General features: G+C 40.7%; 1 protein-coding gene across 3 annotated transcripts; it reads right to left on the reverse strand.

The window, feature by feature from the left end:
• Positions 1–1377: 1377 nt before the first annotated feature.
• nkain2 (sodium/potassium transporting ATPase interacting 2) lies at positions 1378–107367 on the reverse strand. 3 transcript variants are annotated; one of them, XM_030722399.1, is made up of 8 exons: positions 106722–107367; positions 106486–106573; positions 55662–55799; positions 53652–53732; positions 34557–34757; positions 17964–18024; positions 8538–8619; positions 1378–5235 (listed from the first exon to the last, which is right to left on the reverse strand). In XM_030722399.1, exons 2-8 carry the CDS (start codon positions 106504–106506, stop codon positions 5226–5228), a joined length of 594 nt encoding a protein of 197 aa, XP_030578259.1. In that variant the 5' UTR covers positions 106507–106573; positions 106722–107367; the 3' UTR covers positions 1378–5225. The 3 variants fall into 3 exon arrangements, with proteins under 3 accessions (XP_030578259.1, XP_030578258.1, XP_030578257.1); XM_030722398.1 differs by having other exon boundaries at positions 106486–107367; XM_030722397.1 differs by having other exon boundaries at positions 105941–107367.
• Positions 107368–123513: the final 16146 nt, after the last annotated feature.

The raw sequence follows: 123513 nt of genomic DNA on the forward strand, positions 1-123513 counted from the left end.
GGGGGCTGGCTTCTTGTTGCCTCAGATTCTCTGGTGTCCTTGCTCCTTGACTGCGGGGACTCCGTCTGAGACCTCCCTCCCCCGTCTGCTGGGAGGGGTGTACGGTTGTCTTTAGAATGAGTGGCCACGGGTCTTCGTAGGTCTTGATGGGCTGCTGGTGGCCTGGGCTACCTGGGGTTCTCTTTGCCTGCCTCTAGCTTCTGATGGGCGGGTCTGCGGCTTTCTGCCTTCATTGGTAAGCACATTTCATGACACAAACACATAAACCCACATAATAACACAAATGGTTGGTTTGTGTAACTATGCTTCTTCTTTTATTTTGTTTTCCCCACACAATCTTTAATTTTGCAAATATTGTCAATATCTTATGTTTAACAAGTGACGAACTATTTGGTTTACCTACTTGCACTCTTTCCTGTTTCTTTTCTCTATTTTTCTCTCCTTTTTTTTCTCTTCTTCCCCTTTCCCTTTCTCTTAAGCCTGTCATTTCTGGCACAATTTGTTAAATAGCATGTTAAAAATAATTCAAATAAAATAAAGGGTCACACAGTAACAAGAGGAGCCTATAGAGAACCTATAGAGCTCATCTTGAAATAGCAAATATGTTTGGCACAACAATGCATTCAGATCACAGTTCTGTTTGCAAGATCTGCCAGACATGACAGACTTAAAAAAAAGAAAAGAAAAACACTGCCTGGTCAGATGAGTCTTGATTTCTGCTGCAACATTCAGATGGTAAAATCCACCCTGCCTTGTATCAACAGTTCAGGCTGATGGTGTTATGGTGTGGGGAATATTTTGGTACCAGCCGAGCATCATTTAAACACCACAGCCTACTTGAGCACTGCTGCTGACCATGTCCATCCCTTTATGACCACAGTGTACCCATCTTCTGATGGCTGCTTCCAGCAGGATAATGCACCATGTCACAAGGTTCAGATAATCTCAAACTGGTTTCTTGAACATGACAGTGAACTCACTGTGCTTAAATGGTCTCCACAGTCACCAGATCTCAATCCAACAGAGCACCTTTGGGATGTGGTTGAACAGGAGATTCACATCATGGATGTGCAGCCAACAAATGTTCAGCAAAGGTGTGATGCTGTCATGTCAATTTGAACCAAAATCTCTGAGGGATGTTTCCAGCACCTTGTTCTATGCCACAAAGAATTAAGGCAGTTCTGAAGGCAAAAGGGGGTCCAAACCAATACTACCAAATGTGAGCGTATACTTACTCTCTACAGTAAGAACCCACACTGCAAATTCTCTGACATTTAGATGCATAATATAGCAGGGGTGAATAATTTGAGCTCCTACTTATGTCTAAAAGTTCTAAAAGAACAGAGGACACAGTACAGACATTCCTTCTCCGCAGTCTACTTTAATCCCAGCTGTCTAGTTTATGTACAGTCAGTCACTTGTGGGAAAGTCATCATCTAAGGAGAAGGAGCTAACATACATACATGGTACATTCTAGTCAGTGGTGAACTTCAACAAATCAACCCAGAGCCACAGAAAACGACTAGACACCTCTGCTCCCACTTTCAGTTACTCACACATTTATGTAAAGATGTACTGTGTGAATAGTTGCTAAATATATGATGATCATGTCTTATTGCGTTCTCTAAATGCTCGTCTAACAAAAGATTATCTGTTCCAACAACCCAATTTACCCCCCAAATTTATGCTGTATTAAATGAAAGCACAGATTTCTAACTAAATCAACTGTCTAAGAGAACTCTGCTATCTGGTATCTCATACCACACAGACTATCTTGTAGCTTTTTATTGCAGTGTCAAGAGTTTTACACCGGCTTGATTGAATGCTTATTTACACTGATCAACACAATAATGGCTTGGCTCAGTCTTCTTCTGCAAAACCTCTATTGACTGTTCCAAAGTCTAAATGGGCTCAAACAGCTCTGAAGATAAATAAACAGTGTAGCTGCTGTCTTCCTTATTACTTTAAAATGTATTATTACTGTTGTTATTGCTGTTCTTTCACCTTTAATGAGTTCTTCCTTCAGCTTAAATTGGTGCTGAGCATCAGAGCAGAGTGTGTGTGTTTTATTTTTTTTAGGTTCTGGGTTCAGGTCTGCATAGTTCACCATGACACAGAAAACAATGCACTGTAGTAATAAGTCCCACGTGTGGACACGCACACACACACACACACACACACACACACACACTTGGGTCACATTGTATTTCTGAAGTCCTTTCTTATTTGTTAACTGTGCCAAATTAAGACTTTCTAGTTTACTGATTACACAGTGTCATCAAAGACAAATTTATTAACAAAGAAAATCCACTTTCAGTTCAAATAAAGTCGTTTCGTGATGCTCTAACTGACCAACTCTTTCTATCACAATAATTAAACATTTTCACAGTTTCCTGATTTGAACGTTGCAACACAAACCAATAATCTGCAGTCATTTTATCAGTCAGAAAGCCACATGTGCACGTGTTGGTTGACAGTTCAAATATAAATGAATATTTACTAATAGCAATTTAATTATGCATTGAAGTGAAAGTGAATTTTGAGCCCTAACAGACCAGTTAATTAAACAATTACAGGCTATAGTGCAACTAATTCTCTCTCCCCGCGTTGTCCTCTGAATCATTTCAAATACACTGTACAGTTAGAAGAAATAAAACATAGTAGTCCCACTTATACACAACATCATACAGTATTAGTCAACTAGAAAAAACAGTAAACACAGCCACATGTGAATAAAAAAACGTCTAGAAGGTCAAAGTTACATTTCATAGTTTTACATTGTGGTATCTATTTTTCTCCTTTACTCAGCAGACATTTCAGACTGTGTTATTTATAGAAAAAAAACACAAAGTTCACATTTAGGACTCTTTGAAGAGAGTTTGAGGAGCATTCGACAGACCAAACAGTTCCCATTTTAAGTAGCTAGTTAGTCACACGCAGCATGAGATTAAATATGCAACAGTTTGGAAACACCTCATGCAAACACACAAAATGTTGTTTCTGTCCTCCGGAGTGACGGTCGGCGGAGCCCCACAGGGCAGCGACTCTGAACCCCTGGAGTTTTGTTACAAAACAGATAAACTGCTGAAGATAACTGGCAGAGGGGGATGTGGAAGGTCGACTTTGAGATGAATTTGTTGAGGGAAAACAGTCTGTCCTTGTCCATCCTAATGTCAAGAGAAGCCAGTGTTTTCTCATCAACCCCAACCCCCCCCTCCAAAAAAACAAAACAAAACAACAAAAATGTTCCTTAGTAAAAGAAGAAGGCCTCAAACTTTTGGTCCAGTGATTACAATACAAATGCAACGTCAGTCACATTTCCAAAAGGAATCGGTTGAAAACAAAAACTTGCTGGCTATCTGGAATGCCAATATGATTTTTTGATCTTTTATCAGTTTTCGTTCATAGAAACCCTGCAAAGTAAACTTGAGACCTATCATTTTTGGTCCCAGTCTGTGGCTCTCCGAAACCTACAGAGGTCCATGCGATGGTACAGTTGGCACTTTCAACATTACAAGTGGAGTAGCGCGGTGAAAGAGGGGAGCTGCTAAGTGTCTTTCTCTGGTATAATTTATTTTTCCTCATTAGGCTGCTGGTGAGGATAAATCCTCAAATACGGCTAATGTTGCTCTTCTCACTTGTTCCTTTCAATCTTTTATCATTCACCAGTAAAGCAAAACAATAAATAACGCGTCAAAGAATACAGTTTAAAGGCTTCTCTGTTCTCCTGTGATGGTGACCACCATTTTTGGGGAAGGATTCCTTTTTCTAACATCCAGCTTCCTGAACTGACAGAAAAATGCCAATTACACGCCAGGACTCAGGCCGCTCTGACTGTGATTGTCATTTCTATAAAGTGTTGCCTGTAGAAGAACTATTATTAAACAGAGCTGGACACTGCAAACAAAAAGGCTGACTGGCCATCTTGTCTGACTTCCAGCATTTACAAAAAAAGTCTAATTAAGAAAAAGGGAATCGCTCGCTCACTGACAGATACGGCTGAGTCTACATGAGGACTGAGACGGCTGGGAACCTGTCGCTCTCCTATTTCTGTCTTAATTACCCTCTATGTATGTGTCTTGGGTGGAAGACAAAATATTCATACAGCAAGAGACACAGCTGTTTTTTTTATATGGCTGAAAACACCCTGTGACCTTTGGGATGCTGCAGCTAAGAAGCGTGGGTCATCTCTACCTGCTGCGTCAGTCAGTAAAGTGTTCAGTCTTTCTATTGTAAACATTAAGATTCACATTAGCAGTAAAAAAGTTAAGTGGTCAGATCAGTTATAATAAGTGAGTGTGTGTGTGTTTGTGTGCATGCATGTATTCACGTGTACATCACTCAACGCCAGTCTATGAATGCGTGTGCTTCCTGTACGCATGCACATATTAGATGACGGCGTTTAAATCGACGGTGTTAGTTAACATTCAACATTTTTGCCGGAGTAAAACGTGTACTCGCGCCATCTTTGCTGTTGTTACCTTTTGCAAACAACATCCCGAAATGCACCAAGAAAAGCAACTTCAGAAAAAAAAAAAAAGATGTTTTAACATTCCTTAATCGGTAGTCATGTTAGGAGGTTCTTCGCTGGACTTTCCAAGTGTTGATCTGTCAGGCACAAAGAGCAAAAAGTTCCAGAGAAGGTTAAACAGGCTCTGCTGTGTACACGGGGATGGTTTTTGAACTCTTTGGTCAGGCATAAGAGCTGTTAGATACCACACACTTAACCAGCGCTCCTGAAGCTTTGACCGTTTTCCGCTGTAGCTCAAAGGAACATTTTTTTCTTGACAGCGGAAATCAGTGAGTTCTCATTGGAAGCCCGAGGGAACACGTGACCAATGAGTCGCGGCCTCTTTGCATCCCTTTTGTTTCCCTCATAATGCAGATACCCAGCAGCACAAGAGAGAAGCAAGTCACGGGCTACCGATTGGGTCTGAGGAAGGAAACTAAAATGTCCTGCAGTTACCATGCTGAGCCACATGAGGCCAATGTTTCATCAGGAACTCCACTAAAACCAGCAGACAGACAGACAGACAGACAGACGGGTGGGAAGCCATCTGACCAAGTGTTTGGGGGATTTGTGAGTTGAATCGCAGAAAGTCATCTGTTCCCTGTCTACTTGTCTGTGTCTCTGTTGTTTATTAAAAGACAGTTGGGAGTAATAAAAAACAGGATTTTAAGCAGGAATCGTTGGTAAGGCAGCACTCTTGGAGTAGCTTCTGGGTTTACTTTGACCTGTGGAAAAAGAGAAGAGGATGAAAATCCAGAACAGTGACTCAAACCCCTTAAACCGATGTTAATTTTATTTCTATTCTAACAAGTGAGTTTTTATTGTTAAAGGCATTATAAGCAGTGGCATGGTCATGTACTACTGGAAATTTTCTGTAAAAATGAGAGCATTGAAGGTTAAGAGGTTTATGCTGAAATGCTAAGCGGTACATTTTGTTCAGTGCGGCCCCTGACATAGTCATTTACTCATAATGTTACTGGATGAGCACATCAGAAGCACTTGTCCCATGTGTTTTGTGAAAGATAACACTCAAGAGAAAGCCTGACACTCTCAAGGGTACACTGGCTCAGTGATACTTTCCCCAAAAAATATTAAACAGGGGAAAGAAAGGGAAGGGAAAGGAAACAAGTGGAAAAAGGAAGAAAAGAAAAAAATGCTTCTCATGATTTTGCTGCCAAAACAATAATCATCTTACTTTACTGCAATCACATTACATTGTCTATAACACAGTAATGCTGAAGTCTAAGCCCTAATCTTAGTTGTGTTACCTACAGTACTGTGCAAAAGTTTTGAGCCACCCCTCCTTTCTTTATATTTTGCGTCCAAAGAGACAGACTTTTTTTTGGTAATTTTTAAAGTGCTCTTGAGCAACAGTTCTCCAGGCTTTCTGAAGCTCTTTCAAAGATTTTCTATGGACCTTGGCTTCCTTTCACTCATTTTCTGTTCAGTCCTTCAGTACCTGACCATTTTCAGAGGAATGTTTTTTTCTGTTAAGCTACTTAACACTGACCTATGAATCATTCAAGCATAAAAAAGGCACCTAACTCAAGGGATTAACCAGTGTCTACACATAACATACAACTTAGCTAAGAACCAATTTGACATTATATCCTGAGGTACTTTGTTACTAGCAGCGTACCAAAAACCGCATATTTGTTTCCATTTCTTTAGTCAGATCTTTTTCTTTCGGCTGCTTCGTTTAGGGGGACCTAGGACCTTCTAGCTGTGAGGAGGCAGTGCACCACTAACACCATGGTGAACCACCGCCTTCAAGAAGCCTGGAGAACTATTCCTTGAGGAATAGTTAAAGAAATTAAAAGAAAGCTTGCCTAAAAGAGTTCAGGCTGTGTTAAAAAATAAAGGTCGTCACACCAAATACAGAGTTTCAAGTTTGTTGGAATTGTATAAACCATGCACATTTGCACATGCTTTAATAAATCACTGCACCTTTTCCCCATTTTCCTAGCAAAGCATAAAGAAATGAGGGGTGGCTCAAGACTTTTGCAGAGCACTGTAAATTCTCAGCCCACTCTCATTCCCAGGATATCAAATACTCCTGGTTTGTGAAAGCTGCTGCCCTCTCACAGGTACACCTGTTTTAGGAATCAAGAGGCAGTTCTCAAACCCTGCACATCACAAATTCACTACATTCACCACATTTAAGCAGCAGGGTTTAATGTAGTGAAGCATCAAATTTTAACCTAAACTATAATCCTTTCCTAAACCTAGCCAAGTAGTTTTGGTGCCTAAAGCTAACCAGCGTAACAGAAAAATGTTGCCTGCTTCCACAGCAGAAATGCTTTCAACACTAATTTTTCTCTTTGGGTGGTTTTCACTAACTTTGTAGTCAGCTTTGTGGTAAGATTTATATAGGATAGGATAATTATGGGGATTCATGCTTGCAGTTATAAGTAAGGTTTAGTCTAATACTTTACCTGGGCACCTTAGAGACTAATGCAGACTAATGCAAACTAATGGTTTAATAAGTTACTTTCTATGGCTAGTTTATAGTAATGACCGCAGTATGTTGTGAACTAAACTGAACCAACTTTTGTAACAATTTAATCGAGGTCATTAGAAACAAAAAGTTGAAAAATCAAAAAAAGTATAATAAATTTACTCCAAGAGTTTCAGCTCTGTATATTCTCTATAATAAAACAATGAAGTAGTCAGTTTTTTCTTGTCTTTGCAAAGAAGGATACATTTCTACAGAAGACTGGAGGGGGTGACTGTTATTATTTGTGTGTGTGTGTGTGTGTGTGGTTGTGTGTGTATGGGAGACAGAGTTTCTCCTCTGGGATGGTACAGCTGATGCTATTTTATTGGTCCCTCCGGCCAGAGCCAATAAACACCAAACTGAAGGGACAACAGCTGGAGAACAACGATAGCATATTGATGATGTTTGTGTCAGTATGTGTGCATACACTGTATAGTACATTTGTGTGTCTATATGTGTACTCACACTCCAGCTCTTGAGTGTGTGTGTTTGTTTATGTGTGTTTGTGTTTGCAGCAATTATCTTGGGGAGGGGGGATAGATGATTTATGACCTGTGTTATGGCTTCCACAGGGGAGATATAAAACTACAGAATAGTCCTTTATTGCCTTTCTTCTTTGTTTAGTCCTGTGTTTCATCCATCACTCTGTGTTTCTCTGTTTAGCCGGTCCTCTCTCTTTTTCCTTCTCTTTATCGGCTAGTCTCTCACCCACCTTGATCCCACTGTCTCTCTCTCGCTGCCCGTCTGTATCTCTCTCTAATTTGCTCTGGCTCTTTTCTAATAAAAACTGTTATTGATAACCTGTCCGCTGCACATCAGTGGAATCACCATTACTTTTCTTTGCTGTTTGTTACACTAGTGGAGCTTTTTTCCTGCGTTGCTCAGTGCCTTCCTCACAACAAACCGAGACGGCGAGATTGATGCACGGTTGTCTAAGCCTGGACTCGTCTTGTGATCTCCTATTGGCACCGCCGCCTGAGAACAGCCGAGGATTTTGATGAAACTGGAATCCACGGTTTGAGTCTTGGGAAATTACCATATAAACTAGAATCTAGCCAGCAAATACGCGAAAGCAAAGCTTGCACAACAACAAAAGCCATTTCATAAGACAACAATAATACTCCGAGAGGCGCTCGTTCCAGTCAGAGTGGAAAAAGCAGTTAAGAGCTAATTGTGAAAAACAGCTTCCGCAAAAATAATCAAGGGCGTAGGGGTTTTCATTACACGGCTCACCTTTATTTGTGAGGGGAGTGATAAAAGCACCAGAACAGTGATAACTGATGAGACCTTGGGCTGGTAAATGATAAGCCCTTATGCTGATAGAGCGAGAATGTGCTTATATCCCCCTCTGCAGAGCTCATGAGATCAAACCCAGATGAAAATGAGTCCCTAAACATACCACTGGGGTTGAAAAAAAGTGTGGAATGATCAGGCCACTGATGTTGTGGTTACAACATATCCTCAAAGCATTTTAGCCAGGCATCTGCAGAAAGATACACAGACAAAATAGAGAGTGACCCCTATACTTACATGTACATGGGTTGTAGTTGAAGGTGGGAGGTCTTCTGAGGTCCCTGGTAACCATACGAGTCGAACCCTCCTATAAAATCAACTGCACAAAAAAAACCAGCAGTAATTAGAGAAAGTGTGGTTATCAAGTGGGAATCTCCCACATCAGATGATTCATGCCTTTAAACCTCCTCCACCTACAGAGGTCTCAGCAGTACATTTTGAACCAGAACCACCATCTCTGTTGCTGCTCTTCCTGCTGATCAGGATAGTAGGGATGAAACTGCTTCAAGTGAAAATTCTGCGATGCAAATTTTCAATCTATTTTTAGGAGCAAGACTAAGACTTATGAAGCGATATATATTTATGCCTTGAGAATACACTTAACTCCTAAATTATCTAGGATAGCTCCACAGATTCCTGAGCTGAGGAGCTGCCAGCAGGTGGTTGCTTTCCTCACACTGAGGCAGAAAGCCTGGACTTTTGAAGAGAGGCAGCCATGATATTTCTTTTACTTTGATGTTGCAGAGCTCATAAAAGGATACTTCCCTGCCTTGATCAGCAGCATACTTGCCGATTTATTCAGTGAGATTTCACAACTTCAAGTACAATGTGGAGTTTTCGCTGTCACTGCATAGAGCAAACGTAGCTATAAATTTACCTTAAACCTGCAGAAAACAAGTCTAAATAACACTTTACAGCAAGCACCATGTATAGTCAGGCACTTTTTATTCCCAAAACAAGCCCTGATTATGGCAGTCACTTTATGTATGCCTATTACTAAGATAATAAAATACATACATTAAAATCTTCTAGTCATACATTAGATGAGAAGACTGATATCACTCTCTGCGTGATAAATATGCCTTGTTTACTTAATCCATATAAAAAACAAAACGTAAAACAGGAAGATAGTTTTAAGCGACTTAGATTCTTTAACTATTTCCTGATCACAGGCCAAACTTTAACCACTAAAAATAATCTTTTCAAACAAAAATGGGATAATGTACTGCTAAAATGTAAAGCAGTAAACAGTAGCTATATTTGAGAGAGTCCTCATGTTTTTTTGCTAAGCTAAGCTAACTTAGCAGCTAGTTTCAGCTTCAACAGATACTCACTTATTTAGTGTTGATGTAACCACCCTTTTTCCATATCAAGCTCTGCTGTATTGTGTGGAAACGTGTTTCCACTACTGAATTTCTTTTAGATAATAACTCGCAATTTTGACTTTTTTTGTGCGTGTGTTTGGTGGAAAATTACAGCAGTGCTGTATGTGGTAAATTATGTTTAATTCATTTTAAATCAGTTCTATTTTTATGGCGCTAATTCACCACAGCGGTCACTTCAAGGCACTTAATATTGCAGTGGTTCTTGAACTTTTTCCGTCATGCCCCACTTTGCTGGATGAAAACTTTTCACGCCCCACTCTTGACTCGAAGTGAGGTTGCACACAGCAAATGGTGATGGTGGAGAGTTTCAGTAGTTGCTGTGCTAACACACCTGCTAATGTTTCCTTGTTCCACTGTGACAATTAATCTGCTGCTCAACATTTGTTCGACATGACTTTTCTCATAGGTCATTCGTGCCCCACCTCTCATGACCCTGCGCCCGAGAGTTGGAGAAACACTCTTATAGACCCCATAATATTAGAAAGAAATCCCAACAATCACACAACCACCTATGAGCAAGCACTTGGTGACAGTGGAAAGGAAAAACTCCCTTTTAACAGGAAGAAATCTCCAGCGGAACCATGCTCAGGGAGGGGCAGCCATCTGCCCTGACTAGCTGGGGGTGAGAGGAGGGAGCCAGGACAAAAGGTACACAACGTTTAGATGTTAACTAGCTAGCTAACCTGGTGTTAATTTCCTGGCTCCGGGTAACCACGTAAATCCTGTCCTCCATACCTTTATTCTAACACCTGGGAGAAAAGCCGCACTGATCATTATTCCTACACTGTCACAATCATGGTGACAGCGTAGTGAATAAAGTTTCAGCCACACAGGCCTAGAGACTGGTCTGGGACCATCTGACAACCACCTGCCGCTAGGGAAAAACATGTATTCCCCAACTGGTTGTGAGTGGTTACTGGAGGTTGATGACAGTTGTTGGAAAAATGGTTGCTAAATCCCCAGTCACATAGATCTACAGACTCCCTGGCAACCACCTGCCGCTAGGGAAAAACATGTATTCCCCAACTGGTTGGCAAAAACCTCCTTGTGATTGCTTTGGTTGCTAGCCTACTGCCTTGGTCTAGGTTTGAAAGGAAGTGACGGACTTGTCTACAAACACTGTCCAGCTACTCTCTGGGCTGTAGAGAAACTCTGAAAAGTGCAACGCAAACTGGAAATGGGGAATGTTCGAATTCAAAAATAAAAGTTGCACCTTTTGAAACACGCTTACAGCACTGAGGGACAACTTCTCCAAAGCTTCTCCAAGTCCAGTTTGCATTGCACATTTTCAAGTTTATCTACTGCTAGGCCAGTAATTAGTGAGTATTTGCAGACAAACATGAAAAACTACAAGCAACTATGGCAACATGCTGGCAACCAAAGCAATCACTAGGAGCACCTTCTTTGCAGCTGATTTCACTGCGTGAGAGTTGTTGTGTTTAGTTTAATTTTAACTGCTCTAACAAAGGAATTTCTCAACTTTGGGAGAAAAAAATGTATATCTTACTTTATCAGTATACAATGTGAAAATCTAACACTGTGATTATTATTAAGAACTATTTAGTATCTTGGGAATTTGGCCTCATGTACTTTTCTTGTTTGTTAATTTCTCTTAAAGTCTCGTAAAATTTGTTTTAAGACATGTTACCCTTTATTTTTTCCCCATTACATGCCTGTGAAATTTGAATTTCAGACTACCACACAGCAGAAAAGCAGATGGATCTTTTTCTATTAGGCTTCTTCAGTGGTCATTGAGCTGACTGTGACTGTTCAGAAAGACAATGCAGAGCCTCTGTTGGTGCGTGAAGCCTTCTTTCTTTGTGTGGATCCTTTTGTGGAGGAATGGCCTGGTGTAAACGGTAAGGGTTTCCTGCTGATTCATACTGCAGTCAAATAGTCTCAGCAGAGTTTCTGCCATGCTTGACCCTTTGAACACAGGAGAAAATGGAGCCTCTAAGCTTGTCAGCGTGCTGCCTGTCAAGCTTGTAGCTTCCCAATTTAAAAATTCAGATATGGTATTCATAAGACCCGGGACTGTCCAGTGAGTGTGTAAGCACACCAGCAACTCTCTCAAGAATTGTAAAAAAAAAGTGCAAAACACCAGCAAAGATTTACTTCAAATTTCTTTACACTTACTACTGGCTAACCACTCCCACGATGACCTGCCATATAAATGTTGCTGCTGCTCTGTTAGTGTTCATTCATATCTGTGTGTTGTTTGTGTGTATGAATATGTTTGATTAAAAATCTGTCTGACACATTTGAGTAGCTCTGAGACATATAACACTTACTATGATGATTAATCCACACACGCACGTACACGCACACACCTACGCTCACACACATATGCTCAGACATGCACAGAATAATTATCAGGGTAATGAGCTTTCTCAGCAACTCAAAATCTTTAGTGGTCCTTAGTGAGTATTTGCTGCTTCACCCAAGGCGCATTTCCCCACAAAGCTCCCTGACTGTTTATTCTCCCAGAATGGTAAATGGGCTGGATCTTACATAGTGCTTTTCTACCCTACTTTGAGCACTCAAAGCACTTTATACAACATGCCTATGCATCATCACGTACCACTTTCCACAGCCAAAATTCAGGACTCACTGCTTAGCATAATTATGATTACACTGGATCCCAAAACTTTCCTGGTTAAACTTATCTTTCTGACATACTAAATTGATGGATGTGTCCAAACTTATTAAAACTTAATTGTAACCAAATAAAACAAACAAACAAAAAAAAGGACGCAATTTGAAAATGGATAGCTCATGTTCCTGGAGCTACCCCTACCTGCAGTAACCCCACCACCACACAAACACACACACACACACACACACACACACACACACACACACACACACACACACACACACACACACACACACACACACACACATACACACACACACACACACACACACACACACACAAGTGTGTTTTGCTATCTTTGTGGGGAATTTCCATTGACTTCCATTCATTTCTACAGCCTAAACCTTACCTTTACCCTTTTCCTAACCCTAACCATCACATACCTAACCCTAACCCTAACCTAAACTCAATTCATACCTTAGCCCTAACTCTGACCCCTGACCCAAAAACAGGGTTTCCCCTTGTGGGGACAAGGTTCCAGTCTCCACAAGGAGCAATTGGTCCCCACAACGTAGTATATGTCAGGAAAATTGTCCCCACAAGGTATTATAAACATACGCACACACACACACACACACACACAAACACACAATTGATTATTGTTTCACCACAATGTACACCCAAGGACTTGTGATTGGCTAACAACAACAACAAAACAACAAAACAGAACCAAAAAAAAGAAAGACACAAAAAGACAGTTTGAATAAGCTGAAAGGTTATTATGGTTTTCAAAACATGCTGCCTATCTTTGCTTTAACAGAGGCCTGACACTTCTGACAGCATTTTTCCCCTTGAGAAGAAGTATTAAAATCTCCCATGCAGCTTATTATCTCTCATCTGTTCGTCCCCCAACCCTCCCAAGTCAGGTCCCTCTCTCTCTCTCTCACTCGCAGTTTGAAGGTTTTCCTCATGTATGCAAGAATTTCCTCTGTGTCCTTGCTTCCTCTCACAGCCCAAAGACATGCAATTTTGATGGACTGAAAGCTCTAAGTTGCCCATTGGTGTGAATGTGTTTGTCAACATGCATTAACAATGTGATAGACTAGCAACCGGGCCAGTCTATCCTGTTCCGCCTGCCCAGTACTCTATAACAAGCTTCAGCTCCCATCACCTTTAATATCATAATTGATTTAGAAAATGGACGAATATGTGGGTCAGCTGTTAATGTATGGAGGTGAAATTTGCCCAGATTTGTTAAAGCACCTCACAACATAGTTTCAAATTATTGTTTTTCTCTCTACTATGAAATGTTCATGAATAAATAATGAAATGAGGCCTCACGACACTCATCATGTGTTGATTGATGATGTTTTTTTCATTACGTTGTTAATGTCAACACAGCCATTATAAGGAAGAAATATGGCACTCAATGAATCCTGTCTAGAAATATATAGGACAGTTCTATTATGCCAAAGATATCTTGTCTGGAAAATATAAAAATTCAATAGTGCTATTACCCTGGCATGCAGTTTAGATTAATTTATGATAATTCATGACAGTTTCAGCAGCTTGGTGGCAGACATTATTCCTTATTAAAGATAAAGACACAGGTTTTTCTTAGGTTACTGTAACATTAATTAGCATGGCCTTGTTTTAAGAGCACTGGTGGGGTGAGATAGAGAGATAGAGAGACAGAGAGAGAGAGCGAGAGACTCTAGCCTGAGCTGTAAACGAAACTGAAACTTTGTATAGTACATGTATAATCTATAGGAGGAAAGAAGCTCAGAAAATTTTATTTTAGGGCAAAGACACGAAACTTTTAACGAGTTTTTGTCTCTTGATTCTACACATGCAGGTTTTATATTCCAGTGAAAATTGAAATTAAAGTTATGATTTTCTCTACATTCATTTATGTAGGGGCTTTGTCTTGTTAGCCTGAAATAATTACCCCAAACCATTGTCAAGATTGCTACCAAGTTACAAGATTTTCTTCTAGAAGGATTGTGGTTAAACTCTGATACCAAAGGCTTTCTAGATGTAAGTCTTGGTAACGCCTTTAGGCAGTTATTCTGAACATCCTATTTAGATAAATGGGGAGTGATCATGTGTGACAACTGGCGTTCTGCCAGGGCAAGCAAGGCAAGGGCTGTGCTTTCCCTGTGAAATCTAACAAGAGCACCGCTGAGCAGGTGCCAAAGCTCAGCTGTTTTGGAGTTGTAAGGGTGGGGCAGGGGTCAAAGTGCTGTTATAGTAAAATCAGTGAACAAGTGTGTGATGTTTGATGGGTCTGGCTTGAACAGTATGCATCTATGGTGTAAATTTGAACATTCATTTGTGGAATAGACGCCACTGATGACGCTAATAACAGCCGAGATAAAAACATTACTTAGAGTGAAAGTGATCTCTTTCCTTGAATCTCAAGCAGTGTTTTGTCATAAAGCTTCTTGCCTGTTTACACCATCCTTTAAATTACTGGCATCTTGTAGACACAGTAGGCTATTGTCTCTGGAAGCAGGCTTCACTCTGATTGGCTCTGATCTGGCTCATCGAACTATTAGCTAATGGCTAATGCCATGTAGATAGAGTAGATAAGGATGCCAAACCATTACTGTGAAAATTCAGAACAACACAACTGGCTCTTAGGTTTCCTGGTTTGGATGTTGCTTTTTTGAGGCCAGGGGGGGGACCACCATCTTTGCCATTACAGAATTTTCTCAGATTTCTATTCATGAGTCTCTGAGTGCCACATCTCACTCTTCTAAGGTCTCCATTAGTGTATGAAAATACTGTACACCTTGACCCCAGCCAACTTCAAACCAATGAAGAAGCAAGAACAAGCTCTGAAATGTGAGTACACTTTGGCAGAAATGTGCTCACATAGGACCACAATACTCAAGGATGCATAAATGCTATTTAAACTTCTTCCAGGGACTTCACTTGTTAACTTGAAAATACGAATGCATGTTTTTGGCTACATTTCGCACAGTGAGTGCAACATATTCCTCTCATCAAAGTCTACTGCTTAGTTCTGTCAAACCCTCTCTTGAGGTGCAGCATGAGCAGGATTGTGTAGCATTGAGAACCAACAGCCAAAATACAACAGTTAACGAAAGGCCAAATAATAAATGTTGCACATAAATTATTTAGACATGGAGGTAAAGGCAAAGTGGCATTTTAAGTTTACTGTCATTACCGAGCTTGTTAAAATGCAGTGTTAAAAAAAACCCTCCTCACAAAAACAACCCCTGAAACTCAAACATATTCCATTTAAGTGCCATAAATGCAGTGTTACATTACTCTCAGCTGTTCTTTAACTTTTACAGTGTGATTGTTTAGTTTTCACGGTGACCTCAATGAACATAGAGGTCATACTGTCCCATGAAGAGCCTCTCAGCCTCTCTGACTCACACTTTTATAACATTCGGGGTTAATTTGCCCCCCGTCCGTCTCATCCCCCAAACTGCACAGGGCAGGAAGGAAAGGAGAAAAACGTGTCTACTCTCGGGGCTTCAAAATATTTCCACTGATCTAGTCTGCATTTATTGCCTATCAATATTTATGCGTTAACAAACAGCTTCCATGGTCCACTGTTGAATAAGACATGCCAGGGTATTGATCTTTGGAAAAAACGTCTGCGTCTACTTTAACGGAATAACTTAACTGATGGCCTCAGGTAAATGGGCTCATTCGAGTTAATGCACCGGGATGCACACTGCATTTAAAATACAACAAAAACAGAATTAACATGTTGATGTGCCTCATTTTCATCTTCTGTACCACACACAAAGACAAATCATTTAGACTGAGATCTACACAAAATGCTTACTAAATAGTAGTCACGTCGCTTTTGTAAAAGCTGCATACTTCCCAATCAGCAACCATATATATATATATATATATATATATATATATATATATATATATATATATATATATATATATATATATATATATATATATATATATATATATAAAACATCTTCTAGCTCTCTACACCATTCTTTTTTCTCCATGACTGTTGCTTGGTGATGGTGGTTAAAAGTGGGAAGATCAGGGAGAGACCTGCAGTATGAATGAAAAGAAACTTTGATCCAGCAGAAATCTGCTCAGCTATCTTCATCCCCCACATGCTCGCTCTTGTCTCTTTCTCTGCACGCTGCTGTAAATGAATGAGCCCGGCTGTTAAATCTGTGGGCTACAAGATTCACTCAGAATTTGTGTTTGTAATGTGTCAGTAAAGACCCTCACCAAGACAATGGCTTCATTCAAACCTGCTGCTCTTTTATTAAGAAAATAAACAAGATGGACAGGAGGAGTGCAGTGAAAGGGTGACAGATTGGATTTACTTCACAAGCCTGACCCCTTTACCCAGTATGCTACAAATCAACTATTCACTGAACCTTGCCAAACAGTGTTTAGTCAGGGCTTAGCAACCAAGCATAGCAGGTCTGTCAACCTTTAGATTTCTACACATGTTAAAGTGGTCACAGAAACAGCTAACATCTTCAGTTTGAATGGCTGCATTGTTTTACCACAAACCACAAACAAAAAAGTCTAAGATAAAACAGTGTTTTTCTGTTCTTATACAGGTTGTCCTTGCACTTTAGCTTACTCCTTTTAACAGTGCAAAAGAACAAATAGTAACTACAATATTTGGGGTTACAAGTTATGTTAAATAAATGTTCATAACTAGCATGTCACATTTCCCAAATGGCTACTAAAGGTTACTAAAATAATAACCAGTTCTTGTTGGATTCACTCCAGAAACCCAGCCATCATCACATAACGGCAACTTTGATGTTTGACTGCTTGTTAACGCAAATATCTATTCAGCCAATCACATGGCAGCAACTCAACATGTGGGGGATGTCTTCTTGGCACACTTTGGGCCTCTAGGTACCAACCAAGCATCATTCAAACAGTCACAGCCACATAAACGGTTTGCTTTTTGAACGCTGCCTTTGCCTCCTGCATTTGGGTCCTCACTTCACACACATCACGTGACACATGATAGTAATAATAACAAGGTTGCAGTCAGCACTTTGTAATAGTAACATATTTTTGACATTACAAAATATTACAAAAATATGTTTGACTTTAGTGAACAGATTAGACTTTTACAAACAGCTAAATAAAAATATCTCAGCAGCTGTGATGGCGTTCAGCACTCAACCTCAGGATGGTTGCTTTGTAACAAATGGTACAACTGCTGCTTATAAACACTGCGAGACAGTTCGCCTATCTGAAGCAGATGGTTAAATGTGATGTTAGAATCTCACTAATCCTGTCTCCAGGTTGGAGATAATTAATAGTTTTAAATATTTAGTAAAGTTACAGCTGCTCTGCAACTTGTATAAATGTTTGCAACTCCCTCTCTCTGTATGAATCCTGTTGACGTATGATACTGCAGGTGTTCAATACATTTGATAAGATCGACATTTTACAAGTCAAATATTTTCATTTCAGCTTGTTTTGTTTTATGTGGCTCAATTATAACTTTTGTTTGTGGATTTCGTATCTGTCCATATGTAATGACTTATTTCTCACACACGGGTCTCTCTTGAAAAAAGAGATGAAAGCATCCATTTAAATAGAGGATTAAGTAAGTTAAAAAAAAACATAATTTTGCTTTCAAGGCAGGTGTAAGCCTGTGTGACTGCAGGTGTGTGACTGTGTACTTACAGCTATCCTCTTCTTCAGAAATAAGCTTGACCACGTAACAGGCGTAGATAAACCCCACCAACTAGAGACAAAGACAAAGGAAAAAAAACAGAGGAACAGAGGAACATTACTCTTTTGTGCAACACAGAGAGAAAGTGGGAAACATGTGAGCTGATAGACACTGAACAAATAGTTGGAACAGATAGAGAAAACAGGTGTTGCTGGAAGTGGAGCGGAACAGCGCTGTGGTATTTTGCTCCAAACTAGAGCACTTGAATCACACACACACACACACACGCGCGCGCACACACACACAGTGAACGCCTGGTATCTTCAATGACAACCACAAGGTTACTCCCAATTTTCATGATTTTGGAGCTCTACTAACACTGTTTTAATGCACATCTTTCAATACTATAATAAAACTATACAAAAAAACAGTGATGTGTCACAGCAGTTGCTCTATAATGGCATGCTGTGGGTAAACATAAGTTGCCTATTGCTTTGGTCAAAAGCAATGACTTTGCTTTACCAAGTCAAGGCAGACAGCTTTATGTTTGTGGTTATCATCAAAATGAAAAACCTTACACCACCACTGTGGGGTCGGGCTTTGTAGCATCTAGCTCGCAACCAAGAGGTGAACCCCACAGTCTTCCACCTCATCATCTCACGTCCGTTTGAAGCCATTCACATACCTGGAAATAATGAGGGCTAAACAATCAAAAAGGATGCTGCAGCTCTGTGCTGTTGTGTGCTGCGATTGTTACCAGAAAAAGCTTGCATTAAACATGTGTTTTGTGTGTGTTATGTGGTACAGCAGTCCACACCAGCAAAACACCTTTGCTATCTGATCTGCTCTCTCATTGGCAGTCTGTTTCCTAGGAGACCAATGGGAGGCGGCTGATTGGAGCAAAGATGCAGGAAGGTGCAGTCGATGTAAGGTCGGGATTTTAGTGACCTTGTTACCCCGCGATGACAGAAGAGGAGAAAAGGATAGAGGGGGAAATAAAATGTGGGATGAGAGGAAAAATATGGCGGCGGAGGTATACATGTGAGTTTGTATGAGGCACTAATTTAACCTATTACCCTGAATAAAGAGGCCTTATTGCTGAAATATGGCTTTAAGTGTTGGGGAAAATGACATTGACCTGGTTGGTATTCTATTGACTACATGGACGCATGCCAGCACACACACACACACACACACACACACACAAGCACATAAACACACAGCTAGCTGCAAATGTGAGGAGCTACATTTGAGATTCAGTGTATATCTCAAGGTCCTGACCTCATTTACTCTAAATAATGTTCAGCTCCCAAAGCTCCTCTCTCTTCCCTCCGCTTCTCACACTCTATTCTATTCCTTCCAACTTCTCTTCCTTTTTCCTCTTGCCATTATACATCCCATTTCCTTCCACCTTCTACTCGCTCTCTCCTCTGCCTCAGACAAGCAAACGAGTCAGGAATACAGTGTTTTGCTGTGTGGGGGGTGAATTTAGTTAACGCTAAGCCGCATGCAGGAGGAGGAAACTGCTGCCAGTATCAGCGCAGGGATCAAAACTGATGAGAAAACAAATGTGCTTTGTACAGCAGATACGCCATGAAAAATATCCTCCGGTCAAAGATGCTGAGAACTTTACGTGCAACAACATCTCAGCTGTCAGTACTACTGACAGCATAATTTAAAAGATTAAGATGACCTCGACCTCTGGCTGCCTCTCCTGTCCGCTGCCAATCCAGCTGCAATTATTTTATATTAGTATTCACTTGAAGCAGACTTTTTACATTACAAAGTCAAAATGTTGTTTAAAAGACTTTGCAGAGTTTGAAGAGTTTCCTGCCACTGATCAGGAGCCCGTTCGGTCTTCTTCTGCAGGCTCATTGCCTCTGAAAATGACTTTTGGGTGCAGTTTTGTTAGCGCGACTGATCAGGGAGCAGAGAGCCGTGCCCGCCCTGCGATAGGGAACATTTGATCAGCTGTGACAGAGTACGTTTCTCTGCACATCAATATCCTGTTAATATTCGTGAAACTCAAGTATTCCGTTGTGGTGTTGCTGCATATAAACATAATATCCTGTTTACAAGGAGCCTGATTATATCTCGTCCTGAAGTCAAGAAATCCAAATAAGATAGCTGGGGTTCACCAATATTAGCTATGGGGCTCTAAGTGTGTGTGTGTGTGTGTGTGTGATTGTGTGTGTGTGTACCTTATCTTGTTCATTTCTGCAGTTCTGGGTGTGAGTATGTTTGATGCCTGCAGTTGTAATTGGACTATCCTGCTCATGAACCCTGCAAAATTGTGTATTTAATATTTTAGGTTTTGCGGGGCCAAACACTTCCAAAACACATTTTTAGTTTTGACTAAGATTTTGATTAAAATACATCAACAACCATCCAGATCTCTTTGCCCAGAAGGATGAATTCAGATGACACTGCCATTCTCCTCGAAGGCAATTTTATCTTTTTTTCTTTTCTAGCTGGTAGTATCGCACCCCCACTGGCTCACACATGCTGAAGGTTGCAGCATTCGTATTATTGCTACCAATGAAAAACAAGTTTTCCGAGCGCATTCAAAATTTATGCTTGGGAAGGTTAATTAATGAATTACAATTACAATATTAATTCTACAGGCAGATATTGGATTCAATTGCTTTCACCACTGGGTTTTGAACTGAGTTATCTTCTTTCAGTGATTACACTCCAGTGGACACATCTAGCCATATTTTTGAAAGACACTCTAATGATTTCAGTTCCTCTCCTTCAGCAGATTAGTCAGCACCTTCTGTCACTTTAAGTTCAGTTTTGGTTGTGAGCAGTGAATAATTTGCTTTCAGCACTTTTATTTTAAGGGGGATTATTTCACCAAATGAAGATTTTCTTTCAGTAGTTCAACTTTTTCCCCATGTTTAAAATGCAAAAAAATCTTTTTTTTTTTTTTTAAGATTCAACTATTTTTCAGAAGCTTAAAATGTACCATTTTAAGAAATAAAGTCATTTTGAATTTGATGGCAGCAACACACCTCAAAAAAGCTGGGACAGGACCACGTTTACCACTGTGTCGCATCCATTTGTTGTTTAACAACAGTCTGTAAAATGTCCCATTTCAGCTCAAGCATATCCAAGCATGCATTTACCTCCATGAACAAATCCCTCCCTGTCGTAGTCCCTTTCACTGAGCACATTGCTAACAGCTCCTCTGTAATCTCAAACTCTTTTGTTATCCTGTGTACAAAGATGAGTGACTGAGCTGTGTCACCGATATCATGGCTCTGGTCAAGAGCCAAGGAGAAAAAGTCAAAATTGTCCGCTTTGCTTTTCAACTGAAGCTCCAGATTTACCCTATGGCTGGGGGGGGGGGCTGACTGGCCTGCTGACTGGCCTGCTCCATCCCTGAATGTGTAATGTTTGGTAAAAAGTCTTTGGCAGCTGTTCCCATCGGCACCGATGCACCCCCGTACCATCAGAGATGCAGGCTTTTGAACTGTGCGCCGATAACAAGCTGGATGTTCCCTCTCCTCTTTAGTCTGAAACATGTTTTCTAAAAATAATTTCAAATTTGGAAACATCTGACCACAGAAAAGTTTCCCACTTTGCCTGAGCAAAAGCTTTGTGGATGGCACGGCGAACTGTGTTCACAGACAGTGATTTCTGGAAGCGTTCCTGAGCCCATGCAGTGATTTCCAAGACAGAATCATGCGTGTTGTTAATGCGGTGCTGATCACAGGCATCCAATACTGATTTTCAGCCTTGTCCCACGCGCCCCGAGATTTCTCCAGATTGTCTGAATCTTTTGATGATATTAAGTTCTGTAGATGAGGAGCTATTTAAAGTCTTTGCAATTTTACATTGAGGAACATCCTGATTCTTTAGCTGTTTCACAGTTTATAGACACAGTTTTTTACAGATTGCTGAACCTCTGCCCATTTTTACTTCTGAGACGCTATTTTTATACCCAATCATGTTACTGACCTGTTGCCAATTAACCTAAACAATTAACCATCAAATTCAAAATAGGCTAATATTTTTCATGAAATAGTTTGCACATTTGGTGTTTTCTGTGAAAATCAGTTTATGATTTGCAAATCACTGCATTCTGTTTTTATTTACATTTAACACAGCATGCTGTAAAATCAACTTTTCTGGATTTGGGGTTGTAAAAGTAAAGAAATATAACATTTTAGCTTCTCCATTTTCCATCCTTTCTGCTTTTTAGTGAGCTATACCCCCAGGTTTCTCAAACACACACTGGCTCCTTTTTTCATTTTGTCTGTGGATTTAGGTTTCCTAGTTACTGAACGATGTTCAGTGTGACGAGTGGAAATGGAAAAAGCACCACTTCAGCATCGAGTCAGACAGGATCCCTGCCCCTGATCAGCCTGACAAGCAATAACTTGTACAACTTCACCATTTCACCTCACAGCACCGTGTAGCTCACTCAGAGTAGAAACCCTTTTTTTCTTATTTGGTTTTATGAGCACAACGGCACACACAATCCCAGAAGGCAGGAGTTTTTCCCATTTCTTAAACATACTGTATAACGGATGCCTGTTGCCATGGTAAACACTGCAAATGTAGTTAGTTATGCAACAGGAAGTCAGTAAAGCCTAGTGGCATTATCCTAAGGTATGGTATGGGTGATAAATTGCCAGATATACGTGTTCTTCCCTCTCCGCTGTATTTGACTGCAACATTTTTCCCCTTCACAGCTTGAACAGAATGTTCTGAACAAATGTTTGCAATGATAACGATGGCAAAGTGGCCTTCCCGTACTGCAGTTACACCTCCTAGTTTCACAATATCTGTTAACGTCTGATACACAGCCATGTCTGTGTTTTCAATCTCAATTCTTCTTGGTAAATTTGTTTTATGGCTCCCATTTGGCTTTAATAACAGATTAGTCTGCATTCACAATGATTATATTAATTTATTAAATGAAGTGAAAATGAAATGGGGCGTTGCAGTGGTTAATGCCTTTATCTAGCAACAGGACTTATATCTGTCACACTGCTAGGACCTCCAACAGTATGTAGTAAAGAAAGAGAAGGAAAGAATAGGACGTAACACTGACATTATGGGCCAGATTTACTAATGGTATTTAATAAAGAGGTACAGTGAATTGCACATGTATTTGCAGTTTCCTTCACAAAATTTCCTCTTTTATGGGAAGGAGGGTAGTTAAAAGAGTCATACAACATGAGCTCCCAAGGTTTGGGGTTGGCAATTTACAGCTAATTGCACCATTATTTGACACTGAAAAAAAAAATCATGTATTATCTCATTTGTGCTTGACATCAACTGTAGCAGCTGGCAGCTCATCCGAAATGTTAGTCAGGGCTGCATATTTCTGCTCCTTTTAAATGACTGAATTGTTTGCAATAAAGCAGCCTTTCTATGAATGAATCATAAGCTCCATCTAAGCTCCATCTGATGTCAGGATTCATTCAGAGAAGGATTCAAAGACCCCTGATGAAAGATTTCAACCTTGCATCAGATCATATAGAGTCCCCTTCTATACCATTTATCCTTAAGAAAAATACATGTAAAACCTAAGCAAATACTTGGCTATGTTTGTCAGATTACTAGTAACAAGCACCACATGGACGTATATGTACAGGTCAGTCTCAAAGTGACGCAGTTTTTTCATCACCAGAAACGAAGAGTTTACATTTTCAATGATGTGCAATGTGATTAACTCAGTGCTTTTTCTGTAGATCATAAAACAACTGAGCAGACGTGCGGGTTAATACATGACCAGCACCAACAATTACACCGCCCATTCCCTGTTGCTTTAGTCTCGTAACATCCACGGTGTTTATACTGAATCTTAAGTGTAGAGCTGTTGTCTGTTTGTCTGCTAATCTCGCCTTGTGTTGTGGATGTATTGCTCTTTGATGAGAAATGGATTCATCTCCAATGAGCGAATCCATTACAGCTGTCTGCAGCATTGTGCTGAAGATAAATTGCGTTGTGATGAAGATGTCACATCCGTTGGATTAAATCTGTTTATGTGCTCATGATGCCCTCTAAAGCTTAAACAAATAATGGGGGGGTTAGGGGTGGGGTGTGTTATATTTCGTCACCCAGAGTGGGACTGACAATTCACTGTTTTAATCAATAATTTCAATACTGTCATCTAAATTTGTTTGAACTAATTGATGAATTTCAGTCTTACTGACCTTGATACAATAAATAAAATAAGCCCCCTAAATGATAGATCTTACTTATTCAGCAAATATGGGATTAGTGCTGCAGAGCGCAGTGGTTTCCATGGTTGACTGATGTTCAGTTCTCATGCATTGTACTTCGTCTTTCCTTTCTCTTTTCTGATCTTTAAATAACAGCAGCAATGAAGTCTAATCCGGAGCTTATACTGCAAAGCATTAGTTAAAGGAGTTAAAGGTTACTTCAGGTTAATGTAAGGCTTAAGCTTTGGTTTTTATTGTCACAAAGGTGGTTCACCTTTCACTGCAACCCGGTATCACGTCAAAGCGTGTAACAGATACGCTGGTCCACTCTGTGGATGTCAAGCTTTGGCTGTCCTGGGCGTGAAATGGACATGCATGCTTAAGTTTCATGTTTATGTTGCAGTGCCTGCAGGGGGTGATAATTTATTTAAAGCCAACAAGCTAGATGGCTAATATGTATTTACATTTGGCCTCCCTACACATATTGTCTGATCTTCTCATTTTTGAAGTGATCTTATAGTGTAGTATCATGGAAATTGCTGCTAATCAAGACAAAGGTGGTAGAAACTTGTTGGCTTTAAATAAATTATTACCCCCTGCTGGTACTGCAACTTAAGCATGCATGCCCACTTCGTGCCTAGGACAGGCAAAGTGTGACATCCACATGGTGAACCAGCAGGTCTCACTGCCAACTTAACTGCAAACATAAGCTGCTCCTAAATGGGTCATGTTTGAAGTTATAGATCAGTGCCTAAAAATGCCCCACCTACTGGTCAAACTGGCCATTCCTATTGAAGTTTTGCAAACACGACCACTAATCACCTGATGTTAACTTGTCTGTCTTTTTAAACATGTGACAATCATGGTGACAATGTAGGATCAAGTGAATATGGCCCCAAGCACACAGGGCTAGAGGCTGGTCTGCAATCATCTGGCAAACACCGGTGGTGAGGGGGAAAAATTAGTATGTCAAGAATGGTTGCTGGAGGCTGATGGCAGCCGCTGGGAAAATTATTGCTAAAGTCCCAGTCATGCAGGCCTACAGAAACCTCCTTGTGATTAGTTTGGACCCCAGATATATTGCTGCAGTTGTAGTTTGAATGGAAATGATGGACTTGTCTACAAACACTGTCCACCTACTTTCCAAGATGTAGTGAAACAGCTAAAAGTGTGAAGCAAACTGGAAACAGAGAAGATTCACATTTAAAGTAAAAGTAGCAACCAAAGCAATCTAGGAGGTTTTTGGTGCAGCACCTTCTTTGTAACCAAATTCACCCAGCAACCTCCTGGAACCACTGCCACAGCCAACTGGGGAATACACATTTTCACCTAGCAACTAGTGGTTGTATCACACCCAGTATGGTGGACAACTCTTGAGAAATGTGCACATGACGTCACATGAGAAACCGCAATAAAATCTCATGGACAACCGAGGTGCATAGATAGTGAGAAGGTCTCTTAGGAAGTTTTTTAGAGACCATTTAATTTTCACAGTCATTTTTTTTTGCCAGATTTCCTGCTTGGATTTGACTTTAATAACTGTTGCTATTTCTGTATTATGTTTTCACATATGTTTTTTAGGATTATAGTTTGTTGTTCTTGTGAGAAACATGGGGCTCGACCTGCGAACACAATTTGACCCAAGCATGTCATCGTGTTTGCAGTCAATGGCAATTATGTCACATTAAATTTGGCCTTAAAAATAACCTCTAAGTGAAAGGATTACTTTCACAAGATGCAGGCTGAGAGAAACTCCACGACTGAGAGCTCATTCTGAAACTGCTAATTATAGTCCATTTACACAGAATTATCAGCATTTTGGATACCATAACAGGAACCTGTGAAGAGCAGCACTCTGGAACAAACGGGAGCACAAAATATTTACTTCTGAGTGTTGATTTTACACAGTTTTAAGTTTAAAGTCTGATCTTTGGTAGATCTAGTGATCCGACAGCAGTAAACACTCTAAATAGTCTCTTACCTTGATTAAAAATGAAACAAACAAGGTGAATAACTTGTTTATCTTGGTCTCCATGTCATTTATTATTTTACTTATTTGTTACATTTTGTTACATTGTAGGGTCTTTACCTTACAATATAAAGCGCCTTGAGGCGACTGTTTGTTGTGATTTGGCGCTATATAAATAAAATTGAATTGAATTTTGGACAAAGTTAGTAAAGCAGTGTTTAAGCCCAGCCTGATGTTGCCCTAAACATGAATGCATGATACCCGGTCTCTTCCTCAGAGTGAGAAACAGAGATTAAATCTAATCCTTGGTTTAAGTGCTTCTAATTTGAGCATTTATTATCTGTGCAAAGTTATTCAGAATTAAGGTGTAACATGCTAACAAGCTGACATAGCTAATGGTAATTTTCATCACACGAACCCATTATGTCTCATAGACAGGGTTACTCAGCTGTGTATTGCAGACCGAGCTGAATGCAGGCATTCTTCCCAACCAGAAAAAAACAGTAGGTGATTTCACTGATTAGTATCTCCACTTTAGATGAAGTTATGCTAATCACTGAAATTACTTGCAGGCATGCACTTTAGACCACGGAGCCAGCAGACAGCCTGTTAGATAATGTTGTTTAATATAATTATCACTTTGTTTGTTCTATTAGGATGTACAATAGTGTTGGAGGAAAAAAAAAACTGTAATTAAAGATGTAATGCTCATGCATTTCCCCATTGTGCTGTCGTCTGGGAGTGAAGGCCTACATTTCACTGAGCACGCTCCAGTTCTCCCAGGAGAAGTTGTGCGCTCTGTGTCAGTACAGCTGATATTCATTCTGTGGAACAAACCTTAAAGAAATTGAAAGTTAAGGAAACTAATTAGTTCACTCTTCAAAATTAACACAGCAATTCACTGTAAAAGTCAAACCAATTAACAATTTATCATATACACTTTATGAAACAAATGAACCATGGGACAAAGCCCAAAGAGACTGACTGTGGAACAAGTTGTTTTCTTATGAGACAAATATTCTCATCTGTTGTAGAGAAAAAGAAGACCTAAAATAGATTTGCGGTCACAACTGTTACATCACATGAGCTCAGTAAGCTGGAGACAAATTCCAACAGCAGTGAGCCAGTTAGAAAAACAAACTAGACCATCACATACCCAACTGACCACCCAGACAAAACAAAAACATGCAGTGCTGAAGAACTTGACAGCTGCAATGCCTCAGTGGCTATTTGTCTTCCACTCACTGTCCAGACATGTCCACATTCAAGATTTCCTTTTTCTCTATCGAACCACGAGAGCCTTCATTTCTGGAAAACTAAAGCCTTACCCCCATCCCCTTTTTGTCAGGTTGTCTGATATAGTGTTGATCCAGCACCATTAATGTTGCTCCAGGACCCAATCACCTGTACTGTGTAAGTTCAGACTTGACAAGAGCAAATAATGAGATGAACTACTGTAGTTCATGTTCATGGTTTACATTTTTTAATGAGCTCCTCTGAGCTCTTTTTCAGTAGAACCTCATTTAACCATCTATGCAAACCTCAATCATTATTACTTTTCAAATTTGCTTTACTGCTTAAACTATGTGTCGTAAAGTGGGAGAATTCAAAACAGATCAGTTTACGAATGTAGTTCAGCTCTTTGTGAACTTTTGGCTCATGGGCTTACCTTTCATTAATAACTCTTAATCACTGATCACTCCCAAGAATAGTCAGATGCTTTAAGCCACTGTGGCATTTCAAATGTGTTGCCAATCTGACACCCTGACAGTCTTTTGCTTTTTTCAAACCAGATGGTTTCAATTTGGATTAAACTTCAGATTTTGTCTCTTAGAATCAATATCAATTTGCTCATAAAGCTCCTTCAAATGTAAATACGGGCCGGCCTGAGCAGTACTGCTGGTAGCTGCATTGTCTGAACTGCTGCTATCAGCAGCCAGGCTGACAATCTGTACTGCTGCTTAAAGACAATGCATGCACTTCACTTACCCATTCTCACCACACACACACACACACACACACACACACACACACACAGGGGTGCAGCTATATACTCTCTGAGGTGTATGCGGACACATTTTTAGCCCCCCCCCCCCCCCCCCCCCCCCCCCCCAAAAAAAAAAAAAACAGGGGCGGGGGTGGTAATGCTAATTAGCAAGCTAATACTAACCGCTAAAAGCTGCTCCCGCTTGTTAATTGAGTGAAGGGGCCTACACATGTAACCAGAAAGCACATCTAAAGCATAATCACAGTCTTTGTGAACCTGTAGTTACATGTCTCGAGGTGCATGTCATTTTTCTTGAAGGCCTTTCACAGCTCCACTGGTGCTGAAAACTAATGTTTGACTATGGCTTTCTGAATACAGCTATCGATTATTTTCAGAATCGAGTATTGTATCGATTATTCCATCAATTAATCAAGTAATCGGATGAGAAATAATTTTTCGTACTAACAATTCATCTGCCCATTTTAACTTCCGCACTGCAGTTTTTCTCTATGTCACGTGTCAGACTCAAGGTCTGCGGGCCACTTCCGGTCCACGATCTAATTTTATAGGCCAGCAAGATGATTTCATATAGCTATTATTAATCGACTGTGGGTAAATGTGCTCCTACCACTTATACTACAAATTCCACGCACTGCAGCAGCTGCCGGCAGGCCAAGAACTGTGCGCTAACCTGTTTTCCCAATTGCCGATTGATCAGTGATCAGCGGAGAAAACATCGGTCAGCACTTTTTACAGTGACATTTAAGCTGCCTGACTCCCCAAAAATGACCAAACGAAAAGTGGAAAACAGGGATTTTCCAAACAGGTGGGAGGCAAAAGACCTGAACGCTGACATCGGAGGTAAACCATCTGTCTCTTTTCCTCACTTGCACTGCGGGGGAAAGAGCGGATTGGTGGGACAGATACGGAAAAGATGAAGAGGGAGACCTGCACAGGTGAGCTGACAGTGCATCACTGGGTCACACAGCAGGAAACGGTGCGCAGCAAAGTCCTGAAGACAGAACGCGTCATAAACACCGAAACACAGACAGGGAACTTTGTAAGAGGCAGTTTCAGTCTTTCTGGAGTAAATAGCTTCTGAATTTGGTGACGCGCCTTATTACACAGGTGCGTTGAGCTGCCTGAGGAAATCTGTCAGTTCATAGAAAGTGAAGGAAAAGCCTCAGCAGGGCTCCGGGATGAAAGGTGGCTGTGAGAGTCGACTTTTCTCATGAAGCATCATAATGCGTCCCTGCAGCTTTGGGGACTGGACCGCGTGATAACTTGTCTCCACCGCTGTGTTTGCAGCTGCGCTATTTGCTGATAAACTGACACACTGCGCAGTTTATGCAGCGTTTTTCCGACTATGAAGCGCAGAAATTCACATTACAGTTTTTACCTGAAAAATTTGAAACTTTTCATCAGTTTGAAATATATTCATGTGATTTTTGAAGAATAATATAATTTTATATTTTATTTAATGTGTTGAGGAAAAAAGCTGCTGTATTCTGGCCATTCAAATTTATTTTACTAATTTAAATAATTATTTTTAATCCTGTTCCGCCCGTGACTCAGAATGTGTCTTCAATTTTGGCCCGTCCTGTGATTGACAGCCCTGCTCTGTGTGAAACAAACAGCGGTTTATGGAGCAGCTACAAAGTTCTCTGTTCTTCATGTTGCTGATCAGGTGGTTGAAGAAGGACCTCCAGCTGTTTCCCAATAAAAGTTTTAAGGTGGTTACAGGAGTAAGTGCTGCTGCTTTGGTCTGAGCGCACTGTCTCAGTAACGGCTCATAACTTACGACTGTCTTTAAATTGGACAGGAGGAGGGGAGGTGAAGGAGCGCAGGGGCGCCTAATCAGCGCTGCGCCTCTGTTATTGATCATGTCATATGCACAGCTGTTAAATACAGAAAATGCAACTAGAGAAATATTTTCCCACATCGTTTTGGCGCCCCCCTCTTGTGCGGCGCTCCTATGCATTGCATATAGTGCATACCCCCTTTTTGCGCCACTGCACACACACACCATATTTATTGGTTGAAAACTCTATTTGTACAGTTTACTGCTCACTGACAACCACGAGCATCTCCATACACAACAGTATGAATCACATTCTTGTGATGCCATAGATATAAGGAAAAAACTCAAGAACTCTTTGTCCATTAGCATTAAAGAGGTAGTACAAAACCCACTCTGAATGGAGGATGTGGTTAAAAGCCAGGAGACTGGGGTTTGTTTCCTATATAAAACGAGAACTCTTTTGAGTTATTTCTAGAATTAGTTGACTTATTATTTTCATATTTATCTTAAATACACCACATGAAGAAAATTCAGTCTGCCTTTACAAACATTTGTGAACAGAGTGTCAGTCTAAAAAGCTTAATTACCAGTTAATTACCATTGCAAGTCAGTTTATGAAATTTGTCTCCGCCTACATATTCCACAATCAACTGTAAGTGGTATTATTGCAAAATGGAAGCATTTAGGAACCACAGCCAAAAAGTGGCAGACCATGTAAAGTTCCAGAGGCACAAACCTTCAACCCTGCTCTGGCATTAACATCAGCACAAAAACTGTGCACCAGGAGCTTCATGCCATGGGCTTCCATGGTGTAGCAGCTCCACTAGGTGTAATATGCAAGTGGTCCAATCCATATAGTTTATTCTCATTTTGGTTTTGGTTAGGTTTAATTACAAAATCTACTCGGTTAGGGAAAATAATACGGTTTGATTAAAAGACACCTTTTCACAATGTTAATCATAAATTAGAAAATTTTTCAGACAGAAAGGGAAGTAACATGAATTATCAAGCTTTAAGCAATGCTGGATCACGTGCCAAGCATCAGTTAATCAGACAATCAACCTGATAACGACCAGTTATTTAGTTTAGGGTGTAACAAGCAAACTCTAACCCACACTTAGTCAATTACAGTAAACAAGTCAGGCGGTCGGCTGGTGAACCTGTCAGACTGTTGAGTTTGTGCTCATGGAGCATGACAGTGTTTCAACACACCAATTACAGTGAGACAGTGGTACAGCTGTGCGGTGGCTTGGCACTCAGCCACACTATAAGCACCACTATCGATTGTCAGAGAGAGACAGAGTAGGCATGAGAAGAGGGGACGGCCATGTAAGACAGCGAGATGCAGAGTGAAACCAAAAAGACACAGATTCACTCTCTTCTCAACTCTTTCTCTGTTTTTGTCAGTGTAATGATGCACGGCCGTCACATTAAAGCTCCGGCTTGTTTACTGCGTGCATTTCCGTATTTGAATGTATGCGTACAAACAGAGCTACAGTACAGAGGAAACTGAGATGAAAAGTGGCAGGCCTCCCTCATTCTCGCTTTTTATTTCTCGCTGTATGTTCTCTCTTCTGATCCTCCTAATTATCACAGTTTGACAGTGCAGGGAGAGGAAGAAATACTGAGGGCAGAGGGGGGAAAAAAAAAATCACTTTTGCAAAAATGAAATAAAACAGAGAGACACAAGTAGAAAACAGAGATAGAGGAAGGGTTTCTAAAGCAGCTTATCCAGCCCATTCTATGTTAATAAGCATATGAGTTATTAACTTAATGGAGACTACATACTTCATTTTAGTCTAAAGCAGATACTACAAAGGTCCACAATTTCCTAACCCATTGCAGCAGACAAAGAAGCTGTCATGGCTGTAATGCACTTTATAATACATTCAACTTAAAGTAGAATATCATTTGAATAATAGCATTTTTAAAAGCACATTATATATCCAGACGCAGAAAAAGTACAAAGCATAGGATGTAATTACTGCATATATTAATACGTCCACAGATAAATGAATGCAGAGAAAGACACAGATAAATAGTTAGGATTTTCTTTTTCTTTTTAATAAAATATGAGTACAATATAATTATCTAATGACAAAAGAGATTTAAGGGCTGCACAAGTACGGCCAAAACAATAATCACGATTACCTTATTCAGTATTAAGATCATGATTATTCATTGATTTTTGTGATGTTTTTATTGCACTGTCATGTAAACTGAACACTGCTTTCAAATTTTCATTATCTGTACAGATCTTTGCCTCAAAATAAACTCTGTCCTCCTTACTCATCTTAATTCAGTGTGTCACTTAGAAGAAAAATAAATAAATAAATATATATTTATTATATATATTAATTATATATATTAATTTTTGCGGACAAATAATATAAAGTCTTTCAAGATAAAGCACCTTGAGGAGACTGTTGGGATTTGGTGCAATATAAATGAGATTGAACTGAACTCCATTCATTGTACCTTCATGACGGATGTGACAAGAACTCAGCAGCTGTGAGATCTCGCTCTCTCTCCATGCCACGGTTTAAGTAGAGCCGGATGGATACGCAGATGTTGGACGTTGGCAACGGCTGCATTGTTTTTCTTGACTTTCATGCATTAATTATACTGCAGGTTATGGTGTATTTTTAGGTGTTTGCAGTGCAGACACAACTCTTCTATCACTTGCAGTAAATCTGAAGTATTTCCAAACAATGATGATCTGCTTTGAGAGACAAGCTCTTCCAACTTCTGTTGTGCCAGACATTTGATTTTTGTTGCATATCTTTTAACATAGTGATTCTTGTCCAGACTAGTCTAGAAAACTTTGCTGCATGCTGCAGGGAACAGCTGTGATTGGCATGTGCAGGCACATGGTCAGGTTTTAGGGAACGCTTGATTTGCTTTGCGTTTGATCGCTCGATCATCTTCATTTAATTGTGGGAAGCCAAAATCGTGATTGAGGTAAAAATTCAAATAATTATGCAGCCCTTCTTTATACTTTATACACATCATAAGGCAATATTATGTAGAGTCCGACTGATAAAAAAATTTTAAGATAGATATCAATATCGATATTTGTTCATTTAAAAATCTTGTTTTTTTCCTTTCAGACACACAAAACGTAAACAGACTTCACTAATGCGTTATATATAGTTATTTATCAGTCTTTTCAGTCTGGAATGCAATTTCATTGCATGTCTTGACGTATAATGACAATAAATTCTTCTTGACTCTTTTCTCAGAAAATATGATAATGCAGTGAAAAAAATCATCTTTTTTTATTGTCACAAGAAGTTGCACATCTATAGTCACTTATTTATGCTCTGCCTGACATCAGCTGGTTGTTGTCTTTGTGATGTTCCAATCATGTGTTTAAAACAGGGAAGTGTTGCTCTCTGATGGACAAACTATGCAACATCAACAATCATAACACAGCGGAATAGTGTATCAATTTTCAATTATTGGCTGTTATGGAGGAGGTGGCTGGGGAGAGGGAAGCCTGGGCTTCTCTGCTTAGGCTTCTGCCCCCGCGACCCGGCCCCGGATAAGCGGAAGAAAATGGATGGATGGATGGATGGATGGATGGCTGTTATACATGCTGATACAGATATATCTGCAAATAGCAAATATTGACTGATATATCAGTCAGGCTCTAATACTGTGTCAAAATGGATTGTGCAGTACTTAACACTGCTGCCTCACAGAAAAAAAGATTTTGGTTTTTGAACCTGTAAGCCAGCTGCGGCTTTTCTGTGGAGTTAGATGCATATTAGATTAACTGGTGATTCTAAACGAGTCATATGTGAGGCTGTCTGTATCTCTGTGTTCGCAATGCAATAAACTGCTGATCTGTCAAGGATATTCAGTACCTTCCCTGCAATTACACAGCCAAAAAAAGTGGCATCCCTGCACTTTTGGCTGTTATTAGCATAAAAATTGGTGAGGACAGTTAGTCTTTCTGTGTCCAAAATTACGCCTAACAGCATCTTTAAATATGACGGTTTAGCTAATTTTATTTAGTTACTTAGAAAAAGTGAAAAAAAGAACTACAAGGAGCTACAGCATTGTATTTTTTGGTCACTAGCAAAAAAAAAAAAAAAAATCCATAAACTCTTTTCTTTTGCCTTTTGGGTTTGAAAAGGTGATAAAAACCTATGAAAAATATCACATTTACTAGAACGCCATCGAAAAAGTTTTAGCATGGAAAGAAATGAGACATAAAATCTGCTAGGTATGACCCGAATAACACTCTTTTGCAGAATTAATAATCGACAGTCATCCAGTAGGCTACATAATGCTCAGTGTGGACCCTTACTTTCAATCCATTTTCTTTCATTATATTGCACTCTTCACCAGAACTGACCAACTATCACTGGATTGAGCCTTGCTATTTCCTTGGTGCTAAGTTAAAGGCTGAACATTTCTAAAAGTAGCTACCTGTACACAGGCTCACTCAGTGCACAGGGATTAGGTTTTTGCTGTAGACGCTGCCTGATATTCCTCTCATAATTATGGCAAATTTAGTCTGCACTAAACTACATTTTGTATCTACAGTAGCAGCAGGTCATGACTGCCTTTTAAAGCAATAAACCCAGAGTATGTCTACTACATGCAGGCACTTGAGTTTGAAATTACAGTGCATTGTACTTATTCATCTCAAGTACTTACAGCCAGGAGTATTTGCAGCGAGGAATGAGCCACCTCTATGAAGTGAAAATCCATCAGACAGCCAGATATAGATATATATCGGTGGTCCTCAGGTGCCCAAGAGGGAGGAGGGGTGATGGGCGTCACCCTGCACCCTGGGCCATTCTCCATCCACCAGGAGCGATGCATGGACAGGTTGAATGTCAGGACAAGGTCAGAGTCCTGGCAAACAGAGAGAGAGACAGATAGAAAGAGTCTGATTACATCCTCAGACAGAAGACAAACCAGGAGCAAAGCAAAGGCAGCCTGAATGTGTCACACTCAGGTCTGAGACCTAAACAGAGAGGAGAATCACATGGCAGCAACTCAGCTCAGGCATGCAGACACGGTTAAGACAACCTGCTGAAACTAAAACTGAGCATCAGAACGGGGAAGAAAAGTGATTTATATGTGAATCTGGCATGGTTGTAAATACCAGTCAGGCTGGCCTGAGTATTTCAGAAGATGCTGATCTGCTACACAACCATCTCTAAGCCAGATGAGAAAGAGCAAATTTGGCATGAGCAACATGAAAGCCTGGATGTAACCTGCGTTGTAGCAGGTATAATGACTTGGAAACATTTTCGTGGACGTGGACACAAAAGTGTGATGCTATCATGTCAACATGGACCAAAATTTCTGAGCAATCTATGCTATGAAAAATTAAGGCAGTTCTGAAAAAAAAAGGGGGTCAAACCAGGTACTGACATGTGTACATAATAAAGTAACTAATGAAACCCTTGAGCGTGTAATTCTGGTGATCTTGGTTCTCACAGATTCTCACAGAATGATGAGCCTGAAACTCAACATCAGAATCTGTGATTTTTTTTTTCCTTGGTAATCAGAGGACAATTCTCACTAAAATAAATATTCTAACTGACACACATTAAAAAGTATTTAATTTTTTCCCCCCAAAGTAATTTTTTTATCATCTTAATCTTAAGGTTAGGTTTATGGTAGGGTTGCTATGGTACTTAGACCAGAGAGCATTTTATTGTGAAATTGTCAACTTTACTGGGGGGGTTTATAGCTGCACTGGCAACGTGGCTCCATAAATGTCAGGAATGCCATTCACTACACCACTTTGACACAGATTTAATTATGTCTTCAGATACTGCCACGTATTTCCATAAAGCAGCAGAAACCCATTTGAGTGGAATCCTAATGACTGGAGATTCCTTGATTTTTCTTCTAGCATCACCAGCAGGTTTCAACACCTCCAGATGACATTCCTTCACAAACCTTTCCTGCGATGCTGATTCTGACCGTCCACTGTTCAGCTGTACTTTGAGTTTAGAGTTAAGCAGCAACTTATTGTCACACTAACTTGCAAGATGGGAGCATGGTAAGCATGCTACATGTCCAACCAAGCACAAATAGTCTCCTCACTGGTGGAGATAACTTCAGTTTTTTTTTTACATTTTCGGTCCCATGTCATTTCAGTTCAGCAACACTGGCAACGGCCCCAGCGTAGAGCGTCTGCTGAGGCTCCTCGTCATTACATTTAATTCTAAAAGCATCAAAGATGCACAATGAATCAGCCATGATTGTCGTCTCGGTTTAAACAATGCACATATTAACGACTCCATTTAGCAAGAAGAGGGATAGATCATTAAACAGACAACCATGCGAACCACACGCGCGCCTGTTCATGTGCTACATTGCCATTAGTCGAATGAAAGGCCTTAATGCTCTTTAAAAGCACCATAAATCTTTTTACTAAGACAAAGAAAAATTATAAAACACATTTCCTTGTGTGTGCCAATCAAATTTTTGAAAAAAAAAAAAATCAATGACTTTTTGTTGCAAGAAAGCATGCCTACTGTGGTTTGATGTTACTCAAGAAGAAGATGAAGCAAAGTCTACATAGTGTCCTAACAACAGTCCCATAAGTACACTGTCTGCATTTAAAGTCTATTCTGTTGAAGCACCTAAATCCTTAAAGAGTGCTTTAAATAGAAACCCTGTTCCTACGCTGACATCAACACCTTAGTGAATATTACCTGTTTCTACTCCACATATCCCACCTGATCTTATCCTTGCCTGTCCCTCTTAACCTCCCACCACATCCACACTTGGCTCTGTTACCTCTCTCTGTACCGTTACTTAATTTTTTCCCGCTCTCTCGCTCACTCATTCTCTCTCCATTCATTTATATTGTGATCTCACTTCTCTCTCTCCCCCTCCCTCCCCCTGTTTCTCCCCTCTTCTTCTTCCGTGGCCTCTCTCTATTTCAGCGTAATGAGTAAATGCCTCATTAGCGCAGAGCTCTGATTAATGCCATCTCCCCTTGTTGTGCTCCTCTTTTTAATGAGTAAAATCTCTCTAATTTTCTCTCTTGCTCCCTCTCTGCCATCACTCTCTCTGTGTCTGTCACTGCCGTGCCACAGTTTTCTCTCAGTCTCCCTCTTTTATTATATTCCTTCACTCCTCGCACCTCTCTTTCTTTTATTTCTGTTTCCGTCGTTCACTGCTCTCACTCTGTATCCCTGCTGAGAGGCTGGGAAAACAGGTAATAATTATATCAGTACTGTATCATCCATCAGTACTTTTATAACGGGCCTCTTCAAAAACGCCACTCACAAAAGTAATTCTCATGAAGACCTGATAGGATGCAACGCAGGCTTGGCTTCTCGCTCTGTGAAACAAACATTTATGAACAAGAACAAAGGGTTAAGATGTTTGGCTGAACTAGTTTGGCTACACTGCTAGCCATGTAGGGAATAAGCCAACAAAGAAGCTGGGACTTCATTCAGTTTAGGAAAAGAGAAATATTATTTTTTAAAACTCTGCTTTTTATTTAGTTTGAATTATAAAATATATGAAATATCCCCTTTAGAACACTGGTGTTGAGAAAGAAAATGAGACATATCCAAGTCTAAATGTCATTCTCTGTCTGAAATCTACTTTGGCTTTTCCTCTTGTTAGTTATATTCTACATTTTGAGATTTTGATGAAAAGATCAACACCATTCCCATATCTATATGCTAAATATGGGCCTGCAGCCAGGGTGAGGTAAGGGAGGGCCAGGGGCCTGGGGTGATTTTTTCCCCCCACCCATCAAAATTTGATTGGCCCCCCTGCTGCCTCCCCATAATAGAGCACAGAGGTTGTGGAAGTAAAAATCCCGTTGATATTCTCTAAAAGGATTTTAATTATGAGCCATAATAATATAACCATCCATAGCAGACTTCTTACGAGCTATGACATGATGGTATGTGCTTTAGAAACTGCAAGTCTGGCATTTTATTCACAATATTGCAGAAACAAACTACTCTACCCACAATCCTAAATTAAAACAGCAGCCTCTCTGTTACCATGGAAATGTGTAAACCCGCGAACGGCAGGTCACTTAGTGAGTGCAAAACTTCAGAAACCGCCCGAGAGGCGACTGCAGTCAAGATCGAAGCACAGTACCATGTCTGTAACTAAGCTATATCTGTACACATACATGAGGCACGGTTTACTGTACACACACAAAATATATTAAAGAATGTTATTATGCAGTATTATTATTAACCATAAAAACACTACAATGATGAACAGGATTCAATCCAAGAAGGTTAGAAGTCATTGGTTGTGCAATGTGGGATTTGCAATGCATTATATGATGAATACTTCCTTCACCAGTAAAAGTAATTATGTATGCTGTCTTGTATCTTGTACCTTTGCTCTTTTTTTTTTTTGCATTTTCCTCTATTAATTAATTTTGTATCCAATTCAGATCTTTTTATAATCATGCTTCACCCCGCAGCTGGTTGGCTCAGTTCAAGGCTTAAAACTCTTTAAGGATTTTCTGAAATGTCAGTGGAGAAAATGAATGGAAAGCTCTCCTTGTACCTCACAATGGTCCACTGCATACCATTCTCTAACTCCATTACTTCTTCTTAACATCTTCTTTTTGCAAACTGTAGACAAAGGAGGTGCTTATTTGTGATTTGGGCTCACTAAAATCGTTATAAAAGATAAGTCACTGGATTTTCTAACAGTTTTCAAGTGCTTTTGTTTGGTTTTTATTTTTGATCGTTTTCTAATTTCCCTTGAGGCCCCCCAGACTGGTTCTCGTACCCCTCTCTATCACCCGATTTAAAAAATCCTGGAAACGCCCCTGTCCTGCAGCCAGGAGAAGTTTAACCAGCTTAGCATATCCTTAGCTTAGCCTGGCTAATCTAACGCTAAGAAAACCATCCATCCATCCATCCATGCATGCTCTTCTGCTTATCCTTTTCAGGGTCATGGGGTGGCTGGAGCCTATCCCCGCTGCCATTTTAAGAAGAAGAAGAAAGAGCTTTATTTGTCACATACATATACATGCAGTGAAATTCATTCTCTGCATTTAACCCATCACACACATGGAGTATGTAGTACACACAGCACAGCATGGAGCAGGGGGCAGCCAAAGGGCGCCCGGGGAGCAACCTGGGGGGGTGGGCTTGCTCAGGGACCCACAGTGATGCCAGCCCGAGGATTTGAACCAGGGTCGTCTCAGTGATGAACCCTCTTCTTCTCCCCTAGGCCACCACTCCAGGTTTTTGTTTCCAATGTGGTGATACGACACCAAAAGCAAACAGATTTTAAAAAAAGAGACCTAGAAAAACAAGGAACACTTTTCATTTTTCTCCACTGAGCCCTGTTTCAGGATTTTGTACCTGTGCATCACAAAGGTTTCAGCATTTCTAATATAGCCTGGCCCCAGACTGGGACTAATAATAAAAAACCTATTACCCCCTTTGTATTCATCCAGCTGCAGTGAGCTCTCTCAACAAGGCTCCACCACCACAGGTGGAGAAAATGTGACACATTAGGAATCAAGCTCATTTTTCCAAACCCATAAATAATGCAGATGCTAAGAGTTGTACAGGTCACAACTTGTTCAACATACTGGGAGTAAAAAAAACCAAACTCCATGTTTGCATGTACCAGTCGAACACAAAACAATTAAATTGTACTGGCATTGATGTATTAAAATAATATGGAGGAATTTATTTATCAGGGCAGTATTTAACCTACTAAGAAGATGAAACCACAGCTCCAAAATAATCTTGAGATCTGTCTGGTGATGAATGAGCTGTTTGGCTTGCAAGCCTAAACAAAAACGCTGGCTGCAGCTGTATTAATATTTCCAACTCCGCGTGTGTGTCTGTGTACATGTACAAAGCACCGTTCTGACTGCACATAGTCTCTCTGCATCTTTCCTCCCCTCTTCCTGTCTTTCATCTCTCTTTCTCTCTCTCTCACACGCACACACACACAAGCAATAACACATACAGTCTATAATTTCCAGTGTGCTAGTTGAGGATCATGCACTCGTGCTCTCAGGTCTTTGTCTCTGACTGTGGGCTAGTGCCGCTTCAGTGAACCAAATCTGTTTTTCCTCTACCTTCCTCTCCACCTCTGCTTCTCTCCTTCTGCCTCCGCTCTTCTCTCCAACCCCCTCCCATATCTTCGGTCTTTCTCAATTTCCCCTCAATTTCCCACCTTCATATTTTCCTTTTGTCTTCATCTCCCAAGAGATAAAAGAGTGGAGGGTGGGGAAAAAAAGACCATTCAGAGTGGTCGTTCCTCTGATGGCCTGACAGTTAACAGGGGAAGTGTGCTGCCGTTTTAATGTGAGCTGGAACTACAGAGACTATTTCAACGACTTGAATAACAATACATGCCATCAGGCAACGGACGGATGGATGCAGGTGAAAGCAGATTTTCCCCAAACAAAAGTAGATTGATTCTAATAACATACACTCACCAGTCACTAATGCAAATAACTAATCACCCAGTCATATGGCAGCAACTCAGTGCATTTAAGCATGTAGACATGGTCAAGATGACCAGCTGAAGTTCAAACAGAGCATCAAAATGGAGAAGAAAGGTGAGTGGTTGGAGGTACCAGAAGGCACTTCCTGCACAACCATCTCTAGGGTTTACAGAGAATGGCCCAAAAAAGAGGAAATATCCAGGGAGCAGCAGTTCTCTGGGTGAAAATACCTTGTTGATGCCAGAGATCAGAGGAGAATGGTCAGACTGGCTCACCAAAACTGGACAATAGAGAGTCTGAAAAATGTTGCCAGGTCTGAGTCCATCCTTTTATGATGAGAATTTGCCCTCATTTTGGTTGCAGAGTCCAGCCAGGATAACACACTATGTCACAAAGCACAAATGATCTGAAACTGGTTCTTGAACTGTACTCAAATGGCCTCCACAGTCACCACATCTCAATCTAATAGAGCACCTTTGGAATGTGGTGGAACCGGAGATTCATATCACGGATGTGCAGCCCATAAATCTGCAGCAACTGTGCAATGCTATCATGTGCAATATGGACCAAAATCTCTGAGAAATGTTTCCGGCATCTCGTTGAATCTATGACTCAAGGAATTAGGGTAGTTAAGAAGGCAAAGGGGCTCAAACCAGGTATTAGCAAGGTGTGGGTAATGTGTCTGGTGAGCGAATATTAGTTCACACTTAATCTTATAACTTTCTAGACACTCCAAACATACAATACAAACACCAGCAGTCATGTACTAAATAAAAAGAAAGTTTGACAGTTTAACAGGTACACCAGTCACCCAGACATTCAGTCTTCTCAGCAATCCGTCACAAAGATCAGCAGATCATCACACTAAAGGGCAGAAAATCAGTGATGGGACAATATTAGCTTTATTCTGTCTAAAGTCAATTTTTCACTCTATTTAACTGAACCTCTCTCTGTGGCTATATCCACTTTTCTGCCATTTTCTCTCACTGTGTCTCTCTCTATTATTTCACACCAACGTAATCAGTCACTGTGCATCTCCCTGCCTTGTTTTGCCATAATTTCCCACGGGTGTTAGATGAGGCCTTAACCCATAATGCTCGAAGCACTTCTCTCCTATCAGATTGGATGGGGTTTTTGGGGAATTGTTTGTGTGTGTGAGTGTGCTGGGGGGTAGATAGTGATGAGGTCTGTTCCAGATCATAACCCTGACCTTAACCATACCAAACCCATTACCATTTCTAATCAAATGCCTCAACAAAGTCACTCTAACCTCTTCAATCTCTCAGATCGGTGGGCCAATTATAGTGCTTCTACCCCAGGTGGAATCCATAATTTCATGAAAGGGAAAGGCTGCTAAAAGAAGCCTGCGGTTAACTATTTCATCCAGCCACACCTTAAGAAATAAATCAGAATCCTATCAGAGCCTTCTGTGAACTAAAAAAAAAAAAACACATAACTAAAGAATATTTCCACACACAAATAGAATAGCTGCATGTTAAGGCTGCTCTAATTATTATTTGTATATTCAAAAAATGATCAAATTATTGTGTGGGAAGTGAAAAGGTGTTGTACGGAGGAAAACCAAAAAAAAAAATAATTACAAGCAAAATCTGCATATCTCAGCGGCTCTAAGGGGCTCGTTTTAGCTCACAACACCCTCATTTTCTCACCCAGCATCAAACAGCAGACGCAGTTAGCATCTCGCTGGAAAGCAGAGAAAAGAATTCAGCAGCTAAAGTCACAGACAGTCAACACAGTTAGGCCCCGTTTACACGACACCGTTTCAAAATGAAAACGGTGTCATTTTGATGCGTTTCGCCCTTCCATTTACACGACAATGGAGTGAAAACGATGTGTTTCGGAAACAGGGTCCAGAGTGGAGCATTTCAGAAACGCACCGGCTTGCCACACACCAAGACTTCTCAAACATTTTTAGGAAACTAAGTGCCTTCTGAAACTAAGACTTAGCATGTCTGTATAGGTTCTCAGTCAACCATGTCATGGTAGTATCTGGAGCTTGGAAAAAGGTGTCTGGACTTATTTAAGTTTTTTAAGATGTTTCAGCTTCAGAACTGAAGGAGCCTCTTGGATAAGAAGTGAAATATCTTCAAAAACTTAAAGAAGTCCAATCGCCTTTTTCAAGCTCCAGAGACTAAGGCTACATTCACACTGCAGCCTGAAGTGACCCAATTCTGTTTTTTTGTGAAATCCGATTTTTTTTTTTTGCGTGGTCGTTCAAATTTCCAAATATATGCAAATTGTATGTGATCTGTGTGTGAACTGCAAACCAACCTAAAAGTGTCTCACATGTGCAGTAGAGGACGCAATAACGTCACACGTAGCGAGCATGCTCAGTGTTTGCAGAAGTAAGTTTGTTTTTCTTTCCGCTTCCGTAGCAGGACGCAGAATAGTGATGTTTGATGAGTATCAGTAACGTGCAGGTCGGATGAATGCGACTTGGCCGTCGCATTTAGGACCACATATCCAAGTGGCCTGGGTCACATTTGTAAAAATCGGATCTGTGTTGTTCAGACTGTCATGAAAAGATCAGATACAGGTCGCATAAAGGCAAAAAAATCTGATTTGGATCACTTCAGGTTGCAGTGTGAACATAGCCAAAGACTAAGCATCTACTGATCTCAGCTATTTTTGAGACTAATGGTATTATATTTTTTAATGATTCCCAATAAAATACATTAGTTTGAAAATGTGGTACTTTGGCTCTGATGCAGCCCCCTCACTTTGTCTGAAGTCACCATTGGGTGCTCTCAAGCAACATCCCACCCACACAACTTGGTCACATGTTACAAATAATAGCCTACCAACACTGAAGGCTGCTGTGCCACAGCCGGGCACAGAGGGGCTCATTTGCAGACTAAAGCATCTCTGGTTTGCAAGTGGAGGCATGGTTTGAAGGTTAAAAATGCAGATATCGGAGAAGTTGCAAAAAAAAAAACAAAACAAACAAAAACAAAAACAAAAAAAACACTGCAATCCTTTAAGCTGAACTTGCCATTAACAGCACAATCTTATGAGCTACACTTATAAAGCCTCTCAGTAGAAGTGAAAATGCACAAATAGTGCACTTTATGCACTTGTTGTCTATGAAAGATTAATGGTATATTTACATAGAAATATGGGTAAATAAAGTGAATTTCAATGAGAGTGTTTGTTGGAACTTGTGCTATTCTATTTTCAAGATTTTTACAAGTGATCCAAAAATGGCTTTGCGCTTCAGTACATTCCTAATCCAAACCAAAAGGAGTCAGCTGAGGTGGTCCAGCATCTGACCAGGATGTCTCTTGGGTGCCTAGGGGACCCAGATCCAGATAAACTGCAGAAACTGATGGTTGGAGAGATGGACCAAAAATCAACAAAACTAAGTAAGAAAAACTTTCTTTCCTAATTATGAGCATGTTAGGATCAGATTGCCAGAAGTACCCCTGTAATTTGGAAGTTCAAGCCTGGGCAAATTAGCAGTTAAACATGTACAATGAAAGCAAGCTTTATCGCTAACACAGTTAGGCTAAATCCATTACAATCAAGGCTCGAAATAACACAAGCCACCATCCGAGCCCTGGGACAAGTCTGACTGCAGCAAGCAAGTCAATCCAATCCATTATCTACTGTGGCATAAAGCCAATCTGTGTTCAAGTTAAAAACTAACTCTTGTCGTTGCACACACAAACTGTACAGTAACAACGAATAATCAAATGGAATCACCAGTAATAATAGCTCAGGGCTCAAGTGATAGAATTGTTGGGGTAGAAATGTCTCACTAGAGACGTGTTGAAAAAAAAAAAACGCAATTTCATGCCACAATTTCAACAAATGCATCCATTGATCAAGCACAGACGGGGCTGATGGATTAACTCAGTGATTCAGGGTGGATGTTTTAACTAGTACGCCTATGATTAAATGTGTGGGGATCCCCTCATTCATCGTCTCACTCGGTGGAGCTGAAAGAATACTGGGGTGGGGGTGGTGGTGGTGGGGGGGTGAGTAAAACTAAGCGACTGTTAGCACTGAAGCTGGAAATCTGTTTTCAACTTTCTTCGGGGGATGTGTAGGGCTGCTTGGAGTTTTATTTACTGTCATATTTCTTCTACAATTTATCCTGCAGTAAAAAGCCCGCCCTGCGCTGACGAGCAGCTGCTACTGATGTTGATATGAAATTGATATGAAAGTCACATTTGATTTTTTTTTCCTGCTCTCTGTTAGATAAGTGATCCTATCTTCTTAAGAGGTTTTTGTTGAACCAACTTTCTCTGTGTTTCTACTTCTTTTCCCTTTGTCCCCACTCACTTCCCCTCATTTCTCCGTTCAAAGATGCACTGATTCGCTTGTGGCTTCATCTCACAACACATCATCTTCTATAGCTCTTATCATACCTACTCCTGTCTCAACCTCTCAGTCTCTCTCTTCGCCCCTGATGCCTTGCTTTTCTTCACCGAAACGTTCGGTCTTCTTATTTTCTCCCCATCTCTCTGTGTGTGTGTGTGTGTGTGTGTGTGTGTGTGTGTGTGTGTGTGTGTGTGTGTGTGTGTGGACTGAAATTAGTCACATTTATGGAAATCAAAATATTTTAAGACAGTCTGGATTTAGTGTGTGCACATAAACAAATATGCATCCCTCATGACACACACTTTCAAACATGTGCAAAGTATGTGGGATAACCCTCCCACACAGCCCCCCCACCCCCACCCCCTAACCAAATGACTGACAGTTGGTGCGTGTGCGGATCTGTGCGTGTTGCCCAGAGGGTGGCTGCATCTTTTATACGACACAGTGGACTTTTTTTTGACAGTTAGCTGTCTGAGAGTGTGCATGCATATGTGTGAGAGCGTGAATATGCGAGTGTGAGTATACGCGTCTGCAACATGGTGACAGTTCTCTCTCCACAGGCTCCTCTCCAAATCTGTCAGGGATGCCACATCAGAAATCTTTTAAAGATTAATTTTATGGCATTGGTGCTACATTAGATAGTGCAGTAGCAAGTGACAGGAAGGATGGGACTGTGACAGACTGATGTATGGTATGAATCTCAGGCTTAAACTCAAATTACTGTCAAGGCAGGATGTACACCTTATCTTGCCTCTGGGGCTCCACAGGGGCCTCATGGAAAGCAAAGATACACATTAGATAGAAAGTTTTATCAAACACAAATGTTAGAAAAGCAAAAAAAAAGTCTTCACAGGGAGGCAGACAAAACAGTTATTTAGCAGAAACGTAAGCCTAAACAAATATAAACCATTTGCTTACAATGTGCAGTTCAAAGACGTGTCAAGATCAGCGTGTATATAACTGACTGAAACATACACCATTGTGTTGTACTTGGATTTGTTGGATTTGCACACAAAAAGCTCCCTTTTGCCAGCATGTGTTAGCAGACATGCATCTGTCTAAAATTAACTTTTTGACTCAGCAGCCAATAGGACTTGTTAAAAAAAAAAAAAAAAAAAAAAAGCATCTGCCGTGTCTTTTTTAGCCGAGCAAAGTAATTGTTTTGCCTTTTTGTGTCACAGCTATATTTGTTTCAGTACACTGCATTAAGATAATCATGTATCCGGTTTAATACAAACATGAAAAAGATGCCAGAGCAAAATTTAAAGCTAAATTATTTAAACATAAAATAATAATAAACCAAAGAAGTCTGAAACTCAGAATTCTACTTAACTTACCTGTTTTTTATTCTATGTGCCATGTAGAGCATCTTTACAGTAATCCTAAAGTACTGACTTTCTTCTGGGGTATCTGGGGAAGTAATTAAGTCAATAAAGACTAAAGTGGCAGGCTGTTCAGGTATCTGTGTGTCTACTTTCTCATGTGATGTCATGTGCACATTGCTCAAGAGCTGTCTGCCATACTGGACATGATACAACCATCAGTTGCTAGGGAAAATGTGTTCCCTGACTGGCTGGCAGTGGTCCTTGGAGGTTTCTGGCTGTTCCTGGGTGAAATCAGTTGCAAAGAAGGTGCTGTACCAAAAACCTTCTACTGATTGCTAGCAGATTGCCACAGTTGCCTAAAGTTTTTCATGTTTGCCTCCAAAGACTCGCTAACTAGTAAAACTTGAAAAAGGGTGACACAATCTAGAAATGGAGAAGGTTTGCCTTTAAAATTAAAGTTGTACCTCTTTTGTTTTCAAGACAAATGGTCTCCATTTCCAGTTTGTGTTGCACTTCACTATAGCTCAGCACGCAGCATTTGTGGACAAGTCAGTCACTTCCACTCAAACCACAACTGCAGCAGTATGCTAGTGACCAAAGCAATTTGGTCATTAATAATACAAAGCATTCACAAGGTTTTTGCCACCCAGTTGGGGAATACACATTTTCCCTAGCAACAAGTGGTTACCAAATTGTCATCGACCAGTCTGTAGGCTCGTGTGACTCGGACTTTGGCAATCATTTTCCCTGCAACTGCCATCCACCAGCAAACAGTCACAAACTGTCAGGAAATACTCATTTTTTTCCCTCACAACTTGTGGTTGCCAGATGGTTGCTGACCAGTCTCTAGGTCTGCGTGACTGGGGCCTTATTTGATTGATCCTACATTGTCACCATGATTGTCACACGTCTAAAATGGCAGACAAGGTATGTCATGTGGTTAGTGACGATGTGTTTGCAAAATCTCAACACATTTGTCCCAGGAAGCATCAGTTTTGATGCAGGCAAACAATCAGCCACCATATTTCTCAACACGTAACGACAGCGCGTGCAGCCAGCTTCCTTCTATGGCCGGTGTGGTAATGCTAGCAGTGCTGTTGGCTCATAGCTGCTATCCTTCAAACTCAGGATTGTAGTATTAGCATCCGCACTGGCACAGCTGCAGACAGTTTACAGAACGTGGCTTTCTCCCACAGTCTATGCTCTCTCCACTGACAGCTGACATTTGACCTAAATCCTATGTCCAATTTACAAATCATTCATTCTACATTTACAGAATCACCTCACGCCACTATTTTAAAAACAATAATACTGTTTTAAAAAAAATCTTAAGGCCACCATTGGCTCCAGAGCATGTGGCCGCTTTGCCCACATAAATCTATGGCTACAGGATAACCTGTACCATGTAACAACTGGCTCCTACCATGCCTTATGGTTCAATGGCTACAGCTGGGGAAAAAGTCAAACTCTATCACAGACAGCAGATGACAGAAGCACAACCCCTGTTAATGATGTTATCCTCAGCGTAGCTCTTTGTTACACGACAATTTCAATGACAAACATTTAGAAGACAGCCTTCTGAGATTTACTCCAAAAATCTGAAAATCTGCCCCATTTGGTGCTTGGTAGATGTTAATTTTAGACCCTGTCCGGAGGATTAAAAGGCATACCCACCAGGGGCAGATCAGCGCCTACTCATCCCACACTGCAGTGTGTATGCTGGTAGGAATAACAGCAGCCGAATCATCGCACATTGGCTTTTCTTCACAATGCTCTCCCATTGTTGTGTTGTACTTGATTTATGCTGCTGTTTTTACTGCACTTCACATCTTAATATGGAGGTCAGAATGGTCAGAATGGCCAAAGGCCATCATTTACTTGATTGCTCATAAAAAAAAACAAACAAATATTTGTAATGTCACTTAATTTGTAAATTTTGGGGGGCATTTTATAGACAAAATAATGTAACCGTTGCTGTTTCCAAAGCCAAGAATGATCGATGAAGGCCAACTCTGGTCAAATAAGAAGACTTAGTAGATGTTCATACTTTAGTTAAATGCAAAGGAGAATATTACTGTTGTATCAGTGCTTCCCAAAGGGCTGAAAAATTAAGCCAATAAAGTGGCAAAAGCTGCAGTTCCTATAAGTGCCACTTGAGGTTGGTTCCAAAAGGAAGTCAATCCCCACAGACTCCCATGTTAAAATTCCCAATTTTACAGCACAAAAAACATATTTACAGCCTGGTACAAAATATAGTTTCTCCCCTCATAATAACTCAGAGCAGGGTCATCCACCTGGATAATTGAGTTGGGAAGCCGATCTGCATCTGCTAGGCCTCACCCGCTCTTCACTGTGTGTGTGTGTGTGCTGTTAGAACGTTTTGGAGCATTTTTAATGGGTTGCCTGGCTAATATTATGGCTTGCTGTGCAGTGCAGAGCATCCTAAAAAAATATGTACTTCAGTTTTGCTGAGTGAAATACTAGTATTTTATAAATCCATTAGTTTGTGCTAATTAGCCAGTATATGTGTCTATATATGGCACCCATAAAGTTTATGGGTGCAGACTGCTAACCAAGCTAAGGAGTGATAACTTAGCACGCCACCCTTCCTCCTTATAAGGTAAGATCTGGCTTCAAAAAGCTATCATGGCAGCAGTGTCTCAGTGGTTCCTAACATTATGAAACAAACACACTGCACTTCCTGCGTTAAATATGGGTAAACTTACAGTAATCTGGTGATGAAATCTGTGTGATACTGTTGAAATCTCCAGCTGTCAACTGCTGTTCCTGCCATTAATAACAAACTGTCAAGCTCAAAATAATTCCGGAATAAAAAGTGAGGTCTCTCTAACTTTGATTTACAGGCTTGGTGTGTGTGTGTGTGTGTGTGTGTGTGTGTGTGTGTGTGTGTGTGTGTGTGTGTGTGTGTGTGTGTGTGTGTGTGCGTGTGTGTGTGTGTGGGACCATGTCAGTGAGTCATCACTGACGTGCACCATGCTCCCACAATGTCCTGTTAGCTCTCAGTGTCGTGATGTCTCATCAAACCCACTTTGCCGTAATCTCAGTCACGATAATCATCTGCCTGTTCTTTCACCGTCCGTCCATCTGGTTGCCCGATTTCAGGACGTCAAACTGAGCTGACAAACACTGACGCAACCCCCTCCCACTGTCTCTCCCACTTTTCCACTCACTCTCGCGGGTTTGCTTTCCTTATCAAGAAGAAATGTCATGGGCGTTTGGCAAATGTCATACCTTTACAGGCCTAATATTTCTGACTTTTCTGCTGTTATACTACAAAACACCAAGAACATTTGCAGTTAGCTGAACATCAAACAGCCCGTGTGCCGTGTGCTGCATGGTTAAACTGAAATCTGTCGTCATGGAAGGAACGGAGAAGATTTGATGCCTTGCATTTCCACTAGGTTAAAACATATAATTTAAAAAATATATATATATATTCAGAAAATGAAAGCAGAGCCCTAAGCGCTCACTTATTTCCCTGACAGGCTGATAAACGTACAATCTGGATATCAAGTCTATTAATGGATAAAACTGAGTGCTGGGCTGAAAAAATTACATCAAAGCTACATTACAAATCCAAGTGTCAGTGATAACATGGCATAAATCAAAGGACTGTCACCCGCTTTCATATACAGGCATCAGAGCTCTTTTATGAAGAAAAATGCAGATTGTCACAATCAGTTTTGTCCTGTGACCCCACAGGAATGGTGTGAGTATATAAAATAATGTACATAAAGCCCTGCCCTGTGTTGTCCACTAATACCAGTACCTTCTCAATGGGGCAACGCTTCCCCAAAGTCTTGACACAAGAAATTTGGAGGAAGAGAGGGAATGAAGAAAGAGGCGAGAGATGAAGATGTGCGAGACAGAAGAGGTGCATGGGACTTTAGAAAGCAACTTGAAAAAGACTTGATTATAGGGTGAGCAGAGGGGGAGGAGGGATGACTTACATGGAGATAAAGAGAGCGAGGCACAGGGGGTGGGAGAGAGAGGGAGGCGGCATTAAGACACAAATGAGAGAGAGAGCGACTCAGAGAAACTTCATTTATATCATGGCATTGTTGAAGCGCAAGATACATAGAGGCAGCAGGAAAAGAACATGTCACAATGTTATCATTGCACTCTTTGATAAATATACTGTATAAAACATCTATTATTGATCCACTCTTATCCACATCCAAACCTGTAGTCTGTTGTTGTTGGGCCGTCATATTATATCAACTTTTAGCAGCTGCTGGGTGGCTTGCCATTAGATTTGCTGCTGGCATTTTAGTTTCCCTCAGGATGATTAAAACGGAGCATGTTAGAACAGGCAGCCTACAGACTCTAGCTCAGCCACAATCCCAGCAGATCCGCTGAGGGGTCAGCTGGTACTCCTCTACATATCCGATTGGATATTCCACAATTGGCATGCTGTTTAAGCTGCTTTAAACTAGGCAGTTACGTTGCATCTGCAAGCCAGTTTGCAACCCATCTTCATCCTCGTCTTCTTTTGCCCTTCCATTCGCACATGTGTATAAGGGTAGGGAGGTGTGTACTCCCTGATTTATGCTTCATATGCACGCAGAAGGGTGTAGAGGGTCTAGAACACAGCCATGCCAATATAGATTAGCACAGACGGAAGCATCAATTATCTTTTCACTGCAGTGGTCTGATTTAAATAGCTTTGGGGATTCTGTGGTTTCTCCATACAGCATCCGAATGTTAACTTTTCATGTATATTGGTTTACGACGCAACGCTTTCAAGCTGACGCCTGGTGCACTGCAGACATTCCAAGCTTCAGTTGCCTCAGTAAACCTCTAATGCATTTGCGACCAATTTTTGGTAGTGATTGGTAGTCGCTTCAATCGCTCACCTGGAAGTTGAGAAAAGTTTATCTTGGGATCCACCCATTTTGAGTTGTCAGCAGTTATTTCGCCCATAGTTGCTTGAAGACAGTGAATGTCATTAAATTTCTATGGTCTCTGGTGACCACATCACTGCAAATTGCTTCCAGTGCCTTTCTAAGTTTGTTGTGCATATTTTTCTGACAATGCTGGGTACAAAAATCAGGTTTTCCTATGTTTTAAATTGGAAGTATACAACTGTGGAAACAATCACAAAGATACTTGTTTTACATCTGGACCAGTGTAATAATAGCCCTCAGGTCAGAAAACAAGCCTCACAACGGTTGGTGATGGATTCATATCTCATACCACACAACAGCTGGTGGAGCCGATCGGAGGCGAAATGGGACTTGTGGTTTTCTCTCTCTCTCAGTAACTGGGTCAAGGAGGATGTGCCCTTGAGCGAGGCACGCGCAAACTGTTCTGGTCATAAAAACAAAACCGTTTAGCATCTGGTTTGTGTGTGTTTCTATACGATTGATCGATGGAAGGTAATGAAGGTAATGAAGGTAATGCTAATTAACTGGCTGCTTTGCCCTCATTAGAAACCAGATGTGTTGATTTTGGTCAGGAGATCTGAAGCCTTTTAAATTACTTTATCTTACAGAACAAGGAGAAACATTTGACTCATATTTTTATAAAAAAAAAAAAAAAAGTAATCCACACTGTGATCCTATTTATTTTATTATGCCCATTATAATGTTGCTTTTCCACATTTCTGCCTTCCCTTCTGTCCTTCTGAAATGACAGACATGCTTGTTTTTCCGTGTGATAAAAACAAAACCCAAACAGCAGTCCCCTGTCCTCCCAGCTGTAGTGGTTTCTGTTAAAACTAGGCCATGGGGACAGTGAGAGGTGTATACCAATCAGCCACTGACTCACTGTCGGATGAAGTGAATAAAATTTATCATCGTCCTATAATGCAATGTTCTGCTGGGAAATGTTGGGCCCTGGTATTTGGATTTCTAGACAGAAGGCGGAGGATTTTAGGCAACTGTCGACTCAAAATTAAAATGTGTGTTTATAGTTTGAATGGCAACAAAAATCAAGGCCGACAGTGTACACTGTGTGTCTGTGTGTGTACAGCAGAGATGGTATGAGTATATACGACAAGTACCACAGAGAACAGAAACTGTAGTCCCAAATGCCATTAATTATGATTGATGGCAAAACCAATAAGATGCAGATTAAGACAGATGATATGAGGTGGCTGTAGCCGCAATCTTGTGTCAGATATTAAACTGATACAAACATGTTGTGAAACTGTCCAATAAAACAAGTAAATTACAGAAAAGTGTGGCAATATTTTTTTTCAACAGCCACACACCCGAGTGTAATCAGCAATAATCAGCACTCACATCAACTGATTTCTTCTGTTTATAGAGGCACTGATTAGCCTTAATAAATTATCCAAGCTGATAATCTGTATTTAAAATCAACAAATTTGGAGTTTAGAAAAGGCTAAACTTTTGAAAAATGCACCAGAAATGACTTGAACAAGCTCCAGTCATCTCTAATATTTATTAGTACGTAGTAGCAACACAGTGATTTTAAAATAAAACCACTGACAGTTGATGGAAATCATTTCACTACAATGCAGTGTCCCACTGGGAAACTTTTGGTCCTGGCATTCATGCGGATGTTGCTTTGGCACATACCACCTACCTAATCACTACTGCACACAAAGCACACCCCGATAATAGCAACACTCCCTAATGGCAGTGGCCTTCCCCCAGCAGGACGATGCATCCTGGCACACCCCCAAAAAACCCCTCAGGGACTCAAGGAAAAGGCAAACTATCCAGCCTCGCCAGACCCCAATCAATCAATCAATCAATCAATCAATCAATCAATCAATCAATCAATCAATCAATCAATCAATCAATCAAATCAAATCAAAATGCACCACAACAAGCCTTATCCACAGAGGCCCGATCCCCCCGAAAATCCACATTCACTCCCAGAAAAATTACAGTTGGCTTGATGGCACAAGGGGAACCTAACAATGTATGGCAGTTTGTTTTAATGGCAAGCTGTTTTAATGTTGATTAAACCCTCACAAATCATCTGGTGAGAATTACACCATATTTATAGTAACCTAATTCTTTTGTGAATCTTTGTGTGAATCATATGGCATGCTGAGAGTAAACAAAGCCAAATCTAAGTGCAAACAAAGAAGTCAGTTACCCACACCACTGTGGTATGTGTTATCAGATTTAAATCCAGATTTTGCAAATATGCTCCCTCCCCTCCATATGATGGTAGCCAGGTGTCATCCACTGGACAGGTGCTTCTGGAGAAGGTTCTGCAGGGCAAGCTTGGCGTGTCAGTTAGACCATGGTCCTGATGGTGATCGTCACTGCTGAGACCTGAGACGGTAGTGCATTAGAACTTTAACCTAACTGATCCTTTCAGCCCAAGGTCATCCCTTCCTCACTCAGGTCAAGGGATTTTGTCTGAAGGCATTTTCAGGGGATTTCCTTCAGACTTTGTGCCCCATGCAGTTGCTGCAACTACACTGCAATTAGGGAACAAGTTACCCAATTGAACAGTGTGGCTCAAGTTAGTGTGTTTAATTGGCTCTGGCCAGCAACCTGGGTGTTTAACACAGAGGAGCAATACATATTGCACTTGTAGACAACTTGAACTTGTTGGTAGAATCAGTAAGTTGCTAGTTTGGGAGGAGTTTGTGTCAATGCTGGTGCTAGGTGGTTACCATAAAGACTTGACAAGGAAAAGTTTTCTTACTCTGGACAGGTCTCCAACCTCCAGGTAAAAACAGATGATGAAAACATTCCAGGTCATCCACACTACGAGCCAGGCTGCATACTGCAGAGAAACAGAGAGGCACAAAGAGAGGAAAGTGAGATTCAGATCAGATTTGACAAGCCTTTGTTAGAGAATTTAAAAAGCATCTCCATGTCTTGCATTGAGACTGGGTGAGACGAAGAGAAACGACAGAGGGAGGCTTCACTTTTGATGTTGTTAAGATGCAAAGAAACAGAAACAACTGCGAATAGTGCAACTGATCACCTGAATCAAACCTGACAAGAAGAGAAAATGGATCGCGGCATCGTGTGTGTGTGTTTGTGCAAGTTATAAGAAAGGAAGAATGAATTTACAAGCTTAGATACAACTTTCATTCTCTTTCATTATCTAAATCTTACTAAATCTTGTGTGTCCACTTGAAGGTCTTCTGAGGGGGGGCAGTTGGATTTATACAATGTGAGGGGGAGCTTTGTACTAATCTACTAATTTTTCTTGGCAAGTTCTTCCTACTCCCACTCTATTCACACCCATTTTTTTTAATATATATTTATAATACATGGTCAAATATACACACTGATCAGCCACCAGGCAGATATTCTGTAGTTCCTCCCAAAACAGCTCTAACCCATCAGAGCGTAAACACTGCACCTCTGGAGGTCTGATGGCACCACGATGATGGTATAGAGGTGTGGCGCTGCACCAGGCTTGTTTCTGCACATCCCATGGAAACTTGATTGGACTGGGATCTTGGGAGTGAGCAGGTCATGCTAATGCCTCAGGTTCTTGGTTTCTTTGTTTTTTAACAAAAAGGTTTTGCTAGGAATGTTCCAGGCAACTGATTTACTAGTCAGTTAGATACAAGGAAACTCAAGCGTACTGTCAAAGTCGGAAAAATGTGCACAATCTAACTGACAAGGTTAAATTTTGTCCATACAAATATTTTATGAATTTAACAGCCATTTGAAACCATTATTCAAACTCTTTAATAATCAGATTGTGTTCTAAATGCCCAGAAAACATGTTTGCAACACAGTGGTACAGTCATGTGAAGAAAAAAAAATACACCCCATAATTCATAATTCAATTTTGGACCACTCTTCTTTAAAACATCGCTTCAGTTCATTGAGGTTTGTGGGCATTCCGTCATGCACAGCTCTCTTAAGGTCCCACCACAGCATTTCAATCAGGTTGACTTTGATTGGGCCATTTCTACACCTTGATTCTTTTCTTTTTCAGCCATTCTGTTGTAGAATTGCTGCTATGTTTAGGATCATTGTCCTATCTCAGGACACCATTTGGCCAAGTTTATTCAGATGCAACTTTGCAAACCTAAGCCATGCTGCCGTGTTCTGTTTTATAGAAAAGAGACTTTTCTTCAGGAAACCCTTCCTAACAAGCCCTACTTGTTTGGTCTTTTTCTAATAGTACTGTCATAAACTTTAACATTTCACATGCTGACTGCGGCCTGTAGAGTCTGAGTCTCTTGGGGGGTTTTTGCAGTTACTGTGGGCTTTGCACGATCTGACCTTGGAGTGAACTTTCTTTTTCATGTGACTGTATGTGTCAAAATAACACCAACATGAATGCCTACAAACAGATTTACATTATGATGAGATGATCACTGTTATTCACATGACGTGTTGGTTTTAATGTAGTGGCTCATTAGTATATAATAAATGAAGTATATGGTCTTCCATCAAGCTCACATTTACCAGTAGATATATTTAGTAATTCTTCATATAGACTGGCTCATATTCATTCAGTTATGTGTTCAAGTGGATTTTATGGTGCATTCTCCAGGTATGAATGAACTAGGCTGTTCACACTGTCCAGTTAAAGATATAATGATGATACTTTTTCATGGAAGGCTGTAAAAATTACTAACATACTGAAAATGTCTATTCTCTAATTTATAAAGCATAAAAAAGAGAGCTGAGTATAAGTAAAATGCGTGTTTTGAGTCAGTGCCCGCATGTGTGTAAAACTCACCCCAGTGACGTATCTCGGCCTGAACTGAATGGTGCCAAAAAGGCCCAGGATGACAACAATGATGTGTAGGAAGTTTGTCAGGATGGGAGCCCACTGGTAGCCCAGGAAATCTATCACCTGACGCTCCAGGACACTGACCTGATGAGAGAACGAAGGGAAGGAATGAGATTCAAGGCAATTCAATTCAATTTTATTTTTATAGCACCAAATCACAACAACCAGATGCCTTAAGGCAAGAGAACAAAGGCACAGCTTCTGTAAAATATTTGATTGTTGGGGGTAATCTCAGCCAGAAAACCAACACTGACAAAAATTAGGTAAACCGTTATTTACTGCTTTGTAATTGGATGCCTCCACCAACATCTATGGCGGTCCAGACTCATAAACACAATATGTAACAAAAAATTAAATAAAAGGGATTGAATGCATTTATGTTTAGTCAATAATACACAAAGTTGTAGCCATAAGATTAGTGATCCTTCAACCACAGAAAACTACAAATAAAATATAGATGCGTAACACACATCTTGAACCACAGAAGAACCTCTTAATCACCACAGTTTGTTAGATTAGTGTCACCAATTCGCCATCTGACCAAATGGTCACGACCTTTGTTCCTGAGTAATGGCGTTGGAGAACAAAAGAAAAAAACACTTTTGTTCTCCGACGCATTAGTCAGGAACAAAGGTTGTGTAAGCACTGTGCAAAAGCACACAATGTTATGGTGTCACAGTGAAGGGGATGAGTGGAGATCATTTCCTTTTTGCTCTAAATTATGTGATTTAGTCATTTTATGCTATTGGACATTTGTGAGAAAACTTTATCATGAATCCTTAAAAAATGTGTTCGAAAAACATGTTTTGTAAGGTCACACTGAGCTTGACCTTTGAGCACCACCTTCAGATCAGTTCGTCCTTGAGTCCAAGTCAACATTTGTGCCACATGTAATTAAATTCCTTACAGCTGTTCCCGAAATATCGCTTTCACCAGACTGCAATGAATGGGAGATTACTGGGACCTTGGTCTTTGACCTTTGACCACCAAAATCTAATCAGTTCACCTTTGAGTCCAAGTTATGTCTGTGCCAAACTGGAAGAAACCTCTTTAAAGCCTTCAAAAGGACAGCTTGAAAGCAGAAGGCCTTTGGCCACAGCTGCCAGTGGCACCAATGCATAAAGATCAGCAATATTTTTCCTAATTATTGCAGACATGCTGTAAAACCTCAAACAACTGGTCAACCAACAGAAATTTAATCATTAGTCATTAATCATGGCTAAACTCCTGAAATGAAAGAATTTACTGTGGTTCTTTGTTAAATATAAACTTGGTACAAAAAGTAAGGAAATGTGTGTTTGGTTGATTATTTCTTTGTTAGGGTTGGCAAAAAAATCTTATACAATTGGAAAGTCTGTTTATTGCCCTGTAGATGGTGCCACATTTGTAAAAAAGAAAAAAAATGCATTTGTGGGTTGAGCAGCACATGCACAAGTGCACTAGGGATGTTCCTGGTGACTAATTTCTTAGTCGACTAAACAAGGGAAAAAAATTGGGCTAATGGACTAGTCTAAAACTAAGAAACACTTTTAGGAATGTTTAAGGAAGAATGTCAAAAACTGTCTAAACAAAGGCATTTGAAACCATTAATTGCATTCTTCTATAATGAATCACACTTTGAATGCTGCTTAACTGTGTGGCAATGCGCATTGTGCATTATGAACATTGCACATTATACTGCAAACAGACAATGGAGAAAAAAACTTTAAATAAATTCATGTTAAATATGACATGAAAACGCGTTACGGCAAACGATGTTTATGCATTGTTAAAATATGAGAAATTAACAATCGAAAAACAAATAAATTGCGACTGAAAAGCGTGGCCCATTGTGCCATACATTATGAACTATGCATGTTGTTCTACAATTCATGACACGCATGTCAATAAGAGTTAAAATCTAAAATGACAGTAAAACAATACAATGCAAACATCCATCCATCAATTTTCTTCTGATTATCTGGGGCTGCAGCCTGAGCAGTGAAGCCCAGACCTCCCTCTTCCCCAGCTTCCTCCTCCAGCTTAGGCCAGATTCAGGCTTCAGCGTTGGGTCTTTGTAGAGCTGCGACATAACCTACGTAAGCAGCCAATGTTGTCGATAGCGTTTATGCTTGTGCAGGTCAGTCGCGTGTGTTTATTACCTTTCGGTCGTGTCCCGGTGTTTTACATGCAGTGCTGGCCTACAGAAACATAAAATGCTGGGATCTTTTTCCCTTCTGGGTCCTACTCTTTGCTGTGGTCATTTTATGTTTCTTTAAGGTGCAAACACATTGGTCCCTCTAGTCTTTTCGCTTCTTTGTACAAACTGTGGCAAAGTAGCTAGAAATGCACAGGAAGAAACGATTGTTTCTTAGCAAGTGCGCTCCAGGTTACATTTTACAAACTTCAAAATAACTAACAATATTAGGTCTAATAAAAGTTTCAGTCCAAAATTAACAGAGTTATGGCATTTTTCTATAACGATGTCAGGGCTGCAGCTCTGTCTGATGACAGACGGCTGCATAACATTTACTGTAGGACAATCATTTATGGCACTGGGTATCAATTAAAATCCTAACAATTAGGCTAACCGACTAGAACGTCTGGCATGACTAGTGACAATAGTGACCATTAGTCATCTAGTCGACTAGTGGCACACATCCCTAGTTCGCACATGAAAAACTTGCCAAATTTTATTCTGCTACTGACTCTTATTTGGTGTCATTTATTGGACTGGATGACATATTTGCAATTTAACAATTTATTCACAAACAAGGACCTCAGTAGTATGTGGACGAACCATACACAGTCACAACAGCCTGGCACCTCCTCCTCATGCTGGTCACCAGCTTGGTCACACACTGCTGTGGGATGGCACCCCATTCACCAACCAGCATTTGCTGATCACTTGAACAGCACGTCCAAGCGGTTCCTCCAAGTATTCAATGGGGTTGAGGTCAAGACTGCAGGCAGGCCATTCCAGCCTCTCTACTCCCAAATTCTGGAGGTAGCCTGATGCACGCCACTCTGTGGGGGCGAGCGTTGTCGTCTTAGAGGACAGAATTTGGTCCCAGACTGTGGACATATGGGATTGCCACTGGTTGCAGAATCTCATCTCAATAGCTCTCTAGATTGCCTCCTGAGATTGCCTTCAATGATCACAAGCCTTACTGTCAACACCTGGAGTACCAGAAGCTCAAAACAAGAGTCAGTAGCAGAATAAGCTGTTTGGCATTGGCAAGTTTTTCATGGGTGTAGCCCACATACTCAACTCTGCTGCTCAACCCACAAATGCATTTTCCTTACAAATGTGGCACAGTTTAAATAAACAGGCTTTCCAGCAGTATGAGATTTATTGTCAAGAAGCACTGTTACAACAAAGAAATAATTGACATAACACAAATTTCCTTACCCCTTGTGCTAACTTTATAAAAACAATTTTGCAGATTAATCCATAACAAAAACAATAGCAGCCTAGCTGTGATGTAATGCTTGAACTAACAATGGCTGTTCATCAAAGTGTTTTTTTTTTAATTCACTCCTTTTATTTTATTAGTTGATTTTTCTGTCTGCTTTACACAAATTTATCTGGGATTTTTGGAAAACTCAGGGACTTTATTGGAATTTAAATCCTAGTCATATCTGTATCGTAATGGTGAACTCACTGATGGGTCTTTGGGGTTAGAAAGGTTGTTTATCATAATAATAAAATATAAAATACTGTCATAATGAAGTTAAATGTAATCAGTTATACATCCATTACTGTTAAGCTCCCAGGGCTCTGTGTGTGTGTGTGTGTGTGTGTGTGTGTGTGTGTGTGTGTGTGTGTGAGAGAGAGAGAGAGAGAAAGAGAGCGAGAGCGAGTGGGGGGGGGGGTGAGGGTTATTATCATTCAGTCACTGTAGGCTCATGCTGAGATAGTTAATGAAGTTAGCACAGCATATGATATGGCACTGCTAAATATATTAACGCACACAGACAAAGACAGGGACAGGGAGCTAGAGGAGGGGGGAACAAAGAGAAAGCATGAGACAAAGAAAAAGTGCGCACTAAAAAGAAAAAGTAAATAAAAAAATAAAACATGAAAGCTAAGGATGACGTTATTAGCTTCATTTAGTGCAAATGACACTGATATTTACTGTTCTACACTATCAAATACAAGAGATTACACATCATCGGCTTACATATCAAATCAAGGGTTTCATTACCAGCCACGATAGTGTAGCTGGTATTGTTTTCACCTTGTGAGTCTGCCTGCCTGTGAGTGTCTGTCATTTAAATTAATACTGTAGCAGGAGGTACCACAAAGGCAGTCTGTCTGCACAGATTTCGTCAAGGCAACAGCGTCGCTACCCTGCAAAATGAAGTCCCAAAACGTTATGGGTGTGTCGCTGAGATTAAAATGAACTTTCTGTTACACCCGCTCTCTTCTCACACACATGCACGCAAATTTCTGGACAGCTGAGTTCAGAGTGCCCTAATGTGAGGCCATACGGCAGCGCTACAGACAAAGCTCGAGACCATGTTGTGATGGGATCACACCAGCCGTGACGCCTGGGAGTTCTTGGACCAAACCCACTGTGAAAATATTATGTGTTCATACATCAAATAAAGGTATAGTGAACCCATTGAAGCACATACTGAACAGTGGACCTGTGTTGCTGCAGCTCTTAGTACATCAGGGCAGATATCAGCATGAAGAGAAAGTAGCGCAGTAACTGGAACCAACATGTTTCAAAAGGTGCAACTTTCACTTTGAAGGCACTTTTCACAGTTTCTTTAAAGCTCAGTGAGCAGTTAGCGAAGCTTTTGGTGCAGCACCGAATACCTCTTTGTGACCAATTTCACCTAGTAACTGCCAGCAACCTCTCGCAACCATTCGCCAACTGGTCTGGGACTACACATTCCTCAGGCTGCAAGACGTCACTGACCGGTCTCTAGGACTGTGTGACAGCCAGTAACCGCAATCAGTTGGGAAATACAAATTTTTCCCTAGCAATCCCATGGTTGCCAAGTGGTTGCCAACTAGTCTCTAGGCTTTTGTGAGGCCTAACATAATCAGTAAACACAAGTAATCAGATTTCAGCTGAACAACCGGAGGTAAAGCATTATAATTCTTCTCTTTCGAGCTCTCTTTGTGCTAGAAGGCTAAGCTATATTAACTAACTTGCAGCTTATCTATATAAAAAGAAAAACATCTTTAACACAGTTTTAAAAAAAGATGTGTTCTTCTTAACATTAACACAGGGCCAATGAGCACTGGAGGAAATCCTGAACAGATGGGCACATCCTAACAATACCAGGCACTCTGTCATGGCTACAACTGTAACTGTGCATGAACTTCACCAATCAGACAGTCATTTTAAAAATGAGTTACTGAATGTGAGTTACAAGAAAAGGAAGGTGACTGAATGAATGAATGTGTGGCGTGCTGACATATGTGCATCCACCCATGTGTGGGTTTCCATGTCAGGGCAGGTCTGCTGTGCTTGCACTTGACAGCACCTGCTGTTATTGGACACACTGGGCTCAGATGGCTCAACAATGTGTTAGTGTGTGTGTATGTGTATGTGTGTGTGTGAGACAGAGAGAGAGACTGTGCTTCTCTGTGTGAGTGCCTTTATGTATGGGCAGGCTCCATCTCTCTCTCTTTGTGTATCTGTATTATGTAAAAGTGTGTCCTCCCATTGACAATTATATAGTGGTGCAATTGTGTCTCTCTCACAAGCAGGCGCACACACCCATACAGAGCATTATAAAAAGTCAGAGGCCTCCCAGCCTATTATAGAGGCCCCTTGGGGCCCCTCTTTCATCACCAATAATATAAACAGTCTTCACTCCAGCTGGGATTCACACACACACACACACACACACACACACACACACACACACACACACACACACACACACACTTATGTGTAAGAAGTCACAGAAAGGAGAAAATTTGAAAGATGAAGTAAAGAATTTCTATACTTTAAACTGTCAGTCATTAAAAAAAAAGGTTTTATTGGTCTAACCTGGGTTAATTCAGGAACCAATAACAGGAATATTCAAATTCAGACCATCTGTTCCTGCACCGCACTTGTCTTTTCATGTGAAATTCTCATTACATGGCTCAGCTGCAAAACAACTAACATCAGCTGCCCCAGTAGATCATTCTTTGTAATTCAGTCCTCCAGTTCTCCTGACAGAAAGCAGACACATAACCCTCCCCGTGCCCTAATGGCTGCATCCTTTTCATGATTTGCTTGACAGAAGAAGCAGTTTGAAATTGTTCTGCTTTTCAACAACTTTAACTCTGGGGGAACAGAGATGAAGAGCTGTGCATAGAACCTCGTTGCCAGCAGCAGTTATGGCCTGCATGTTAGCAGATATGGCAGTTTTGTGATATGTGCAGCTGATGAAAGCTTCAGTGGTGTACAGGTGGAGCTCCAAGCTGGCTTTAGTTGGGTCCTTTGGGACTGACTGCAGCTCGCTTTGATGCTGCAGGCAGATTTGGTCATTTCAGAGCTGATGCTTAGGCCAGGGATGCATGCACATAGGGGTTATATTAATTGCTGTAGGTATTTCCTGCAAATCTGCACATGGACACAGCAAATTAGTTTTGATATGTGTTGGTCCAGCACAGAAGAATGCTTTACTTACGTTTCTGGAGAGCGAATGTTTGCATTTGTGAATGCATGTAGAATAAAGTGGGTACTCTATTTCTCTGTTTGACGATGGTTCGCAAAACAGAAAACAACTTTATATTCAGCCTTCTGTCAATCTATCTAATGCCAGCACAAATTTCCTCAGGGACCAAGAATGTTTATTCCACCTACTGTTTTGTTAGCATAGACTGATGCGTGTGCTCTTCCTGGCAACGGTTTCCCAAATGCAGACGGAGTCTAAGTAGAGCTACAGTGAGTGCATCTATCACTCTCCTGCTATCCATTTGTGTGGAGACGGGCCAAAATCCTGAGGATTTTGGGCTACATTTAAAGAAATAAAATCATCTATCTGCCAAAGCAACAAAGACCAATCACCTGCTTGCGGCAAACGATCATTTACAGCTTTATAAAATCATGATTTTTATTTGTTACCAAGCTGCAGGAGGTGAAAGGTTGTGCCGACAACAGCTTCCCACAAACGACGCCGACCTCCATCACCTGCAAATGTATTCAGCTGTTGTTGATTAGAACTGATTCTGTGACATTAATGCAGCTCCAAGCTGCGTGGACAGCATGTTCTCTCGGTGCTACAGTGTCACTTTGATGTCAGTGACACACACACGCAGGAGTGCAAGACCACTACAGAATTTAAAGTCGAGAAGCACACACCTACCAACATATAGGTTTTGACCTGCAATAGTGCCCATTTATCCAGGTTAATCCAGGCCACTGTTAACTGTGCAATTTAAGTGTCAGAACATGTAAATATGTGTGGGGTTCATTTGTAGGTAGATTCTTTGTGGCTAGTCAGATGGTTGCAGTATTTGATATAGCCACAGCAAATCCGTAAAACGGTTGGCAACGACTTTTCTAAACGTGATTATATAATTGAATATAAGAAACAAAAATACATGTTTGATTGGGAAAACTAATAATCGATTGTGGAATAAAAAGCAGGATTACTGGCAGCTCTCTGGAGTCCAGACAGCATTGTGGCATAGCTGCATGTTTCATACATGATGCTGAACAGATATCAGCTGAATAACTGAAAGTGAATGGTACCCACTCTTTTACAGGTATAAACAATAAATTATAGTGAGCTAATTCCATACATTAGCTACATCATGAGTTCAAAAAAAGGAAAAAAATAAATAAAAAGTTCTAACATGTACAGTGTACAGAGGCAAAACTACAAAGATTGTGTCTTTGTCCAACAAATTTTGGACCTAAATGTAACTCTGTATACACATAAAATATAATACATAAAATTGCAGACTGTGCACTATTTTTTTCTGTAAGCTGTATTCAGTATCTAGAATATTTAGATTTGTCACTTCTGAAGACTGATGACCTGGTTATAAAGTGTATGATGGCCCTGTTTATCCCTCTGTGTTGCTTCTGTTCCTGGTAGATGGAGTTAATCAACACAACTGGGAGCACCTGGGCAGTCTCCCCGGACCATTTAATAGCTGGCTTTCTCAGTCTTTGCTCTCTTTCTCCATCCATGCTATGTGTTTGGTTGACTTAGGCTTGTTAATTTAGTTTTTACACTGTACAACACCACCCACTAAACATTCAAACACCCATCCAACTGCTGACTAACACTGACTAACAAAGCTCGTAAAGTCAAATATGTTTTTCCTTCTTTTTGGTTAATAAAGTGGTAAAAGCTTAGCTTTGAGCTGTGCCTCTTCCAATATTTGCAGTGCCTCATAAGGTGAACCATGAAACATGCAATAGCAGGAACAGTCTGTGTGCCGGATGGATATGACTCTTGATGATGCTGTGTGCCTTCCTCAGGCAGTGCTGGTGGAGGATAATGATGTGGTTTTCTGCCTCCACCACTCTGTGTAGTGATTGGCGGCTGTGGACAGCTTCTTTACCGGGCCATGATGCAGCCCGTCAGCAACTTCTCGATGGTGCAGCTGTGGAAGGATGCCACACTTCCTCAGCCTCCTCTGAAAACAGACCCATTCCTGACTATGGCATTCACGTATGGTGACTAGGGGAAGTCCACACAGTGAAACATGAAACTGCTGACCCTTTTAACCTCAGCATAGGCAGTGTGGATAGAGAGATTTCTACCCCTCTGCTGTCTCCTGTAGTTCATTTGTGCATTTGTATTTCTATAAACTGCGAATAGTTTCTGCCACACACACTCATACACGCACCACACGGTAATGCAGATGCAGTGAGGGGAAAGATGCACTGAAACACTTCAGGAATAGATTAGCAGCAGAAAAAAATGAAGCTGATCAAAGGGGCAGTAGAAAGGCAGAGCAGAAAAGGGTCTTCAGTGAGTTGGAAAGAGTTGGGTCTATTGATGATGAACGATAGAATGAAATCAAAGAGTGATTCTTGCTGCAGACAGGAGGACATCTGCACTGCGTGACCATTATGAGACACTGCCGAGCGATGAGTGTCTTTTATCTTAAACGCAAGACGCAGAGAGAGAATGAGACAGTGAAGGATGGAGAGACAGACTGAGAGATTTGATGAGAGAGTATGAAGAGACGGAGAGGTGATTAAGATCCCACTGTTACAGAGCAAAGAGATGAGTGGAACTGGGTGAGAGAAATGAAAATGTCTCCATTCCTCCTTCCTCAGTATTTGCTCCCCTGACTTCCCTTTCCTCACTCTCATCTTCTCATTTCCTCCCAACCTTTCCCTTTCTCATCATCATTCCCCGCCTTCCTTCCTTTCTTCATCTCTCCTGCATATTTAATATGTATTCATCTGTTAACAGATATGTTATGTCACAAAACAGCAAATTACCTCATCTGCCTCCTCCTTCTTTTCCCCTCCAGTACCTCACTACCTCCCATCTCCATCTCCCTGCTCCTTTCCATATTCTCTCTGTTGTCTCTATCTCTATCTTCCATCTCCTCATGAAGCTTTCTCTTCTCTAGCCCCCTTGCTTTTCCTCCCTGTCCTGTCTGCTCCCCTCTCTTCCTCCACCTTACCTCTCTCATTCCCTTGGCTCTTTGGCTGACAGTTTTCGCTTGGTTGTGTGACCTTTAAAAAACTGCTGATCAAATTCTGCCGCTCATCCCATTAGGAACGACAGCGAGGGAAGGAAAGTGGAGAGGCATGAAGGGGGAGGAGATCAGGTCAGATGGGCTGTGGTGAGACAGTGAGAAGAAGCTGGAAAAGAGCTGGTAGAGGAGAGGCAGTATGGAAAGCAGCAGGTATGGAGAGGGGAGAGGAAAAAAAAAAAAACAGGCAGAGGAAGTGAGAAAATGCCCCAAAACGCTATGTATGAGTCACGCAGGGAGCATCACGACTGAGGAGCAACATCCAAGCACATCACAAACACAGTGAAACAAATATGCCTTTTTTTTTTTTACTCAACTCTCTTTTTCTGTTTCTGTAATCATCCTAAACTTTATTTTTGCAATGAAACTCCGAAGCAGTCATGGTTTACTGTTAACTTAATTAAGGCCGCCTGCCTGCGCAGTACCCTACTGTGTACAGCAAAAGCAATCTCCCATCGATTCGGTTCACACAACGATCAATTCATCTCCATTGGAGGCTATTAGGGACCATTTGTGGCTACTTAGAGCTCGGAGAGAGAGAAAAGACGTCGGGGAAAGGTGGAGCGAGCAGAAGAGAAGGAAAAAAATGAAAGGATGTTGTGATCAGAAGAAGGGAAGGCAGAGCAAAGGGGTGGAAGAGAAGGAAAGAGTTTAGAAATGGAAAGAGACAATGATGATCACAGGTGAAAATCTCTATTAAATATCCAATTTCCTCCATTCAGGCCTACTCATTGTCATCACAGCTGTTCAGTCATAGCCATAATAGCCATAATATCCTTAGTCACTCAGCCATACACAGACTGTGCACAACTCCAAGTGGAAGTCCCACTTGAATTAACACTGCAGGATGGCCATAGTTAAAGCTGCAGTCATAAGCCATATGACTTTAGTGGAAACGGGCGCTGGAAAAAATACCTGTGACTCACACAGATGACGTGTTGCCTTGGTATGAGTTGGCTGAACTTTTAGGAGACTTGTATTAAGCTACTGCTGAGCCCTCAGGTGCACCTATTAAATTTCCTGATCTTATGGGCTTTTCAGGCTGGTGAATAAGATTATGACAATATGGCAGGAGATAAAGCCTCATATTTAGTTCTATGAAAGCATTTCATCATGTGGATCTGAAGCTTTACATGTAGAGGTGAGGCTTAAGAAATGCACCAGGGTCTGTAGTCTGGGCTCCTGGTGATCATATTTCTAAGAAAAGAAATATGACTTTAATTAGAACTGGCAACCTGTCCGGGGTGCACTCCAGGGCCCCGATCGCTTGCGACCCTGAATTGGATAAGCGGTTAAGAAAATGGAAGGATGGGTGGAAATTGCATTAGAATTTATCCTTAAAGGTTAGACCATTGCTGCATCTGTTATTTAACGCTAAGGTACTATTTGGTATGCCAAAATAACATGTGAGCGTCTTCAGTATGTCAGGAAACTGTTGCCTGTGAGGTGATTACTATTTTCAGTGAAATATTGGAGCATGCAAGTACCAGACACTACATAGGCAACAAGTGTGAACAAGTGTGTGCAGTTTGATGGGTCTGATTTGAAAGGTATGCAATTGTGGTGTGAATTTGAACATCTTAGGTCACATCGTTCTTGAGTTACGGCCAACGTTAAAGTTTTTGTGGAGCAGATCTCGCCAACGCCGAGGCTATGACTATAGCTCGACTTTCTCTTCGCAACAGCAAAAGTGAATGCTACTTTTTAGTGGCCAGCAGGGGGTGATGCCTCTGGTTGCAAATATAAATTAGCACCAGGCTTCCTTGCTCTGTGATATCAGTACACACATTCCTGATTCCTTTATGGACTCACTATTTCAGGTCACAATGAACCGAACATGAAGTCCATTTTGCTAATTATGGTCATTCTAAGTGTCAGACAGGAAGATTATCCAGTATATGCTCGTTGGCCCTCCATCTCACATACTGTCTATGCATGCAACACACACTGCAGGACAGTTGTAAAGGCAGCTGAACTCCATTTTTAACAGCTCTTCAAGAGTTTAAATATATGGTGTCACTTTGCTAGGCACATTTCGCTTTTAAAATGTATTAATCATTGCATGGCTCAACTCAAACAAAGTTGGGTTACAATTGTAATGTGTCTCCAAATGGCAGATGACTCCTCTGGAAGTGACATGAATGCATTAAGAAAGTTTTTGGGATGCAGTGCCGATCCTGCTAAAAATGAAAGTTATTCTGAAAGCATCCAAAGGTTCTCAGGTGAAAAACTGTTAGGAGTATGGATTTTAAGAGATTTAGGATTTTAAGCGGAGGAGAAACTGGCAGAAAGACAAAGAGGTGAGGAAAATTATTCCCCAAACACTGAATGACACTGAGTTAATGAAACGCTACAGATTAGACTGTGCGGCGATGATGTTTGTGGTCGATCTCATTAGAGATTCACTCACATCTCCCACCCAACACATTAAAGCTATAATGCCGGAAATGAAAGTGATCATCGCAACACTAAGATATGTGCAGCTGGAAAAATGCAACAGTGCAGCACTGATGTCTGTCGCAACCTTTGATCGGCAGAGTGGTTACACACACAAAAAACACTGTCTCCGTCTGAGACGCAGTTCATTGTATCACATAAATTGAAAGCAGAGCCATTTCTTACTGAATAATCAAAGAAAAAAAGCCTGCATTTGAACAGGCTACACTGCAAGTAGGTGGGCCTCCCGGTTTGTTCACCAGTAATGTTCACTACATGGAAAAGATCTCATAATAACATTGTTTCTTAATATAGTCTAAATTATATGATTAGGTCTCTCAGCTTTAATGCTCACAGCATGCCAGTCGTCACAAAAAGAGCACTCTACTGTAACTTAAAGGAAAAAGTCTAAAGTCTAAGAGGGTGTGTTTTGAGTGGTTTTAAAGACATCTCCACTATCCACGGGCCATAGGTCTACAGGTAGACACTTCAAAGGCACGGTCTCCTTTGAGCCTGAAGCGAGGAGCGACCAGTAAGCCTTGATCAGATGACCTGAGAGATCTACTGGTGTTACAAAGCCTCGGTGCATCACTTTTTACAGGCAGAGCTCTAAAAATGATCACAAGAATCTCTAAATGAATTCAACATTTTATGGACAGCCAATAAGAGAGTTCAAAATCATGGACACATGAGAGATTGAAGTGCCAGGTAATGTTTGAAATTAATACACTGAAGTGTCATCTGGCACACTGGAAAAGTGTCTGTGGTTGTTCAGTCACACTAAAAGGTGGGGTGAAAGGCCAGCACTTACAGTGAGATGCATGACTTAAATAACCTAGACTAGAAGAGCTTGAGGGACAAGTTCAAACCTTCATCTGAAAGTGACACAATAAGACAACATATTTCCTTAGCTGGAAACTGTACATGATCGTCAAGAAGTATTTTACTGTAGCTGGTTTTCTTTGGGCTGTATCGTGATCTACTGTTTGACTCTGCAGTTAATCCATGATGTCAGTTCACACAGCCATCTGCATTAGATATGAAGCGATTTGCTCAGACCTGGTAGGTGGTCCCCGGTAGGCATTTCAGGGTCATGATGCTTAGTCAACACTCCATCAAATGTCAGTCAACAGTGTCCAATACTCCTATTGATATGCACTTGAACCACATCACCTAAAAGTTTATATTAGTTTAAGGGAAGATTCACAATTATCGACATTTTCCAAAGCGTACAAAGCGTACGGCGGCGGGGGGGGGGGGGGGGGGGGGTAACACCCAGCGTACACTTTTCAAATAGTTAGAAAATGTCGGTCGGTCTATGTAATTTGAGCGCTGCCGCCGGACCGCCAATGCCCACGGCATCCACACCACTGCACTATTCTGTGGTCTGCAGCGATCAGTTCAAAGGCCTCATTGAATTCTCTAAAATAGGCCATCATCGATACATAAAATGGCTCTACTGACGATATTAGACAGGAGCAAGCTGTGAGTGCGGCGCAGCAGGTGTGGAAAACAGCCAAAGCTGCCGGAGATAAATTTAACAAGAAGTGGAAGCATCGTTCCAAAAATGGAAACCGTACGTAGAAAACCGCAGAAAACGATGATAGAAGGTATGTACATTAATTCTACATGTTCTTGGCACATTTTCATCTATGCTGGCCCGTATATTTGTATGCCAGGGGGGGGTGCTGTCCCGGACCTCTCTTTGGGGGTGCCAAAGAGAGGTCCGGGCGATGCCATAGAGCACGAAGGGACGCAGTACGAGCGCTGTGTGTACACAAAACACAGCGACAATGGAGTTTTCAGGTTTCCAGTGTTGTGTCAAAAAGTGATTTCCTATTTTTTTTTAAATGTTTTATCTTTGCTTATATTGGTAAATATACTGGTCCACAGGATTTATGAAGGGCTTATATATAAAATGAAGAGATGACTTTTACCCTCATAATAAAGAATATATTGTAGCGTCTGTTAAGACGCTGAAGAAGATGGCGAGAGACTGCCACCAAAAGTTGCCCCTTTATTAACAATTAAGTGGTTGCTGTGTGCTGCAACCATGCCAAAAACAACAACAAAACGGGACTCGAGCTCTGACTCTCGCTCTCTCTCTCCCTCCCCCTCGCGAGCACGCACGTTCAAGTACCAACAAAACGGTGGGAAATCCCAGAACATCTACACAGAACGGCATCTAACTTTAACAGAATCGCTACAATGAAAGTCTCTTTGCCAAGAAGGGATTGCAGCTTCTACCATGTGACAGAAATGTTCTTTATGACTCAAAATGAATTGATATCTTTCATAAGAGATAATGTTTGAGATATGCTTGATAGATTATAGGTCCACAAGTCATTTACAACAATATAAATACCAGCAATAATTTTTTGGGCAAATACTGGAAATCACTTTTTGGCACAAGACCGGCTATTCAGATGACAAATCACTCCACTGCCACTGTGTACAGTGTGGCGGCATGTACATTTAGCATACATGCAGTGCAGTACACATTTTCATTAAAATTCAAATCAGTTTATTGCACCCTATAAATTCTAATGTATAGGTATATCTGTTAATTACAGGGTGTACCCTGCCTCTCGACCTATGACAGCTGGGATAGGCTCCAGCCCTCCCGTGACCCTGAAAAGGATAAGCGGTAGAGAATGGATGGATGGAATTTTATTAGTGCAACAATACAATGATTTAATAGATAGGAAAGACTGTATCTGATACCAAGATTTACAGAATTTTTCAACACTAGGATGTGTTTTTACAGAACCCTGCAAGGGACATGGGAAAAAAAAGGGGGGGGGGGGGGGGGGGGGGGGCATGTACACACACACACAGCCTGAGCTTTTGTTTTATGAATATATATGATATAGATGAATAGATATGTGTCCTCCATCACTATGGTTGGTTATGAGCCGAGTGGCAGAAAGGAGAAGGGGGCCGGGGCTGCGCTGTGTGTCTGTGGAGATCGAGTGAAGCAGTGAGGGCGTGAGAGCGAGACAGTCAGTCAGGTTCATTCCTTCATGCCTGTACAGTTCTGGCATGGTTACGGCCAACAGTAACCGCAGAATTATAAATTAAAGACGACTTTTGCAGGCAATCTCTTGCCGATCCTTTCAACGTCCCGACGGATGCTGCTGTATCAAGATTAACGCGGAAGTGCACGGCCTACATTTAAAAAGTTTTGCGAGATCTCACAAAAGTACATCGCTTTTTTTTTTTTCCTCCCATGTCCCTTGTGGGGTTCTGTGGTTTTTAATACTTCCTATTACATTACAATACCAAAGAACCAGGTGAAATTAAATGTCATTAAAAAAGATCAACATTTTCTTTTTACACTTAGCAAACGCAATGGTTATTTCAGTTGTCATCACTTCCAAGTCATGGCCTCTGGTCTGTTTGTGTGTGCACCACTTTAGGCTTTACAGGACTTCTCTGGTGACCTTAGACTGGAAAGGCTACAATAAACAGAAGGACATATCAGATTGTGTATTCCAACAACATGCAACTACATCCTTCTTGCGACTAGGAAAAGTCAGTGGTTTCCCAGTGATTTTTTTTTTTGCATTCGGCGACCAACTGCAAGCAGTTGCGGCACTGGGCAGCCGCTTTCAATCGCAAGGAAACTACACAGATCACCTGGTGGGAGGCAACCTGTCTCCAAATAATCAGGCTCTGACTCGGACTGACTGTAATCACTCTCAGACAAGATTTGTAAATAACTGTCAATTATAAACACAGATAGATTGCCAACATGCTGCAATCAATCTGAGTCCGTCTGCACCGATGAACGCAACTCATCTGCATCTCTTTGCAACAGGGGACTCATCTCAACTGGATGTGAGTGATTTTCATTGATTTATCACAGTCAATCTTTGTATTATCACAAACAGATTGCATGTAATTGACAACTTTGACTCCATTCAGTTTCAAACTGATCAGACTGATCTTGTCTTTTGCTGTTTTATCGCAAATGGTCAGAGCCCTGGGCTCTGTCTTTGAAGCAACCATTTCAAAGACAATGAGATCAAAAGTTCTTTGTACATGGTCACAATATATGTAGTCATATCATGGTCCCCAACCACTGTTTTCCCTAGTGTGACTGTAGCATAAGGAAGATCTGCAGTGACTCATCTGCCTGGATGTTTGGCCTGCTAGTCTATTCTTTACATCATTTCCACCTTCCCACACTGTCACACTCATTTCCTTCACCATCATTCTGGAAACCCAGTCATTTTCTTGCCCACCTTCTGTGAGTCAGTCAGTCTCTTTTCCATGAGCTTTGAATCTCAGTGCTCTTCTTTCATTCTCCGGTTGAGACTCATTCATGCAACCTGCCTTCTCCCCAACTCCACCTCATCCTGGTCAGTAAGAGATCCTCATCCAAGTCTCCATCACCAGCATCTGGACTCTGGGGGGGGGGGGGGGGGGGGGGGGGGTCTGTCCTACTTCTTCACTGTTGAACTCTAATCGCAGAATAATTATTTACTCAAACTTTGTACTTGAATAAATTATGTTCACTTCTTTCAAATGATGTCTTCTTATTGAAATCATATTTTAAAAAATGTATGTGATAAAAATGTGCACACTGAAGAAGCCAAAAGCAACTCAGTACATTAGAAAAGGTTCAAGAACACTGACTTCAGGCACTTCCTACACCCGAGTTTAAATGTCACTGCTCTGACCGGCTCAAACAAACATGTAGCAGAACTTTTCAGGCTCCAGGATTCCTGTTAATTGATGGCTAGTGTGCCCAAAACATGCATCACTGAACTCAGACTCAAGTAAGTATTTTACACTATATGGCCCACTATAGTAAGTCTACTACTAACCTATTTCAGCTGCACAAAGGATGCAATTTCACAAAGAATTAACGTAATATTGAAAAATATCACAGTTTAGATAAATTCCTTTTAGCTGTCAAGGATGGCCATCAGTCATAATAAAAGTACACTGTGTGAGTGCCCAACATTTCATATTAAAAATATTGGCCCAACATTTGTCATGTCTCGTAGATTCCTGTCCAAATTATCTGCATTTGGTTCATCTGTTTCGCACTTTTGTTGGCCCGTCATAATGTCAGTTTTTATAAATCTGGCTGTCAACAGATGGAAAGAGGACGGGAGCAGTGTTAGCCAGTTAGCAGCACACTGTAAGTTCTCTGATGTGTCATGTGGAACAACTGAGATGGATCAAGATGGCAGTGTGTTAATGAAAGCTGTGCTGCAGAGGAGCACTCGTAGGCTGTTATTATGGTCACTCATCTTCATACTACAGCTCGAGACAGGCTACCTGGAAATATGATGAGTAACTACTGGCCCACAGGCAAAATCCATTTTCCCACCTAATTTGCAGTAATAAGCCCCAGCACCTGAGCAAATTGCAACTGCAATTTGGATCCCACAGACATGCAATACACTAAAATGGAACGTCACCGGAAAAACAGACAGATAGATAGGTGGTACTCAAATTATACTTCTGCAAGGTAATCAGAAATACCACTGAGGGAATTTCCCTCGTTCTTTGTGTCTACGTCTCCTCTTTTTGTCATTTTTATTCTCAGCTTGGAACGGCACTGACAAAGTGCTTCAGTGATAAAATACATTCAGATTCTTGCTCCCTTCATACAAGTATAAGATACCATTGTGTCACATGCTGAGAAGTTGTTTCATCCCAGCTGTCTAAGACATGTTAAGATAGAGTGCAGTCTGTGATTTCACCTATTAACTCAATGGGCTGCACCACATTGGGACTACTGGCTTAAAAGATGAAGTTACCAACAGTCCCATTTTACAGGGAAACAACCTTCCATACGCTGTAAAAATTTGCACTAGCACTCTATTGTGGCCCTTCTTAAGGTAAATGGACTGCACCAATAACTACACCTTTAACCACAGCACTTCCACAAAGCCATTCAAGCACTGGGGTTCAGTCTCGTGTCCAGGGACACCTCAGCATGCAGAAGAGCCACTGGCCAAATTCTAACCCTGCAATTAATGGACCAGCCACACCACCACCTGAGCCCCTCGATGTATTGCTGGCCTTATCTTTGCTCACTTGATAAGAATAACATGATGAGTAATAAGTATAGCAGAAAAATAACAACTCAACTTACATTTCAGTAATTTCTGTAATTTCTTTCTGTAGTGGTGGGACAAAAATACAATAGAGTGAGGTACTAAATACATTGGTACTTATTCCTTTTCAGTTACACACACATCACACATGTACAGTGTTGCAATCTATGGAGCAGAATCGCTGTATTCGCCTATTGTGGGCAATGAAATGTGACACTATCATATCAAGAGCTACTCTGCGACTCTTACCCTTGGTTTCTATTTTTGTAGCATTGCTGCTAATATCATTAACTCATCCCTCTGCTGTTCCTCACCTCTTTTCCCTCTGTCCCTCTCTTCTGCCACGAGCACCGCAGATCCAGTTCACATCTCCTCGTGAATTAACTAGAGTGATTAATATTCCTTGGAAACATTTCTCTATGTAAACGTGGCATTTAAATGTCAGAAACACCGACTAATCAGTTTGGTATTTCAACAGATCTTCCCTCTCTGTCTGTGACTGTCCACCCTTCTGTCTTTGCCTATTTCTGCTGCTGCTCTTTTGTTTTTCTGTCAGCTGGGTGCTGCTCTCTCTCTCTGCGTGGAAACAGCAATAAAAAAAAGTCTGGCTGAAATTAGTTTTTGTCACTGTTGCTTCTGTTATCATCATCTCCTTTTTTTTTACTCTCTGCCAGTCAAACTGTCACTATTATCAGAAAGTCCCAGTCTAGAACACAGATAAGACAATATATATTAGCTGTGGCTTGCCAAAAATATTCTAATCTCAAACTGTGAGGCACAATTGATCCCCATCCCAAAATATAGACAGCATGAGGGTTAGCAGTAGCTGTGATATCAGAGGGGTGCACACAACACAGCCGCACAATCCGGAGTACCCACAGGTCGGTAGCCAGTGTGGATTCACGGGAGCACGCGGGATTGGGGGACATCCTCTCTCTTAGACTATCAATCAGAAATCATTAGGCTGCCTCAAACATGAATGTGTGTGTCTGAGTGCCTATGACAGTGCGCGTGTGTGCTTGATGGCCGTGCGCCAATCCCGAGTTGAATGTGTCATTAGCAATAATTGCAGGTTGCAGCAGAAGCTCTTTACAGTCATTTACCATGATTGACCATTTGATTATGATTAATATTATACACATAAACTCAATAAATGCACCTGTCCTGTCTTTTTTTTCACCATCTCTTCTCCCCACCGTTTTACTCCCTTTCCCACCTCGTATTCTGCTTCTTTGCCTCCCCGGAATGATCGCCTTCTTTCTGATACTCTATCCTTTTTAATCTACCCATTAAGTAGTGAATTTCAGACCTTTGATGGCAACCTTGTCCATCTGTTTGTCTCCCCGCAGCTGCCTTTGAAAGCTTGCTCTTCCTCTAACTGTCTGTCAGATTGCCTTTTTTTTGTCTGATCCAACCAGACCAAAGAAACGCTGACACTATCAGAGGAGAGCAGAGAGAGTGAAATGCTTGGATTTATCTCAATATGTTATATCTGCCCTGCTGCTTTGATCTAAACTGGACCTACTTTGACAAAAGCACATAAGAGAGGCGAAGACAACAGAGCTGGGAAAAAGCCCATCCGTCCATCTTGTTCCAATACCATGATAGTTTTTTGAGCTGTTAGGGGTAATTCCTTGTTATATCCTGTGGTCATACATTGAAGAACTTAGGTGTAATTGTGCAGCTGAGGTAATTTCAAACTGATGTCAAGAGTTGTACATTTTGTGCAAATAATTCTTTTCTCCTGCTATTCCTCGCCTGGCTCCTTAATGGCCATCTCTGCTTATTGCCGTCTCCCTCCTTTATCTTCCAACTCTCCCAGTCGCTCTCTCTTTCTCCCCTCTCACTCTTTCTTCTTTCCTTTATCGAAAACCTTTCGTCTCCATCTTGCTTTTAGCTTGTCAATTCTGTTTCCTCTTTCTTTGGCTTTCTGTCTTCCTTGCTCCTCCATCAATTCTTCTTCTTTTTCTTCTTTTCCCCCTTTCCTCCTAGCCTCCACTTCCATTATCTCCTCTTCTTCATCTCTCCTCCTCACACCCCACACCTTCGTCCTTCCCTCACTCTCTTAATCGGTTTCTGTGTCACTATTCAATGCACACACACACACACACACACACACAGTAGCATCCCTCCTCAGTCAATCTGTAAATGAATTATCAGCCCACCAATGGTTTTCCGTTCGTAGACTCTGATATCTTAATGGCCAATCTATGCAGGCAGTGCTTTTATGAGAATAAAACGTGTGTGTTAGTGTGCGTGTGTTGTTGGTTAGTTCAACTGCTGCATGATAAATAGGGAGTATTAGAAGGCAACCTCTATCGGACCCAGGGGCTCTCGTTTTGTGCACACTTGTGTTAAGTGCATGTCTGCATGCCGAGTGTGCAGTTCACTGTACGAGCCTGGGTTTTTGTCAGGCTTCCATGTGTGCATGAGCAAAGTAAGAGCAGTGCATGAAGTGTGTGCTTAGTGCATTTTTTGTATCTAAAGTGTGTGTGAGAGACAAAGCGGGAGTGGAAATGACAACAGATAAACCCACAGATGGACGCCCAGCGGGCTAAGAAACATTAAGACTGCACAAACACATTAACACACACGCGCATGCACAGACACACACACACACACAGAATGGTAAGTAGATACAGGCCTCTCCCTCTCTCTGAATAACCTCATGGGAGCCGAATGAAATCAACCACATCATTGGTGGTTGTGGTGTGCGTGTCTGTATACACATAAGCAGAATATAAGAGAGTGTGTGTGTAATTGGTAACAAAAAGGATTACTTTAAGGAAATATAGAAAATATAACTTGTGGATGTAGTTCACATTAGTTTATTGTACTGTATTATATGAGGACTGACTGCAGCATGAAAATAACCAGGTAGAGTTTTTAAACACAAGCTGTGTCCCAAAATCTTTTAGCTCTTTCAGTAAGGCTGTAGACAACAGCATCAGTGTGGTTTATTGTGTCTGTGTTGGGGCCAAAACTAAATTAACTTTGTGTCCTGGGCTGAATGGGAGACATGAAGAGAACCTGCAGTGTCCCAGCTGACAATGAACTGCTGGCCATCTTTGTCACCTTATTTAAATGAGCTCCATTGTGCTCACAGCGCTCATAGCATCAATGGGCGCCAGGCACTTTATTTCCTCCTGCTCGCTGTTATGAAGCAGAAAATATGGCCATATTTCCATAATATTACTCTGGCTGCTATCACTGAGGCCGCATTGCTGATCGCCCATTCAGTGTCAGTGGAGCACATCCAAGCAGCATTTGCTCCCGGTGCATGTGGACATGAAAGCTCGTCTGTGTGTTTACTGTACAGAAACGCCCACGAGCAGATTGCACTTAAGCCATTTATGATGCTGTAAATCTGGAGCCTCTGTAGGTTTCCAATTCAGGGTTACCTGCTACTAGGGGCCAAACAGACTACAATAAGGGCATGATTACAGTTCAGAGCTGAGTTGAGTAAACCAGGTTTATCTGTCAAGCAATCCTTAATTTACCTTTGATTTATTTTTCCTTTTTTTCCACAGTGGTGCAGGCATATATTCATGAAAACTGATTAAATAGTGGGACAAAACTGCAGGTGCTTACTGAGTCATAACAAGATTAATTCAGTGCACTAATATAACATGTAAAGGATATATTTTGTCTTAGGGCTGCAGCAAGCAATGCTTTTCATTACCGAGCCATCTATCTTTTGTTTTCTCATTAATAGTTTAGCCTATAAAATGCCTGTAAACATTAAGCTATGATCATTCAACACAGTCTCAGTTCATGAAATAGTTTTTAATCTACTGATTCTTTTTCATGGACACAAATTTCCCACCCTAACTTTGTGTCCATGAACACAACAGGTACTGATGTAGGTACTATGTACTGATAAATGTCCATGTACATGAAATGAATACTGTCTGCTGTGAAAGCCTGAACAAGATCATAATTGGGGTCAGAGTGCCATAGAGTGAATTACTTTGCAGCTTAGTTTGAATAGTTACACAAATAACAAACTTGTACATTTCATTTGCATTATTTTTGATATGATATTAATTCAAAATACGCTATTAAATTCTCATTAAAATGACTTGGTTAGATACTTTACCGCCCTGTCATATATCAAGCAGCAGATAGACATTTTGGTCAGTCACCATGAAGTCGAGAAAAGTTTAACTCAGTGCCCGCACACTTCGTGTTGCTGGTGGTTATTCCACCAGTCACTGCTTGAAGTCGCCGAAGTCTGTGGTCTTTGGTTGCAGCAAATTCCTTCCCATGTGGACAACCCTTTAGATTTAGAAAATCATGGTTTGGGTTCAAATACAGCGGCTACTGCTTCTTTTAAAGCTCTGATTTCTTGGTAGTCACGGTGGCGTGTCCCAGCTGTATATGGGTATGTATATATGTAACAAAACTTTGACAATCCGTGCCCATTAACACAAACAACCGCAGTAAATACATTTTTCTCAATCACTATGGTTTCACAGGTTTTCAGGTGAGGTTTGTTTAATACATTTTCCATCATTTTAAAAGGGAGTTATAAACCCTCACCCTTCAGTAGAAAAGCCAAACCTAATAAATGACTTATACAATATTAATATGTATATTGTTGTCAACTGTGAAAAAAACTAAATGACTGGTTTAGTTGGAACTGATCTTAAACCCTGGTAGATATCTGTATTTGTGTGTATGCCAAGTTGCAACCTTTTGTACTTTTTGTGTGGTCCTCTAAATGTAATTTCTTTACCACTTCAATCTAGCAAGTGTGTGGGTGTATGTGTTTGTGTGTGTTTCTTCTCTAAAGCCAACTAGCCACTCCAACTGTCCTGCTTCGTAAAGGTATTACTCTTGAGACTTCAAAAACAAAAAATCTTGTTTTTAGCATCGTCCATCTGCTGAACAAAAGCACAAAGACTCAAAGAGTGCTTCTTTTCTTTACGCAGAGAGCAAGCACAAGCATTTGTCTGTTTGTGTGCATTTGTGTCTCTATGTGTTTGCTTTTCATTAAACTAATGGCATGACAAAAAAAAAAAAAAATCAGCACTTCATTTTAGTGGCAATTTGGGATGAGAATGGTAAACTTTAGTAATTTTAAATCAATGATCATTAGCAGCAGTAGCTTTCTTGCAAATATGCTGGTATAATCTCTGCCAAATACTCATTTCCGTAATACTGATCACTACACTGCTCAGTGTCCACTATTAATAGTCAGAATAATATTGAATTACTAATTTGCAATACTGCTGGGAAATAAATTAGAACCTTTATTAAATAAAGAATTTGTTACCACTAAATGCTATGAGTAAGAAGCATGGATATAAGTGCTATAATAGGCTCAGTTTGTCGGGTTTGTGCTTCCCTTTCTTTATCGAATAAAGGTTCACAGTATTACAGCCAACAGACACTCACACTAACTTTATATTAAATGCATTACACAGGGTGTTGAGCACTGAAAAATGAAGGGCAAACTCTAAAATGCATTGCCATGTTTTCTGGGTGCTCTAGCTAACGTAATGTGACCCTGCTGCCTGAAAGCCACATGAATATAAATCAGTTCATTTACACAAACAAAATAGATAATGCACATAAAGTGAATTTAAGATACAGAAGCTCATATATGGGGAAAAAATACTTCAGTCAATACTCACGCATGTGTGAAACGTAACATTTTTTTAATTTTAAATTATTTCATCTTTATTTTTTAATACTCTATTCTCCTGAACTACGACTATAAATTAACTGAAAACTAAATAATAAAATGAAAACAAATGAAGTGGAGGTGGTGGGGTTTGCAAAGCCCTTCTCATAAGGGCAGCCTCCACCCTGGGAGGCATTGGGTGCTGTCAGGAGATACCCACGCCTCAGGAGACAACCGATAAGTGACAGCAGGTTTCCACGACTTCACCTACGGAAACCTTGTCATGACTTTTGCTTCTTCTAGATAGACCTTGTTGGCTCTTCACCCTGGCTGAAGCTCAATTAAAGGGAGTTTGGGCTTCTAGAAAGGGACAAAAGTAACAATGTAAAGAAAAGGGATGTGCTAGGTTTATAACACAAGAAAAAAAAGACAGCATCATCACGTTCTTTACTATAATGCTTGTAATGTATGTCTGTATGTCTGTATGTACGCTAAATCCTCCAAAACTCGGCCAATCTGAACAAAACTTTGCACAAACATCGTCCAACATGTCCTCCAATCCGAACGATAATATCAGTCATTTGTTCTAAAATGACTGATATGAGCGTTTCCAAAGTGAGTGGTCCCACATGTGGCTTCACGTGTTGTGCTGGTCATGTCAGTGTGTAATGTTGCTGTCGCTCAGGAGGTAGAGCAGGTCACCTAGTAATCGGAAGGTTGGTGCTTCAGTCCCAGGCTTTTCCAGTCTGCATGTCAAAGCATCCATGGGCAAAATACTGAAGTGCTTGTATGAATGGGGGTAAATGAGGAATGTTGTATAAAGCGCTTCGAGTGCTCAAGTACAGTAGAAGAGTGCTATTCCGGTTGCATCTAATGCCATTTAGGTCTCATAGACTTTTCAGAAATCTAAGAAAATCCATATTTAAGTATTTCTTCGGGATTTGCTGAAGAAAACCGAATATGTTATTCACACACCCTTTCATGTACGACCACTAGAGGTTGCTTAATTTTATTTTAAAACGTAGGTATTGGTCATAAAACGTGCCTGCAGGCTCACAGCGTCACACATACAGCGATTATTAACATCTACATGTTCTTAAAAAACATTTATTATACAGGGTTCTAGCCACTGGTTGATTATCCAGTGCTGCTGAGAATTTCAGCGGTTTGCAATTGGAACCGTTCATTATTACCACAGTTAGCAAGTGGGCGCGGCTATTAGTGCTAGCAAGCGATCGTCCGATAACTGGGGCAGACACTGTAAGGAAACTGTAGCAAAAGTAATTTGATATTCAGAAGGAAAGTTTCAAAGATAATTTCTTTTTGTGAAAACTTGGAGTTAAGGAGAAATTAGCTCGTGTGGAGCTGGTTGAGCCCTGCAGCAATGAAGCTGTGAGCAAGAAATAAAAGAATTAATAGAGTGTACAATGTTTAACTCCCCATACACTTTGCACAAGATTTCTTTCTGCTGATGGGTTATAAGGACTAGGTAGTGTTGATGGGTGGCTCTCCTCTTCCTGAGGAACATTATAAAGAGTTCATCAAACTTCTGAGTAAAAAACAAACTCAAAATGTTAACAAAACACCACACACAAGTATAAATGCTAGCAACAGCATCGGCCACTTGGGTAAGCTACATCACAGGCTCTAGATAGAGTCAACAAGGTATAAAATAATAATAATATAAAAGTATAAATTCACCTTCACACTGTAAAGCAATGGCATCAACATTGTGGAAGCTAAGTTTTTTCAAACCTTCTTCTACTTTCTGTACAATGTGAAAACTGATCAGGAGTCATTAAAGGAGGCCATGAGCAGAATTAATAACAACACTGATATCAAATGTTATTAATGTTCACTCCTAGCACTGTATAGAAGCAGTGCTGGAAATAGCTCAGTGTGGTGTGCCACCGTTTCTGTGTGTGCTGCCAGCATGTCATGGAAAAGCAAAGCACCCACAACTCTAAAAAGCAATCATCAACAATCATCTTCTTATAGCTTGAACATACAGGTGGCTGTACACAGCATGTGGGCCTGGCACTAGGACCTGGGGAGTCAGTGACCCTGACAGGCGTACTCACTCACACAGACACATAATAGTCAAATAACACCTGACCTAGCCCGCTGTGTCCTCTTGACTCTGCTAAAAACCACACACATAAACACAGCGGTCTTCATTATCCTGCAGTTTGCCCTGCCACCGACCCTACATCTAAAACCACACTCAGTGACACACACACACGCACACACACACACACACACACACACACACACACACACACACACACACACACAGTGATGCATTTATACCCACACACAGAGCTCAGGATGATTTATGCCCTCGTAGTGCCTTTGAAGATCACATTTTACATTTTAGATGGAGTGTGTGTGTGTGTGTGGGGGGGGGGGGGGGGGGTGGAAATCTATAAAAACTTGTTGAGTGCTTGTAAAAACATAACTTTGCCAGTCTCATTATTCAAGGAGACCATTGTTATGACACAAAAGAACAATGCAAATACGATTTTACAAAAAAGGAGAAAAAATTATTAGGACCTTGAAAAATAACTATGCAAAACAGCTTCTCACGACTCTGGTGTGTGAGCAAACTTTCGCTAATATTGAACTCCATGTAAATTACAGTCAGAGTAAATGAGCTCTGTTTGTAAGCAAGCAAACCCCTTGCATGTATAACGAACACAAAACATGAACTTTCCTTTCTTGGCTCGTGTAGGAATCTAAGTGAGTGAGTTTGTATACGGATACGGGTGTTACAGAAATTTATGGTGTATTTACTACCAAATCAATCTGCTGACACGCTCAGCCATTACATTAAGTGTTTAAGCATCGACACTCCTTTATGAGCTTTCTGCCACTTGAAAAAGCCACTGTAAGGAGGGTAAAGCAGAGATAAAGCTTAAAGTGTGTGTGTGTGTGTGTGTGTGTGTGTGTGTGTGTGTGTGTGTGTGTGTGTGTGTGTGTGTGTGTGTGTGTGTGTATATATATATAATTTTTTTTTTAAAGAAAATTTAGCTATTAATTTCGTCATTAACCTGGCATTTGTGCTTTGAGGTTCACTCTTGAATTTGGGAAAGCAGCTTGATCAAGGAAGTTCTCTAACTTTCAAGCTCCTCTCATAACAGCTGAAGGGATTACTTTAGCAACATTCATTAACAGCTTTAAAAGAAAGCAACGGTATCCGTAGGAAATGGGGAACAAACGTATTTCGTAGAAATACAATTATGTGGCGGTACATATTGAAAGCTGGACGTCAGGAAGAAAATCTGTGCATCTGTGGGTTGCAGATATCTCACTTGTGAATGTCAGTTCAGACTTTGGGCCTAACAATTTTTGTGCCAGTTCAAGCCTTTTGCCACTTTTTTCAGTGGAAATGTCTGGAACCTGTTCAAGATTGAGGACTGGTGCCGCAGTGGTGGAGATAAGTATATGACCCATGTTTTCATGGCTGAAATATTATGTCTTCGTTTACCTCCAGCTATCTCTTGCTTCCTGCTTATATACTTCCTTGTCCTTTTCTCCCCTTTATACAACCTTGTCTCCCTCTGTCACTGTCTGCCACAGCTTTATTTAACCATCCATCCATCCTCCCCTGCCTTTTCATTCCTTCTTTATTTGTCTTTCACATCTTATGTATCCCTCAGCCCCTGACTTACTCCTACCGCCATCTATCCTTTTTTTTTTTTTTTTTGCTACATCCTCACTTGTCCTTCACTGCCTTACTCCCTCCTTTAGTAACACATTATCACCACCAGCACTCAGGTTTCCACAGCAACTCTCTCTCTCACACACACAATCAGAGACTCACACATGGACAGGCTGCAACGATCACCTTAACGCACACACACAAATGCATGCAAGCAGACAGGCATTTGCCACTGTAATCAACCTCACACATGCAAACCAGCACAAAAACATCACGGCTCTGTTCCCCTTGTTCATGTGTCTCTCACACACACTGGTTCAACACACATACACATGCGCACACACTCAGATGTAATCACCGTGAGTGCTGAGAGTGCAGTGCAGAGGTGTGAGAGTTCTAAAAGCTACCGCCTGCCATCAATCATAAAATCCTTTCTGGGGATTGGACAGCTGACAGTGTCGGCATTACGCATCGTCTCCCTTTATTTCAATCAATCCTGTCCTCCGCTGCAAAAAGGCCTACAGATTGCCAAATGATATTGGCTTGCTTTCATCAGACGCAGTGAATGATTATGTCGGATTCAGGGGAGTGATTTGCTTTGTGTTCATGTTTGTACGGTCCATGGGCTTTTTTGTGTGTTTCAGTGAAACTTTTCAAATTTGCTGCCTCAACGTGCAAAGACGTGGGCTGTGTAATAACTACCTCACAATGGTAGGCGTGCTTCAAGACGATCTAGCTAAACCATTTTTATCATTAAATGCAGCTGCTAATGTTGGCAATGCCACCGAATGAACACGGCAATACGTACACAGTTTGATCTTTGGTTTCAAAAGCGTGCACAATTAGCAGACCGAGAAGCTGTTGCCAAAAGTGCCAAAAAAAAAAAGAAAAGCTGATTATTCCATCACATCCTCGTCTGAAATGAAACAGAGCAGAGCAGAAGGAACAGGTGATAAGGAAAAATGGTAAATATGGTAAATGACTAAGAAGAGTCTCAGAAAAAAAAAATAGGCTGCTGGGTTACCAAAAAAAAAAAATTGTTGCCTTTGAAATGATTGCTTCAAAGACAGGCACTGGGTATGCAACAACTCGCAGCCAGTTGCCATCTTCAAAGTAACTTGGGTGCATCAAGATGGCAATAAGACAGTCAATTTGCTGTCAGTTTGTAACTGATTGCGATCAATTACATGCAATCTGTTTGTGATAATATGGCAATAAATTGTAATTAAATTGGTGAAAATGGCAAAAATGTTGCTACATACAATTCAGATTAACTATTTACATTCAGTTCAGCCAACACCTCATAGACTTGAAACAGAAATTTTTCTACCAAAAGTGACGGAGTTGCAGCAGGACACTGATTTGACTGCAAAATGACATAGGCGTTTATAGAGGACTAAAACCAGAATCTAACCAATCTGCAACCAGCTGAGTCGAGTCCCCTGTTGCAAAGAGATGCAGAGCAGACTGACTCAGATTGATTCCAATATGTTGGCAATTTGTCTCTGTTTATAAATAAGATGGCAATTATTTGCAATCTGTCTGAGTGTGCAGTCAGTCAGTCAGAGTTGGGCCACTATTGTTGGGAGACAGGTTGCCTCCTACCAGGCAACCTGTGCAATCATCGAATGCAAAAAAACCCACAGATTTTTTGTAGTTGCCATCCTATTTTTACTCTAGTGTGAGATGAGCCATTAAACATAACAAAAAAGAGTGTGCCTATCAATATAATGCTGGTACTGTATCTGTACAGAACTGGAAAATTGGTGCATTCCTAGTTGTGATCCAGTTCAGCATGGATTGTGATTGTACCCCTAAAGACTGTAAGACTGTCCCATCTAGCCAGGTCGCATAACCCAAGCTCCAATCTAACGCTGGGTATAGAGAAAAGGCCTGAACTCCTCACATTTCACAACTCCATAATAAGTGCACTGTCTTTGGAAAAAACGTTGGTGTAGCATAGCAGCATTATATTGATACTTAAAGTTTAAGGACAGGAAGATGGGAGGGTATAAGTGACTCTGACAAGTAAGATGGTCTAAAACAGTAATGTGAGTCATTTACCATTTTCTCTTTACACAAGACTCCCACACACACACACACACACAGACACTGAACACTACTGCCACCATAATGTCTCTTACATTCAAGAACATACTGAGCTCCTATTTTGGTGAGACGTGACTGCAGTTTGGCTGATATACTGATACGGAGCCGGGGCTGAGAGCTGACACTGTATCCGTATCTCACTTTAGCTGCCGTATTCAAAAATACAAGAGATTGGCGGATCTGATTACTGTGTCTGAGTGTGTTTGTGTATGTGTGGGTATGACAGTAAGAGCAATAGAAGGCAGTAGTTGGTATGTGTGTGTGTGTCTATGTGAAAAGGAAATGAGTGGAGCCAAACCAAAGGGCAGGTGTAAGGTAATAAGACCAAATTAATCCATATTCAGGGAAGAGGAGCGGATGAGAGGGGAATGAGTGGTTGAGGAAAAAACAAGTACAGGTAAAGATGAAAGTGTAACTCTTCTTCAGTGGTGCCTTTAGGAATCATGAGTGGAGAATCTCTGAATTCCTACTGCTAACATATCAGCGAAAAGAAGAGTGAAACTGCATCTGCATGTCTGTGTGTACATGCCTGGTAGAGCACAGATATGAGTCTGTGCCCTGCATGACAATGTGTGTTCATTTGTGTGCAAAGAGAACAAAGAGCAAAGTAATATATTTATAGATCAGAATAATGGCAGCTTTTGGAGAAGTGACAGAAGACCTTGGCAGGCAGCAGTAAACATGTGACCCATCCCGTATAAGACAGCTCCTGTCAAAACTTCTGTGCTATTTTTCAAGCAACAAAAACAGAGTCTAACAAGAATCAGTGATGCAAAATGATGTTTCGTCTTCTGTTTTTAAATCACAAAAGTGCTTGTCAAAACGAACCAATCTACATGCCTGATATCCAAGTATTTCAAACAATATGAGAATCGGATGGAACAGAAAAGTGTTTTTTCTAAAAACTGCAGGTTCCTGGTGTGTCCCTTTTCTGGTCTGGTGAATTAATTAAAAGATGAACACGATTAAACAATCAGATAAATAATCAGTTACGTAGTTATTAGCATGAATAATCCACCTATCCATCCTTCCACTCCTTCATGTTATTAAATGCTTAGACTTCAGTCACACAGGCCTACAGACTGGTCAGTAACCCCCTGGAAACCTCTGGTCACTAGGGAATAATGTGTATTCCTCAGCCGGTTGGGTGAGAGGTTTGCTGGAGGTTGCTGACTGTTGCCAGGTGAAATCGGTTGCACCAGAGACCACCTTGTGATTGCTTTGTACTATGTTCTTGCTGCTGTAACATAATAATTTCCCTATCAAAGTCCATTGCAAGTTTCATTGCAGCAACTCAAAATGGTATTCAGTAGTTTGTATGGTGCCCACATGCTTCTATAGAGATCTGTGTGTCCTTCCATAGATATGCCTCCCCAGACCATCACTGACCAACCACCAAATTGGTTATGCTAAACGATGTTACAGGCAGCATAATCTTCTTCATGGCTTCTCCGGGCTTTTTCACATCTCTCACATGCACTCAGGATGAACCTGCTCTTATCTGTGAAAAGCACAGGGCACCAGTGTTGGACCTGCCAATTCTGGTATTCCATGGCAAATGCCAATGGGGCTCAGCATAGGGCCCACTGGAGGACATTGGGCCCTCAGGCCATCCTCATGAAGTCTGTTTTCTGATTGTTTGGTCAGAGACATTCATACCAGGGGCCTGCTGGAGGTCATTTTGAAGACTCTGGCAGTGCATCCTGTTCCTCCTTGCACAAAGAAGCAGATACCGGTCCTGTTGATGGATTAAGGACCCTCTACGGCCCTGTCCAGCTCTCCCAGAGTAACTGCCCGTCTCCTGGAATCTCCTCCATGCTCTTGAGACTGTGTTGGGAGACGCAGCAAACCTTCTGGCAATGACATGTATTAATGTGCCAACCTGGAGGAGTTGGACTTCCTGTGCAACTGCTGTAGGGTCCAGGTCCAGGTATTGCCTCGTGCTACCGGTAGTGACACTGACCCTAGCCAAATACAAAACTAGTGAAAAAAACAGTCAGAAAAGTTGAGGAGGGAAAAATGTCAGTGGGCTCCACCTGTAAAACCACTCCTGTTTGGGGGTTGTCTCATTGTTGCCCCTCCAGTGTACCTGTTGTTAATTTTATTAACACTAAAGCAGCTGAAACTGATCAACAACCTCCTCTGCTACTGAACTGACCAGATCCCAGAAGTTTAACTGGCTTGATGCTATACTCTCGTTAAAAAGTATTCCTTTTACTTTTTGAGCAGTGTATGTAATATGGAAAGAGTGATTTAAATTAATTAAATTCAGCTTTTAAACTACTCCTCCAAGTATTACATGAGTCAAGTCATGATCATACCAATTTCGGCTTAAGTGTAAAACATTTTTTTTTTTTTTAAATGTAAGAAGTTTATTTTTGAGCATCAGCATGGAGCTAAAAAAAACCCCCGTACAATCTATTCTCTTGTTGCATTAAAGTCAAATTAACTAACAAATCTAAGCTGAAGGATACTTTCCAGCAGAAATTGTAAAAGGAAGATCTGATATTATTGTGTGAAACTGCCTGTTAAGGTCTTTTCTTATTTACCTTATTTTCTGAATGAGTTCATATGATATTCTCTTTATGATAAAAGCCTAATGCTTCTAATGCTTCTCTCTTGTTGCCTAAGGCAACCACCTCTTTCCCATCAGCACTAGATACACTCAGTGCCACATGTATTGCGTAAGTCATATGAGATGTGTTCATTGTATATTTAGAATTACTGAATGATTAATACTTCATTTGCACAAGAACAGAACAATCTGCATCACTACTGATCTGTGTGTGCCACAACAGGGACGTGTCAAACTGTATGCAGCTTCTTATTATCAAAAGGCACAAATAGATGGAGTCAGGTTTATGATCGCTGATGCTCGTGAGCATTGAACCTCTAATCTTGAGCAAAGTCTGTATTGATCGAATGATGATAAAACATTAATAGATAAATCAAATGAGGTCACAACTATCTTTTTCAGGAGGCCTTGTCCAACCTATTTCAGGCCTTTGGTCTTATTTTTCATGGATAAAGTTCACTTTCTCTAACTGTCAATAAATCAAATCATGTGTGAGTAGGAGATTTTCCAGTGGTCTGCTTAGCTTGTATACTGTACTCGGATTGCAGGACGTTAATTAATCAAGAAGTACTTAATAATGAAGTCTCTTTGGAAAACCAGTGAAACTATTTACTGCAAAATGAAAAATACATTAATCAACTAATCTTTATTCTTTCACCTATATTCACTTTTGACACACAGCAATTGTGGCTTTTCATTGAGTTCAGTTCTCTTCAGTTCAAATTCTCTAATGTGTAAAAGGATGATTGTAGGACTGCAGTTCTACTATCAAATCACTTTCTTTCAGGTTCTTTATAATAGGTCTGACTTGAAGCCTTGTTCATGATTTTTGTTGGAAGACAAATCACATAATGAGGACCTGAATGCTGCTGTGGTTAAAAAAAAAAAAGACTGCAAATGACTTTTTCAATAATCACTTAGTGAAAGGAGAACGTCAGAGAGAAACCAAACACGGGGTGGAGGTTAGGGTATGCAGATGGGCTGACACAATATCAGAGTTGAATACATGTGACTTTGACCACAAACTCAAAACCGGTTAGCTGACAAGTCCTGCTATTAAGGGTACGGGACTCAAAATAAGTGGTAGAAAGTAACTACAGTAAGTAAACAAACTGCACTTCTTTTTTTTTCATTTATTCTTAGGGAAATATCCTTTTTACTCCACTTCTTTCTCCTCTCTTCCTGGTCACGCTAATGTCTTAGGTCTCAGTCACACAGGGTTTGAGACAGCACTGGTGACCCTCGAGCAACCTCCAGTTGCTAGGGAAAGATGTGTATTCCCCGACTGATTGGCAAGTGGCTGTTAGAGGTTGCTGGCTCTTGCTGGGTGAAATTGGTCACAAAGAGGGGGGCTGCACCAAAAACCTAATTGTGATTTCTTTGGTTGCTGATTGCTGGGGTCTCTGGTAGTTTGCATGGAAGATACTCGCCATTAACTTTCCGAATGTATATCTGTAAATAAAACTGAAAAAGTGTGACACAAACCAGAAACATTCACCTTGAAAGTTAAAGTCGCCCCTTAACTCTGAAACCAACAACATTTCTGGTTTGTGTCACAGTTTTCCATGCAAATTACCAGCAACCACCGCAATCTGCTAGTGACCAGAGTAATTATGAGGAGGTTTTTCGTGCAGCACTATATACCTCTTTGTGACCAATTTTATGTCAGCACCTGCCAGCAACCACTTGTCAACCAGTTGCAAAGACACACTTTTCCCTAGTGACCTTTAGTTACCAGGGGGTCACTTTTAATTCTAAGAAAATATTTCTGCTCCGATTACTACTTTTATTCACGCCCTCCACCACTGGTCAAAGCAAGTCCTATTGATCACTCAGTTTTAAATACTTCTGTCTAAATAATCTATCTGGGGTGTATAGAACAGGATGAGGGCCTTAAATAGCTTGACTTTATACTTGAATTATAACTTTAATAAGCCTTATTACTGTTACTTTCTCTAATCAGACTACGGCACACAGACAGTAATTGCGCCATTATAACACAGAAGTCATGGCACAACATATTTAACTTTCTGTCTGCCATCTGTCTTTACTGATAACTTTGCAGTATTAAAAGACCCATTCATTCCTTAATAATCTGCTCATCCATATATCTTCGGTATCTATCCACCATCGATCCATCCTCTCTTGTTATCATCTACTCTTCCCCTCCTGCCCCAACTCATCTCCCTCATCCCTCTCTCCATTCATTCATCCAAATCTCAATCCCTCCATCCCAGTATTGATCCGTGCACAGACATTCATCTATCCACTATGAATATGTCTATCCAACCATCCTTCTTTCCTGCTCTCCCTCCTTCCTCCCTTGGCTCCTTATCCCAGTCGAAGGGCTCCTACAGCAAGACTTAACACGCTCCACTACCTCCCCTATCCCTGCATGCGAACGCACACACACGCATACACACACACAAAGGCAGTCCCTACAGGATGCAGACTCAAAGACACACAGACATCGTTTTCACAGCTCCCTGAGCAACTCAAATGGCCCGGGAGACTGTGCAGAGCAGCAACAGAGAGAATAAAAGAGAGACCGAGCTTGAGAGAAAGATTGAGAGACGCAGAGAGAAAAATTACGAGACAACAAGGCCAACAATGATACAGAGAAAGAAAAGAGTGAAACAGCATAAGAAGCCGAAGGAAAGACAAATGGTGAATATGATAAAAGAAGACATAACAGAGGTTTAACCATACCCGATAAGATAAACCTTTCAGACTATCTAACATGACGTTTTATCAGGAGTAGGTTTGTTGCTGATGAAAGGATGGTTATACTGTTGGTAGAAAGAGAATTTACTTCTGTAGAAAACACAAGAAAACAGCAAAATGAAATTTTACCACTGGTCCCATCTGAAAAACCTTGCAACTCATTTTTCTCATTGGTTTATTTCAGCTAAATATTGAGTGCTGATAACTCTGTGCTTTCTTCTGTACAGAGCAACTTCCCCAGACACCCCAAAAAATCCATTAGACTCAACCAAATACCACTGTCACTCAGAAATATGGTTGTTTTCTCTCAAATAGCAGTTCTTAATCTGTCACCGGTCGTATCTCCATATCATAATTGGGTGAAATGAAGCTGGAAGCATTGCTCTGCAGCCCGCTCGCCATTATAATTCAAGAACTCCTTTGATGTAATAAGATCAAACGACTGCGCAGGCGGAATATCAGGATTCACGGCAACAACAATAGCAACAACTACATCAACAGGATATGAGTTCTCGGAGAACAATAGGAGCGTTTCACCTTGAGGGGTAAATAACAATCCAGGAGCGGCAACGAGCAGAAAGTCAGCAGCACAACAATTTGGAGCGCTTTAAAATAAAACAAAGAGAAGCAAGTGTCTGTTGCGGCCTGTCTGTCTGCCTGAATGTAAATATTGAGGCTGCAGTATCTGACCAAACACCATCTCAGCTCATCCGTCAGCGGTGGTCATGGACAAGGTCAGCTTCCAGCGCCGTCGATACGCATCTTGGCAGCTCAGCAGGCACTCCCGCCTGTGATATCGCTCGCTCAAATCCAGTACATGACCTTTGTTGCATGTCATCGCCTCACTTTCCTCTCACTCACCACTGCTGAGTGTCGATATGAAAGCGGCGGCAATTTTCAAAGATGGGGTCAGGACTCAGGAGTATGATGCAGGAAGATTGAAATTGGCCACCAGATTGCTCTGAAGAAACAACAGCCCATCCAATATAACTGGCTGCAGTAGCTTTGTCAGTGTTTTCCAAAGCTGCAATTTAAGATGAAAGGTTTTGGAGACTACTTTGAAAACATAGATCTATAAGTGCACTCACTAATGTCCTGCATTTAAGGAAGCTTTCAAGGATTCAAACATTATTCACCATTTGTTGTTTTTACCTCAGACGCTACAGGAGCACACTAATTTGTTTGTGAATAAATATTAAACTGAATGTTTTAAATGGAAAAAACCTGCATTTAAAATGCATGTTTCAAGAGAAACAACGGACACTGAGGACCTTCGATTACAGAGTTCCCATTCATTTTCTCCATAGACAACAGTAGCTGATGCACAGATGGAGTGTTTCCTTGGCTTAGATGGGTATGAGACTCTGTGTTAAATCATCAGTACAAAAGCGAAATAAATCAAGCATGAAAAAAAAAATCAATGATGCAAACGTGCGTACATAAAACTGTAATAGGATCAGTAAGATATGTACAGTATCAGCTTTTAAATTTCTGTCACTTAAAGTTTATGTTCAAATGTTACCAAATCTCCTACATTTTTTTCTCTCCACATTATTTTTTATTACCAAAGAACTTTGGAAAATAAGCATCTAGTTTGAGCCAGTTGTCACTGTTTAATCAGCAGCAGCAGCAGCAGCAGCTTAGATGAACTGTTGCTAATTTTAGTTCACAGTTTTTGTGTGTGCTTTTTTAATAATAATTTGCGTTGCATCCTTTTGAATTAAAAATAAATCTAAACATAAACTTAGATGAAGATCAGACCACATTTTTTTGAGGAATCCTGGGAATTAAAATGGTTCACAGAGGTTTTTCTTGCAACTCTAACTTGCTTGCAATTTGGGGCGAGAATTAAACTGAAAAAGACTTTAAATAATACATTTTTGGATTAAACATTGTATGAAGAGTCAACAACATGCTGCAAACTCCATGTCAAACTGTGCCAAGTTAAAATGTTATTAAGCTGGTCCTATTTTTCTGAGAAAAATGAAGTTGCACTCTTCTGCTAAAGTCTGAGACACTCTTGTGTATTTTGCTCATATCTGATAACTTTATAAAACTGTTGTAGCTTCCATTGCACATCTGACTGTTTTCCTCTCCATAGCAACAGCAGAGAAGAAGAAACCAAACAGAAACCAGATGATGGCTCAGTTATCCAGCCAAACTGGTGGAAAGCACCTGCTTTCCCCAAAATATTAAAACTGGTGGCTATGACATGAACCGTAAAAGGCAACTGTGTCTCTGTGATGAGTAATATTGTTGATATAAAGAAAAATAAGATATGGCTGTTGGTTCTGAAAGATACTTTGTCTTCCATCTCACAAATCTTTTACCTTAAATGTCACGTTTTAATGATGCATTTTTTGCTACAGTACAGTGCGGTTGCCACATGCACATGCACAAAAATCCAGCCAACACTGGATTTCAGTTTCAGTTTGCAGCTGTGATTTCACAATAGTCCCGTATCAGTGAGACTATAGAACAAACAATCCAACTGTGTAAGGGTTTCAATTTAAAGCCTCCACTGAGCTGTGGAGGAATATAGATTGAGTCAGCTTTTTAGGTCTAACAAAAAAAATCACTTTTTACTGATGCCATTCTTCCACAGTTTCACAGACTGTTTTATGATGACAATGTGAGTTGATACAGTATCATGGTGTTGCACTCTTTCTCTAAGGCTCCAAGACATTGTTTGTTTTCAATTGCAGTTGAATCGAGTAGGGCCGGAGGAAAAAATCTTGTCATGACATTTTTTTTTTCATATCAGTTGATATCAATGAACAGTTGTGGTCAGAAGTTTACGTCCCACTCAATGTTATGGTAATATGGGGCTTTTAATGGTTTCTTTGAACTATTCTTTTTCCAGGGTGTAATGACTGTAAAGCATACATCTTTAATGACAAAAACAAGAATTTAGTGCACAATTGTGTTGATTTGTTTTGGATTTTCTCTAATCCATACAGGGTCAAAAGTATACATATATCCTCACTAATATTTGCTTAAATGTCCCTTAGCAAGTTGCACCTGGACCAGACGCTTTGGCAGCCATCAACAAGCTTCTGGCTTAATTCTTTGCAAATTGGTAGAGCTTGTTTAAATTGATTGTTTCCTGCACAGACCTGGCTTTTAACAGGGTTGAGGTCGTAGTTTTTTTCAAAAGGTGTTTTAATCCATTCCAAACCATTTTGATGTGTGTTTTGGATCATTGTCCTGTTAGAAACACCCAACTGTGTCAAATTTCAATCATCTAGCTGTTGATTTGAGGTGAAGTTGAAGAATTTGGAGGTAATCCCTCTTCTTCATTAGTCCACAGACTTTATCTAATTACCAATGTACCAGTGCTACTGGCAAACAAAACAGCCCCTAGAGCATGATGCTACCAACCCACCATGCTTGACAGTTGGTACAGTGTTCTTAGGTTGGAAAGTCTCACCTTTATTCCTCCAAACATACCTCTTGTCATTGTGCCCCAATAGCTCAATCTTTGTCTCATCTGATCATAAAACCTTTCTCCAGAAATTGGCTTGGCTTGTCATGTGGAAAACGCAAATTTCAATGAGCTTGAAGTTTTTGATTTGGAGCAGGGGCTTCTCCTTGGTCGGCACTCTATCAGTCCATAGCGATGTAAAACTCGCTTCTCCTGCGGACCAGTGATGATGGTGTTCCAGTAGTTTCCAGTTTATGGCAGGCTGAGCGTTTGTGGTTCCTGGGTTGTTCCTGAACATCTTAATCAATTTCCTCTCATCTGAGGGTAACAGTTTGGGTCTTCTTCCAGACCTTGGACAAAGTGTTAACACATCTGAGTAACTTGTACTTACATACAAACTGGTTTGAACTGATGATCTTGGAAACTGCAGTTAGAAATGGCCCCCAAGAGACCTTTCCAACTTGTGTAACTCTAAAATGTTCCCTCTTAGATCTTCACTGAGCTCCTTGGATGTTTGCTGTACAATCATTCTACCGTGGAAAAGAGCAGTTCAAAAAAATTAATTTAAGCCCAAAATTACCATGATATTCATACCCATGATGAGTGGGCATTTCTCGTTCACTTGTCCAAATTCAGGGTTTCAAGGGTCATGTTTGTTTAACAGTTTGCGCGAGTTTTAATCAACATTTTCGTGGTCATTTTGTCTTTATCTCATTCTTCTTACACTCTAACATACTGGTGTATAGCCACCAAACCGATGTGGCTCTATCTCTAGTCAACCATATGACTGAAATGATATTCTCATCATCATTGGCCTTTTGTGCTGTCTGTCAAAAATAGTTGGAACGAGTTATATTGTCTTTATTTTTGACTGTCTTGTTTCTATTGACGAAAATTATTTTGGAATAATGATGTTTATCGTTTATGTTTATCGTTTATTGTCTATGACTGAGAAAGCTTCCCAAAAAGTCTTTGGAAATGGTTTATATAAAGTGGCTCTTTGACATAGAATCTGAAAAGAACAGAAAAACATCATCAGGAGTCATCATCTGAATGTTATTTTACCACATAAAATGTTTTGATAATCAGTTCTCATTTACAAACATGACCTGGTCAAGAGGCCCCAATCATCAGAATGAGGTCCACTACACTGCTTACCAAATCTATTAGCATTAGCCTTCACATGAATGCAGTGAAAATGCTACAATCTTCAAAACACTACTTCACAAACCAATTGGACACAATGAGAACATCCAATTTCTTACACAGTCTTTGACGCTAATTTTGAAATTTTGCAAAGCATACTAAACGGTTAAACTAATATGCTTAACATGCTAAGGATTTAACCTGTTTAACAGCAGTATGTGAGCATTGTTTTTGTGCATATATTTGTGTTAGTACAAAACACAGCTGTGCCCAAGTACATCCTTGCAGAGGATTTGAGTATGACTGCATACACTTGTGGATGTGTTATAGTTTCTGTGAATTTGCTAGGGTCCACTTTGGTCTGAGTGATGTAAATCTGACTAAGATAGTCTTTGCAGCTCTGTTTGTATGACTGTATGGACCTGTCTGGGACAGGCACTACAGTTCAATGCACCAATACACGGTCATTCTTCGAGCAGACTTCAAGTGGACTTCAAAGAAGTATAACAAGAACGACTACCCTCTGTGGTGCCTACAGCAGTCTGTGTCTGCAGCTGCAACACAGAATTTATGCATTAGTCTTATTATACATGTTGAGTAAGCCATGTCCACATATGCTGAAATGGAAATGAACTACATTTTAATAGTCTTTAAAATATTTACTAAAAAGTAAAGCAGTAGCTGTTGATCTGGCTTAAAATATAGAGAGAAAACTGAGCAACTTGTTTCAGCCTTTCAGAAAAGATTTATCCAAGAAAATCAGAGCACAAACAAAAACATGTAAGCTACTGGAAATAGCACAAAAAGGCTTTTTCATGTTGTCCATAAGACTAATTCCCTTAAATTTTATGTTACCAGGAGCAAAGATTAGGACAGTGGTAGATGACTACTGGATAAAGATCACAGGAGGAAGGCACGTCACCTCAAGGTTTTTTTGAGATACACTTTGTCATTGCTTTGTCAGCAGCAGAAGCAGGCTTTGGACTGTAGGAGGAAGCTGTAGTACTGGACAGAACCCACACAGGCACAGGGAGAACGCACAAAAAGGCCAGAGTCAGCCAGTGGATTTGAACCCAGGACCTTCTTATTGCAAGGGGACTCTGCACCATTATGTTACCCACAGGTCCACGCTGTCACAAAAAATTAAGAGAGGACATGAATGTCTGACAAATAACAAAATTTATGTCACTCAGACCCAAGCAGACCCTCTCATAGACTCGGAAAGAGGGATGTATAAGATGGACTCCAACTTGTCTTGGACTGCAACTGGCAGCAGCAGTCCTTGTTCTGCTCTGAAGATGTTTTGCAAGTAGTGGGGCCACTCTAACCAGAACCTGCGGGTGGAGAACCTGTCCTTGTGTCACCATGGTAAGCTCACCCAGGACTACTATTGCTAACTTTAGCTTAAGATGGTGGAGTTGATCTATATCAGAAAGAACTAAGTGGAGAGACAGCTCATTATGGCTTCATTATTTACAGACACAACGTAAATATAGCAGTATATACTATAGTAGTACTGTAGTATTATACATAGTATTATTTATTAATGTATTTAAGAAAGCGGTGGTGAGCCTCCTTTCAAATGTACAAACCCGTGCCGTCTCACTGCTACCACAAATACAATCTAATTCTGCTGGAACCACTGCAGTGTTACAACAAGCCACCTTGCTTTCACCTAAATGTTATTGCTTCATAGCTTAGGCACTGATTTGGTGTGTAAAGCATATGCTTTTAAAATAATTAGGCATTTGGTGGATGCAAATAAGCACAAATGGAAAGATCAATGCCGAAAACAAAGAAAGGGGAGAGATAGATACGCTGTGTGTTTGTAGGTTAGCATTTGGCTGCATAGGAAGCGGACGTTCAACAGAGTAATTAAAAATATCTGCTTGAACAGAGCTGATCCATTGTCTGACCTAAGATAATTTGTATCATAGCATAGTGCAGAGTTCCCTGAAATCTCTTAGTGAGCCTGACTGTCAGTAGCAGTGTAATTATGCTGGGAGAGTTCAGTTACTGCAGATGTAAGTGTTGCAGCAGAAGAATTACCACTGCACAGTTGCAAATATAAGCACTATTTCTTAGTGTTGGTTGACTGACCTGTTGTTTTTTTTTTACTATATTTTCATTATACTCTCTGTACATCAACTGGACTGGGGAAGCTTATACACGTTACAGGATGCACTCAAACATACTTAGCATATACACGATATGGGACTAACCACTCACTTGACTACAAAGACCAAAAACCTATTAACCAAAACTGATCAATCACATGTTGGCAAAAATAAGTGAATATAATAAGTTCAGAAACCTGGCATTCAGGTCAGCTACTTATATTAGTGTTATTTCTTTTAGTTAGTTTGGAGTCTGTCCTACCATTCAGCAAAAGCATTATGTCTTCATGAACCTGTTAACTTGATCCTTCTTCACAAATTCGTATCTTTCGCTGAACATGCTATTATTATTATTTTTTTTACCTGCACAGGCAAACTATTTATATACTGAATGTGTAGCATATGCAGATCATTTAGGGAGCGGATGAGCAGCAGAATGCATCTTGTTAGTGCAGCACACATAAGGTGTAGGCCTGTGTGAGTGAAAATCAGCTTTCGGAACTGACGCAGTACTGAGAAACTTCAGGTTTTTCACAGTTTGTGTAACGAGTAAATAAATGTCTAGATGCTAAAGTAGAATATGTGAAGGTGCTGGCAAAATGAATGCCGATTGGTAGTTTATTTAAAGAAATATGAACTCTTTAAACTTTACTTTAAAAAAAATATATAAAAATTGAAGAGTTAGCTATTTCTGCAGCGCCAATCTTCATAGCACACACATTCCACTTACACTGCTCTGACACCCAGTGTAGCCACTTTAACTGATTACACTGTGAGTGGCAGTGTATGAACTGTACTGTGTAATATGAGCATCCTACATCAAGCCTTCTGAGGTTTGAACCAAGTCATTGAGTTTTAGTGTGTGAACATTAACTTAAGGTATCACTAAAAAATCTGCTATCATTGAACGGCAAACCTTGTGCTATCAGCTTTCCTAATTTGAGGTAGACCTGAGATACAGTAATGTGCAAAAGTCTTGAGCCATCCCTCTTTTCTTTATCCTTTGCTTCTATGGAGCAAGACAACAGGTCTGATGGAATGATGAATTTGAAATTATTGGTTCAAATGGTTGCCAGTATTTACAAAGGAGTTCAGGAGCCATCTGTAAAACACAGTAGAGGCTCTGTGATGGTTTGGGGCTGCATTTCAGCCGGTGCTGTTGGGGCTTTTGTCAAAAATGGAACTAATGGAATTATGAACTCAGAAAAGTACCTTCAACTCAAGGACACCAACATCATGTAAAGCTTTAAAAGAGTAGCACCAGCATGTTTCTGGCAGCCAAAAATGATCAATTAATGAAATATTTGAGAAAGCAACAAAAGACAAAATGTAAAAAAAAAAAAAATGTCCCTGTTTTGAGTGGCTAAGTTCACCCAAACTCACTACTGTGTTTTAATAACAGCCAAAAGCCATAAAAGTAAAATTCCCACTTGCCTAGAATGTATGAACAAGCTACATGCAGCCTGGACTGATCTACAAGGGCTGAGGTCCAGTGTGGTACTGATTTGGCGCAGTGAAATTACCTCATCAGATCAGTGAGTGAAGACTTATTTTGTGTTCAGACTATTGAAATACGGTGAATGAACTGTCAGTCAAGTCCCTGGTCAAGGAGTGATGGCTGCATTCTCACAAGCAGAGGCAGAAAGAGAGAGAAGGCGGAGATAAAGAAATGAAAATGGCCAAGAAGACATACACACAATGGGTGGGAATATATAAAAAGATGGAGACCTGGGGCAAGAGAGACTGACAAATTAGAGAGTGTGAAAAAGAAAGAGCGACAGAAAATCTATAGACTCAGAGCTGAGATTGTGTGTGGCCCTTGTTGAAAGCAGTGTTGTACATAAAGGATAGGAAAACCTTTTTATCTCACCGAGTTGCTGCGATGAAGAAGGAGGTCTGAAGATTGTTTGTTGCCAAAGAGCAGAGCTCCGTTCACTTTGAACTCGACCCATTCTAAAAGTGGATTTGCCTTAAAATGCTAAAAAAAAAAACAACCGCATGAGATAGTGCATACTGCAAAACAGCTGCGACTGAGGCTCACTAATAAAATGTGGGAGTTAGGCTGCAATCAAACTGAGTGGGAGGACATTTTTGCCAAATTGCAGTAGTAGGAAGTGAAATTGACTGTTTTATAAGTCTGCAAACAAGTTCTACAGAAGTTATGAAACCAGCGTCAAGATACATGTCATCTTTGATTTTCCTGGGTTTTTTTCTTTCCCAAAATGCATCTTGGTTGTGTACAATCTTCTGGGTTTAAATGGCTGCTTTAAATGTCCCTTCTTTTTTCCCAACCCATGGCACACAGAGATTTCTGCATCCATGTTGCAGCTTCCAAAAGGTAAATTATTCATTATGTGGTGGTGTTCAGTGGTGGAAATGTCACAGGATTGTAATGTCACGGTAAGATAAACACTAAATCTCAGATAGCCTACAGTCACATGCAACTGTATAATTGTACAATTATGGTTTAAGCACTTACATCAGTTTCTGGGAAAATTTCTTTTAGATTAATGTTCCCCTATTACTAATATCTGACAGTCTGAAAGATCAATTACATATCTGTGGATTACGAATTATTATCTCACTGTGATTGTGCACTACACTGAATTACAAGCCCATCATTTTACTCCATTACCTCAATTAAATTAACGTACACACCAACAACATAATTACTACTCCATCAACATTAACAACCACCAGCCGTCTTCAAAACCTTGACTGAAACCAGCCAACGGAGGCAGGCCACGGTTGCAGTCCCGCTACCTGTCACGCCCTTAGATGATTTAGTCATCACTTCTGTGGCAGCAGCTGATGGGTGCTGTGGACTGTTATAGCAACATGGACCTGAACCATCGCCACAGGCAGTGAGTCACCAGTGATATGGCATGTATCTGTGCATTTATGTGTGTGTGTGTGTGTGTGGCGCGCTCTATGGTCTTTTTGCTGTTTTGTTCAATCCAACTGTATGATCTTCCTCTGAAAGCACAGCTTGCATACAGCACCATGACACTTTATATATGTAATATAACATGCTGTTGCCACAGTCTCATTAGGATCCCACATTTATTGCCAAGAAGTCTTTTTATTTTTTTTTTTTAGAAATTCTTGAATTTGTTGAGATACTAGGGATCAGAAACCCAATACCACTTATGTCTTTAGAATACAGATACACACACCAGCCACATTAGTAACACCACTTCAATTCTCATTAACACAATTCTTCCAAAGTTCAAATTGAACATAAGAATGGGGAATGGGGAAAAAGGGATTTAAGTGACTTTGAACGTGGCATGTTGTTGGTCCCAGACGGGCTGGTCTGAGCATTCGGAAACAGATGATCTACTGGGATTTTCCCACAACAACCAGCTCTAGGGGTTTATAGAGAATGGTTCAAAAAACTTGAAAATATCCAGTGAGTGGCAGTTTATTGATGCAGAACTCAGAGGAAGAATGGTCAAACTGCTTCAAAGCAACAGTAACTCAAATAACCACTCGATACAACCAAGGTATGAAGAAGAGCATCTCTGAATGTACAAACACAATGACTACAGCAGCAGAAGACCACACTGGACACCACCCCTGTCAACTATGAACCGGAAACTGAGGTTACAATTCACACAGGTTTGCCAGAATTGGACAATAAAAGATTGGAAAAATGTTGCTTGGTCTTGATTTCTGCTGCAGCATTTGGATGGTAGGGTCAGAATTTGGTGTAAACAACATGAAATCAGGATCCACCCTGCCTTATATCGACAGTTCAGGCTGGTGTGTGTACCAGCTGAGCATCGTTTAAATGCTACATCCTACATGAGCACTGCTGCCGCCCATGCACATCCCTTTATGACCACAGTGTACCCATCTTCTAATGCTGCTTCCAGCAAGATGACATCAACATGGCATAAGCTCAAATCATCTCAAACTGGTTTCTTGAACATGATGATGAGTTCACTGTATTCAAATGATTGACCTTTGGGATGACGTAGAAAAGGAGATTCCTATCATGGATGTGCAACCAACAAATCTGGACCAAAATCTCTGAGGAATGTAACTGAGTTGTGCTGGGGGTCTTTTTTACAGGCAAAACAAGTAATATAAAATTGTCACTTTGGCCTTAAGTACAATTTACAATTTTTTAGAGTAAATGATTACTTGATTGACTGAGAATTTAACTGTTAAATTATTCAATCCCAGAAAAAATCAATAATCCTTTCTGCTACTACTTACTAAGTGTGACTGTGACAAAAGAAAACTTTGACTGACACAGAGAGCTAAAGTATAAGAAAAGCACAAACTTTTTTTTAATTAACTGCTGACATTAAATGAAATATTACTACTAAAAGTAAGAGAAATGAAAACAATCAGGCAAATCTATAATTTTAGCTGGAAGAATTGATTAAACTTAGTACACAATGACATCAGCTGTGGATCATTGATCTCTGCTCAGGTGTGGCGACATTAGCTTTCAGCAATTAACCTAGCTAATGAAGCAGCAGAAAAAAACTGCTACCAGAGTTACATAAGACATCAGTTCCCCTACATGAGACACACTGACCAGCACTGTTTCTTACTCTACAAGTCTCACCTATTAGGTGAGGCTCACTAGCAAAAACAATTACTTCCAACAAGGAATCTGAGGTGGGGTAAGAGGCTGTCTTTTAATCCATAGTCAATATGGTTAACAAATAGCAGAGGACCGTGAGCAGTGTGGCTTCTGGTGGGTAACTGCAGCAATGAAATATCTTCAAATGTGCATCTTTGAAGAGTGGAACTGAGCACTTTTTGTGATGCTTCAAGAGTCCTGTGTTTGAATAGCTGCGACTGCTAACTGTGCATAGCCAAGCTGAAGCATACAGTAGTGTTAGACCTCCAGCTCATCAGCTGGCTTAGCTATTACAACAGTTAACAGAGCAAAAACATGTTGTTGACCTATGGCATAGCATTAGTTCCCACTGCATTAGACACAATGGACTATCTCTGTGACAGCATCTCATTCACAAGCACTCTCTCTATACACACACACACACCACACACACACCACACACGGCCTTTATTTCACACAGGGAAATACACAGCATCCCCATTTACAGCACAGTGGTGTCTTTCTTCGCGTACAGTGTGTGCACCACATTTGGTAAACTCATCGGCATTCTGCTGTGGACGCGTTCACTTACACCACTGTCTTTATTGAATGGAAACGAGCAGAGCAATGTCCTATTTCACAGCACAATAGGCCTACAAGCCACACTCACTCAAAGAGGGTCATACACATAATATCTTTATGGTAAATTGGGTATTTTTTTCTGTATTTTCCTTTTGTATTGAACACAGTGTTTCATGCTAACAGCTTCCTAGCCATCACAATAGTCTTTTTTTTTTATATACTTTGCACGTTCATACTGTACATGACTGCATAAGCTGCAACAGCCAAAGCATTTCACTTCATGTTTATGCACTTTTGTTCACATGCTTGTGCAGTGTCCCATTCTATATCATAGCCTGTCTTTGGCTTCCATACACATGGAGACAAAAGCTCTACAGCGAGATCCTCTAACAGCAGCATTTCATAAATCTTTAGAAAATGCAGGATTTATTTATGATGAGTGGTACCCGCTTTGCCTAAAGGGACTGATTTCCTTCATTTCCCCAGGTAGCGTTTGGAGAATCTTTGCCCAGAATTATTGCTCTGCTGTGGCTGTTAGTCTTATAGCTACTACATACAGTAGCAATAATCATAATACTTTAGTTAAAATGTACTAGAATAAGAAGCTTAAATATAACAGTATTAGAAAAAGAAAACCTACTTTTTCTCACATCTGAGGATTCAATTAAAGTCATGCACCTTACTTAAAATGTCTGTTTGAGGACTTAAAAAGGAGTCATTAATGATAAGTTTGGAAAATGTGACAGCATTTCTTTTTCTCTTCTTACCCTCTGGGGGCTGGCGTATAATTGGCCGTTTTTGACTACTTTTGATTTTAACCTTTAGATCGTCATGCTTCAAGTAGGTTCGCCATCTGAACCTACTTGACCCTATGTGATAAAGTAACTGCCCCCTTGGTAAATCATTAATTAACTGTGGACTAACCACATTTTTTGGAAAGCTGACTTCAGTTTCACTAACCATACCCAGGCCTGGTTACTGCTGAATCAAGAAATCACTTAAATAGAACCTGTCTGACAAATGAAGCGGGCTAAAAGATGTCAAAACAGCAACACACCATGCCACAATCTAAAGAACAAGTAAGGAAACTAAGTCACTGACATCTATCAGTCTGGAAAGGGTTACAAAGCCATTTCTAAGGCTTTGGGACTCCAGTGAACCACGGTGAGAGCCATTATCCACAAATGGGAAAACCTGGAACAGTGCTGAACCTTCCCAGGCATGGCCACCCTATCAACTTACTCCAAGAGAGCATTGACGGCCAGAAGGCCATAAAAGAACCCAGAACAACATCTAACTTCTAGTCTCACTTTTTCAGTTAAGTTCAGTGTTCATGATTCAACAATAAGAAAGCAACTGAGCAAAAACTGTATTCATGGGAGAGGTCCCAGGCGAAAATCACTGCTGGCCAAAAAGAACAAAAAGGCTCGTCTTACATTTGCCAAAAAACATGATTTGGGGGAAAATATTCTGTGGACTGATAAGATAAAAGTTCAACTTTTTAGAAGATTTGAGTCCCGTTGCATCTGGCTAACTAACACAGCCTTTCATAAAAAGAACATCAGCAGTCAAACACGGTGGTGGTAGTGTGATGGTCTGGGGCTGCTTTGGTGCTTCAGGACCTGGACGACTTACATTAATTGATGGCACCATGAATTCTGCTCTCTGCCAGAAATCTTGAAGGAGAATGTCCAGCCAGGAGTTCGTGCCCTGAAGCACAAGCACACTTGGGTTATGACCTGAAACACACCAGCAAGTCCACCTCTGAATGGCTTAAAAAAAACAAAACAAAAAAAAAAAACAAATTGAAGGTTCTGGAGTGACCTAATCAAAGTCCTGACTGATTGAGATGCTTTAGTATGACTTTAAAAAGGCCATTGATGCTCCAAATTCTGCAAAAAAGAGTGGGCAAAAATTCCTCCACAGCAATATGAAAGACTCATTGCCAGTTATCACAAACACTTCATTGCAGTTCTTCCTGCTAATGGTGGCACAACCAGTTATTAGTTTCAGGGGGCAAGTACTTTTTCACATAGAGCCAGGTAGGTTTGATGATCTGAAACATTTATGTGTGACAAATATACAAAGTCAATGTATCAGCATTTTGCACAAAGTGGACTGAACTCAAAACCCAGGAGATGTTAAAAGAGATTATGATCAAAATAAAATGTGACTCTATGCAGTCAAGTCAAGTTCTAACCACACCAAACTCACTCATCCGTGTCTTTATGGACCTTCATGCACTGGTGTGCAGTCATGTTGGAACACGAAGGGGCCATGTGTCTATGTGCTATGTGTACTATGGTGCCTCAGCATCCGCTGACCCCACTCTGTGATTTTACAGGGGCTACCACTTCGTGGCTGAGTTGCTGTTGTTCTCAGTCACTTCCACTTTGTTATAATCCCACTAACGACTGTGGAATATTTAGTAGCGAGGAAATTTCACCACTCGACTTGTTACACAGGTGGCGTCCTATCACAGTGCCATGCTGGAATTCACTGAGCTCCTGAGAGCGACCCATTCTTTCACAAAGGTTTGTAGAAGCAGTCTGCACGCCTAGGTGCTTGGTTTTATACACCTGTTGTCACGGAAGTGATTGGAGCGCCAAAGATGGCAACAAGCTGGTCACAAACTAACCTGAACAAGGCTAAAAGAAGCCTGAAAATATAAATATTATCATAAGCCTCCAGGAAAACAATTCTAATTTCACAGCAACAATATTTACTCACATGCTACCTAAAAAATAAATCTTACTATGCCAGTTTAAGAAATGTCATGATCTACCCTCAGGTCACCTACATTAACCATTTGGCAGCTCCTTGCTGCTTCATTTCATTGTTAGGCTCTGGGGGAGATTTTCCTCACATTATGCAGAAACTACAAGACAGAACTAATGAAACTGTTTGTGCTGTTCCTCACACTTCCCCACATGTATGCACATATACACACCTGCAAACCATCCCTCCTCCCAGTTGTCTTGCCTGGCACCAGTTTCCTCTAACGCAGATGGTGATGGGCAAAAAAAGAGATACACCGGGAGACAAGACAGACAGCATGGTCGTGTCTGATGCTATAATTTTGTATAGGTCTTTTCCTTCTTCACTTTACATGTACCTGCTTCATATATCTCTCCATCTGCCATCCACCCATACCTCATTTCTCTCCCCAGTGCCCCCATCTATCATGCTTCACCTCCATCAATCAGTCTATATGGACTTAGTACAGCCTTAGAGCTCTCAGCAAGAGTGTTCATCTATTTAGCCCTCATATCGTCAAACTACATCATGCCTTGTATCATGACCTTTTATTAACTTCTGAAATGTGACCTTTGAGTAATTCATTTCTCCCCTCCATCCACCTGCCTTCCCACTCCTGCTCCATTTCGAGATAAAGATTCCTTTTTCTTTGTTCCCATCAGAACCTGTCTGTTTGTTGAGCTCTTACAAGATTTAACCCAGACTATCCTCCCCTTACAAGATCAATAGGAACGCAAACACTCACCAGCTGCATGCCACAGATGAAGGCCAAGGTGCACCTGCCACTACAGCACCCCATGATGTCCTCCTGCTTCTCTCTGGAGGTCCACGTGGAGCAGAAACTCCCAAATCTCTCCTTCAAAATCCAAAAGCCCCCAGAGGGCCGTCTGGCTGGCTTGCAGCCCAGGCAGAAGCACTCCCTGCTCGGGCTCAAGAGGGCACGGCACAGCCCACTTGTACTCTCTGGAGCTCAAGGGAATGAAAAGCAGCTACTTAAGCCTGTAACTGTCCCCTGGATTTCCAACACACATGGGTCCGACACAGAAGGTGGGCCCTGGGGATGATTCAAGTCCACAGAGCTGGATATGTAGATAAACCCTTTCGAAGCCTCTGCAGCTGAGGACAGTTTAGTAAGCCTGCTAAATCAGCTGGTGTGGTGCATTTTAACACATGTGACACAAATGAAGGCAGCCTGCTTTATGAGAGGGCTCTTTGATTCAGCAGAGGTTACAGTGACTTTCCAGTTATGTCTACACAGTTTGCACTCGTCCAGACAAAACCTGTGATAACCTCGATTAGTCGCATCCTCATCACAGCGCTGAACACACCGATCTGGCACAGTCCTGGCACGGCAGCAGCCACTTAAGACACTGAAGGGCTGCAAAAGAGACGGTGAGATTAGATGGATATATTCCCCCAGATTAAATCCCTCGTTTAATAATCCGATTAAGCACCACTTGCATTTGCCTGACTGAAACAGCCTAATTTGTTGTAGGGTGGAGAAAACAAGTGAAAGTGGTCCCTGCCTCTTTTCACACGGGCGAGCTCCTCTCCTCTCCTCTCAGGGGAAGTAACGGACATGTAGCGGCAACATCCTTAACCAAACACCGCGTTTTATTTTTGTTTTAAGCCTCCAGCACCAAGGTCCTAAACCTGTCTTATATCTCCCAATAACTGTGGTGTTTTATCCTGTGAGAAAATGGTCATTAAAAAAAAAAAAGAAAAAAAATTTTTTGCTCGCGTGTTGTGATGTGTCAACAGCCGCTGGAAGCTGATTTCGGCGGCTCTTTTGGCTAATGAGTCCTCCTCCGTCGGTTCATCTCCCCGTGAGATCCATGACACAACTGCCGTCTTGTCAACTCGGTCAGCCGATGGTTGCTTCGGTTCAGTCGCTGCTGTGTCCTTTACAGCCAGTGTATTTATACAGAATTTTAAAAAAGAAGACAGAAGAGCATGTCCAAATTTCATAGAGAGGGACGGGGTAAATTTTCAGGTCGAGGTAAGTCTCCAAACGTAACATACACAGGATGATGTGAGCGGGGAAAAAACAGCTAAGTTTTAGTTGGTCGTCTCTGGGTTTGTCTTCAAAGAGTGAAAAGGGGAGACAATGGGAACCGGGATGGACCAACGGACCGAGAGAGACAGGAGCGTCTCCCGCCTGCCATCTGTCAAGTCAAACACCTCGGTGCAGTGGTGCTGTTCCGGAAGAGATTTTCAAAATAAAAGCGGCCAAAATTGGAGAGAAACTTTCTCTTGGCATTCATACACTGAGTAGTGAGTAAGTTAGGTACCTTGCTGTTACCAGGTTAGACGCCCTTTTGCCTTAAGAACTGCCTTAATTTTTCATGGCATAGATGCAACAAGGTGCTTTAAACATTCCTCAGAAATGCTGGTCCATATCCCAAAGATGCTCTATTGGATTGAGATCTGTTGACTGTGGAGGCCATTTGAGTTTAGTGAGCTCATTGTCATGTTCAAGAAATCAGTTTGAGATGATTTGAGCCATCAGAAGATGGTTAAACTGTGATCATAAAGGGATGGTGGGTGCTAAAGGGCCCAAAATGTGCCACAAAAATATCCCCCAAACCATTGCAGTACCACCATCCTGAACTATTGAAACAAGGCAGGATGGATCTATGCTTTCATTTTATTTACACCACATTCTGACCCTACCATCTAAATGTCAAGGCAGAGATTGATCAGACCAGAAAAATTTTTTCAAATCTTCTGTTGTCTGATTTTGGTGAAGCCTTTCGTGTAAACTGCAGCCTCCATTTCCTGTTATTACCTGATAGGAGTGGCACCAGGTGTGATCTTCTGCTGCTGTAGCACATCTGCTTCAAGGTTCGACATGTTGTGCCTGCAGAGATGCTCTTCCGCATACCTTAATTGTAACGAGTGGTTATTTGAGTTACTGTTGCCTTCCTATCAGCTCAAAGCAGTCTTGGCATTCTTCTCTGACCTCAACAAGGCATTTTCACCCAGAGAACTGCTGCTCACTGGATATTTCCTCATTTTTGGAATCTCTGTAAACCCTACAGATGGCCATGTAGGAAAATCCCAGTAGATTTTGAAATAGTCAAGCCAGCCCGTCTGGGATTAACAACCATGCCATGTTCACTTAAGTTGCTTAACCCTTTATAGGGCACTCACTGAAATTCAGAATTTCAACCTTGGAGTGCTTGATGTTAATTCCTTCATTTGCACTAGAAATGTGGCTGAAAAAGAGATGGGCCGACCTATGGATGGAAAGACCTACAGAGTTTAAGATTTTAAAAAAAAGATGTACTTTTATCCCAGATTTGGGAAATAGTTTCATTACAGCAGTTTTTAAAAAATGGATTTAAACACCACACACATACAACAAATAACTTAAATAAGTAGAATCATATATAGGGCAATAAAATAAATACAGTATGATCAAACAATCAAAAGAAACAAAATCAAAATTAATACAATAAGGTAAGTAGGTATACATGTAAGTAAAAATATTAAGTAATGATATTGTATAAGTGAAATATTTCAAAATCAACAAAGCAAAAGCCCAGTTTAAAATGTCTCAGTGTGTGAGAGCGCAGGGTAAAATTTGACCTGTGAATATCTGTCCTTCACACTATTGACGCCAAACTCTTAACCTGCAGAGTTTATTAGTAACATGACCCCACACAAACACACTCTTTGCCCCACATTCAGCTTGTTGGCAGCTGCACATGAATGTGCTCATGATTCCTCAGTTACACCCGACTCGATGCTGGATTTGGGGATGGTCCACATTTTATGGTAAAATACTGTATGACCAAACGGGAGCAGGGACTCTGATGTAAAACATTTTCTAATACACGAGCTTATCCCATCAGATCATAGAGTACATCACAGTTACACAGGACATGAAAGTATTTTTTTGATATGTAGCCTATTTTGACTTTTCAAGTGCTTATTAACTGGTGGAGCACTGTGCTGCTATCAGACCTAATCATGCAAGTGCTTCTTAATGTTCAGACTGCAAAGTGAAACCCCATGCTCCCAGTTCACACTGATGTGCCTGTGCTACACTTTGCTTGCCCCTACTTACCCAGACATCAAAGGCCCATATTTATTATGGGGTAGGGTAGTTTTAAGGGCCTCTCATATTACATGTTATATTATAAAATGTGATAAGGACTGACTTTCCTCCTTACAAGAAAGGAATAAACACCTGCACACACAGCAGGGTGTAGGCCCACATGGTCTTAAAAAAATGGAGCCCAGTCAAGCTTGATTGTTTCTTTCACAAACAGAAAAAAAGACTCCAATAGAATAAACAGTTTTTTATTTATATGCAAACCCAAAATCAAACACAACAAAGTTAACAGTAACCTGATCTTATTAGCTATGAATACATTTATTTATACTTTTTAAATTTGTTTTTACAGTTTAGCTATTTCTTTGCTTATTTTTTGTGCTTCCTTCACAAAAGCCACTAAAAGTCCCTAAAATTACAACATATTTACAGTGTAAAATAGGGAAATTTTATTTGTTTTTCTGCTAAATTACCCAGCAGTTACTACCTAAAATTACTTTACAGTACTTAAAATTACATACGATATCATTATTTCTTCTTTCTTGTAATAACTTGAATTGTTACCCCCTTATTCTAGTGTGTTTTCAAATAAATATTTGTAGGTAAACATATTACCACTGTAATTACAGATCAAATACACTGAAATTGTGTTTAATTCAAGGGGAATTAGTTGGGTCTTGTATTATTATAGTATATTATGCTACCTGGGATCATTTACACAATAACTACTTCTGAGCAGCTTTAGACAATACTAAATGTAAAACCAGCACAGTGTTTGCAGTGGGATTTTTTAAACAGGTATAGGCTATGGAATGTCTATTTCATCTTTTTTTTTTTTAAAAAAAAACATACTCTTTATTTTATATTATATTATATTTTAAAAGTTTAAATAATTCAGCTAAATTTTACTGAATACAAATGTTTATGTGGATTTTTTAATTCTTTTTTGAAACTCATTATATATTATTTGGACTTTTATTTTGAAGGCACCTCTCTCCGCTGCTGGGGCTCGGTCTGGCTGACTTGATGAGGCTGATGTTCTGCTCGGCAGGGGAGCGGCGCGGTTCTTTCACTCACTGAAACACAAGCATGTAGAGAGCGAGAGGGAGAGAGAGATGCAGCCTTGGTCGGTGTGCAGCTGCTCATGAACATGGCCTTTAACCATCATCATGAATGAAACTGCTCTCTCTCTCCCTCAGTCTGGTGTCCTCTCTGAGCTGTCAAGATAATCATTTTATCCTCATTTTTCATTCACTTAATTGAAGTCTGAATGGTTTTCTGATAAACTGCTATTAAGGCAAAAATTTTAAAGGGGAAAAAAATATGTAGCTTATTAAAATTGCTCACAAATGTCTATAAATTATTGCAAAGAGCCTTGGGTGAACACTTCAGAGGGTGAATGCCTAATTTATAAATGGCACTTAATTTTTGCTCAGAGCCTCTGTGTTGTTTCCACAGTGTCTGTACAATCCAGCAGAGGCTTTCCAGCTACTAACTGCAGCCAAATGAAGCTTCAAGTTGCTTCTTTAAACAAGGAGTTTGGTCCTAATTAAAGGCTTAGAGAATTTCTGTGTTTGTGTGTGTGTGTGTCTGTTGTGGGGGTCACGTGTGCCACGCCTATAAAATGGCCAGCAGTTTAAGCAGACACAGAGGTGGAGAGGCTATCACTCCTTTAGCTAGACAACATAATGGCCTGCTTTCCCCTCACCATCAATCTCTGTCACAGTCCGCCCCTCCCACACACACCCAAAACAACACACGCATCCAGGTACACACATATGCATGCACAAACAAATGGAAACACACGCACACACTCATTCGAGCCACACGCAGTGGGACAGGAGTTTAATTATGCCTCTAATCTTGAGTGACAGTAGCATGTATAATAGCTGACTCCCTGGGGCCATGTGTCGAGGCATCCACCCATTCATCCACCCATCCCTCCTTCTATTTATCATCTTTACTTACTTAGTCATCCATCACTCCATCCACCAATATTTCCACTCAGCTTCTCACTTATCGCCAGCCTTCTTTCACCTCTTTTTTTTTAACCACTCCCTGCCTCTTTTCATTCGTTCTTTCTTTCTGTTCCCATTTCTGTCATTTATGTGGCCTTTGTAGAAGCTGCTTAGAAATCCGGCCCCTCTAATTTTCCTTGTCACACATCATCTGCTCTTTAGAAAAGGCTTCTGAACTGGCCAGTTGGACCTATAACCCACAGACCCTCTGACCACTGAAAGTGAGGCCCCATGTGGTTCAAGGGTAAGTAAATAACAACCCCCTTCTGTGTGTGCGCATGTGTGTGCGTGTGCATATACATCTTATATGTGATTTTAGCAGATATGGGAGGTAAGAGTGCAATATGAAATGATGAGTTGCGAAATGGCTAATCTGGAGACTAATTACAAATTCATCAGCGAGTGATTATTTTTTATTTGCAAAAACAATGAAAAAAAAAAAATTAATTCCAGCTCATTGCATGTGAATATTTTCTGGTGTTCTTTGTTCTCTGTGATTGGAAATGGGATATCTTGGGGTTTTAAACCTGTAAACAAAACACGAGACATCATTTGATTAACCAAGAAATAATCTGAGGATTCAACAGTAATGAAGAAAAACAATATGATCAGGTTTTAACAACAGGATATGCCAATTTTGTCAGTCTGTGTGAATTTTTCCCTCAGAATTGAAAAGCAGGAACAATTTTGAGTTTAATTTGACTTTATAGTTTGGTAAACAAAATATTACAAAGATTTCTTGTCTATGATGGCATAAAGATTTTCATTTGTTTTTCAATTGTATAGAACATTAAATTTGCTGCTGATCAGTTTTGGGGTTCTGGCTGTCCTGCCATCAATTTATCCAGGTGCACTGAAATAGCAGGTTTGAACTTTAAAAAATAAAACAACAGCGACACACAAACCAAATCAGAGTCCCAGAAAAGAAGGAAATGAAGAAGAAAGGGAGGACGAAAACCCAGCAAAGCAACGCTAATTTAAAAGGAGTGCAGACACAGGGCAGATGTGTTAGATAGCACCTTGCACCCTGCCTGTTGGAGAAAATTGAGCATGCATCATCCAAATTGTGTGGGTATGGTTGTGAAGTAAAGGCATGCTGATGCAATTGCTGGTGTACTACCTTCTTATTAGACAGCTTTGGTCGGATTTTACTGAAAACTTATCATGTGGAGATCAGACCTTGTCCATCAGAGAAAATAGCCACTGCTCCATCAAAAACTATGCACTGACCTACCCAGCCAAACAAGCTATTTTAATAAATTGGTAACAAAGGCTTTGGTCTGGAAAACTGGACTTATAGACTTAGTATTGATGGAACAGTTCTAATTTTCCTAGACCAGGAACTTGAAAACCTGCAGCTCTGGAGCCCCATGTGGCCCTTCAGCCCCTCTTCCCATGGCATAGACAAAAAAACTTGATGAAATGTGAACATAGAAATGAACTCCTTAATTATGGTTTCCAAATGAGAATAAAGAAAAGTCAACAAGAAAAATATAGAATTTAACCAAGCTGGATGGATTTGTGCACCTCTACCTGCAACACTACAGGACTTCAGTCAAAATTAAACTGAAACTGGCCTGATATGTATACTTTGTTATTTTACCAACGGTTAGCATCTCTTCCCTCATTTGAAACACTGCTTCGTCAATACTTGCCAACTCCTGTCGTATCAGTGATTTTGACACAGGTGAAAAGTGATATGAAAGAAAAGTGGAGTGACAGCAATAGAGAAAGAGAAGGAGACAGAGCTACACCTCCCCCCTGATAGAGAGATAGTGTGTGTTTATTACTTTATCTGTCTGGACCAGATGTCACCAGATGCCTGCTGCTGCCAGCCTATCTCAGCCCCCACACACACACACACAAATACACACACCCCTTCTGGCACTGTGACATGCTATACCTCCTACACCTTGTCCTATGTGAAAACAATCTAACTTCAGACCCATGATAGTTGAAAATATGTGATTGTGAAATATCAGTTACAGCGAGTGAGCCGCTGAAGACTCATATACGCTGTTTACGCCCCGTAAAATTGAGGATGGACAGAAACGAGATCTAATAGAGGGGAAAACAAGAGAGGGAGGAAAAAACAGAGGAGAGGCAGTGACAGCAACAGAAAAGAGGGGCGAGCATGGAGAGTGAAACACGAGGGGGTCGCAGGGGGATAACGCGCCGTTCTGAAAAAAGTGAACCTCCATGCTAATTGTCTCAGTGTAAAAATAGAAGAAAAATGCAGATCACAGAAGCAAAAACATGAAAGCGCACACCGAGTTAGGCAACTGAGGAGATCTCCCCACACCACTGCAGCAAACAGGCTGAAATAAAACACGATAAAACGCCACACACGTTTTGTCTTACTGACAAAAACATGGCTTTACATCAGTGAATCAATAACAAAATATAGAAAGAAGAATTAGATGTTATTAGAGCTGATGCAGTCTCCAATAACTGAAGTGAGTAAAACAAAGTGTGAAAGGAACACTGACACGCTGTCTGAACTTTTTTTGAGCAAAGATGTAGAAACATTATTATTTGGAGTTTTGTTCCAGGCCGCTTGGCAAATGTATATAAATCAGATGCTTAGTCTGCTTTTTGTTATCATGAGCAAAAGAAAAAAATGTGAACCAGCACATTACGGGGCTAACAAATCAAAAATAATGAGCTGAAAATGAATAAAAGCAACTCAGTCACACATTGAATTATTTAATAGCTGATGATCCACAATCAACAACATTTTAGTTTCACAATGAAGGGTCTAAAAGTGAGAAATGTCGTTCTTTATCATTGGCCGGCTTCATTATAGTGGAACTGTTTAAACGTTGCAGGTAGAAAAAGCCAAATAGTCGACCTGACCGTTCATGTTTGATTAGGTTTAGGCAACAAAATGACTTGGTTACACACAGGGACAAAACTTGGTTTGGCTAAGGTGTAGCTCAGCCACTAAAGCTGAGAGACCCCACTTTAACATTACACATGCTAGCATGATCCACTGTACAGGTCTGTGCTTGTGAATTATAAAATAAAAGGAAAACATCTCCTTCTATAAGAGAATACCTCAATTGAATTATCAGCTCGTTAAATGGTGGTTGTTGTTATCACTCCCATAGATATCATCAGTAGGCGGTTGCGCCCGCCAACTAGGGACCTCAGTAGGCCGTTATCACCTCATGTAATGGTGCTTGTGCAAAGCTGCTGAAAATCCATATATGAGAGGAGGTTGGATGCGTGATAGCTGAAAAAAAATCAAATGATTTTCACGCAGATTGGGAAAAGATGATTTGTGATGTGATACACCCTCTCACAGCGTGAAACGCATGCCAGAAAGCTCCATTTCAGAGGTCACAGAGGTAACGAGTCTACTGGAGATGTTACACGCACTTTCACTCGAGCACTGGAGGTCACCTACATTATCTTCTCTTTATGACTGACCAGAATGAATGAAAACACACCTGCTGGCCTGCAGCTAATCATTCCACAAGAAGGCCTGCTATCCATGTTGGAGTAATTACAACTGATGGCCATTTAATAGGCTGTTGATATTTGAATAGGGTGAAGAGAAAGTTTGCCCTCTGTGGGAAAAAATGTTGTTAGGAGCTTTTCAGTGTAACCTCCAGCTCAGTGGCATAGCTGCCCTTAAATTTCTGCTTTATTACTGCATCAATTGAACAAAGCTGAAAAGGTGCTTAAAATTGTGCAAGATCCTTTAGCTTTCCATCATTTTTAACCTGCTCGGTATTTAGATGATGCTCCCATGTCGCGTTTGTTGCATGCACTCTTGGTATAACAATGGTTTCATGGGCACCATGACAGGAAAACACATATTTTCCCACTCACGGCGTTTGGTGCTGAGCCATACTGATTTGTTCTCTGGGAGGCACTGCCACCTGTCCTGTGTCGCTAATTACGGACAGTGTGATGAAGAGCTTATTGTCTGGTGAAAGCTGAAGCATTTTCAGTTCAACAGCAAGAGAAATGTTTCAGGCAGATACAGACACCTGTCACCTACCACAGTGAGGAGATGGAGATGCCAGGCTGTCACATTTTTACACATTTATCTCAACAGCGTGGGCATCCCTAACAACAGGAATTCATTCTGCAAAGTAAGACAGATGAGCCACAATGTGGAATACATAACGTGGATCTGGTGGTGGTAGAAGACAGAATCTCAGAAAATATCATCTAATGTCTTGGCGTGTTTGGGCAACAAGGCAAAGCAGCTTTTAGGTTTTAGCTTTGCCCCTTCAAGGAATGCATAAAGACTTTTTTTTGGACACAGTCATGACACTGACAGCAGCAAGTGCCTGCCAACGCCTCACATTGTTCAAGAGAACATATGAAAGTCCCAGTGCTGTCAAGTTCAGTTTTCAGTCACACTTGACATCTGAAATGAGCTTTTATATTCACAGTTTTTCATTTTTCAAGGTCAAATAAATCTTCTAGAAAAAAAAAAAAAAAGTCGACAAACAAAACACTTTCATTTTCACACTAATTCATTTATTACCTTGAAACATAATGCTAACCTTTGAAATAACTAACAGTAACCCTAAAATAAAAGCCTCCTTTCTTTTCTTTTATTTAGTTTTCTTCTTCTTTTTTTTTGTTCTCATGCCATCCATAACTAGGTGTTCTTACAATATCGAAATCATATTTTCCTGAAGGATTTTATTGTGACTGTGGAACAAAGACAGCCTCACATATTGTGGATACAGACAGTTATGTCATAAATCACACACTAATCCAGCTTTTTTGTGTGTGTATGCTTCCTATCTGGGAAAGCATTTTCCCTCCTTAATAGGCTGGCCTCAAGTGTTGGTGTATGTGCGAGGGCTCATGATTGTGCATGTACTTAATCATGTGTGTGTGTGTGTGTGTGTGTGTGTGTGCCTGGAGGCACGACTGTAAGTGCTATTAGATCTTGATATTGCAGCAGTAGCTCACGGGAGCTCAATACGATTTAGTGCGTTTGTCATTTTTATCAAGAACAGGGGCTAAATGTATAATGTAAACCACAACAAGCTTGATGTCCCATTATCTAATTCAGCTCTGGGTGAGTTTCTGTTTAATACATTTAATCCTGCCATTTTTGTATTTCTTTCTTTTTTTTTTTGGTAACAATTGAAACACTCAAGGGCAACCTCCCTTCTTACATCCACATGCTGTATCACCACTTTAAAACTGAGCAGAAACACCTCTAAAAAAAACCCACTCCTGTTAAACTTGTCACTTTTCAGTTTTTGTCAGACAAAGATTTATGTGTAAATTCACAGAAACCACCAGTTATACACTCACCAGCCTCACTTAGGCATGTGGACATGGTTAAGGCAACTGTGGAGCATCACAATGGAGAAGAAAAGGTGAATTAAGTGACTTTGAACACGTGGCATGGTTGTTGGTGCCAGACTGGCTGGTCTGAGTATTTCAGAAGCTGTTGATCTACGGGGATTTTCCCACACAACCATTTCTAGGGTTTATAGAGAACACTCTGAAAAAGAGGAAATATCCAGTAAGTGTCAGTTCTCTGGATGAAAATGCCTTGTTGATGGCAGAGGTCAGAGGAGAACACACTGCTTCAAGCTGATGGGAAGGCAACAGTAACTCAAGCACTTGTTACAACCAAGGTTTGCAGAAGAGCATCTCTGAAGGCACAACCTATTGAACCTTGACGCAGATAGACTACAACAGCAGAAGACCACACCAGGTGCCACTCCTGTCAGCTATGAACAGGAAACTGAGGCTACAAGACACATGGGCTTACCAAAACTGGACAACAGAAGACTGGAAAAATGCTGCCTGGTCTAATAAGTCTCGATATCTGCTGCGACATTTGGCATATGTCAGTATTTGCATAAACAGCATGAAAGCTTGGATCCATCCTGCCTTGTGTCAGCAGTACCAGCGGTTGAACGAACAACTAGAGCAGATGCGGAAGGTAAAGTCCAAAGTGGTCCCAGTGGTAACTGGAGCATTAGGAGCTGTGACAGTGAAACTGGAAGAGTGGCTCCAGTAGATTCCAAGCACAACATCAGAGGTCTCTGTCGAAAACGGTGTAGGAAGGGGAACAACTAAGATACTGCGCAGAACCCTCAAACTCCCCGGAATCAGGTAGAGGCCCTGAGTTTGAGGAACACACACATTCCACCCCCAAGGGGTTAAAAGGGAGATTTTCAAATTACAGGAAAAACATATTTTACCCTTTGGTGCTGACCCACATTGATTTTAAGATGTTTCTAAGATTTGTGCTGCTTTTTCACAGTTTTTGATGAACAAAAAATCTGCAGCAACATCTATTTGTGAAGTTAGTGTCCTAGATTCTTTGAACCATCATATTTAGAAGCCAGTTTGAAATGGGAATATTGTCTAAATAGTGCCCTAAGTTAATCATGTATTTAATAATGTATAATAAGGAAAATGGGGTGGGAGTATGAAGACAGAGAGACTGTGGTGATCGGAGCAAAGAAAAGCAAAAAGCAACTGAAACAGAAAGAGCAAAGAAAAGACAAGAAGCAGGCTTGAGAAAGATGTTGTGGCAAGTGATGGAGGGAGAGAACAAACAAAGTGAGATGAGAGAGAAAAAAATAATCACGGCATAAAGCAGCAGCATGAACGCCAGCGAGTGAAGGAAGCAAAGGGCAGACAGAGAGAGGCAGAGAAAAATGAAGCGATAGAGAAGGAAAAAGAAATGTAGAGGATATTGATTGGCTAAAAATGCATGTGGTGTCTGGTGTGCAGCTCCTCATTTCTAATGCCTTCTGACCAGACAGGCGGAATCAAAAAGATCATCTTTGTGAATAGCTGTGTTTAATAGCTGTTTTTATATCATTTGATCCTTTGAATAAGTCAGTCCGTCGGTTAGTCAGACACTGCTGAGTAACAGGCAGATGGAAACACAGCTAGTCAGTCAGTCAGTCTCTGGCACAATCTGGCAGTAAATAACACAGTCACTCCAAAATCTCTATCAAAAGTACATCTCTATTTGAGATGATGACTCTGCCTGGTTTCAGTTGTTTTAAAGACAGCATATTTTCAAGAACCTAAAACTTTATGTGCTGTGAACTTGTGTAACAAAGTAACTGAAAATGTCAATTAAATTTTTCCTTGGAACTGTGGAACCAGAACAGATGAATAAAGAGATGTTCCTGTCAGTCTAAGAGCTCGACATCGTAGGACCAAAAACTGTTGCAGTGAACTGTGAGACTGTGGTGTGTCATTCCTCTTTGCAAATGGTCAATAGGTCGGTCAGTGAATTGGTTCTTTAAAGAATTTTTTACTCAGCCACCTGTGGTTCTGGTTCTCTTCATCTACTCTGTTTTTATTCAGCTTTGCCCTTAAAGTCATGGTTATCAGCCCTGGCTGAATAGTTCCCCTCTATATACTTTCTGAGAAACACATTATCAACTCTTTGAGGCTATATGTGGGCACAGCAGTGCAAACTGTGTGCTAACACACAATGGCAGCACTAATACACAGGATGGAAATCAGGCTCTTAACAAAAGACTGAATGTAAAAGATGGATGTATAGTTTCGCCTATAGGTCTTTTCCACAGCTGATATTTCCACATCACAGTAGTACAGCACAGGTTAAAAAAGTAGATCAGGTGGGCACCACTACAGCTCACCTGTCCGAACAAGTAAGCCATGTACTGAAGGGTAGAGTCTGCCCTGGGCTATGCTCTGCATGTCATTTCCTCCACTCTCTCCCACCACTTTTATAGCTAGTCTTCAGGGTGCTATCTAATAACAGGCAAAAAGTGCCCCCCCCCCCCCCCCCCCCCCCCCAAAAAAAAAATGCAGCAGATGAATTGGAATTGCTGTTACATCTGAGCCATAGTAAACCTTACTATGACAACCTTGAGTAACATGTTGAGGTTGGTCATATTTGGACCAACCAAGTGATGGGGAGTTTTCAGCTAACTTTAGTGTTAGCAAGTTGAATCAGTTAGTCACTGTCATATTTAATGGCAAGCAAAAGAGTAGACATAGAACAGAAAAGACAGGCTTCTTACTGGAGAAATAACCCTAACCCTCCACACAGTTGTCAAAAAGGCAGAAATTGGCTATTGAGACCAACTGAACTGGTTTTTTGTACCTGGCTGTAAAGGCCTTTACACACCGGATGCCTAAAATACGTGCAAATGTTTAGTGCGTTAAAAATAATTTTCGGACTCACCTATTCTTAATGCAGCCATTCACACTGACCGCGACATTTCACAGGACAATTTTGCTGCATTTATTTTTTCAGATCAAGTTCGAACTTTCACAAGCGAATAAACAGATCTGATAGCTCAAAACGCACACATATATAGTGAATATACAATGATACAGGAACAGTAAAATAATACTAGTTTTCCTCAGACACACATCTAGATGCTGCTCCAGGTCAATCGGCTCTCTGAAATTATTTCTCAGCTCAAACTGCCCCACTGTCATCCTGAAATATGTGCAAAAGTGGCCGTAATGCAGCTTCAACTCTGGGATCAAACCATGAAACTCTCCCTGCTGCTGCTTTCTCATTTGAGTTGGATGAAGCCAGAATCTCTGTTTCTTCCTTTTCTTGTTTAGAAACATCAAGATTTCATCATATCATTGCTTGATGTTGACTGCATTTTTTTCACAGTGCGTTTTGTGAGAGCAAATTATTTGCAAAAACATGTCTGGTGTGTATATAGGTTACACAACAAGTTCACAGACAAAAGATTCAGAATTACGTGTCATTTTTTCGCATTCAATGTGTAAAGGGCTTAAATATGCCATAAAACAGTGGTGTTCTGTCAGGGCAAGCACAGTCGAAGTGCTTATCCAGTGAAATCTAAAACTAGACATCAATTAAAATGTACCAAAATGAAAGCCATCTCGCTCCCTTCATCTTAAAAGGTGTTCTGTCATAAAGCTTCTTAACTCTTTGCATCCATCCTTTTAATTACTGCCACCTTGTGGCCGCAGTTGACTATTGTCTGTGTTAGCGGCCTCAAATCTGCTTGACTCCTATTGCACTGGAATCTGTATTGATAGGCGTGTCCGGTTAGTGCCTTTCCTGGTTGTTGTGCATCATGGATAAACCCTCCGGTCTTTCATGTGAAACTGCTGGGCAAGCTGTCGCTGGCTCAGCTTTTACTGTTCTGAGATCAGTTATGATCTGCATGTTGTTTGGAAACTGAGCTAACATTAGCAAGTAAACAAGCCCCTCTGTGAGTTATAGTAACAGAGTTTTCAGTTTTTTCTTAGTCACCACCTTGGCCAACATGTGTGATGTGGAGGAGTTAGACTGTATTGGGAAAAAGTTTTTAACAACTCCTTTAGCACATTAGCAGTGAAAGCCTTGATAATGGACAGAGGAACTCCTGCCACATCTGCTTTAATGAAGCAGACAAGTTGAACAGGTGCACTGAACTGAGCTGAATTTTATTTCTACTTTTACTAACGGAAGGGTTCTAAAAAATTCCTGCACAACTTGTTATTGTCAGCTAGTAGATGACAACTACAGCAGTAATAATATTTTACAATTCTTCCTCCAGAAAGGAGTGCAGAAAGGTGAAGATGTTCAGACAGAGTGCAGCAGGCTGCACGAGGCTGTCAGCATGCATATAAAATGGTATGTTTTAATCTGGCCCAATTTGTCTTGTTTCATCTAATATCTAATCTGATGGGATAAAGACTTCAGCTTTAACTACACAAAATCATTGGTCTGTGTACAAAGTTTACTGCTAATCCATCGAGCTGTTGAGATTTTTCAGTGTGCACTAAAAAGGAAGATAGACAAAAAAGGAAAAAAACAAGAAATGTTGGTTTATATTGGTTAGCTTAGTTAATTAAAGGCATTTTAAAATCTCTCTCTTTTTTTTTAGATCTCTTCAAACCACAAGTTGTTCTTACTTGAAATCTTTGGTCTTAAGCTGAGTGAATGAGCTGCAGCTACCTGTTAAATAAGTAACTATAGCTTTAAGCTTTGTTAAATTGGGGTTTAATTTCAAAGAAGTGCCAGGGAGGTTCAATAAGATATTGGATTCAAAGCAAATAAACAAGACAGAGGTTTAGGCAATCTTAATTAAGCTACAATGGATTTGCAAGTTAAAACAATTACCTAAGCAGTTCAATGAATGTGCTAAACTAAGAAAAGGAGGTGCAAAGCAGTGTGCAATATTCAAACAATGGAAAAACATGTTGGTGTTAGAAGAACAAACTATATTTTCTGTTATGTTTCACACTGTAACAAATGTGGAATTGTTAAAAATATAAATGTCCCATTGATTAATATTGACTTGGAGTCCTTTAACAGGATATATTGTTGGTCCCTGAGTGCCAATTGTTCGTCCTGACACTGTGCCTTTAATTTCCACTTCCTCCCTGCTCTCTGCTGTCTTTCCATCTGTCCCAACTGACTATGCCAATACTGTGTCTGAATGTGTCTGTGTGTGTGTGTGTGTGTGTGTGTGTGTGTGTGTGTGTGTGTGTGTGTGTGTGTGTGTGTGTGTGTGTGTGTGTGTGTGTGTGTGTGTGTGTGTACCCATATGTGAGCCTGTGTGTTTACTGTATGCACTCCAGTATGTTTCCAGGTCTGTGAACTTGTATCAAGACACAGCAGGGTTTAGTAACTCTGGCCAGCCAGTGCCACTACGATGGAAAGAACCACAGATCAGTGAATGAGAGGACAGTCGCTGCCTGGCCAAATCACAAAGCTAAAATAAAACAAACATGTCACAGGGCATTCAGGTACCTGTTGGGTACATCCAGCTTGGCCTGAATTTCAGTTTCTATGTTTCATGGGAAAAGTTGCTCATTATTACACAGATATATTTGATAATTCTATTCTATTCTATTCTATTCTGTAGTCTAGTCTAGTGTATAATACTAACATATTGTCACTCCAAGACGGATATCAGAAGCTCCAGGCCTTTTGGATTTAGCAGATTTCATGCTAATTCACACATCAATTCCACTGGTTGACATAATTATCTGAAACAGCAAGAAATCTTTCCTGGCCAGCACACTTGCCCTATAAACAGCATGTGTGTGTGTGTGTGTGTGTGTGTGTGTGTGTGTGTATGTGTGTGTGTGTGTGTGTGTGTGTGTGTGTGTGTGTGTGTGTGTGTGTGTGTGTGTGTGTGTGTGTGTTTGTGTGTGTGTCCATGTCTTATTCCATCAGTAGTATAGCTCTGGGCTGGTTTACATTTGCATAATGAAGTCAATAACACTGGCCTCCTGGGAGGGTGCATGGTGACATTATTACTAATTTAATAAGAAGAGTTTTGTGTGTGTGTGTGTGTGTGTGTGTGTGTGTGTGTGTGTGTGTGTGTGTGTGTGTGTGTGTGTGTGTGTGTGTGTGTGTGTGTGTGTGTGTGACAGAGAGATAGAGATAGATAAGTGCAGGCTATGAAGAGAGAGAGAGAGATGGATGGGGATGGAAGAAGTGTAACTCTAGAACAGGTTGGATAAACAAAGGGAGAGGAGGACAAAAGAGGAGACTAAGAAATGGAAGAAGGAGAGGCGAGGGTGAAAGGAGGACATATAGGCAGAGAGGAGAAGAGAGAAGAGGGAGGAGAGGAAGAAGAGAAAGCAGGTAGGTGAAGAAATCAGGCAGTAATGAAGGACCAGACAGTGGCATGGAAAGACAGACATATGTGGCTGATGTATGACCAGTGTGTTCTTCACATCTGTTTAATAACAGACTCGGTGTCCTCGCTGTCCTCTGCTGGAGAAAGGCCTGCAGCTGTCTACACATCCAAAACAGGTAACCAGTACCCCCTGGCCATATTACTGAGGAAGCACATAGAACACAAGCAAATTAATTTGTAATTTCAATTCACATCTTATTTAGTCTAATATTCATTTTAATTTGACAAGATGACTTAACAACTCATTATGTAGCACTTCATCATGTACCTGTAGGTTATTACATGTTTTTCCAGATAATTAATGGTGTTCCTCATTTAGCCCATGACTTTAATTTCATTATGAAAATGAAAGATTTAGATGTATACTGTCATGTGATGAAGAATAAGGACTCGAATGTAGACTCGTCAGAGGCAGGCAAGGTTAAACTTAAAGCATACCTTTAATAAACAAAACAAAGTCCACAAAAAAAAGGCAACAGAATCCTGGGAGTCCAGGGAGCATCTGAGGGCAGGTTAGCAGAAGGTGACAATAAAACTAACTAGAAAGAGTCAGATAAAAAAATATCAAACTCTGAGACTAAATGGGGAAACACAGACACACAAACAAACATATAAATAATCAGCAACC

The sequence above is a fragment of the Archocentrus centrarchus genome, chromosome 24 (genome assembly GCF_007364275.1).
Source record: "Archocentrus centrarchus isolate MPI-CPG fArcCen1 chromosome 24, fArcCen1, whole genome shotgun sequence".
In the NCBI taxonomy this organism is placed as follows: Eukaryota; Metazoa; Chordata; class Actinopteri; order Cichliformes; family Cichlidae; genus Archocentrus; species Archocentrus centrarchus.

Bases quoted from the DNA above. Each gene is read 5' to 3' on its own strand.
- nkain2 (XM_030722397.1), bottom strand. From the start codon at position 105,994: ATGGGGTGCTGTAGTGGCAGGTGCACCTTGGCCTTCATCTGTGGCATG. The intron at 34,758-53,651 runs GTAAGAAAACTT...TCTGTTTGCCAG, and splicing joins AGGTTGGAGACCTGTCCAGA to GACTCTGACCTTGTCCTGAC. The intron at 18,025-34,556 runs GTAAGTACTTGA...CTTTGTCTCTAG, and splicing joins CGCTGCAAATACTCCTGGCT to TTGGTGGGGTTTATCTACGC.